At 39.5% G+C, this 144,179-nt stretch overlaps 2 protein-coding genes across 2 annotated transcripts in view; both read left to right on the top strand.

The window, feature by feature from the left end:
- Window positions 1-5,247: 5,247 nt before the first annotated feature.
- NCS1 (neuronal calcium sensor 1) lies at window positions 5,248-72,757 on the top strand. Its single transcript, XM_072430175.1, has 8 exons — window positions 5,248-5,594; window positions 36,258-36,282; window positions 59,161-59,299; window positions 61,304-61,382; window positions 64,630-64,718; window positions 65,020-65,097; window positions 66,403-66,523; window positions 70,536-72,757. Exons 1-7 carry the CDS (start codon window positions 5,531-5,533, stop codon window positions 66,499-66,501), a joined length of 573 nt encoding a protein of 190 aa, XP_072286276.1. The 5' UTR covers window positions 5,248-5,530; the 3' UTR covers window positions 66,502-66,523; window positions 70,536-72,757.
- A 39,897-nt stretch (window positions 72,758-112,654) lies between these two features.
- HMCN2 (hemicentin 2) overlaps window positions 112,655-144,179 on the top strand; it is a 145,404-nt gene continuing 113,879 nt past the window's right edge. Inside the window, exons 1-7 of the mRNA XM_072429590.1 lie at window positions 112,655-112,979; window positions 129,930-130,000; window positions 130,240-130,398; window positions 131,352-131,474; window positions 137,145-137,316; window positions 138,218-138,324; window positions 143,135-143,255. Of these exons, the coding sequence (XP_072285691.1) occupies window positions 112,745-112,979; window positions 129,930-130,000; window positions 130,240-130,398; window positions 131,352-131,474; window positions 137,145-137,316; window positions 138,218-138,324; window positions 143,135-143,255 (988 nt within the window). The 5' untranslated portion in view covers window positions 112,655-112,744. The remainder of the gene's footprint in view (window positions 112,980-129,929; window positions 130,001-130,239; window positions 130,399-131,351; window positions 131,475-137,144; window positions 137,317-138,217; window positions 138,325-143,134; window positions 143,256-144,179) is intronic.

Below are 144,179 nucleotides of genomic sequence, written 5' to 3' on the forward strand. Positions count from 1 at the left end.
AAATAATGTAATACAATAATTTAGAATTAACCAGGCATTCATAAAGGGCTAAAAGGTTGTTTAAAAAAAAACAGAGTTTTACAAATTTCACAAATAATGGTTGCATATAATTGTAATTCATAGCAGGATTGTGCTGTCATCCTGACAGCTGAGCACTGCAGATTTTACTGAGACAGAGATTTGTTTTGGAGGCTGTATAGGAAGTTCTGCAGTCTCATTGACAGTCGTCCCATTGTGTACACAGGAGGAGCCACACTGTTCCAGTGTAAGTTGCAGGTAACAGCTGTTAGTGTGATATCTCAGTAGGTGACCCCATGTAACGCAGAGGCAGGAGAGGTCCCCCCAACTACTTCCCCCCCAAGATAGGTGTCTCTTGCTCCTGGTATGGTGGTAGCCATACTCTTACCCCAACAATGTTATTCTTCTAATGGAGCATTATTGGGCATTCTGGAGAACCAAAACTAAAAAAACAAGAGTCTATTTTATTACCTCATGCCACTGGTAGCTCGACACTTGCAATGTACTGAGGTACCTTAGGCTTTCTCTTTCCAACCAAGGATTCTTCATCTGTAGCTGTCTGATCTCCTTTTCCTTAGTTCCAGGGTGAAACCACAGGGCAGAGCCAGTGCCATCATACCAGTGATCATTTAGGTTGACTGAAAAGGTGGCATTTAATGGCAATAAATAAGGATGAAACACGTTCTTTTCCTAGTTCCATTTTGCCAGTAGTTATAATCATCTATATTTGTGGCTACATTTAGGAAGGGAACTGCAGTGGGTATGGGAGACCCAGAGATGAGTCAGAAAGCTCTTCATTCTAGTCTGTTGCAGTAACACAAATGGAAACATTTATTCCCACATGCATGTGTCTTTTTGCAACACAAAACATACACAAATGAAGGGCTGCCCTAATGCAACACACAATATTGTGTGCTATGCCCAAAATGTTATCTGTGTGATAACACCATTGTCAATTGGTCCTCAAAGTTCAGAAACATGAAGCCATATCTCCATAGTCTACCTTGTATACCAGCGGTTGCCAACCAGTGGTCCAGGAGAAAATTTTGGTGATCAACAGAAAAATTTGAAAAATTTTTTTTTTTAAATAAAGCAAAAATTAAATTCTAATAAATTCCTATATCCTGAAAGACAATTTTCACCTTTATATTGCACTAAACTTCACAAACTAAACTAGAGACGGAAAAACAAGGCAGGCGCAGCGTGACGTCAGTGTAGTGTTAAGTTGTATGAGACAACCGTTACCGAGCCGTACGCTTCAGTATTGTTTCCACCATTACAACAGCCACCCCGTTCCGCCAATACCGATTCTCATCCAATTGTTTTATTTTGTTTATTTCTCAGATGTTCTATTAGATAAGTATGATCTAACTGTGTATTTTCTTTACCTGTTATATTTATTGGCATCAATTAGTGTGAGTTTGATGACTATTATTTCTTGTTTTAGATTGGAATAAACCAATAATGAGTGAGAAAAAGCAAAAAAATATTTTGTATTTCTTTAGTAATACCAAATAATATTAATAATGATAATAGTAACAATAGTAATACTTCACCTAACCGTGAGCTGATCAATGAATCAGAACCTCCACAGTCCTTGTCAGGTACCATTAGGAAGATCATTATTTTACAAATGTAATTATCTTTAAAAAAAAATCATATCAATGGTCCGCAGGATTTAAAATTATGAATTTAGTGGTCCGTGAGGTCTGAAATGTTGGCCATTGCTGGTCTATACCTAGCTCAGCGTATGAGGCAGGCTACAGGCTGCCCTCAACAACACGTTTTAGAAGTTCCAGAGACTGAGGAACACAGTTAGCAATGGTCATATTCTGACAGAGGTTTTCAGCATCTCACACTTTACTCAAAAACGGTTTAGATGTAGTTTCTGTCCCCAGTGGGGAGATTTTTTATCACTTCCTGTATCAGATAAGCTCAGGGCCGATGTTCTGTCCCATAACGCTGCTCAGCAGATTTTGCTTTGGTTCGTGCACATTTTTTTTTCTTGCTGCAATTGTGGAAGGTCTGTTGTCTGTTGTCAACACATTAATAAAATGAGATGCCATGCTACATCTGGACATGACATATAACAAGGATGTGTTGGGGTTTCCTGCACCCTTCTTTTTTTGCAACATTTTCTTTATGGAGAATTCATGCAATCTCTTGATGTAGTGTGTGTTGCATTAAACATTTTAGCCGGTCCTTTATTGCAGTGCAGACATTCAAGGTGTCTTCTACAATAAAACAAACTTACTTGCCTGATCACAATCTTCCCTGGATCATATGCTGCACATGCGCAGCCCAGTTTACATTCTCAACATTCATGCGTATGCGTGCCAGTTGTGCCATTCCAGCCTGGCGAGCGAAGATTGGTGACAAAGATCTTATTGATCACTGGCGAAGATTGAAACCGGTTTAATTCTATTTTAGGCAGCTTATTGAAAGGAAACAGGCCGCCAACATATTCTAAGCTTTTGAAAAAAAAGAAAACATGACCTTTTATCCTCCTCATGCAGCAACCTAATATTCGTTACCATGTGTCGCATCATACTACAATGAAGGTGTGCTACCTTCTTTCAGCCGCAGCATTTTACCGCATACTCAGCTGTGCTCCCACTCAACCTAATGGGAGCGTTTGGAAACTTTGTGCACGTGGTTGCTTTAGTGAGACGGTTCCCAGATGCGGCATATTGCTTTTGGCAACATGTTTTCCCCTTTGCAAGAACCACCGCTAGCACAATGGCATGCAAACGTGTTACAGTCTGATTCTCCCATTTACCATGCATAAGCACCAGATTGTGTGGTTATAAACCATGAAAAGAGCCCTGGAAGTGCACCAGGCCTGTGTTGCGATAAAATAAATGGGCCTGTTCACAGAAAAAATGCTTCTTTTAATATATTTTTTATTAGTTATGTACAATTTGAAACATAAGAAAGGTTATAACTTTTGGAAATGTTTTCATTGCTTTCTGTCACAATGACAACAGCACCCTTACTTCTTGTACCCTCCCTGGCTTTCTTTTACCATGACGACAGCAACCTAACTTGCTGTACACTCTCTGGCTGTCACAATGACAACAGCACCCTAACTTCCTGTATTCTCTTTGGCTTTCTGGCACCATGACAACAGCACCCTAACTTCCTGTTTTCTCTCTGGCATTTTGTCACCATGACAACAGCACCCTTCCTGTACCCCCTTTTTTCAGTCACAATGACAACAGCCCCCTTACTCAAGCTCCTCAAATCCCTCTACAGTTCTTCTCCCACTTATCTTTCTGACTTGATAGAAAAATACTCCCCCAGCCGCTCTATCTGCTTCTCCAATGACCTACTAATGACTTCCTCACCCATAACCTCATCACACGCACGGATACAAGACTTTTCTAGAGCTCCCCCAACTCCCTGGAATGGTCTTCCTCGTCCTATTCGGCTTGCTTCTACTTTCTGCTCATGTAAAAGATCACTCAAAACCCAACCCTTCAACCTCACCCACCCGTCTTCTTCTGTCTCTTAAAACCCTCACTAATTCCCATCACTACATATCTCCCCTTCTATTGTGTGATACAGGGGTCTGCAAAGTTTTGGGGCCACTAGACCATTTATGGGGTGGGCGGGTGCACACTAGGACTCGCCCTGTTGGCTCCTCCCACCACCAGGGAACACCCCCTGAAGTGAAATCCCTGCGGGTTGCCGGCTGGCATTAGGCTGAATCGGACAGGGGGCGATAGGCCAGAACAAACTACCGGCTAGGCTGTATCTGGCCTAAAGGGCGGAGTTTGCCGACCCCTGGTGTGATACTTCCCCCACTACCTAGATCAGCGGTCACAAACCTTTTTGGTCCCGCAGACTGCTAAAATTACCGACTCATTACCGCATATGCACGGGGAGCCGGTTGTGAACCAAAGGGGAGGTACCTCTCCCATAGTGATGTCATAACACCATGAACCCGCCCACTCTGCCATCGCAGACCTGTGATGGGAGAGTGGGTGGGTTGTGGCGTGAAACACAGCCCGCCCACTTCCCTGAGCCAGGGATTTGCATGAGGGACATGGCTGGTGCGTCCCCGGCGGGGTCCTTCTCCTGACCCGGCTCGGGGGTGCACCAAGAGCCGCGGACCCCCAAAATCTTCTCGCGGAGCACCGATTGGCTACCGCTTACAAAGATTGTAAGCTCTTCGGGGCAGCTCTTCACCTCCTCCTGTGTCACTGTCTGTATTCGTCTGTCATTGCAACCCCTATTTAACGTACAGCACTGCGTAATATGTTGGTGCTACCGTGTTTCCCCGATGATAAGGCAGGGCCATCAAATAAGACAGCCCCCCCCTTTTTAGGTAAAAATTAAAAATAAGCCCCCCCCCCGCAAATAAGCCACCCACCGATTACTTACCAGAATCGCGTGGTGCGGTGGGTGACTCCGTGTGTGGTTCCTCCGTGTGGTTCCTCCGTGCGTCCTCTTCATGAAGAGGAAGTGACAGGACTGAAGTGACTCCGCCCACGCAAACACACGTGACTCCGCCCACGCAAACACAGGCAGCTTCCCTCATCCCTCCCTAACGGAGACTGCAGGAGTTTGTTCACGAGTTCAGACAGGTTTTTTTTTGCTGTGAGCAATACCACTCTATATACGGTAAGCTTTAGAATGGGACATTAAATGGTACAGTATATTATTGATTAAAGTAGAAGGGGACAATGAATGGATCAGATTAATCAGAAGGGGACAATGATTGGCACAGATTGATCAGAAGTGGACATGAATGGCACATGAACAATAACTGTGTACTGTAGTCTTCTTCATGGGTAAATAAGGCATCCCCCTGAAAATAAGCCCTAGAGCATATTTTGGCCTTCAAAAAAAAAATAAGACAGTGTCTTATCATCGGGGAAACAGGGTATATAAATCCTGTTTAATAATAATAATAATAATAATACTTCCTGTACTGGCATGACAGGGACAGGAAGTGAGGAAAAATCTCTTTAAAGGAAACAAAGACTTCACACAAAATGTTCCTTGTTCTACACATTTCCCCCTCACCTATGAAGAATATAAGTGTGTGCCGGCCAGCACTGACTGCTGTAGTAAATGGTGGGGAGAGACTAAGGAGCGCTATGGCTGGGGCTGTGGACATGAAAGAAAAGCCATCATTGTGGGGGGGGGGAGCCAAGGATAGAGAGGCGTTATCTGCAGATGGAGGGGCAGACATTGTATCTGCAGCCAGTGAATGGCAGAGGAGGGACATGTGTGACAGTGTCCTGTAACCAGGGGCAACCACACAAGCACACAGCTCCCGGGGAGGCAGCCAGTGGGCAGGCACACATTGCCTGAGATCAGCCAGCTGCCCATCTCCTTCCCTCTGCCTCCATTGTCAGCCTGAAACCTGAGCCGGAACACAGGCACAAAGGAGATCTCCCGGGCTGCACAACCACGGGGCTGATCCTCCGGCTGATCCGCAGGCTTCCCGGGGAGATAGAGGAAGTACAGGCTGCCATTCATGAATTAATCATCACAACTCAGCATGGGCAAATCCAACAGCAAGCTGAAGCCGGAGGTGGTGGAGGAGCTGACCAGGAAGACTTACTGTAAGTAACATGTTGGGGGGTGAGGGATTGGGGGTGCACAGGGATCTCAGCCTGGTGTAGGGGTAAGGATTGGGGGTGCATAGGGAGCTGAGGCTGGTGTAGGGGTAAGGATTGGGGGTGCACAGAGAGCTGAGCCTGGTGTAGGGGTAAGGATTTTGTAGGGGTAAGGATTGGGGGTGCACAGGGAGCTGAGCCTGGTGTAGGGGTAAGGATTGGGGGTGCACAGGGAGCTGAGCCTGGTGGATGGGGAAGGAATGGGGGTGCACAGGGATCAGATCTGAGCCTGGAGTAGGGTGAAGGAATGGGGTGTTTGTAGCTGATCTCCTAGCAGACTGTAGCCATGGGCCACCAACCTGGGTGTGTAGAGAGTGACTACACAAACTGACACTTGTATCATCCACATGGAAGAGGACACAAAGCTGGGATGCATGGTAACAAGGAGGGCTAGAAACTTGTGTCTTCTGTTGCACTACAAGCCTCAGCATGCGCTGCTGGGTGATGGCTGCCTCAGGGTTCTCATCTTTTTGCATGATGGGATGGAGGGGGTCCCGCTTTCATTGTTCTAGCACAATCCTTCTAATAGATTAGGCTCAGAATTCTGCAATTGAAAAGGATGATTGGTTTTATTTTATGGACCCCCAGAATAATTGCGGGGTCCTTGCATGGTATCCTGACACCCAGCCTATCCAGGTGGTGAGTAGGAGCTGGATTTGCACCCCTGACAAGGAATGATATCAATGTGTCAGACTTGTCACCCAGAGGGTGTGTGTATTTGTTTGGTATGGGACCCTGGCTGTCAGTATGACATTCACATACATGTCTAAATGATCCTGCCTATAGTATATGTTGGGTCATGGAATGATTCTGGGACCTTGTGTTACCCATGATTCATAAATCAAACCTATTACCCCAATACCTAACATAAATCTCCAAATGTGACCCCAATATCTAACCCTAACCGACAAATGTATTTACTATAGCAAACCCATAAAATTGGCTGTGTTAGGACCCCCTAAACAAAACCTTCGAACAAAACCCCTATGCCTAAAACTTAACTCCTACATGTAACCCCCGAAACGGAACACTAACCCCTAAATGTATCCCGCTATCTATATCTTGCCACTAACTTCTGATTGATACACTGAGACCTAACATTGACCTCCAACCACAACTCCTATACCTAAACCATATCACTAACCTCTGAATGTAACCCTTTATACCTAACATTTAACACTAACTGTTGAATACCTAGCCCTAACCACCTAGCCCTAACTAGCCCTAACCACCTAGCCCTAACCACCTAGCCCTAACCACCTAGCCCTAACCACCTAGCCCTAACCACCTAGCCCCTAGCCCTAACCACCTAGCCCTAACCACCTAGCCCTAACCACCTAGCTCTAACCACCTAGCTCTAACCACCTAGCCCTAACCACCTAGCCCTAACTATCCCTAACCACCTAGCCCTAACCTTTACCACTGATTATAACCCTATAATCATATATAAATACTGTTTAATAGTAATAACCTAATTATACCTAATCTAAAACACTAACCACTAATTGTTACACTTCTACACTGATCAGTAGTGTCTTAACTTACCCTCTAAACCTAACATTTACTACTAACCTCTGAATGGAACTCCGATACCTAACTCTACCCCTAATCCCTGCCACTAATTTCTAAATAAATTTCCTATACCTCCCGTGAGACCCCCAACACTGAGACACAACTGAACTCATTGCAAACACTCCAAGACTAATCAGTAAAGTTACCCCTTGCAATGAATTTAGTGTAACCCTTTAAACCCTGAATCTAACCTCCAATGTAAATCTCCAAACATTTGTAAGTCATTGAGGGTCCAGGGGGATTATAAACCTCACTGGTAAATGTTCCTGAAGAATAGCTGTATAATGTAGGATAAGGTAAACATGGGCTGTACATAGATTATAAGCTCCTTGCTGTAAAATCTCGGTTAGGTCAGTGTACCCCTGGTATGAGTAGCATGCAGGCTGCACTTCTACAGCTGCTCCCATTATCTGCTCAGAATCCTCTGTAGCTGTTGCATTGTGTTGTAAATATGGTGCCACCGACATAACAAGATAATTAGCCAATATGGTTCAGACTGTACAATGCAGCCTGTGGGGACACCCCCTGGCCGCTCCATCACAAACGGAATCATTCAGCTTGGTGAATTTCCCAGTGAATTTTAGTTACCAGTCAATTCATATCAGTGAGTCACATATTATGTATATCATTAAATTGTGTAAAAAAAAAACTTCTTCTGGGTGGCCATAGGAAAATAACTGCTGCCTATAATATTTCCTGCATAGGCAGTTTAGGTCACATGATCTCTGGTTACCAGGATCATTGTAGTTGTTTTATGTCATTAGAGACTGCAGAGTCGTTTGTCTTTAAAAAGATACACAGCAAGATAAGATACAAAAATCAGCACAACTTGCATATCTAAGGGACAGTACAAAGGCATATACTGCAGTGTATTCCACTCATTGCTTTGTATTTGTTGCAACTTATTGCACTCATTGCTTCTTTTATGCTTCAGCTGAATGATTTTTACAATGTATTTTACCTCCTTGTTTTGTATACACTGCAGCTGATTGCACCCCTCGTTTGGCATACGCTGCAGATTTTTGCACCCCTTGTTTGGCATACGCTGTAGATATTTGCACCCCTTGTTTGGTATATACTGTAGATGTTTGCACCCCTCGTTTAGTATACACTGTATATTTTTGCACCCCTTGTTTGATATACACTGTATTTTTTTGCACCCCTCGTTTGGTATACTCTGTATATTTTTGCACCCCTCGTTTGGTATACTCTGTAGATTTTTGCACCCCTGGTTTGGCATACTCTGTAGATTTTTGCACCCCTTATATGCTGTGGATTTTTGCACCCCTTGTTTGGTATATGCTGTGGATTTTTGCACCCCTTGTTTGGCATACGCTGTAGATATTTGCACCCCTTGTCTTGTTGCTCCCCTTGCTTTATATGATGTGACTGGTTTGACTCCATGCTTTGTACATGAGTACAGCCTTTGCTTTGTGTAGGATAGCACTCATTATACTCCTCAGTTGGTACATGTGGCGGATCCTGTTGTGTATTTTTTGGCACATTATTGCACTATTTGCTGAACACTTTGTGCAGCTCTTCCTGGCAGAGCATGTATACTGCCCCTAGCCAGGACTTGCAGCAGATCAGAGCTTCCCGGTCTCCTGCTGTAGGCGATACTGCTTCATGCTGGCACATGCTGCATCTTTCTCTCTTCCTGGGCACATTCAACAGCTCATTGCGTTGCTGAGCTCCTTCTTCTGCAGCTCATTAAGCTGCTTCCTGGGCACAAAGTGGTATTTCATACAGCGGAGCAAGACATGAGCACGTATACACTTCCCAAACAGGGACGCCCCTTTCCAGGGAGCGCACACGGATGCCTGACTGTGCAGCTGTCCTGTATTCAACATGGATAAGGCCTACTTGTGTGCAAATCAAGTGTTTTAGGGTAACAGGCTACTATTTAACTTGCTAAGTGCAAAAACAGGGCAGGAATACTAACACAGATTTAGATGCAAATATATGTAGTCTGTTTGCAATGTGTTTGTGTTTATATAAAATATATATCATCCAAAACAATTACCACCTAAATTTCATTGCATAAATGCCCATTGTGCTGCAGCCCTGGCCTTTTGAGGCATGAGCTTGTCAAAACCTGTAAAGGTGTCCTGTGGTATATGTCACCAAGACAATATAAGCAGATCCTTTAAGTTACAATGCTACCACAAGGCTGCCATCTTGCTATAATGCATCCTACTGTCATCTCTTCCTCCGCCACACACCTGGCCATCCACATGAAAAGCAAGCTGTGATTCCTCAAAACAGACTATCATCTCCCATTGTGCTCCATCATTCAGTCCTGACGTTCATGGGCATGGGCACTTTACTGGTATGCAGATATACAAGCTCATACGCAAGCAGCAAATGTTCTGTATGTTCCGATACTTTTCTCTCATGGCCAGCTTTAGGTTTACCTCAATTTTTTAGTAGCTCTTCTTTAAAATAGACCATATCTTACCCACGTGGCTCAGTGATCATGGGAACTTTTTACCATATCATAACACAAACACCCCACAAGACATTGGCCATTTTGGACATGCTCTCACCCAGCCTTCTAGCTATCACCATTCAGGCCTTGTCAAAGTCACTCAGTTGCTCATGTTTGCTGGTTGTCCTGGTTCTAAAATTATAGCCCTCAAGAACTTGCTTTCCATTTTATTCCACTTCTTTATTTAGTACCATTGTAATCATTGTTATTCACATCACCTTTTAGTGGTTTTACTCTTTTAGCTGATTGCTGTGTGTGTGGGTGTGTTAGTTGGGGTTTTGCTGACCCAGAACAAGTGAGTAGGTAGGGGCCAATTTAAAAAAAAAACAAGAAACACATGCGTTGACTGTTTTTGCGGCTTGTTAAACAGCCCATTTATAATGAATTTTCCGAACCATAATGCATGTGAAAAGAAGGCAAGCTAAATTTTTCCATTGTGACACTATGCATCTGCGAATATCTTGTGTTTTGGTTTAGTGTGTTGCAGGCCACATACATAATTTTCCTGCAGTGTTCTGTGACCACTCCGCATGCATATTGTCTGTTCAGCAACCTGCAGCATTAGCAGCCTCCCTTTAGCCGTGAATGTTCCACCTTTCTTGGCATCCCCTGCACAATCACTTGAAGAGGATTTTATACTATGTGCAGTGTTTAACCCAGACATATTTTTTAAGCTGGATGGGAAGAAATTGTAGGCGAATACCAGCCCTTTGTGATCTAACTAACTGTAAGCATGCAAAAACAGCCGCGTGGTTACTGAAAAGTGGCTGGTTGTGCTCCCAACTAAAAGGGGCTGGGGAGAACACTGACGTGCTGAAGCTAATGAGCAGATTGGTTCCTGGATTCAGACCAGTCCCTCTATTGGCTGATAGGCTGCTAATATGGTGGCCACTAGGGCTACTGGCCCATCATTCTTTGCAGAGTGCTCTGGTGAAAATCAGGAGACACTTGCACCCCAGGAAATCCTGCATTACTTGCCAGGGGTACAGCCCTGACTACCTGGTAGTTGCTCTAAATTAAAGAGAACCTGTTAAATTGCTCCGTATTGCCAAAGCACAGATTCACTTTATAGCGAAACTTTGAGTCTGTCATTGACAACAGTATTTATATCATTTTGTCGTATTACATGTGCAGTTCATTTTTGTATTTGTTTTTTTGACTGCAGTTGAGATTTAAACAACATAAAATATGCCTCATCTAAAACTCTTCCGTTGCCAATAAAAAGCTCAATTTAATGAGATTTTCTGTTTCTCTGCCCTTGTACCTTTCAAAATCATTAAAATGTGTTTTAAAATTCTTATATTCTGGTTATAACTTTACATTAGATACTCCTAGTCCACAGAACAGAAGAAATCAACTTTCCAATGTGTAAGAATGCAACAAGAGCCTGCCAGATTGCATTGCCGGGCATGGTGCTGCCTTCTGAACTGGGGTGGTTTTGTTGGGCACATAGAAAGGGGACGACACAGGGTGGCTCTGGGTCTGTTTGTTGCTCTCTGTCTTTGACGAGCTGATCAGAATTACAAATATTTGGACAGTGATGACATTTCACGTGTCTGTTTTTCAGTTGCGTATTTAGCAGTTTGGCTTAAGGCCTTTAAAGTAAACCTTTGTTTACATTAGCATTAGTAAACTGTTAGGGGTACTGAAAAGCAGGTTCCTATGATTGTCTCTACATCCCGTTATAGCCCCTTCACCCTTGTGGTACTCTGCGTAACATGTTGTGTAGCTATTCCAATAAAATGGCACCTTAGCACATACTGGTTTAAATAAAGCTTTTCAAGACTGGAGAAGACAATCTTGGGTGAACCTGGATGATCCCGCAAACCTGGAATAGATTGAATAAAATAATTTCCTATTATTTCAAATGTTTTTAATCCTAGGCCAGTTCCATTTCAAGTTTGTTGGATTACCCAGGTTCTTCCATGATAGCCCATCCTCCCGAGTCTTGGAGAACCTTAACCCCCTGAGCGGTATTCCCCAGTGTGGCTCGGGGTAAAAAAAAAAAAAACATGCTGAAAGCAGTAACCTGGACCCACACTCAAAGTAGTTAATAAAAAATAAATACCTGGTCCCATCGGCGTCCTGCCCACCGGATCCCATCTTCGGACCGCGTCCTGTTCCTCTGATCTTCCGCTGGCGAGTGCACCGGCTGTCTCCGGGAGTTCCCAGTAACGTTGGTGCATGCGGGAGGCACAGCGGGAAATTCAAATAATTTTGTATTGGATTCAATACAAAATAACTGCATTAAATCAAATACAAAGTAATCTATATATATATATATATATATATATATATATATATATATATATATATATAATGCTACTGTACAGTTTTTTTTTACAGGTTTCAGTATTTTTATGCAGCCTTGTTTTAACAGATTTCTGTTTTTTTTTTTATTTAAAGTTTTTATTAAATGTATTAAATATTGGACATATTTTGGTGAGTTATGCCTAAGAATTATAGGCCTACAATGTAAAATAAATTTCCATGCACAAAATAGTACCGCTTTTGGCATAAAAATACTGACATAATTAGACCGTCAGGGAGGTAATAAATCGGGGTCCATATTAAATGTTAATTGGCCTGCTTTGCACAACAACAGAGAAGTCCCAGTTTTTGTTCCTGCGCCCATCCTGTGCAGTCCATTCAAGACAATTGAACTGCAATACATACAAAGACACAAAATACAGCACGCCAGTGTGAAATGGGGAGATTTGAAGTGGTTCTTAGATTTACCATGTTTAATTATGAAGATTTTAATTTTAGCCCCAGTACCTTGACCATTTATTGGTCTATAAGGTCATCTATCACTTTGAGCAGCCAAAAAAAGAAGTACAGGTGAAGCTGGGACAAAACCAGATTCCTGTAGTCGGGATTTAAATACCAAGCACTCATTTTCAGGAATTCCGGGGCGCTTGGGAATAATTGTAAAGGTTACAGTTGGCTTTTTTTAGGTGCCGCCTTGTCAGTCAAGATAGCAATTCAGTAATTGTAATCCAAGAACAGGTTTATTTTAAGAATTAGGGTTTAATGATTATCAGCATAAAGCTTTTTTGCATTAATTATTTATTAAAAGTTTGAGTCAGGTTTAAAGGATGTGATTTTTATATGGTACAAATGTCCTAGGATTGCCAGATATTGTAAATGTTTCTCAAGCTGAACTCAATGCACTTGTGAAACTCTAATAACTTGGGTATGTCTCGGACCTCACTATTGTGCATTTAGGCAGCACAGTACTACAGGACCCGCCCCTTCTTGTAACTGGCCAATGAGGGAGCAGTGCAGCACATTACTAAGGTCATGTGTGGTTTTATAAAGCCCTAATTGGCTCAGATGGCATCCATCCCGCTCCTTTATTCCCTACTTTTACCTCCAACTTTTCGTAATGTCTCTTCTTGGTCCCTGACTGTCTCTGATCCACTGTTAGGTCTCTCTATTCCTTCAGCCTCTCTGTACTCCATACCACCACCTAAATCCCTAAAAATAAATATTTAAAATATGATATCGGTGGCCTGGAGATTTCTAGCTAAACATTTGAATTTTCTTCTGTTCTGCGGTATGGCCATTACACTAAATAACGTCAGTGTTTTTTGCGGTAATGATGAGGAGCGATGAAACAAAGAGGTTGTCATGACAACCGGCACCACGCCTGTACATTAAAACGGCAGATTCACAATAAAAAAAATAATTTCACTTTAGCCTCATGTAGCAAAACACATTCTATTATGTGCAAGGGGAACTACAAGACAGTCTTGTTAACAGCAAAGTGACGGATAAGAGAATTACTTGCACTTCATGTCATTGACCCCCCGGGAGCAGATATGGGGTTAATGGTTTAATTATATTTTAGGACATTAGTGATGTACAGCATCTGCTTCCCATTGTTCTGAAGATACGTAAAGGCAGCACAGCAGTAGATCCCCTCCTTCAGATATATGCAAAGTGCGTAGGCATGGGGGGCTGGGGTGTTCTGGGATCTCCTCAATCTCTGCAAATGTCTCCTCTAGAAGAGGATTAGGAAGGGAAACTAGCTAATAACTGCATGGTGATTTAAAGGTGAACTTCAGACACAGACCCCCTGCCTACAAGCTAATCATCGGATTAGGAAAAATCTAGACTGAAAGGCCAAACTAGTCCCCTAAATCTGTGGTCATATGATGGGTGTGTGCATGTAGAATATGCCATGTTGTTTCCTGCACAGGAGAGGGCCCTTATTTAGTTTTCCATGTTACTGTTAATGGCATGAACCTTTCCTTGTGGATGTCCATTAGCTAGGTCCTTTCGGCATTCAGAGGAATACAGCAGTATGTCGTCCCATAGAGACAACAAAGTCTGGGCTGCAGTTTATCGCTGGATCTAGGAGCTAATAGGGGACACAGATGTGAGACTTAAGTAAGTGTATACATATGTATTTATACATGTGTATTTATACTACCTGGCCAAAATAAGTCTCCAAGCCCATGGTGGCAGTTTTATAACCTGGAGTGCTGGTGGGGAGGTGTTAAGATCTGGAAATGCTTTACAGTGCTCAACCCAGAAATTTTTTTAAACCGGGTGGGAAGCAATTGTAGGTGGGTGGCAGCCCCACGTATTGTGACCAAACTCTTTAATAACTACCCAAAAACAGACGGGTGGGTGCTGAAAAGGGCCTGGGGAGAACCCTGCTTTAGTAGGGTCAGGTCCAGTGTCCAAAAATGAGGTCAGCTGACTTCCTGAATAATATGAACACGAAATTTTTTTCTTCCCCCAATGGCATGGGCATATTCCAGGATGACAATGCCAGGATTCATTGGGATCAAATTGTGAAAAAAGGGGTTCATTGTCTCCCTTTATTGGCCACCAGAGAGCCCTTAACCCCATTGCAAATCTTTGGGTTGTGCTAGAGAAGACTTTACACAGTGACTCTCCCATTACCGTAAAGTGCCCAAAAATTAGGTCAGCTGACTCCCTGAATATTATGAATACCTGGATTTTTTCTTCCCCGATGGCACGGGCATATTCAAGGTTGACAATGCCAGGATTCATTGGGATCAAATTGTAAAAAAAGGGGTTCATTGTCTCCCTTTATTGGCCACCAGAGAGCCCTTAACCCCTTTGCAAATCTTTGGTTTGTGCTAGAGAAGACTTTACACAGTGACTCTCCCATCACCAATACAAGATCTTGGCGAAAAGTTTAATTCAACTCTGGATGGAAAAAAATGTTGTGACATTGTGACCACAGCAAATGCATGCCATATTCTCAATAAGGCAGTTCAACAAAATATTAGTGAGTAATATTATTTTAGTCAGAGGGACCACTGTCCTCATTTTTTTCAATGAATAATCTTCCTTGTTTCCAGATGAATGAGGTCTTTTTTATTTAGGCATAAAGAAGGGGTCAGCATCTGCTTCTGTGGCTGAAGAGGCTATCAGTCTCAAGGTTTTTTTTTTTAGTAATCTCATTGTTCTGGGCTATACTTACACAGGCCTCCATCATGCAGCTTTGTTTTTCTCTGACTCCTTGACCATCTAGTGTAAAAATGTTCCAAGTTAGGTGAAACATATACAGAGCTATCCACTCTCCACACCCTTTGTGTGACTGCACTTGGGATGTCAAATTACATTCCAAACACTGGAAGGCTTGAAATCTTGTGTTAGTTATCCAGGATTGTGCTGTTTCTTCCTGTGAATGGTCATTTTTATCCTGAATTCCTTCACGGTAATGGTCCATAAACTATTAAAAGCCAGTCACACATGGAAGTCATTGCAAACAGCTTGATACCCTAAGTCGTAAGTAAACAATGTATGTAGGCAGGAGGGCAGGCTGAGCTGACATTGTGGTAAGTCACACTATTATTCTGCATATTTTCTTATCCATTTCTGTGGCCCTAGAGGCTTAGACTGCTGTAAGAAAAGAAAGATTTATAGATCATCGCACAGAAATTCTTCATTTTTGCTTATGGTGGCCAAGTCTTGTTGCATAAATCTAGTATATGCAATATGCACCTGCAACCTTCTTTCTCCAGGGCGTCTCAAATCGGAGTCATATGTTAACTATGTCTGACCCCTGTCATCACGTGATTGTGAACTGAGATCACAACTGCTTTATGCTCTGCTGTCTGTTGCGGCCGTGTGTTATCCGGTATCCCATGTTTCTTTACTAACATAGTTCCTTTAAAGGTAAACCACAGCCAAAAATCCATCAATGTGTCTTTTATATCTTTTTAGAGTTCTTCTATAAAGTCGAACTACAAGCAAACTGTTAAGTCCAATAATAAAATACATATAAGAGCCTTTTTACGGGCCAGAAGATTTGTATCACTGTCCATCCAGTCCTCAGATATACAGAGCGCTGTCTGATAGGACAGGAGACCTGATTTTTTTTCTTTGCAACAGATAAAGCAGAAGTAAACTCTCTCTGCTTACTTTCCTGTCCAGTAAGTATCATGGTTATAGGAAAATTGTGTTTTAGCAGTTTAAAGCTTTAACCTTGAATCATACAACTGGGACAATGCATTCTGGGATATTTAGGTGGGGATTAAACCCACCCTGCTCCTTGGCTTGTGGCTACGGTGCTGTGGGAACCTGTAAACAATTGGGTTGTAGCCAAAAGGGTCCTTGATTATAAATTTGCAGGTATACTCATCAGGAAGGCAAATTAAAAAAGTTTTCAAAGTTTTTGGCAAATTTTAACTCGACTACTTCTGTTTCGGCCTCTTTGCCGCTTTCATAAATCTGTCTTCCACGATTGGTTCTGTTGTTTTCCTAAAGGACATTAACATGCAAATGCAGACTGTAGCAGTTTTTTACCGCCATGCAGCTATAATACATGTCATGTCACATGGGTCAGACAGACGCTCGCTCGTTTTACATCAGAACTTGTATATTATAACAATGCAAAATTGCATTGTTGGGGTAAAATAAATATGTAAGGGAATTTTTTTTTTTTACCAGGAATTTGGATTTCTTGGATTGCACAAACCATTTCTAGGTGTGTTCTGGCCTGTAGTGTAATGGTTTTCACCTATAGAGCCGCCACATTCTCATTTGGTTGCCCGACCTACAAACAGCACTGATTGGTTTTATTGCCATAGGAGAATTGGAAGCTTTTCCATTTGTGGTTTATTTTTGGGTTTAAGGAGAACCTTTGCTATGTTCATGCACAGTAAAGCAACTGATTCAATTTATTACCGCAGCAGCTGGCTATTATTGCCAAGTTGGCATATCCGGTACTTCCAGAAATGAAGAAGCGTGTAACTCGCTAGCAAGCAGTACTAGCAAAAGACGCATCAAATCTGTTATTTTCATCCAGTTATGCAGGGTATTGTAGTAATTTTTATTTCAAAATTGTTAATCATTGATTGTGCCTGTAAATGCCCAAAGTATATTTAGTGCTTCAAGGTCGGTAAAATCGCCGGGATTAATGGAGAGACTCATGGCGGAAGGTAGGAACAGCACACACTTTGTTATTTATCTGTTAGAATGCTGAGCGGGAAACTAGTCGCTCTGCAATTGTGGGCAGGAAATTAGGTGAAAGTGTTAATTGGTTCTATTTATTTTCCTTGTTTAAAAACAACATCCTGCTTAATAATTGCACCTGAATTGTTTTTTAAAGAAAACATTTTCATCATCATCATTTTTTTTTTTTTTTTTGCTATTTTGTTTTAATGCCAGAAGCAATAGACGTATTATCCACGTGATCCAAGGAAGTTATACTTGCTTTTTCTTGATTCACTTAAAGCTCCACTTTAAAAAGCAAGGTCTCTGTAAGATTTTAATTTCTCTGGATCAGCAATCCAACCAGCTGTTGGTGGCACAGAAAGATTCGAAGCCCATTGGTGTCACAGAAAGAGAGCCAAAGCCCGGCCAATGGTGGCACAGAAGGGGCTGAAGCTCGGCAGTTGGTGGCACAGAACAGGTGGGAGCCCAGCTGTTGGTGGCACAGTAGGAGCCGAAGCCCGTCCGTTGGTGGCACAGAAGGTGCCAGAGCCTAGCCGTTGGTGGCACAGAAGGGGCCGGAGCCTAGCCGTTGGTGGCACAGAAGGGGCCGGAGCCTGGCTGTTGGTGGCACAGAAGGGGCCGGTGCCTGGCTGTTGGTTACACAGAAGGGGCCGGTGCCTGGCTGTTGGTTGCACAGAAGGGGCCGGTGCCTGGCTGTTGGTTGGGCAGAAGGGGCCGGTGCCTGGCTGTTGGTTGCGCAGAAGGGGCCGGAGCCTGGCTGTTGGTGGCACACAAGGGGCCGGAGCCTGGCTGTTGGTGGCACAGCAGTAGACTGGAATAAGGGATCATTCAGCCAGGAGCTTTTTCCACATTTAGTGGACATGGTAATTGGGCAGTAGACCGCCTACCAATTGCTGATCTACAACTTCCTTTGTGTTCTCATCTGTTCATTTCAACAGATGAGAATGTTCACATATGAGCAGTGTTGTCAACTGTCACCTGCTATAGACAAAACTAACATGCAGTTGAGAAGCCGTAATCACACCATTACACAATTACAATCACAATTACAACCATTTGTCTGAACTAACCCTGCAATGCTGCAAATGGATATCTGTCCACTAATAACAATAAGAGTAATCCTGGGATCATCCCATTAGCCTATACATTTATGCTATAATTACACCAGGGTAATCCACGACATTAATGCCAAAAGCCATAAAAAGGAATAGAGGATCATATGCCTACCTATGCTACCTGATCACCTTGAATGTGTGTAGGGTGTCTTCAATGACGCGTGCATTTCTTTCACTAGATGAGCCTTTGATTTTGTTTGCACTCCACTGACTGGGAATACCTTCACATCTTGGAAGCCATCCAAACTGAAAGGCCGAAGGCTGCTAGACAACCAAGGCGTTTATTGCTCCTTTTGTAATGGAAGATTTCTTATAACCTCCAGTTGGGACTTGAACTTGAGGAAGTAATGGGAAATCTGTGCAGCAGGGACACCATCAAAAATTGGACAAAAGCTTTAGGGTTACTGCCAGGCAACTAGCTATTTATCCCATCTGCTCATTTACTTCCCTCATGACAGGTTACCTTTAAAGTGCTGGAATACTTCGCTATAGTGTACAAAAAAATGTACAAACAAGTAGGCATACAGCTAGAAAAAGAACACATCCTAGAAAACACTGTATTGGCCCAGTTGAAATGGCACAGATGTGGAGAATAAATGGACTTTAATATTGCTCCCACTTACTGTATTCAAGTGTCTATTGATTTCCTTATTGATTGCCCTGGCTAATAAAATAAATCCTTCTAAGAAGATCAACAGTAAAAGGGGTCAAAGTGGGCTTTCAGCTGCACCCTTATCCCACTATACAGTGCATTCACCTTTTAGATAGTAGGTACGGTATGTGGGGGGGGGGTCCCCAGTTCCGTACCCCATAAGAAAACAAACAGCAAAACAGCTATCAAACTATAATAAAATGCATAAAATTATAATAAAGTGATCCCTTCAGCATTGTTCCCTGTTGCACTGGCTGCTTTTTTATTTCTCACCTTCTCACCCACTGCATGCAATGGTTTCTCCTTCTGGCCTTTATGTGACTACAGGATAAAGCAGGCAGCTGGTGGAACCACCACTTGTGATGGGGGAAACCGGTATTGACCCAGCCTTAGGGTGACCCTGTGTGTACACATAGGGACAATGACAATCTACACATACAAATTACACAGACGCCCTTTTTATTTTTGCATTTTGATATTACATCCCAATGGGGGGAAATGAACTCTTACACTTTGTCACCAAGCATGAGTTGGGGGAGAGAACAAACAGCAGCAAAAAAAGAGTTTCCTTGATCCAAATAAAAATAACACTTTTATATTTTTTAAATACATTTACAAAATTTTATTTTGTGTTCTTCAGGGGATGTCAGTGGGCAAAATTTATGACCTAATATTCACTTAGCTAACAATGGCATTACTGTTTTCAGGAGGATCTAAATAAGATTGTAGGAAATATGTATAGGGAGCTTAAGATTTACAGATTTACAGTTCTGGTTCTGAATACGCTTTAAGGCATCAGGATATAAACAGCTTTAGTATATTTATGGTCAGTTAATTTAAATAAATCCTTAAGCTCAGTGACAGTTGGGCAATCCAGTTAAAAACCTTCTGTGCTGGAGGAAACGGCTGAATGACTGTCTACATGGAATTCTCTGTGTGTATTTAGATGTATGCATCATCTTTTCATGTATGTAATTTTAGCAAATCTTTTTTACTGTTATTTCCTGAAAACCAAAAGGGGAACATTTTTTTAAAACGCTGGCTGAAATTGGAATACTTTCCTATGCATGTTTTTCTTGTGAAATGCTAAGTATGCGTTGTAAGTATTTACTGATAACCAGGTTGTTGGCATAAATGCAACTTTAACAACAACCAAAAAATAAACTTCAGGAAATGCCCATTTTTTTCTGCCTGTTCAGAACAGTTTTTAAAGTGTTCTCATTGCACATACAGTATACATAATGGTCTGTCATATGCAAGCTTTTACTGACCCCGCTAGTTAAAGCTAATGAACTCATAAGACATTAAAAAAGTAAACCTATATTCATGAAAAAAATATAAACCTTCCTCTTTTCTGACCTAACTTGATTTTCGAGGGGCTGCAGTCTTGGTGCCTGTTTACACTGTTCATGGTAGTCAAGCATGTGCAGAGCAGCTCCATAGCTGTCCTGAGGACTCCGGCCATAGGACATAGCCTTACAAATTAATATGGAACATAATTTCCCAGCATTGGAAATCTCTGCATCCTAGCAGTGCACACCCCAAAATCAACATGAGTAAAGTAGGAAATTAGTGACAATTTGGCTTGTTTTTTTCTAGTCTATCCCTTGGCCAAGGGTTTGTCTCTGGTCCTCCATCAATCCTTATGTCCCCCCAGCTGCAGTCCTGTGTGCACCCAACTTCTGTGCAAAAGCTCTAGGAAAAAAAATCAGAATTTGAATGAGGGATTGCTGTCTAAGAATACGTTGATGCTTGAGCAGGGCCTTCAAACTTGTTACCTAATGTGCAGCCAGAAACAGAATTCTAGTTCAATGTTGTTTTTTTTTTAACTTTTAATTTAAAGTTAGGAGAAACCAAGAAGAAAAAAATGTAGGAATACATCATTCTCTTGGCTGCAGTTCACCTTCGTCACTTGGGCAGAACGGTAGTTCAGAGGTTAGCACTCTCGCCTTTGCAGCACTGGGTCCCAGATCCGAATCTCAGACAGGATAGTATATGCATGTAGTTTGCATGTTCTTCTGTGTTTGTGTGTGTTTCTGAGTGTTCTCCCATATCCCAAAAACATGCAGTTAGGTTTATCCCCCAGACTGACCTTGGACTGTAGTAAATACATATGACTATGGAAGGGACATTAGATTGTGAGCCTTTTGGAGGACAGTTAAATGACATGACTATGGATTTTGTACAGCAGTGTTGGTGCTAAAAAAAAATACTGGACAATAAAAATAACTACTGAGTACAAAACTGTAATAACTGAAAAACTCATGTCATTCAGTGTTCAGCCACCATCTGACATAAGCAGGTAACTATTACAAAATGATGTTTGACTTCCCCGACTGACCCGCACCACCACCATTACAACCACAACCACCCTTTTCCCTTCCACCACATTGCATTACCTCTCTTTAAATGTTTTAATAATAAAAAAACAAACTACTCCTTGAAAAGTATTTTTTTTTCAGCTTTGTTTCCTTTAATCCTTTAATCTGTTTATATATATATATATATATATGTTAAAAATGTTCTTTTAAACCCATTATTGTGTTATAAGTCTAGTCCTAGTCACTAGGCATAAGGCCAGAAATGCAAAAAACAGCGGTGTAATGTAATGCCTGGCAATTAATTCATCTTGGAGAAAGTACTCTAGTAAAATCTGTTTCTAATTGGATGCCATGAATTCCATTCCATCATTGTTCTTTTGCTTTGCCTTAGCATGTGATCTCATACTTGTATTTTTATATTTTTTACCATTCTCTATAGTCCATTCCAGTGTGTGTGACACAATTTCTACAATTCAGCCTATATTCTCTGATGTTGCCCCCTTGTCTAACCAGAAACACAAATGGAACAAAAATAGGATATAAGTAGACAGCTTTATAGACCTTTGGATACCTAACTTTAGGGTGGCAAAAGTAGGCTAGATGTTAATTTTGAACAGCCAACACATTTCCGGCATTCTAAAAAGAATTTAAAGGGACCCGAGTCTTCCTAGAGGTTTGTATTATATCATTTTTGGCAGCAATAGAGTGATTTTATTAGTGAAAAAGGAAGCTTAATACCAATGATTCCCTTGCTGATGAAATTTTACCAAGGACAGCATTTGCTTGTCTGTCAAGCCCCTAAATGTTAAAGGTGACAGCTGCCTTTTCCTCTCACTGAGCTTCAGGTTTTTTCACTAGGTCAAGTCTCTGGAGAGGTTACTGAGCAATTTCACGGTCTGCTGCAGAAGGGTCTTCCCTGCCTTTTTTTACGGTCTGCTGGTTTGTACGAGTTCCTTCTGACGAAGAGCACAGAGGTGACTTTATGCACCAGCCAAGTACAGAGTTACTTTTAGAACACGCTTCCACCTCATTATCACCTCTTCTACTGGGAAAGGTGCAGTCCCACTTAATGGCAGATTCACGGTGTTCTCCGCGATGAAAACACATAATGTGTGTGCTGCCTCCTTGGCTGTTTCATAATTCAAGAGTGTTTAATAACTTGCCATTTTCCTTCCATTTTAGAGGGAGCTCTTTTTTTTTTTTTACACCCCTCCCTTTTTGCATGTACCTTATTCGAACTCAAGAAGTTTGCTGCCTTATCCATTGTGTTGCCAGGTTGATTCACCCTTCTTGGAACAAATATGGAGTTGATACCCATACTGACCAATGTTTTAGTTTTTCATTCTTTGTGAAAATAAAACAACTGTGGATTGATAATGTTTCTATTTACTTTACTCCAGTTGTTTTCTTCTGTGTAGAGAAGCATTAGAAACTATCAAGACTTGTCTGAAGTCCCAATAGGAACATTTCTTTCCACTTCTCATGCCAGTGATGATGTTAGGACTATAGAGAAGGAGAACACAGCAGGGAGCAGGGGGCTCAGCCTTTTGCTTAAAACGATTTCCTCTTACTTCCCATCCTGGTGGCATACTTAGATGAGACTTTCTGTATGCGAGGCAGTGAAGAGGCTGACCCAGCATTACAAACGGGTGCATTCCAGGATGACCAGGCACAATATGGACTGTAATGCTGGGGAAAAAACCTAAATTACAATCTATTATGAATGCTGGAGCCAGACTCATCCATCCTTCCCACCGCTCCTCTTCTCAAATTGAAGCTCCTGTGCTTTGGCTTCAAATCCCTCCACAGTTCTTGTCCCACTTACCTTTCTGACCTGGTAAAAAAATACTCCTCCACTCCTCCAATGACCTAAAAACGACTTCCTCACTCATAACCTCATCACACGCACAGATACAAGACTTCTCAAGAGCTGGCTCGACTCTCTGGAATGGTCTTCCTTGTCCTATTCGGCTTGCTCCTACTTTCTGATCATTTAAAAGAGCACTCAAAACCCATTTTTTCAAACTTGTCCACCCATCTTCTTCTGTCTCTTATAACCTCCAATGCAATACATACACATTTCGTGCCATCTTGCCACTTTAAAAGCCCCGTAAATACAGACAAATATCTGTTGAATTAAAGAAATCCTTACCTCCTGAACTGAAAACACAAAACCTATGCACCCCTAAAATATCGGTCCTCAGCCCTGCTCATTATCCTATTTGCTATCTCCATGACATAGAAAGAGAATAATACAGCTCAGGGCTGATAACACTGTATGGAATTTTCTTGCAAAAGAGGTACAGAAAGTTAAGAGCTTGCCTGATTTTTGGTAATTTCCTTCACAGTTGCTTTCCTTACTGGACAGAATTAGGAGTTCACCATCTGATTTACTTTTAAGCCTATTAAGGATTTAGCCTTTTAACAGTTAATCAATCTCAGGAAATCAAAATGTCTGTTGTGTTGGCCTCTCTTCTTGTGTCACTGTCTGTATCTATATGTCATTTTCATATTTAATGTACAGCGCTACATAATATGTTGGTAAGGAAAATAGGATAAAAATAAATAGGATAAAATACTGTTTATTATTAATTATAATATTAATAACAACATACTAAGCAGGTCAGTTTAATGGTTGCATAGCAAGATTTCATTTTTGTTCAAGACTGGAATCTAAAGTTTGGGGTTCATAATTAGAGTTTTAGAAGTAGTAAAAAAGAACATGCTGACATTGGATAGTCAATCAATATTGGTAAAGTATTCCAAATCATACAAGTAGTTTAGTCCACGACAACTGTATGAGTCAGAAAAGCATGCACACAACCTGGCCTGTACCTGAAACCAGCTGAGCTCTGCTAACTGCTAGGTAGATTCTTCCCGAAGCCAGATTATCTGCTTTATAATGTGGCAACACTTGGGGCTTTATAAATAAAACAAGAAATCTGACATACCTTTGTAGGAATCTTCCAGGTCCATGTGTTTCAATGCCCGAAATTGATTACCACTAGGGAATGTTTAAGGAAATGTCAGATTCCCTGTTTTATCAATAGAGCCCTTAGTCGACGAAACATGAAGAAAAAAAAAATACCAATAAAAACAAACATATTGTGAAATGATATCTTGATATAGGTATTGGTCCAGCAAGCATTTCTCATTTGGACAAAATGAACAATGACAAGTCACATGGTGACGACCAGCTAAGATATAGTGCACATGTGTGAATTAACATTCCTCTCAAAATGAGTCCTATCTACAGATCAGTGTTTAATGCAGCCTTTCTAAGCCAATGGAGGAACCCTTGAAATAGCTTCCAGGTCTTGAAGGAACCCCTTCTATATTTACTATAACCACGGATCACAGTATATTTGTGTTGGTCAGAAGGAAGAATGTTTCTTACATTGCTGGTCGGTGGGAACAATGCCAACTTTATAGATTTCCAAAAAGTTCGGTGGTGTCACTTACATTGACCCGAGAGGTGCAAAGTGCTCAAGGAACCCCTGGAAACCTATAGAGGAACCCTGGTTGAGAAACACTGCCCTAACACCTATGAAGGGGTCAATTGGCTGGTCTAGTTGATGGAATTCTTGTACATGCACATGCAAAATCTGAAGTGTAAAGCCTTTATTCTAGAAGAATATATATTTATTAACAAAATATATGTTTCTATGGGTATAGACTTCTCCTCTCCTTCCTCCTGAAGAAGCAGATTTTTTTCCGCGAACCACGTTGAGAAGTAATTCAGAATTTAAAACCCTTTGGGGGTATTCTGTAAGGAGAGGTCATTATATACACCGACGATTTTACTGTGTTTTATGTATTTGAAATGACTTTTGTTTTTAATGTTTAATAATAAAATTTTGTTATTTTTGTAATTATTATTGATGGTATTGGCTTTAAAAGTCCCGCTTAAAATTGATGTCTTGCATCATATATTTTTTCCTATGAATGTTAGGGATGTGGCCTGTTTTAAGATAAAGAAATGTATATAGGTGGATGTTTTTTTAGTATGTTGTTAATAAAATATCTTGTTACTTAAAGATTTAAAAAAAAAAAACAGCCACAAATTTCCACTTTAGGGAAAAAGAATTGTGTGTGTGAAAAATATGTTAAAATTGTAGTAGCCTCTTGACCCAGACAGCTGTCTACACTACAGAAATAGCTGATTGGGCAGCTAGAAATGCAGCTCTAATTGCAATTCTTCTTTCATTAAATAAAGTGGTAGTTGGGGTGTCTGCCAACACAACAGAGATTTTGATTTCCTAAGATTGATTAACTGTTAAAAGGCTAAATCTTAAATAGGCTTAAAAGTAAATCAGATGGTGAACTCCTAATTCTGTCCGGCAAGGAAAGGAACTGTAAAGGAAATTACCAAAAATCCAGCAAGCTCCTAACTTTCTGTACCTCTTTTGCAAGTAAATTCCTAACCGTGTTATCAGCCCTGTGCTGTATTATCCCCTTTCTATGTCGTGGAGATAACAAATTGGAGATTAAGCAGAGGAACAATATTAGGATTTTAGGGGTGCATAGGTTTTGTGTTTTTTAGTTCAGGAGGTAAGAACTTCTTCAATTCAACAGATATTTGTCTGTATTTAAGGGTCTTTTAAAGTGGCAAGATAGCAAGAAATGTGTATGTATTGCAAAGTGGTAAAGTGTACAGTCTGACGGCTTCATTCACACTTGTGTGTTCTGGCAATGTGCAAAAATGTGTAAAAAAATATGTGAATGACACAAAGCGCACTCATCAGTGCACTGCATGATGGACAACTGCTTTGTGGTCATTGCCAGTTTAAATATAATGGATGGTCCTTGGTAATGGAGCATATATTTTACTATGGAAATAATAATAATGCACAGCAATGTATAGCTAAAGTGTGAATCAACCCTGAATGTGCTTTTAAATGCAGCTAGTGCTGGGGGCGCATCGGCTAGAGCAACGGACCACCAGTTGGCGACTGCTGGTATAGAACAAGGACCCTACAACGGGTGTCTTTGAGTACGACTCTTTATTATAGACAAGTAAACAAAAGCAGGTCCCTGATTATTCACAAAAGTGATGAAGAAACTATACTAAACAATACCTACATGAGACACTAAAGCTCTGGATATCTAAACGATGTTCTTTGTATGCATTCTAAACCTTCATTACAAATTTTGACTAGTGTATCTTTAATATAGCTCCTTGTCTTGCGCGGTGCGGCAAAATCGTGGGATGCAACTTAAGGACTATGTGCGTTTGAATTAATTTTCAATAGCCCCTAAGGCATGCACACCACTCACCATGTGAGATACTGTGCACTGCAGTGAAACAAAATCCTGGTTCTTAATTTTTGCTGCAGTGGGAATCATTAAAAATAAATGGGCTATGGTAACGCAGTGTGCGTTGGTGCATGACAAAGTTCATATTTGTTACAACAGTGCTGTATACCTTGAATGGGCGTGGTATTTCATCCTTTAAAACCAATGGATTTCCTTTCTGCAGCTCCAAATAATCAGACATATCATTGTAGGTAATAAAAAAGCCCTGGTTTCCAATAAGATGTGATTTATTACCAGGAGACATTCAATAAGTGAATTTCTTGATACGTGTTTTAATAATTAGACAGCTTTTGTATATTTAGTACAACATAGAATTTCAACCTGAGTTGTCAAAAGTTTTCCCTTGTGTTTTTACAGTGGAGAACACTTGCTGGTTATCTAAATACTCCCATCACAATGTCTAGGCTTGGCACACACATTATACTGGTGAAGATTGGAAAGCACTCAACTAATCTCATTGCTGCTGTCCTTGTATACAATAGGGAATTAGAGGACTTTCTTGTAAATTGCTTCTGTGAAATTGCTTCTGTGTCTTCCCCTGCGTCTGCACACCCCTCCCTTCATCTGATACCCCATCATCCCTCCGTTTTTTATTTTCTGTCCAGGATGATAGAATCTGTGCTCCATTCCCTAAGTTTATCTCTTATTTGTATTCTTCCCCATCCACCTGCAATCTCGTTTTGAATGTCAGAATATAAAATGCTGTGTATATTTTGGTTGAAATTCTGTCCAAGTTAAAAAAAAACATTTGGACAAACAATTACAAGGGATTCTAGAAGTTCTTTAGTGTATTCCTAATAAAGGCTTACTACTAAGTACAATGTTAGGCTGAACACTGCAAAGGTTGCATGCTCATTTTATTTTTGGGTATGTTAAAAACTCACACCTCTCTCAATAAATATATATATATACACATATACGGTATTGTATTGTATATTGCCACAGGCTCCAGCACTCTGCAATCTGGGAAATCCTTGTGTTTGTAGAGAAAGAGATGCATTCCAAAAGTCAACCCCTGCACGCCAACTTTTACCATAAATTGAAGCCCCATAATTCCATTTTGATATTCAAGGCCTGTATGTTGTGTACAGATAATTGTGTTCTCAACTCTTTAAATTTTTACAAAATTCCTAATAACAAATTGAAATAATATCAGTCAGGAGCACAGAAGATATTTCCGGCTAATACAAGTAGACATCTGATACAAGTAATGGTAGGCATCATGGGGGTGTCTGCTTTTAGGCTAAACTAAAAGCTTATAAAAGGTTTATTTTCCCTTTCTTGTGCTGGTTGGGATGTCATAAAAATGGCAATGTGGAAATTTGCATTGGAAGGACTTTTTAGGCACCAAAAATATGAAAAAAACGTAACTTTTATTATCTCCATTAAAATATGAAAGTTTTTTCCTAAAACAACATATGTTAAAACAGTGAATATGTGTACAATAAAACAATATGTTTCAATTGCATAGTCTCGCATGGATAACAGTATCAGAGTCTCAAACATTTTCAACATGTTTCGCAGATGTGTCTGCTTCTTCAGGAAGTAGTTATGGAGACCTACGAACATAATGTATTTGTTTCAGTATACCATCACATTAAAAATGTACATATTGATTTTACAAAAATTAAAGAGTACTCACTAGTGGCTTGCAATTCACATCAAACAACACTATCAGTAGATACCTCCTCCAGATTTAGCACAGATATCTCAGTAGAAAATCAATATGTACATTTTTAATGTAATGGTATACTGAAACAAATACATTATGTTGATAGGTCTCCACAACTACTTCCTGAAGAAGCGGACACGTCCGCGAAACGCGTCAAAAATGTTACATGTGTGAGTCTCTGATACTGTTATCTATGTGAGACTATCCAGTTAAAACATATTGTTTTATTGTACACATATTCACTGTTTTACCATATATTGTTTCAAGAAAAAACTTTAATATTTTAATGGAGAGAATAAAGGTTATGTTTTTTTTCATATTTGTGGTGCCTAAAAAGTCCTTCCAATGCAAATTTCCACATACATACTTAGATTGTTATCTGGGATGTGGCACCTGATTAGAATTCAAGTTAAAATGAGTGAGTTATCAAAGTGACCATAAACAAAACAAGAAATTTAAATGGCAATGGTTGAATTATTACTTTCATTTACGATCTCTAGGAACCTGTTATAGTCTGGTATAGTGTGACAAGTTCTCTTAAGGTTTGTGTTATCCTGGTGACCTTTGATGAACTCTTCCTGCACAGACAAAATGGATAAAGTATTTTTAGGCACACTGGGGAGTGTGAATAGCCATGCAGGTAAATAATTATTATATCAGTGATCTTACTTTCCCTCGTCCTTAGTCTATTCTCCTAGTAATTTCCCTGTAATTTTTTTCTTCCAGGCAGACTCCCCTGTGTTTAGCCGTCTCTCTCTGCTCCCTCTAGTTTTTCTCTGCCTCTCCATCCTATTCCTGTAAGTCATTTCACCACTGACCCACACCTGCAGTGCAGTAACTGGTAATTGCTCTGAGATGTCTAATTCTCTGTCTGAGCTTTCCGTCGCCTTGCTTCTGTAACATACACTTGGGAGGCCTGTCGGAGGCGTACGTAAATATGTGCAATGGAATCTGGAAAGAAAGGTTTTAAAGCCGACCAGTACTTAAAAATGGCATTTAAGCTTCCTTTTCAGACCTACTGCGTCGTATTACTTCATTCCTCCTGAATTTCTAAAAGATGTCTCTCTTCTGCACAAAACAATCCCTCCGGGGGATGACCAGGTGTTGTCTCCTGAAGTAGGCTTCCCCCTGACGGTCTGTTTTCTCAACCATTTCTTCCAAGGCCGGATGATTTTATTATACTAAGATTGTAAGTTGTAGGGACAGTCTTGTTTGATGGGTAATGGAGAAGACCAAAAGTGATCATTTTATTGGAGAAAATGCTGCTCACAACTTTCTACAGTGGTGCCTGCACAACAAGAAGCCTAGGCATTTGGTCATGTGATTTCTGCCAAAGGGGAAGATTAGAAATCAAACAAGTCAATCATTCGCTTCAGCTGAGTTTACAACCTTGGGCATAGCAGGAGTAATAAGGAAAGGCAGCTAAGCTAATAAAGGACATAAAGAACTTCATCTGCATGAAAAGATTAAAGTATGTATGAACTTTTTCTGTTATTGGAACGAGTATGAAACAGCCAAAATCCTTGTCATTTCTTTTGTTGCCTGTAACCAAATGGGGAGATTCCAATTAACTTACCAATCATATGCTACAACAGAAGACAATAAAAAAAAAAAATTAGGTTAAAATGTCTTTTTAGGCCATTATCAAAAAACTGAAACCCTCTTTTAAAGGAGAACTAAACCAGTGTTACTGTTTCTTCACTGGGTGCCACCATTCTTCTCTTCCTGCTCAGGATCTTTGGCCATATTGATTGGCCAAGCCAGGACGATGTAACTCCCGCACAGGTGTTTATTCATTCCTGGCAGTAGGAAGTAGGGATTGCTAGGTATCCTGGCAACCAAAGGTGCTGTTGCACATGCGCTGCTCAGCTTTTTGACTGATACATGGAGCGCTCCAGGTATGAAGCATTATTGCAGAAAGAACATCGCTTGTCCTTTTCTGCAATAATGACCTACCTGACTGACTGTGTATTCTGAAAAATTTGAACTTTAGTCGTTTTTCCCCTTATTTTCTGTTTCAATGTTCTCAACCAGGGTTCCTCCAGAGGTTGCCAGGATTTTCTTGAGCAATGAGCAGTTTGTGTCTCCTTGAGCAATGAGTCAGTTTGTGGCTGACACCATGGTCTTTTTGGCTATCTATAAGGGTTACTTTCTTCTCATAGGCCAGCAATGTAAGCGGCATTCTTCCTACTGACCACCAAGCTAATGAATGTAAACTTTGGATTTATTAATTATAGCAGGGGTTCCTTGAAGATCTGAAAGTTATTTCAAGGGTTGCCCCATATCAAAAAGTCAGAAACACGGCGCTTTATAGTAAACATCTGCCAAAATATATTATTTCTTTTTAGTTTTGTATAAAGTAGGAAAGAGTCAACATTTTTCTCTTTTTTTTTTTTTTCTTGAAGGTTTTTCTTCACTTCCAATTTCTTTTCCCTCGATACAGAAAATGGTGATTGATTTTTAGCAGGAAAGAAACTGTAGTTTTATCTCTTCCCTACTCTGCTAAAAATGTTTTTTTTCCCAATTAGTAGTGAGGGGAAATCTGACTAATAAGCTCACAGATGGCAATGAAAATCATGTAGAGCCTTTAACTCTTCCTTAATGTACCCAAATTGAAAAAAAAAAACGATTTTGGCATTGTATTTTAAGGACCTCAGAAGTCCAAGGTATTTGGGAAAAAGATTTAACCTGGAAATGTATCTTTACAGTAAGAGCTGTGCAAACAAGTATTGGGTGGCTTAGTTAATTGTTTTAAAAGAAGGTTCAATGTGTGTTAAATTGTGCAGAAGTATATGTATAATACCCTCCAGATGATGTTCCTTATTAAAGCTACTGTTAACGCTACATTATCCAAAAAACTGGGTTTTTTTGTTTTTTAGTAGATAAAAGTCTATGAAACTGACATTTTCTGCAGAGATTTATGTGGGAGTGACTGATCACCTACACAGAGAAGGCAGTGAGCTTGTGGGATGGATTCCTTTTTAGAAGAACAAAGCTTGTCAGTATGCTAGGATACAGTGTGATGACATCGGTGACGATTCAGGGAAATTAATAGGTACTGCCAAAGGTTTTCCTTATACGGGACCATGTGTAAAGCAGTGGCCCAAATGATTGTCCTCGGTAATGCACTAAATTTTAAATGACTAACCTCTCATTACCTTTTATAATAACCCCGCAAATAAACATTCGTAAGAGTTATTTTCAATCTCTTTAAATCTTCCGCATCTGTTCCTTTGTATTATTAAATTGAATAATACCTCGTCCTGTGATAAAGGTTGTGGCCATAACTTTAGACTGCTGAGGTGTGTAGGAAACCACTCAAAATTCAACATTTGTTCATCCCTACCTCCCACCTGCCTCTAACCCATTTTATCGTATCAAACCAGCTATTGCATTGTAAAGTAAGGTTTCCTCAACTTCTTGCATTGTCCAGGTTCCTTGAAAGCAGTGCTTCCATGTCAGGGGACTGCTGATCTACTGATGCAATGGTGTGCACACTGAGCAGTTAATGCTAATGTCAAACTGACACAATTGCAAAGCCTACTGACACAGGCCCTAAAAGTCAGCCCTGTCAGTCAGAGAAGATTGCTGACAAAGCCAAATATATTTGCAGATTTTTTAAAAAAATCATTTTTTTAAAACCTTTCTTTTAGATTTATTGTGTCTTTTTATTTGCCAGAACAGGTTATGTTCTCCCTAACCTCTTGAATGTTACATTGAACAGACTTAGTACAACAAGGACTAGAGTAAGTAGCACTTTATCGACCAAAATAGGATTTTTACATTGAGGAAACTTTGTACTTACATATATCCCACTTGGCTGTATATGTTAAGAGTGGTTCTAAACCCTAACTGGGTGACATTTAGTTTGGCCTAGTGTATCATGAAAATTTGAATTTTTTTGACATAATATACCATTGTCAGTCGTTCCTAATTCTAAGAAGTGAAAAGTAGAGACAAACAAACTCAAAGATCTGTATTAGTAGAACTGGAAACTAAGGTTGCTGAGATAGGAAAGCAGGAAGTATTACACATATCAAGTGATATAACATTGTATAACTTAACTAATATTACTGTAAGGAACTCTCTCCCATATCAACGATTCTAGGACCCCCCCACCTTTGCTATCAATGTGTTCAAATACAATTCTTCCTTCCCAAGTGGTGCAGCCTGAGCACACAAACTTGTTTACAGCTTAGACTAAGGACACACATGCAATAATTGTTGTTGGAAATGATCTTTCACAATCCTTTACAATGACAAAAGACGGCATGATGCATCTGTACATAGTACTGTACATAGTACATTCTGCTCTATGGAGAGAGGAGGGGGGAGAAGGAACGATGGATCGGCACCCAGCTGCGCTCCCCTTCACTTCCATTATGATCGTTCCTCGTCTGTAGACCTGCCAGGACGGTCATCAGGACGTCTGACGACAAGCGCTGTACACACGCCAGATTCTCGTCCGATATCAGCCCTGAGCTAAATATCGAGTTAGAATCATCTGACCTGTGTACTTAGCCTAAGTCCTTTTCTCCATCCTCAAGTACTCGCCCTGTCTGGTGACACATGTCCAGACCAGTGATACATGACAGTCAAAGGAAGGGTGGAGGTGTCATTGGCATGCAGTGCCATTTTTAGGGTAAAAGGCGAGATGTTGGTTTCCAAAAGCGTGATAGCTGAGTTTTTGGGGGGAGACTAAAGCCAGTTTGTGTTTGCTAATTATTCACCAGAGTTTATAAGGAATTGGCAAAAGAAAGAGTAGAAAAAGGAAATACTATATGAATGGTGTAATTGTATATTTAAGCCAGTGATTGTACTGACATTCTATAATAGATGATATCGGTACATATACCTTCCCTTCTATCTCATGCCCCCTCTCTCTCCTTCCCCCCTACTTACCCAGTTGTGTTAAATATTTATGGTTAGAATAAATATTTTGTAGTTTTGGTTTTAGTAATCTGCCCCACAGGAGGTGGCTGTAGACTGTAGTCATGCTTTAGGTGATGGTTAGTGTTAGTAAGCATGCTACAGAAGTGTGCTGCAGGAAATGGCTAAAGGCTGTGTCTGGATGCAGAATGTGGTCATATTCCAGGAGATTCTTGAAGGTAGTCATGCTACAGGAAATATTTCCAGATAGCAGGCCTGCCACGGAAAAGGTATACAGCCTGGGTGCATGCACTAGTAATTATTTAGGGACTGTAGACATTCATCGGGAGATGGTATAGTAGGGTATAATGTAGGCGTGAGGGAGTAGGGGCAAGCTACAAAACATAATTAAAAAATGAAAATATGCTACAGGAGATGGTCAGAGGAAGATTTTGCTTCAGATGTGGAGACTGAAGGTCTGTAATAGGTATGCAGTTGGAGACCAATGCTTCAATATTTGTGCTCTTTATAGATGCCCTTTACAATTACTTTTACCATATTTGATATTTGCCAAGACCAGGGCCACAAAATGGTAGGAGATAAAAAAATGAAAAAAAAATGGGAAAAGCCAGTCTTTACGTCATTACTAAGACAAGGAATACACTGACTACAGGCCACCCAAACCAAATACTAAAATTCAATATACTGCCATCAGGATGGTATCTGATCATTGGCAAGATTTTTTATGATCATTGTTTATATTTATCCTGCATGTTCTGTACAGCAGCTATATAACATAGGAGACTTTGCGTGTATTGAGCTGATTCCAGACATACAAGCATTGGCATCAGCGTTTTTTTGGGCTGTTTTGAATCACTGATATTGCCAATACAGAAAAAAACACAATGTGCCAACACCACATGTTAGTCTATAGCAGTGTACTCACTGCTATTATCTTTTTATATTAGCTGGCTGTCATATTACTTGGCATTCTCACTTGTTCTTTTTCATTTTATTATAGGGAAAATGCAGAACAACAGGAAGAAACATAATGTACAAACAAGAGATAAAAAAATCGAAACTGTATATTTATACAATATAAAAACCCTCAATAAATGCGTAAAAGAAGCACTATTGTATAATGCTTTGTAATGGACTTCATATTCACAAATGTATATCAAGGGTTAGAACAAAAATGATTAATATAGATTAAATAATTGTAGGAATCAATTTCAATGGAGGAGTGGAGTGTGGGAGAGCTTTTTACCCACTCCTTTCACGTACTCTCCTTTTCACAAGTATTGAATGAATTGTTCTACTTGGCAAGGTGTGTGTCCTTCACCAAGCCATGCTGCTTCTACATTGGAGGTCTTGGACCTGGATAGACTCCCATACAAGAAACTTGTATTACAAAACTGGACTAACACTATAATAAATCCTTTGAAAACTTTACGTTATTTCCTGGGGTTCTTGAATATCATCCATCCAGCTACTTCCACAATAAAGGTTTCCTAAACCCATATGATGTTGTCAAATTATTCCATCCCTCTGGCAATACTCCAAGGCACTTATGCTTCATGTACCCAAGACGATACTTGCCGAAAGTCACCTTTAGAGAAGATGGTTTTAAAGGCGTCATCTGTTTTTCTATACAAGCGCTTAATAGTTTTGCCTCATGTCTCATCCTTGTAGTGTCAGCAGAATATAAATAGTTACATCTGGTCCATGCTAAGGTCATACATATCTGGCGTGCTATGATAAGCAAAGCAAAGCAGCTACCTCTTCCTTTTGCCTAGCAGAAATTCCATAGGCTATAATGGTATCATTAATAGTTTTGCTCTTTCTCGTCCTTGTAGTGTCAGCAGAATTTAAACAGAATTACATCTGGTACATGCCATGGTCATACATATCTGGCATGCTATGCCAAGCATGGGAAGACACATACTTCTTCCTATGCCTAGCAAAGGTTCCATCTGTGCATCCTTGTATTGCATGATAAAGTCACTTTTAAAACACCTGAGCTCTTTTGATATATGGGAAAAACAAATAAGCAAATTCAACATTTAACCTTCTCCGTTCTAGTATTTTAAAAAGCTGTCATGAAGGTGGCTGACAATTTATACTATATCTCCTGTTAAATTTATGTTTGCTATGTAGAAGGCTGTGGGAATACAAAGTATACAAACTAAAGTGATGCTGGGGTTTCTTCTTTCTTCAGTTTTTTTCCTCCACCCTAATTTTTAACATGCTTTCTGATACTGGGCCTGATTAAAGCTCTCCAAGACAGGGGAGGATAACCCATCACGGGAGAACCTGGGTTATCCAACAAAGCCAAGATGGATCTTATGCAATGTTATAAACATCTGCCAATCAATAGCAAATGATGTTTAATTATTTTATTCTAGGTATGCTGGATTAACCAGGATCTCCCATAATAGTCTATCTTCTTCGGTTTGTTTTTTTTTTTTGAGCTTTATTAAATCAGACTTCATAAAAATAATATACATCCACTGAAGACCTTGAATCAGCCTGGTAGTATTTAAAGTGTATATATAGCCAAGACTTTGTTTCTGTTTTTGATAGGGTACTACATGATCTAAAATAATGAAGAAGATCATGTATACTTACCTCTATGCCAACATTTGTCTTGATATGCATACTGCTCCCTGCACATGGGTTCAAATATCTTCCAACTCTCTTAAAATTTTTATTCAATTTTGTTGGACACATGCTTTAGAAATAATTTGAAATCATTTTTGAGTTGCAATTTTACATAATATTTTTAACAAAATAGAACCTTGAATTTATTATATTTTTCAAAGCGTTGATTATAATAAAATTGCTGGAATTTTTCATTATGAAAAAAAAAATCTGTCTTTATATGTTTCTATTCACAATCTGCACTTCTGCTTAAAGTTTTTTTTTCTTTCACATTATTTGGATTAGGTGAACCATATTTCTATAATAGTTTTGTAGCAGGGAGCATGATTCATTCATGGAAGTTTCGATGTTGAAGAATAATCTTAAAATAGAGTTGCCGTTGGACAGCGCTCCCTGTGTGGTCTTATTTGTTGGAACTTTTACATAGGCTGATTTTCTTGGGTGGAATAAGCAAATGTGCAGGCTAATCATCTAAATTCCTTTTTTGTTTTGTCTTGCAGTTACCGAGAAGGAGGTGCAGCAATGGTGAGTCACTGGATTATTCTTAACTCTAAACTGTGTTTGTGTTTGCTGTTATATCCAGAGTTCTCTTGCTTGGTGTGAGACTTAAAGCCCAGCTCCAGTTAAAGCTTTTTCTTTCCAGTTTTGGATTGAGTTGAGGGATTAGAACCTTTTTTAGGTTTTTATGGCTGTCTGTGCTCCTAAAGACAGAAGGAGACAGGAAGTAAGAGCGGAGCTGCCTCATTGGGGCATAAAATCCCATAGAATGTTAGAGATGAACTGCAAAGGAACAAAATCTATAGACCTAACTATTTATTAAGTGGAACACAGATGGCAACCTGGATGGCTACTGGAGGTGCTTCCCAGGCCATAGAAAGGAGTGGAAACCACAAAACAGGTTACCATTCACGGCACCAGGTTCCAGCTCATCTAGACTTTGCAATCTGTGCCAAAACCATGTTTTCTCCATCTCTGGCCACTAATGTTAAGCCCTGAATATTCTTTTTTTACTGGTTGCTCGCAAATGCTACTTGCATGGCATTCTGTAAGTCCAATACTTACTCTGCTTTTTTTTAAATGCTAATGCCCCTTTTTTACAAAATGCAGAACCGATTTGCTGTTACCATTGTATTGTATATTGCTTAAATACAGGACCAGTCATCTTTATTCTTTAGTAAAACTGTGTCCTGAAAATTTTTATTAGACTGTGTTATTATGATTTTGAGTAGCAATAAAATCTTGACTGGGGTTCTAAACTATTCATGAATCCTAAATATGTGTTTTAACTATTATCTGTGACCTTGTTTTGGGTTCCTATATAATCTTACTTCCTATTTAATCTGACATCCAACAATATGGCGATGAAAAAAGGAAATTTGGGTGATTGTTTGTCTTTCCCACAGTCTTGCATTAGTATAGTGGGGAAAAAAACCCTTTAAAGTTGAGCTTTAAATTGAAACCAATTTATAAATATTTTCAAGCAAGATCTGTGCAAGTTTGCCACTAATTGGATTCACAGGAGAAGATCTATGAATTGTGGGTGAAAGTTGTAGAAATATTTGGTAAACAATTTGTAAATTGTTTCTCGGTCCTTTAGTGCAGTGGTCCCCTACCTTTTGGGCGTCATGGACCACTAAATTTATGGACTCCGGACCGCACATGCTCGATGAGCTGTGTGTCATTCAAAGCGAAAAAAACTTCCCTCGTGACGTCATGATGCTAGAACCCGACCACTCTCCCATCGCAGGTTTGAGCCTTTGTCCAGAGACACAACTCCCCCACCGCCCTGAGCATGCGATGCATATGGGAGACATGGTCTGTGGCTCTGGCCAGTGGGCCCCCCTCAGAGGGTTCCTTCTCCTGACCCCACTGTGGGCACACCCGCCAGAGCCACGAACCACCAAAATTTTTTATGCGGTCTGGGGACCACCGGTTGGTGACCCCTGTCCTAATATGTATAACACTGTACAAAAAAATGGTTATATGTTATCCAGAGCACACTAACAAAGTGGGTCTGATTTATTCCCATTGTCCAAGACTGGAGAAGATAGGCTTTTGCGGGAGATCCTGGGTGATTGAGCAAACTTCAAATGAATTTCTTGAAAATCAACTGCTAATAGTTGGCAAATGTTTTTAAATTCTGGACCAGATCTATTCCATGTTTGCTGGATCCCCTATGATAGACTATCTTGTCCAGAATTAGAGAGCTTTAATAAATCATGCCCAGTGAATTATTGTGAACTGAGCACATTAAAAATTATTGATTTATATGTGTTATTGCATTATTTATAGAGATACATTACTAAACTGCATCTCAGTGCATGGGCGCAAGTAATTTATTGGTTAGAGATAGCATGTGTATTTGGGGTTTGCCATTTTTACATAAACATGATAAAATCCTGGTGATGTTCCTTTCAGGTGTGCTTACCCTAGCTATCTATTTAAAGAAACATCCACCTATATACATTTCTTTATCTTAAACAGGCCACATCCCTAACATTCATAGGAAAAGATATGTGATGAAAGACAACATTTCGATTTTAGGCGTGACTTTTAAAGCCAATTTAGTGATTTAGGTTGGATCTTTATCTTGTATTTTCCATACATGTGAGTTATATATATTTCTGTGGTTATAGACTTCTCCTCTCTTTCCTCCTGAAGAACCAATTTTTTTTCCTTGAAACGCGTCGAGAAGTAATTCAGAATTTAAACCCTTTGGGGGTATTCTTTCAGGAGAGGTCATTCTATACACCCAGAATTTTATTTTGTTGTATGTATTTGAAATGATGTTTGTTTATAATGTTTATTATTCATAAAATTGTGTTATTTTTGTAATTATTATTGATGGTATTGGCTTTAAAAGTCCTGCATAAAATTGATGTCTTTCATCGGATATCTTTTCCTACCCTAGCTATCTATCTAGGTAAAATCAAACTGATAAACATTATTTTTTTTGGTAGTCTGGTAAATGGTATATTGTATAATATATGATCCACCATTTACATTACTTGTTTGGCAGCAATGCCCCAGCTGGTCTAGGAACACATTTTTTTCCACCTTTTGACAAAGATGCACTGATTACTAAATGTTATCACTGTATATATACATTGTCCTCAGATTCCTGGATTCTTTATAGTGTAGGTAGTCTGTTTCTTCTTGTAGAACAGCAGGGAATCTGCCTTATAAGTCTCGGAGAGTCAAGAAGAGCAGTCGAAGCGTGAAGATTGGAGCTCGGCTGATGAGGATAATTGACATGTTGATTATATTGAGGAATGCATAAAACCAAGAATCAGCAATGTGAAAAAAAACCTTTGTCTTTTCATATTCTTCTCTTGCTTACATGCCATGAGCTGCGGAGAAAATGACATGCTGCGCAAGCTGCATTAATTGGAAAATAAACAGGTTTCAATCCCAGCATGCACTTAAAGTGAAACCATAGTGTGTTTCCTCGGAATACATATTTCCGGTTATTATTGTTATGTTACTTTAATGGGAGACAATCGGGTTTTAAAACTGATGTTTTACATTTTAAAGTTTTTGTTATGTAATATGTATACACTCCTTGTTTAAGGAAAAAAAACTTTTACTATATAAGGAATGATTCTAAAACAGAGATGCATCTGCATATCATAAGTCAAGTTTAGTCTGACATAAGCCTTTGATGGTGTCCTGCAATGCAAGGAATCGCTGTTCTGGATTTTTTTTTATTTAGTATGCGTGTGTGTTAGTTTAGCTTGAGCTATTGAGCCCTGTATAATGGAGGTTGTAAGTCATTGATTTTTCCTTTGTTGGCATGGTCCTTAGTCTGACCTGCAAAAATTGATATGTAAAAAATATAACCCAGTATTTTCAATAAGCAGAACTTCCTCTTACAATGCCTCCCAAAAAACAGTGCAATGTTCACCCATAATAAATCCAGGAGGGACAAGATGGATATGAAGATGGGTAGTGAAGTCTGTGTTTGGATGCTTACTAGCAAATAAAGGCTTTAAATGGAGTTAAAGTCTGTGTCGTTAAACTTTTTACAACTACAACTTCAGATACACAATGACAGACCCACATTTTGGCACAGACACTCCACCCCCATAATTTATTATGGATATATATGTAGATGTACCTGCCCTAAATTAGATATTCTAAGGCAAGACTTTGCGTGTGTTTTGCACCAACCCTATACAGATGGGGAAGTTCTATGTCACATTGAGAGGAAGTTGCATGAAAGGGGAGCGCTATGATCCACCAGTAGATGCAGTCATATTTAATTCAGAATAATTAAATGTATTTCCCCAATTCACCATAAAGCAGACTAGAAGGGAAGACGGTATTACTGTGAGCCAGTCAGGTATGCTGGTGAGGATCAACCTGATGGGGAAAAAGCAGATAAATTACCTATTTGATGTGCTGCACAGAGTAACAAACATCGCGTAATATTTGTTAATATTATTATTATTATTAATAATAATAATATTAATAATAAAAAAACAGGATTTTTATGGCGCCAACATATTATGCAGCACTGTGACAGGGAGAAAAGAAAGGGGTACTTCTCCGAAGCCCCATAGGGGTATAGTGAGTGTTAAAGCCAAGTTCTAGATTGTAACCTTCCGAAGGGTTAGTAATCTTGGTAAAGCAGTCTTGCAATCAAGGAATGCATGCCAAACATCACAGCCAAGTATTGGGTTTCCACTGTATCAGCAGCACAGTTTGTTTAGAGCAGACCCTCATAGTCTATTAGAGAATGAAGGATTAGCAGAACACTTGTGAATCATCCCTCTGCTCACTTTGTTCTTTCCTCCTGTCAACACATGTGCATACAACAGAACTTGATTGGCTTCTGCCGTCGCAGAATAAGCATTACCTTCCTGAAGTTTACCAGAGTCTGATAGACGGTGCAAAAATCCAGTATATGTACCTCAACTAGCTACTTTAGGATACATTTACAAGGTATTTTTTCATATCTGGACTCCAAACAGGTCTTTAAATCAGAAAAGATTTAATTTTGCTTTAGAATTCAGAATCTAATTAAGCATTCAGTACCCAACATGCAATAATACTGCTTTACAATTGATTTGTTACCAGTGTGGGTATGATTCACCTCTGTAGCACACAGCACTGGTGAATGTATTTCGGGCCCTTGTATATAAACGTCCATATTAATGAGAATAGGTGAATCATTAAATGGATGAGTCATACCGACAATGTAACAGAATTCTGGTAACTGGCTGAAAACAACTTCCTTTGCTTCTATGCTTTTTCTGTTACAAAAATTCTTAATGCAAATGTCATGGGCACTGGATTGGATGCACTGTGTGTGTGTGTAAATGTAATCACACTTACCTTTTCATATATATTTTTTTTACACTATAGGTAAGGCATTATTGATACTTGGTTGCCAGCACCACTGGATTCTTTTTTGTTTTTATCATACAGTCCAGTGGAGTTCTCCCCAGCTTCGTTTTAGCCAGATCAACCACCCGGTAGTTTTTGGGTAAATACTGAAATGTTGGGTCACAAGAGGGGCCACCACTGCCTACAACTTCTTACCACATAGCTTAAAAAAATTATAAGGACAATACTACTTTACTTTGTTTTACCTCAGGGGTTGGCAAAGTTTTATGGCCGCTATGCCATTTATGGGGTGGGCGGGAGCACACTTGGCTGGACCCGCCCTAATGGCTTTGCCCACCACCAGGGAACGCCCCTTGAAGTTAAATCCCTCTCCTCCATATGCATGGAGAGAAATTTATTTTGAACAACTGCAACTGCAAAGGAGCGGCTCCGGCCCTTATATTTCCTAATGCCCCCTTGCCGATCCGCCGGAGCCGCGGGTTGCTGGCTGGCATTAGGTCGGATCGACCAGCGGGCGTTAGCCTAGAACAAACTACCGGCTGGGCCGTATCTGGGCCTTAAGGCCGGCATTTGCCAACCCCTGTTCTACCTGAAACTAAAGAAATAGGTGTTGACTTTCAAGTAAACCTGTCCAAACTAACAATTCTGCCATAACAATGCAGCTTGTTTCATGCAAGGACAGGAATTGATGTAAAGGAACATGTCCTAAACCAATGTTTCTCAATCAGGGTTCCTCCATAGGTTGCTAGGGATTCCTTGAGCAATGAGCAATTTGTGCCTCTCAGGTCAGTTTAAGTGACACCAATGATCTTTTTGGCTACCTGTAAGGGTGACATTGGTGTCTAATGGCCAGCAAAAATCCACATTGGAGGTTTGTATCTGTGTCACTGTGTAAGGTATGCATTTCTTAAGTAAATAGCAACAACGTTGAAATTCTTTTTAACCTCGGGGGAGATACATTTCAAATTCATTCTTAAGTGTTCTTTATATTTTTAGTTCAAAGCACTAAAAATAATTATTTTTTGATATTGTGACCTTGTTTTCTATTGCAAACACATCCTAAAACTAAAAAGACTCAAATATGCTGATTGCATAAGTATTTAATCCCAACAATCTAATATTTTGGAGAGCTACCTTTTTTTCAGCAGGAACAGCTTTTAGGATTTGGGGTTAGCATGGATGAAAACTTTTTTTTTCAAACAGCAATAATTTTTGATTTTGGGAATGTTTACGGCAATTTTGCAAAAGTGTGCATGTGATTATAATCCAACACCGGATTTAACAGTTTGCAGTTTGTGTGGTCACTGGTTGGATTGCTATGTAGTTCTGCTCATGTGTACAGAAATCCAAAGACAAAGCTGTTCTTGCTCAGGGTTGTATGTATAGCAGATCCCGATACCTCCCCTTTCTTTCTGGAGTGCCAGTCACCGGTTGTCTCAAACCGGGTGATGTCTTTTGGGGATTTCTGAGCTCCAGACACTCTTAGAAAGAGCTGAGCCTACAGCTGGCAGTCAAGCGGATAACTGCGCTTAGTAATTGAACACAGTGTCCTGGCTGGGTAAGAATAAAGCCATGAATGGATTACCTGAGACTGCTGAAAGACAGAGCCCTGAACTGCAAGATGAGCGGTACAATTTACATAATTCCGCCAGGACTTTTCTGTTTAGTTTCCACTCTACAATTAAGCTGTGCTATTTTTTATTGTTCATGCTGGGTCACACTATGTGGCAATTGGCAGATTTAGGCCTAAAATTACCTAAAGCTAAAACTGACCTTTCTGATCTGCATACTTTTGACCTCACACACTGTCAACCATTCTCTTTGTATATACAAGCAATACATATAGAATCTGGCACTTGTTTATCTTCCATTTTTTGACATTTGACACTGTTGTGTCTTTTAGGAGTTTGCCATCATTAGGCAATTAATAAAGCAGCATCATTTAGCATTAAGTGACAGGGTCTATGCAAGCCCCTCTAAGTTCTCCATCGCAAAATACTTGGTGGTTTATGGGTATGGGGAACCATACAACATCTTTCTACGCGACAGTGCTCCAGCACCCTGCAACATGGAGGAGGAATTTAGTACAGCTGCAATGGAGGAAGGAGCAGCGAAGGATCCTTGAGGAGGCAAGTGTCAGCAGGTTGTGGTGAAACTTTTAGGGCATAAGGACAGCATGAAAAGCCTTACAAGTTCCTATCCAGCTATCCACCTCCTAGATTGTAAGCTCTTTGGGGCAGGGTCCTGTCCTCCAGTGTTACTGTCTGTATCTGTCTGTCATTTGCAACCCCTATTTATTGTACAGCGCTGCCTAATATGTTGGAGCTATATAAATCCTGTTTATTATTAATAATTTAATAATAATAATGCCATGCTGCTTTTTTCTTTCACAGTTGAAGTCAAAAGTTTACATACACTTAGGATGAACTCTTTAAACACCACTTTATAACTCCTTGGACTTTAAACTAACAAATCTTAAATCTATTTGAATCCATTTTTGTCAGATTTGAGATTTTTAAGGTGTATACCAATAAACAATCGAACTGTAAAAAAAAAATCCTGATCAATTTTATTGTGTTGAACTCAAAAAAAAACAAAAAGAAAACATACAGAGCTAATAAATATAAAAAATTACCATATAAACATATATATACTATATACATAGTATATACATGATATATGCAACATTCATCAATCTTATTCCTAACATTTTCCCAAGGACGTTAGCATGGAAAATGTTAGGAATGAGATTGATGAATGTTGCATATATCACGTATATAGTATTTTTTTTTATATTTATTAGCTCGGTATATGTTTATGAAAAAAAAGGTTCAACACAATAAAATTGATAAGGCATTTTTTTAATAGTTCGTTTGTTTATTGGTAAGCACCTTAAAAACCCCAAATTTGACAAAATTGGATTTGCATACATATATAAGGGATGTGGTGCTAATCCAAAAATTCTCCCATTCAAATTTCTATACAAGCTACAAATCCTAAATTTGGCAAATCATTTAGAGACCTCTACTTTGTTGGGGGCAAAAGTAATTTCTTCCAACAATGTTCACAGACAGAATATTTCACTTTCTATTGACTATATCACAATTATGTTTACATTACCTTACCATATATATTTGGTAGCATTGCATTTTAAATTGTTTAACTTAAGTCAAACATTTTACGAAGCCTTCCACAAGCTTGTTAAAATTGCTGGAATGTTGACCTGTTCCTCCATGCAGAACTGGCATTACTGGGACAGGTTCACGGGCCTCCTTGCTTGCACATTGTTTTTGTCCTTAAGCCATTTTGTCACAATTTGGTGGATATGCTTGCCCCATTGGATGACTATTGTCTCTTTGCAACTCAGGTTTACCTTCTTGGCTGGGCTCTTGAGTTATGTCTATATAGTGTTCCCTCTTCATTATGCTATCAATTTTGCACCAGTCCCTCCTGCAACACAGCACCTCCCCAGCACAATGCTTCCACTCTTATTCCTAAAGGTTGCGCCATTGTCGTGCAAGCCTCACACTTTTTCCTCTGAATTTATTAATGTTCACAAAGCCAAAAAGTTAAATCATGGACTTATCAGACCAGAGGACATTTCTCCAAGGCTAAGATGTTGCCCCTATGTACCATTGTAAACTTCAGTCTGGCTTTCTAGTGGCAACTTTGGAGCAGCGGTTTCTCTCTTGCTGAGCAGCCTTTCGGGCCATGTTGATGTTGAACTTATTTTACTTTGGATTTAGTTCCTTGTATCTACATATTTCTCCAAGCATCTTCACAGCAAGGTGCTATGCTGTCATTCATGGGTTGATTTTCACTTTTCTGTGCCCAAGTACAGGAAGTTTTTTCTAGGAGACAGAATGCGCATCTTTCCTTAGAGGTAAGATAGGTATGGTCCCTTGGTGTTTTTACCTGCACGTTATTGTTGGTACAGATGAATGTGGAACCTTCAGGCATTTGGAAATTGTTCCCAAGAATGTGTCAGGATTGTGGAAATGCAACTTTTCTTTTTTCTTGGCCTTTTCAATTTTCCATTATGTCAAGTAAGAGGCAGTGAGTTTGATGATAGGCTTTAAAATACATTCCTGTGTTGACTCCTATTAGGATTGTTGTCTATCAGGAGCTAATGGTCTAATTAACTAAAGACTTGAAACAATTTTCTGAAATTTTCCAAGTTTTTTAAGGACATAGTAAACTAAGTTTATATAAACTTGTGGAATTGCGATATAAATCAAGTAATATGTCTGACTATTGGTCTGGCTGTGACAGTATATAATGTGTAAAGGGTTTTTAAGTACGCTTTAACGATCTTACCCTACGTGTATATAAACTTTGACTGAAACTCTACCTTGGCTAGTGAAAAATACTTTCTGGTATGGGAAAGGATGTGATCTCCTACCATTTGACAGTGCTTAAGTCTAGTGGTCATTCTTTAGAGCGGAACTCTAAATGTTAGTGTCTCCCTGCAACATTCCCATAGGGAATGAATAGGGGTGGCAGTAAGCGGCACTGTATTTCTTACTGCTACCAGCTGTCAAATGTGCAGACGATGGTTCTTTAAGGACCAGTGTTGAGATTCGAGTGTGCCAGCCACAGGCATCAAAAACGCCAAATCAGTTACTTTGTTGTCGGATATAACAGAGAGAATCAGTTGGACATTGGTGGAAAGGTCTGCAAAATGACTATGTCTCTTTATTTAGTGCCTTTAAGTGAATCTTAAAATGACTGAAGTATCAAAGCTGGACAAAGAGAGTAAAAAGCTTTTTCAAAGAGCATCTGTCTTTTAGCTTAGATTAAAGGTGAAGTGCCTTTGTCCTTGGTGGACCCCATACTGATCAGTTTTTAAATAGCTCAGACATAAATAGTCCAGATTTACCAGATGCTTCCCTCCAGTTGGCTGTATTGTGTGGCTTGCCATGTGCCATGCGGCCTCTCTTCAGACAGCTTCCAGTTGGCTGCTGCGTGTGTGATATTCACCCCAATGGAAAGTCTGTTCACAGCCTTTCAGTCTTACAAAGAGCTTTCAATTGATTAACTGCCAACAATGCTAGGAATAATTGGGAGGGCTTTCATACTATTGGAAAAATGGAAGTGTAGTTCACAATACCTCCTACTTCCCCTATATACTAGATATATACAAAGTGCTTTGATGTGCACATTGATCACTAACAATTCATTGGTTGCTTTGATGACTACAGATGGTCTTTTATATTGTGGCAGCCTTTTAATGTATATATGGACACAATTTAGATTTGTATGTTTTACCCTATTTCTGCTCTAACATACCTGATGATTTTGCCAAATGTAACTTCCTCCTGGGGTGCCAAAGCTGATTATCCAATATGGGACACCTTTGTAACATACAAAGTTACATAGTTAGTCAGGTTGAAAAAATACATATTAATAAGTCCATCAAGTTCAACCATGTGGGAAATAAACACATCTCAAATATAAAACCCTATGGACGTACTTGATCCAGAGGAAGGCAAAAAAACCCTGGTAAATTTGTTCAACAAGGAAATAACTTTCTTCCTGATTTCCCTGAGGCAATCAGATGTTCACTGGATCAACAGTCTCTGTTCTCTTTACTTTAAATCGTTAATCCCCAGTTATGTTCTATGCATCTAGAAATCCTCCAGCTTCTTTTCATAAAGCAATCTATAGTAGTTGCTACAACTACTTCTTGAGGGGGCCGGTTCCACATATAATGCAACAACCCTTATTATATTATTATATTTTTATAAAATCTCTTTTTATCTGGGACTATTCATTTTCAAATGCCTATATAGGGAGTAAGCAGGTCCTTAAAGTTCTTTTTTTTTTTTTTTTGTGGCTGCTCCAACAACCCATAAGCCACCACCAGAGGTATCAAGAAAATCACTGCAGTGTATCAGGCATATGCAATGGTTTCCTTCTAAATATTAGATACCAAAATCACTTTGGAAAAGGGCAGTTTTCCTTTATAAAGTATCTAGTTCAATAATGGAAGAGCTTCTTCAAATTGAGTTTTAGTCTATGCAGGATAAAGGAACAAGTACTGGCTGTCCTTCCAATAGAGTAAATTTACCTTGGAAATACTCTATTGCAGCTCCATTTGTCTGCCAGGGTAAAAGAACTGGTATATTATTCCTACATGATAGCCCTGGCCCATCCGACATTCTGTGCTATTACATGGGGAAGGGGGAAAGTCATAAACACTGTGTAATCTCCAGGTCCAGGCTTTCCTACACCAATTCTCTGGGGCAGGAATACACAAACAGTGTTTCAGCATTTCCCCAACAGGCAGCAGTTTTTTTAGTGATGTGTGGTTTACGAAGAATTAAAGCATGCTCTGTTTATATGAAATGCTTGGCCTTTATGTAGCATTTGAGGTCTAGACCTGGAAATGAAGGAGCAAAGAGAAGGTACGATGTTTTAGAATGAACCTGGTGCTGTGCCCTGCATGGGTATTTTTGTCTAGTTCATGTTTCAAAATTAAAGTAAACAACTAATTTGGTTACTATTGTCAACACGATCGTTTATCTCCTAAAACACGCCCTTTTTTTAAGATAAGCCTGTTTATTTCATATGTTTCCAATCTTGGTTCTCTGACATGATTGAAAGCTTTTATCCCTTGTTGCAGATGCTGTATCTTGTATATTTGTGATACAGAAAAAAACTGTTAGAAGACTTGATGCATCACACACTTATGAAAAATTAAATCTGCTTGACTGCATTCAAATGACTCAAGGCAGTGCAATATGCATTTTTTATGAAGGGTAGGTAGTGTCTGCATTCTCAGAGACAGATAAAAAGGCCAATCAGTTGCCAACTGCTGATGTGAATTTAATTTACCATCTTAAGATTGCTTCTAGAAAAGGAAAAATATATACAAAAGCACGTCATGTGCTCCCTGCTGCTGATCAATAAGTAAATCTTGCTTGGAACCCCCATTGTTCAGAAGCATTACCAGAACAGCCATACATGTTGAGTGATGAGAACTAATGTATTTTATTTATTGTGCATATTTTTTTATGCTGACATACTACACCATTCCCAGTCAAAGGGCGAACATCAGCACATTTGTAAAGCAAGCCTATTTGGCATATTTCAAAAATAAACTTAGGGATCAAGATAAGTTTTGGGCCCCTCATAAGGTGTGCAAACAGTGTGTCGAGGGTTTACGGATGTGGACAAAGGGAACACGTGATAAGATGCCATTTGGTATACCTATGGTTTCCCGAGAGCCAGATCATTTCAGTGACTGTTACTTTTTTATAGTGAAAACTTCAGGATATAACAAGAAAAATAAATGTAACACAGAGAATCCTAGTCTACCATTAGCTATACGCCCAATGGCTCATTCAGATAAAATCCCAGTGCCGGTTTTCGTTACACTACCCTCTCTAGAAGAATATCATTATGGTGATGAACTAGGTGACAACAACTGTGAAAAGTTTGAAATTGAAGAGGACTCTGTTCGCAAGGGATTTGATCAGCATGAGTTGAGTGATTTGGCACGTGATTTGGGACTATCGAAGAAGGCTTCAGAACTCCTAGCATCAAGACTGCGTGAGAAAAACTTACTTTTAAAAGGAATGAAGGTATCGTACTTTCGAACCAGAGAAATTGCAATTCTGCAGTACTTTAGAACTGACAGTGGTTTTGTGTATTGCCATAACATACCTGGTTTAATGGAGGAATTGGGAATTCAAATCTATATCTCAACTGAATGGCGGAGCTTAAAGTGTCTCCTACCTCACAATGGCAATATATTTTGGTCAGTACCAATTGGCCATTCTGTTTCTCTTTGTGAAGAATATGCAGACATAAGGAGAGACATTGAGTTGTTACAATATCACCAACACAATAAGGTCATCTGTATTGACCTTAAAATGGTATGCTTCCTTCTTGGTCAGCAACGCGAATACACCAAGTATTCCTGTTATCTGTGCATGTGGGACAGCAGAGCTCATGAGAGGCATTGGGTGGAAAGGATTTTGCCTCCAAGATTTGCCCTAAAATCAGGTGATCCAAACATTCTGCATGAGTCACTTTGTTATAGAAAGAATATTATATTCCCACCTCTGCACATGAAACTGGGTCTGATGAAGCAGTTGGTTAAAGCTTTGCCAACTGAAAGAGACTGTTTCAAGTACCTCATTTGGCCTTTCCTAGCCTGTCATTTGAAAAAATAAAGGTCTGTGTGTTTGATGGTCCACAGTCTCAGCAGCTCATCAAAGATGAACATTTCATCAGGACAATGTCAGAAGTTGAAAAGAATGCTTGGTTATCATTCAAAGCCAATGTCAAGGACTTTCTTGGAAACACACAAGCAAATAATTACACAGAAATTGTCCAGAAACTCTTGGAGAGCAACAAAATGCTTGGCTGCAATATGAGCATCAAGGTGCATTTTCTGCATAGCCATCTTTCTAACTTCCCGGAAAACCTTGGTGCAGTCAGTGATAAGCAAGGTGGACGATTCCACCAAGATTTGAAGGTTATGGAAGGACTGTATCAGGGTAGATGGGATGTACATATGATGGCGGACTATTGTTTGAGCATCCGGCGGGTTTGTCCTAACACTGAACACTCCAGGAAAAGCTAGTAGCATAAATTTTTACCTTAACTGCTTACCCGATTCATTTTCAAATGTTTTACTGCAAAACAAATGTCATAGAGTACCAATAAATCATTTGTAGGAACAAAAGAAATGTAAATAAACAGTACATTCAAGTACATTATTATTTCATTAATTTTTCATTGTATGTAAAATTTGTATGTTTTTGACAAAAATGAAGGGTTACCCTGTATTGTAAAAACTAGATGTGATAGCAAAAGACTGGAGTCATTTCTGGATTCACCACCCAAAATTTAGCAAAAAACAAGTGTAAGATCTAACTCAACAAAAAATGCTTTTCTCAGTGTAAGTAAGTTATAGAACAATTAAGTGTTTCAATAGTTTTTTTTTTTTTAAAAAAACTGATAGCCCTGCTCACCATTCACACACATTTGGGAAGGTAAGTATATGATTTATTGTTTTAGCAGGTCACACTGCCACTGCGTTGATGGGTTTTTCTTAAAGACTGGGACATGTTTAAATGGTTAGGGCTAGTTCACATGAATAGTTGTAGTTCCGTTACCACCTCACAAACACACCAATCATGTTTCCTCTTGTCACATTGCAAGACGCTGCAAGTAGCAGGATTTCAGGATATACCATAGTAAAACTGTCGAGTCGAGATATTTTTTGTTTGTATTAGACCAGGGATCAGCAAACTTTTTTAGCTACTAGGCCATTTTAGGAGGTCAAGAAGGCACACTAGGCCAGACTCTCTTTCTCGAGTCCCGCGCTGATGGCTCTGCCCCCCACCAGGAACGCCCCTGAAAGGAAATCCCTTTCCTCCTCAATGCATACGGAGGAGAGGGTATGTCCCCCCTTACCCCGCATGCGGCTTCAGAGCTGCGGTTTGCCGACCCTTGCTGGCCGGGATTAGGCCGGATCGACCAGGGGGGGCATTAGGCCGGAACAGACTACTACTAAAGGCCGGAGTTTGCCTACCCCTGTATTAGACAATGGTAGGGAAAAATTTGAACTTTCATATTGTTTGTACCCACTAGGCAAGACTTCCATCTCTGAAATGTCTCCATTGGGGACCAGGCAAGAAACTTTTTTCAGTAGATAACTGCTTGTTCCCTTGTTGGGGAGGGGTTTCACCTCAAGGGGAGAACACAAACCCAACAAATTTTCTGTTTTTTGGTTCCTACTTGGTATGCCAGGTCAGTTTTCAAAAGTTTTGGGTTTATTAATTGTGTGTCAAGATGCCAAATACATTACAGGCGTATATTACTTATGTTGTCGGCACTTAAAATGAATGTCTCTCTTACACTTTAAATCCACCAAATCAGCAGCATGATTAGCTAACAGACCTGAAAATTGTTATTTTGTTTGTTTTACAAACTTTTACAAACAGAGCAGTGCACGCAGGAATATAAGACCAGCAGAAACCAATAGAAGAACTTAGGTTGTAGTTGTGACTGCTACATGGTGGACATTGACCCCATTACTTCCCCATGGTGTACAGAGTGTGACAAGCAGATGTACAGGAACCTCAGTGGTAGATTTATAGAAATCCTACATGGTTAGAACAGGGTACATTGGCATGGTATTCTGTGGCCCCCATCAGATGGTGACCAAGTGCCAAAGAACACATGGGAATGCATCAGTGCACTTATGCCTGCCCAATAGAGCCATTCAGTAATCCACAAAAAAAGTGGGGGACACAACAGGGCAGTAAAGTAATGGTGGAGGCTCAATTCAGAGTGAAGGTAAGGAAGGCCGATTGTCCCATTTTAAATTCAGTTCATACAGACCCACAGTTCTGTATTTTTCTGACATACTGTACAAATAGTTGATTATTGTCCCAGGATACCAATACATATTCCTATAATCATAGGCTCTCACTATGGTGTTTTTTTGTTTTGTTTTTACATTTTTTTGTACTACTACTGCAAGAAAACTCCCTGGAAAGTGTCCAGGCTTCAGCAGATTTCTGCCCTCAGAACGTGGATGGCTTTGGCATATTGTGGGCACATGCTCGCTGACAGCATTGCGTGAAAGAGCGACTGCAAACCAACGGGCCAGACACTTAATGGCGGCGATGCTCCTGCATTGCCATGGTGACAAGGCTAATCAGGCCTGTCTGCATGACTTATCGCTGCATCTTATGACGCCTGTGTCTGGAAGACATGGTTTGAACGTCTGCCACAATGGCAGCCTAAATCTCACTATTTGAAATTCATTTTATTTTTAGTGTAATAGGAGATTTATCTCCTTCTATTTTAAGTTTTACTGTTCAACTGTTCTTACTTAGGCCCATGACATTTCTTCTGCCATCGAATTTTAAACAGCGTTTGTGGGACTCCCATACTGACGCTAAATTTTCACCCAAGATAATTACAAATGATCGCCTGATTACTAATAATATTGCCTTGTATCATTTTGGGTTTATTTGGGCTTTAAGCATAAACGTAGATGTGACTCTCAAAACATAACTCCCAACCTCACCTTAACCAAACCCCTAAAATTACCTCTTTTTGTTTAGATCTTGACAAAATGTTTTTGGACTCCTGACAGATTTGTGTTACTGTCTGTGACCTTGTTAGAAAATTCTCCCTTTGTATGTGTCCTGGTTACCCTTATCACCAGGAGATAAAAGGCTACCTACACATGTGCAATGTTTCTCGTTCGATTATCGGCACAGGGCTGATATGGGACGAGAATCTTGCATGTGTACAGCGCTCGTCATCTGTCGTCCGAACAACCGTCCCGGCGGATCCATGGACGTCGAACGATCATAATCGAAGTGAAGGGGAGAGAGCATGGTGGAGTGCCGCTTCATCGTTCTCCCCCTCCCCTCTCCATAGAGCAGAACAGTGCTGTATGTATAGAGCTTGTTCATGCATTGTGCAGTCGTTTGTCATGAAAGATCCTTTCCAACGACAATTATTACACGTGTACGTAGCTAAAGTGATGAGAAATCCAAACGTTTACAGTTGCAACTGTTAATGAGTAAAAATCTTTCAACACGGACACTTCTTCCTTTGACAACTGTCTATAGGAGAGATTTCTGCTCACTATAGGAAATGGCTTTGAGAAGGGAGGGGCTGCTGGCTTTATAGAGGAACTAAACTCAAAAGTCCCCCCCAAAAAATAAAATACACTTGCCTTTATTCCTGCAGGTCCGGAGGTGTCTTCCATCGGGTCCCGCGTCATCCCGGCATCTACCTTCGTGCTGGGGCCCCAGGCGCCGCCATTTTCGCCTCTACTTCCTGGTTCTTCTTCCTTTATCACCTGACCCAGGCGCGAGATCAGGTTTTCATGAAAAGGCTCCTTCCAAGCATCTTGGGCATGCGCAGAATGAGCACCCAAGAGCCTCCCGGGTTGCGTGACATAGTTATCCCGGGAGGCTTTGTGCTCCCATTCATCGTCTGGGCCAGTGGTGTCCAAACTTTTTGCATATAGGGTAGATTTGGTGGGGTGAAAATCTGTGGGGGCTGACCATTCAGCCTGACATTCTTTGAACCATTAACATTAAATGCAAATGAACTATTGACTAATGAATTTTGTTTTGCAAATGGCATACTTTTCATTTCTTCACGCAGAACACAAATAAATCTAAACAAGTTTTTACCAAAATCACTCTGCCAAAATGGATGCATAGATTTTCTTATTTTACCCTGCCTCTTTAAAAGTGAGACTCAAGCCTTTCTCTTCTGTATCCAAAATTGGCTGATTCCAAAAAAGTGCTTTGCACACCGGACCCTGTGCAGAGGACTTTTTTTGAATCACTTGCCCACTACGAACGTAGGGGATTCCCTGTGTACACACACACACACACACACACAAGGGCCGCATAATATTGATTTGATGACAGAGGCTGCAGGCCGGTAAAAACCTGAACACAGGCCGCAATTGGCCCGCAGGTAAAAAAATCTTTTTAGGTTGCTGTAATTATTTTTAAGTTGACAGTAGCTTTAAAATCACGATTTTCCATGTATCTACTTTTCTACTTTATCTATATATTATCTATAAAAATTACCTGAATATAGCCCTCTAACTGTTCCTTCTAACTCCCCCCCCCATATAATCCAACTTCCTATTGGTGCACAACATTTACTATTTAAATATTACAGCAGCACAGTATTTATAGCTCATGGGGTGCTCAAAGAGACCTCCAATGGTATGTCCCAGCTAGATTGTAAGCTCTTCGGGGCAGGATCCTCTCCTCCTGTATCACTGTCTATTAGTCTGTCATTTGCAACCCCTATGTAATGTACAGCGCTGCATAATATGTTGGCACTATATAAATCCTGTTTATTAATAATAATAATAATAATATTATTATTATTATTATTATTATTATTAATAATAATGTTCTCCCACAAATGGGTACCTGCATTGTAGCCCTGAGAACAGTTTAGTAGCATTCCATATATGAAAGGTGTACTTTAAATAAAGATTACATCTCACCCACCCAGGTTCATAGTGGCATCTAACTCTTCAGGGAAGTAATTCTGCTGTCCAGCCCTGGAGCTGCCCTATGTTTTGCTGGCTTTTATGTTTAATCTTTTTACCTTATTTTTTTTTTTAGCAAACAGATTGCTCACAGCCCCCTGCTGTTAACTAAATGGAAAGTGAATTTCATTCATGCTGCTGGCCATCTGCTTACTATGTTTGTCCTTCATGTCACAGGAAGCGGCAAGGAAACTATTCCTCATACAACAGTATGCCGCTATTTTATTACGATAATATAAAAATCCTCTTGAGAATAAACACGTTACACTACAAACTTTTTAAAAATAATAGTAAACCCAAATTCAAGATAGATATAGAAAACCTCTTTATGGAGCCTTGTATTCTTCAATACATCAGTAAATCTTTTGGGTCAGTTTCAAATCTTTCTTTAGAGTTAGTTCCAACATATCCTAAAGTAAGGTTTTTTTTAGGGTTTCTGTGCCATTGCACGTGACACAGGTGTTTTTTGTGTAAATGTAACCAGGTACAATGAGTTTTCTGCACGCTCAATACTTGATCTGTGTATATGTTAACATAGATCTATATATTGTATAGTATACACAAGCTGCCGAGGAAGGGAGGAGGATTCAGAGGAAGCAGAGATCACATGCTATCAGTAAACACAGCTGGGATTCCACAGTCTCAGAGAGGAAAGAAATTATCTCTTCAAAGAGGCTTCATTAGAAGTTTTTAATGAGGTTCCCTTCTCAATTAGCAGAAATTCAGTATGTGGCATTTGCATTATGCCAGAAACTGCATGAACAGTGTTTCTATAAGTGGAAAATCTAGAAAGTCTGGGCACAAACCAGTGTTGTGTCCCTAAAGTGAACCACTCATGATTGGGCTTATTTAAGAATCAATCTCTCCAATCTAAAGGTAGCCGTATAATACAAACTAATAATAGTATACCCCACAGCATACAACAACACCCGCCCCCCCAATGCTGGTTGTCTGTGCAAATTTGGGGAGCAGTTCAGTTGAGTGGTAGCTATTAGGGAATGTTCCAGGCTACACAACCCTACAATACCCTACCTTACCTGGCTACATGGCAGTACCCAGGTAAACCATTATTATCAAGGAGATATCATTTACATTGGTCATGCAACCAGCTACCAGTATATTGCCAGATTTAAACTGTTGTTTGTCTTTGATAGGATAACTGTAACCCCGTAGTAGACCTTGTAAGGGGGCACAGTATATATATATATATATATATATATATATATATATATATATATATATATATATAATGAATATTTAATTCTAGATTCTCCTGTAATAACAAATATTAGTTTTGCTGTTATACTAAATTTTGCACAGTTACAGCTTTGTTTTTCATTTTTGCCTTTTATATTTTAGGTTTAGCATGAGAGTTTGAATGTGTTCAAAGCACAATGCTGTAAGCAAAATGCAGCAACTGCACCACTTCACAGGCACCCAGCAGAAGGCTGTGTGAACGAACCCTTGGAGGTCTGACAGCTGTTGCCAGGGATGCTGCTAAGATCCTAAAAAACCTTAAGGGATACCTGGGTACCACAGAAGAAAATGAGTGTCTATATCTGACAGGAGATAAATTGGAGTTTTCATTGATTCCGCTGATCTCACCCCAGTGTAGGAAACATAAGTTACATAAAGTCATAGGGAGGATCCAGTGAGATTTGTTAGACCACATAGATTGACACTTCAAAAAGCAACAGTTTCCCTGCAGATTTGGAGGGTTTTTTCCTTGTAAATGGCTAAGTTATGCTATGCTGAGCAGAATTTGCAGCAGAAAAACATAAATAAATACAAACAACTATGAGCTTTGCTCTGGGTCAGATGGCGTAGATCTATTTGTTAGATTATTCAAAGTAATATTTTAGTAAGCACTTCTTGTCCATGAAACCAAGCATGAGCGGGCAGCTCACATTGCAAAAGATGTCCAGTGGGTGCCGATCCAAGGGGTTGGAGGGCAATGATGTAACCTTGTCTAAGCTGCTTATTGTAAAAACCTGATACTCCCCAAATCCATAATTTACCTGGATTACTGCTATAGATCCATTGATCAGCATATCCAAGATTCAGCCGGGAATACTCCAAACAGCCACCAGCCTATTAGGTCCCATTGGTTTGTGGTTAATAAGGAGTGCTCCAGACTGAACGAAATTCTAAAGTCAGTTAATATTAATTTCCCATCAGAATCTATTTTTATTGAATCTGACATTTAGTCTTTTTAAATATAACTTTATGTATATGGGTACCTTGTAGCAAGATTGTCCTTATGAGTTTCGATAGGACTGCCTTAGGTTTACTACATACATTTCACTATATTAGACCGACCCTTCAGCTCGGCATTTACTAGGACTTGGTGTATTATTATGTCCTATCTTAGTCCTTACAAAAATGCGACAGGTAAGATTCTACAATTGTGTTTGATTAAAAAAAGAATACTTAAAAGTGTGCCAAGCACTGCAGTGCAGGAGAGGCAAACATAAAGGTGAAAACCTGTGTGTAGTGTAACCAATGGAAAATGGAAGCTGTAGGAAAATATTTAGATGCTTACCTTTTAATATTTATTCCAGATAAAGTCGATGTGAATATATAGCAATCCTTCAGGTCATTTAAAAATTGCTATACCTGTACAGTTCATAGTATCAGTAATTCTATTCGTGTCTGCAGTCTTGTCTGCTGCAAATCTGAAGGCCGTATACACATGACATTGCTTGTGTAAAGACACGAAGGATAAAATATACTCCAGAGGCGTCCCATTCGGTTACAAACACAATCTGATTGATACATATATATTACATACAGTATAAAGTATACTTCTACAGGAACTGCAAAGGCTGATACAAACAAGGCCACAGACGGACAGACTGCTATACGCCTACATATTAAACGTTCTCAGAACTCTGGCAGACCTTGTGTGTATTTTTCTCTTTCTCTTGGATCGTGAACACAAGCTTTTGTATTAATTGGGGTGAAACTGGGATTGATCCAGATTCACAATTAATTAGATTTTTTTAAGGGGAAAGGCTTGGAAAGCAAAGCTTATGTAAGGGTAGGAGCTATGTGATACTATTATAGGCAGTGGCTTTTCCCCTGGGTCCAGCAAATAATATTTTAACCAGTAACAAGGTCTAAACCTGACATTATGGTTCATTAAGACCAACGATCTTGGTAAATAGATTTAAAAGAGATTGCACTTATATATATTGTAATATATATATAAATAATATTGGCAGAGCAGGCAAGAGATCATTATTTGAGGGCACCTTTGCAATGAATCAATGTGATTGGCTGATATGGGTCCAGTTATCAAAATTTCTGGGAATTTTTTGTGCTGGGCTGGTACAATTCAAGGGTGGTTGGAGACCCACATGTTAAATTAACACCTAAACTGCTGGTTTTCAATGTGGAATGTTGCAACCTGGCTAACCTTCCTAAAACAGCGGTCGCCAACCTTTCAGACCTCACAGACCACTACATTCATAATTTTAATCCTGCGGACCATTAATATGATTTTTTTTAGATAAATACATTTGTATAATATTGATCTTCCTAATTGTGCCTGACGAGGACTGTGGAGGCTCTGATTCATTGATCAGCTCACGGTTAAGTGAAGTATTACTATCGTTACTTTTATCATCATTATTATTATTTGGTATTACTAAAGAAAGGCAAAATATTTGTTAGCTTTTGCTCACTCATTATGGGTTTATTTCATTGTAATCTAAGGCCAAACAAGAAAAGATACTTATCAAAGTCAAACTATTTGATGCCATTAAATATAACAGGTAAAGAAAAATCACAGTTAAGGTCATACTTACCTAAAAGATCATCTGAGGAATAAACAAATAAAATGGGAAAAACAATGGGATGAGAATCGGTATTGGTGGAGCGGGGTGACTGTTGTAATGGTGGAAACAATACTGAAGCGTACGGCTCGGGCACGGTTGCCTCATACAACATAAGACTACACTGACGTCACGCTGCGCCTGCCTTGTTTTTCCATCTCTAGTACAGTTCATGAATTTATTGCAATATAAAGAGGAAAATGGTCAATCAGGACATACAAATTTTTTAGGATATTATTTTTGTTTTATTAATATTAAAACACAAAAATTGCAAATAATGTCCAAATTTTTCTGTGGACCACCAACATTTTCTTGTGGACCACCAGTAGCGACCACTGTCCTAAAAATGTTATAGTTGGCACTATATAAATACTTTTTATTATTAATAATATTAATAATAATAATAATACTGTGCCCCCTTGTACAGCAACACTTAGGGCACCACTAGAAACCATTTGGGCTCTGCTGCATGCTGACAAGGAACATACAGGCACGAGGTGAGGACAGAGTTATTAGGGAAATTGCTCCTTCTACTTCACTGTGCTGTCACCGACTGAAGACAAAGACATGACCTGACTGTATTGCCTAATTGCAGCAGGTCTCCATCCTGTCAAGTTGTGTAAATCCAGACTATTTCTTTGGCAGGTAAAACAGTTTCTATATATATATATATATATAAATATATATAATTATCTGTGTACTTAGCTGTTTGCCTGGAGGCCTAAAGTACTGATCAAACAAACATTAAAGGTGTACCAAACTAGACATAATAAGGCCTCCACCATTGCCACCCAGAATCATTGGCAGCACTCCAGACCTACAATGAAAAAGACAAAAAAAGAAACTTGGTAAAATGAAGAATTTGATTAACAAGTAGGCTCTGCAGGGGTCAAAGTCATCTTAATCAGCCAGTCACATGATGTGCAACCATCCTACCATTACACTCCAAAGAGTGTTCCAGCTTACTTTTTTCCTTCAGTCAAATTGCTTATAAATATTTTTTTAGGCTTTTGCTTGCCACACGGGTTGTCAAGATTTTAATTCCACCAGTTTATGTATGTAAATGTATTTCCCAGATGTGATAATACTCTTGGAAAATGTTGCCTTGGTGTCTTTTTTATGAGCTCCTCTAATAGATCTGTCTTATTTCTTCAGGTATAAGGGCTTCATCAAAGATTGCCCAAGTGGCCAGTTAGATGCTGCTGGTTTTCAGAAAATTTACAAACAGTTCTTCCCATTTGGAGACCCAACAAAGTTTGCCACATTTGTCTTCAATGTTTTTGATGAGAACAAAGTAAGTAAATGTTTGTTTTTATTTGCTATATATGACTTAAAGGAGAGCTACTGGGTATGATTAATAAAGCTGCCCAGTACTGGAGAAGATAGACTATCGTGGCGGAACCTAGGTGATCCACCAAACCTGGGAATGGGTTTCCCAAAATAATTTGCTGGTAGTAAGCAAATGTTTTCAGTACTGGACCAGATCCATTCCACATTTGCTGGATCACCAACGTCCTCCAATGACAGTCTGCCTTCTCTGGTCTTAAAGAACTTTAATAATTCAGGCCCACTGTTTTTAGAAAAAAACACAAGAATCACTAAAGGTATACAGTTCAGTAACCTAGAGGTGCCAGCACACACCTGTAATAGCTAAATGCTTGCCCACCATACCTATTTTACATTTTTGTTGACCAATAGCTTCCCTTTCACAGCAAGCCTGTATAGAGAAAAATATGGTAGCTCTTTTTTGTTTTACCATTTACTGAATAAGCTTATAACAAACCTTTATAAATAATATATATGAACATCAAAGTCAAAAATAAAGATAAAGGCACATATCTCCTGACCGCTCTCTTAGGCTACCCCCAAATCTGCATTTCTTTAAAATAAATACATTACAGTAAATTCACTTATGTATGTATGTATGATAATATTATACAATTATATTTAATTTCTTCTGTCGCACCCAGGGTTTTCCAGACTCCCTTCAGCCAATGACACTTTTAATTTCTAATTTATTACATTATATAATAAAGCAAGAACAAGTATGTGGAGTGTGTTATGATTAATTTTTTTCTATTAATTTAGGTGTAACAGGTTTATTTACCCACAGCACAGACGGCACAAAATTACTTTGCTTGTTATATAAAGATTCAATGATTACAAGCTTCATGTTTTATTTGCTGTTTCTGTACCGTAATCATTGTGGTATGTTTCAAGCTAGTCATGTAACTTTCCCAAGTAAAGCCACAAACTTGGTGCTGCTTGAAATACCAGGGGTGTGTATGGAGAAATGAGAACCAGTCACATTTTTTGCTTAATGCTGTCTTCTCACCTTCCCTCTGCCTCCAGAAATGGGGCTAGTAAAGTCCCAGATGCATGTATGTGAATGATGCTGACTTTGGGATACATCAACCTTGTAATGGTTACAGGGTTGAGAAGGTGTCATTCAGTGCCTTACTAATGACTTCCCAGAATGTTAGGTTAATACTATCAATTCCTGTAATAATTCCCATTGACATTAGAGTAGTATACTGGTCTCTAATAAAAAACCCTAATAGCTAGATTGGTAGTGTTGCATTCACTACACTAGTAGACCCATGCCATGGTGAGCTTACCTAGGAGGTTCCATATTAAATCCTTTAGCAGATTATATTGCATGAAGATAGAAATAAACCTATTGTATCAAAACAGTCTATAATAATGATCAGCTGCTGCACAGATGTCTTTTTGGGTTGGTGACCCAGGTATTTGCTAAGGAGTTTTCAACTGCACATGGCAAGATCATGCAGTAATACATGTTATTACCAAACGTTGCAGCACATGCATAGTTGGAAATTAGTCCCTTAAAGCTTTTTAAGTTGACTGGTTCACTTAGTGGGTTGCACCATTCAAAGTTGATGTTATCTAGTTGTGGAAAGTGGTAGATTAAGTCACTCACTAGCAGAGCTGTATAGTCAGAAGCGTACTGACTCCAGCACCAACTCCACAGTCCTGCACACAGGTTACTATAGCTTTTAGGGACCCATGGGAGTGGCTTTCTGTATCGTAATTCCCAAATCTGCCCACCTTTTATGCCCAGTATGAAGAACACTCACTACCACCACTGCAGTCTCCTATTTTTAGGAAGAAAACAGAGAGACTGGATTAGAGGATAAACAATGCAATACATTAGCATCCGGCAATAAATGTTCCATAAGAAATATCCAAGTGAAATGAATGCGTTGGTGCAAAGCGCGCAGGTAAAGTGGTTCAGGCAGAAATTTGATTTAATACTTAATGATTTTTTTTTTTGCAGGATGGACGGATTGAGTTTTCAGAATTTATCCAAGCTTTGTCTGTCACTTCACGTGGGACGCTGGATGAGAAGTTGAGATGTAAGTCAGCTGTTTTGTACTTCATCTATTTTGTAAATCAATTTTTTTTAAGAAGACCCTGTTACCAGAACATTTGTTTTAACAAATGCACATACTAATTGTACATTTTAAATAAAAAATGCATGCTATTTAGTTGCAAACGCCTCCTTGTATAGGCATGTAGAGGCCACCGTCATCTAGGATGTATTGTGTTCGGAGCTAACCAACTAAAAACTATTAATAAAGTAACACTCTATTGCAGTGTTTCCTTAACCTCCTTAACATGGGGAACCCTTTAAAAAATGTCAGGGAACCCCCTGAAAATCCTTGACTCACAGCACATTAGTGTGGTGGTCAGTAGGAAGAAACGGAGGAGGCAAAAACTGTGATGTGGCAGGAACTGTGAAGGACAGAAGAGTTGTATAAGGGAATTGAGTCTTCTAAAGCAGTCACATTTTCTAGTGAGTTCAGATGCACATTGTAAAGTAAATAAAAAGTAAGTAAAAAGTTGCAGGTAAAAGCACAGAAAATCATATTATAAATGCTGACTTGCAGTCCTTTTTTATTTCCACTATTTTTATTTCAGTTTGTCATCCCACCATGGCACAGATATCTAACTTCCTGTTCCAGTAACAAAGTGTTATTGATGAAAAAGCAAAAACATTTTTTTACTTTAGTGGGGAAACTTTAGAACATCTTTTGACTCTTTTTTTTTTTTGCACCTTCCTTTCTCAGTGATACCTTTTACTCTTATTCTTGTTCTGATTTTCCTATGGAAGGAAATTAAGGAAATAATCCCTTACAGTGTCACAGCAACCAGATCAGAGGTTCTAACTCTTTTCCCACTCAAAACATGAAATGACAATAGTCTTGGCAGTATTTGATTGTTGATGATGTTGTATAAGTCCAGTTTTGTTAAAGCATAACTAAAGGTAAACCTTTTTTGTAGATGTAGTGGGGTGCTAGAACCACTGTAAGATTTTCATTGTTTGTGTTCACATTTGGGAGATTCACTCTCTGTAATGTCACTGGAAATAAGGCCTCTTACCAAGTCCTAAAAGAGAAATAGGAGACAAATCTTCTAACGGGAACATTAGTTCCACTTCTCACTTTAGTTCAACTTCTCACATTAGAAATATATCCTCTCAGATTTTGGTAATTCTACTACAAAACACTGCAGAAAAAAAATCATAAACCTAACAAAAATAATTTCAACCTTTCCCTTACTCTTTCGAGTTTTCTAAAAAAAGATTTGGCTTTGGATACTGTCAAGCGAAAAAGAAAGTTGCATATGCGAACATATTATAAATTATCAGGGCCTTAGATAAATAGATTCAGTTCATTTAATTGAATGAAGCCAAAATAGAAATGCCTTTGTAAAAAAACTAAGTACAACCCATGATTCAGTAGCTTGTAGAACTACCTTTAGCAGCAATAATTTAAAGTAATTATTATGTGTATGCCTTTATCAGTTTCTCACAGCATTGTGGAGAAAAGCTGGCCCGCTCTTTTTACAACTTTGCTTCAGTTCATTAAGGGTTTGCAGCAATCCATTTTAGTTCATTAAAGGTTTGCAGCAATCCATTTTTGCAGAGCTCTCTTGAGGTCCCACCACAGCATTTCGATCAAACTAAGGTCTGGGCTTTGAGTGGGCCATTGCAACACCTTGATTCTTTTATTTTTCAGCTGTTCTGTTGTAGATTTGCTGGTGTGCTTTGGATTGCAGTTCTGTTGCATGATCCACTTTAAGCCAAGCTTTAGCTGTCGTACAGATAACCTCACATCTTACCCTAAATTACTTTGATATACAGAGGAGTTCATGGTTAACCCAATCACTTATACAGAGGCCCGATCCTGTATGTCTAAAAAAAAAAAAAAAAAAAAAAAAGCCCAAATCACTGTTCCTTGACTACTGTGCTTGACATGGCACTGTGTAATATAGCCAAAAATCTCCATTTTGGTCCTGTCTGTCAGTAACACATCAGCCTGATTTATTCAAGCTCTTAAAGACTGGAGAAGATAGACTATCAAGAGTGAAACTGCATGATCCAGTAAACCTGGAATGGATTTTTAAAAAGGATTTGCTATTAGCTGGCAAAACCTTTAAATCCTGATATAAATCTATTCCAGGTTTGCTACACCCAAGTTCTTCTTTTGGAGAAGCTCTAATAAAAAGTATTGTGGTTTGTTCAGATTTTGCAAACCCAAGCCAAGCTGCCAAGTTCTTTGTAGAGAAGAGGATTTCTCCTGGCAACACTTCTAAACAAACTATACTTGTTGAGTCTTTTTCTAATTCTATTGTTGTGAACTATAACATATAACACACAATCTATGGTCTGAAATGGAGCTCTTGTGCTTTTTGCAGTTTCTCAGAGCATTGCATAGTTTGAACGTAAGGTGAATTTGCTGAGACATCCACTCCTGTAAACTGGCAACCGTCCTCAGTGTTTTCCACTTGTGGATAATCTTTCTCGCTTTAGAATGGTGAACTTCAAATTATTAAATTATTTGCAGATTACCTTATAATCCCTCCCAGATTGATGGGCAGAAGCATTTATTTCTCTGGCATCATTGCTTATGTCTCTCCTACTTGGCGTTGTGTTAACACACACCTGAATTCTCCATACCAGCAAACTGCCAAAACTTCTGCTTCTTTTTTATTCAATGTCATACCTAATGATGATCAATTAATCTATTTTACTTGATTATTAGCACTTGGTTGCTACTTTACCTTCTGATTTTTGTGAAAGAAGTAAAAGTGTACTTAATTTTCTACACGCTGCTGCTGCCTTTTGACTTATCATTTATTAAATAAATAATGACACAATGTATGTCATGTGTTGATGTTCATCTGAGGTTGTGTTTACCTCATTTTAGGACCTGCAAAGAACCAGATGATTTTATTAATTATGTCCTGATATGCAGAACCTTACAATAAAAATAGGGTGTACTATCTTTTTGTCATGGCCATATACCTAGGTTCCTTTTGACCTCCTATGGGGTGATAATGAGCTTCTGCAGTAGTTGGATCTGCTTCTTATCACACTCATTTTGACATTTTGACAAAGGCCATGTGAGAAATGTTTACCTGACTCTCCATTGTTGTTGGCAGACAGCCCAGAGATCAGTGTGGTGTGACTTAGATAGATGTTCATATTTATGTACAAATCTGGCAAATGAAAGATCTTTTACCAGGTGTATTATCCTAAACATTATATATGATTAAAGAATATAGTTCTATGTCTGAAGATGACTTTATTTTTTATAGGGGCGTTTAAACTGTATGACCTGGATAATGATGGGTATATCACACGAAACGAGATGCTGGACATTGTGGATGCAATTTACCAGATGGTGGTAAGTTTGGAGCTTTTGTGTCTAATTAATGAAGAAGTTCAAATAGCAATGCTTAATGAAAAGGAGAATTTAATTAGGAATTATTTTGGGAAAAATCCTTACAGGTTGGCTTGGTGGGTGTCAATAATGTAGTATGATAAAAAAAAAAATGTCAAGGTTGAGTATTATTTTAATGCTTACTTGTATATATAAAAGAAAATCATATGACCATCTGACGTAATGCTTCTTTCAGGATCACAATTGCAGCCCTTCCTTAGATCACTTATAGTGCATTTGATTTACACGTGTGCTTTTTCTGCAGGGTAACACCGTGGAGCTTCCAGAGGAGGAGAACACTCCAGAGAAGAGGGTGGACCGGATTTTTGCAATGATGGACAAGGTGGGTAGAAAGGGCAGTTTGTTATAGATTAAATGCAGCACTATAGTTCCATTTGTAGAGAGCCCCTATTAGGTGCTCTTCAGAAAGGGCCACAATTATATACCTCCAGCCCTGTAACCAGCCTGTAATCCTCCAGCTGTAATCACCTGCGTAATTCACAGGGGTGTTAGCAGTTTAGATATGTTGCAAAATATTAAAAGCTTATTTTGGATTGGCTGCTGATATTGGTAACTCTGTACCCCTCCTTTTTTTGTGTTGCTGTTAGATGTAAATATTTAGGCTGTCATTGCTGATGTGACCTCCTTCCAAAGATGCTACCAGTTTGACCATCCCAGATGTCAGTCTTTCCAGGTTCTTGATCTGCACACTTGTTCTCAGTCAGGAACTTGGATGAAGCAAAATGGTTAGTACAACCAGGTAACTAGCTTTTTAAGAAGGAGAACTTGGCAATGGCATTCTTTGTAAACCTTTCCCTTAACTCTTAAAAAATAAAAATAAAATATATAGTTTAACATGCAATATATAACTGTACAGTAGCATAAAAAAAATATATATATATATGTGTATATATGTGTATGTGTATACATATATATATATCTTTGTATTGGACTCAATACAGCTATTTTGTATTGAATCCAATACAAAGTGATTTTGAATTTCCCGCTGCTAACTCCCGGCTGCACCGACATCACAGAAAACCCCGTTGATCTCGGCTTTGCATTTGCCGGCTGGACATGTCTTCAGGACCTGCAGGGGACGAGCAGGATGCCAGGGGACAGCGACGGGTCAAGGTAAGTGTGTGTGTTTTTTTTTAGGTTAGAGTAACCCCAAGTGTGACTCAGGATTACTTCTTTTTGCAAATAAAATCCACCCCGAGTCACAGTCAGGATTACCGCTTAGGAAGTTAAAATACAATTTCTCAGAAGGGTCACCAGCTTTTGTCACTTCCATACTGCTCTGTTCAGCTGACAGGATTCCTAACACCCTCCCATCCTTATGTGACAGTGTTGGATACCCGCTGATTGGCACAACCACATACACATTGGTCTGTTGGAGGGGTCAAAAGCTCTATGCATAAGTTTGACCAAGCAAAATGTGGGCTTATGCAAGGGTAAAGTTCCTGGGTTCCCGTGGCTGAACAGAACTGCATAGCTGCTGCTGGAGAGAGCATTTACGTGGCCCTCATTGACAAAAGAATTGGTCACTTTGATACGTATTGCAATAATAATGATACCATATGAGTTCCGTGAAAACACACAGTGATTTCTTTTTCAGTATTACTTACTACTGATATTTTTCCTTCAGAACTCTGATGGTAAACTGACTCTGCAGGAATTTCAAGAAGGATCAAAGGCAGACCCCTCAATTGTGCAGGCACTATCTCTATATGATGGATTGGTATAGGGATTGCCCACCACAGCTGTATGTAAGTAATAAAGGAAGACTGTCAAACTCACTACAAATTACTACACTGTCTATGGTAACCTCATAAATGGCTTATTTCCACTGAAGGCTACAGTGACTGCAAAAATAATATACCAATTTCAAGGTTAACATATTATTTATAAAACATATTCACAGGATCAGGATCATCACAACATACATGAACATTATGGCACACTTACCCTACAAATGTATTGTGTAATGCATTTTCAGTTCCTGAACTTTGTCCCCCCACTCCATTGCCATAATTTCCGCTGCTGCTACCTCCAGGTTGCCAGGCTTCCTCTTGGAAATTAAGTGACCACCAATGTCACTTCTACACATGCTCACAGGGGTCATCTCCAGCATCTGGCAAATTCTTTCCATCTTAAAGCAGCTTGGAATGAGTAGGAAGTGTACACCAAATCTATTTTTTACATGTCTGCATTGGACTATACATGTCTCTTCTTTCAAAAGTCCCTGACTCCTTTGTTTCCAGTTTAGGAATGAACTTCAACAAATTCCATTCTTTTATAGCGTGGAATGGGTTAAAACATTTTTGGGATTTTATTGCTGTCTGTGTCCCCATTAGAAATTTGGGGAAATTCCATTTTTGACAGATGTTACTGGAACAAATGTTTTCATTGGAAGTTCCCCCCTTCAATTCCTGTACAGTAACATCTGTAAAATGTTGATTTATTAACTTGCACTTTTATTAACCATGAAACCCTAAGCAAAAAGAGTGGTAGATCTCTTAACAGGCAAGATTAGCCTGACAGATGTCATAATATTTTCCTGCTTTATTGAAACAGTTTTGGGGCCTCCGCATGTGACAGTGGTATGTAGACTGAGTTTTTGAGATTTCTATTAAAATAATTGCTGGGGGAATTAAATGGCAACTCCAGACCCAACTATTTTCATATTCTCAATCTCTAATACTCAAGTAACACATTCTGTTGCTGCCTGATAATGCAGGGGGCTTTCTGAACTCCATTGAGTTCAGCTAATGTGCATAGTATGGAGCTGCACCCCCTGCTGCATTTTAATGGGGCTAATGAAATCAGTGCTTCCACCCCTAACTCTGCTGTGCCATTCACAATGCACAGAGCAAACAGTCATCACTGGTACATGTGCTTTGTGAATGACCATATGGACAAAAAGTGAAATGAAAATTGGCCTACTGGGTTCACAGATGCAAGAAATTTTACCAGATACCCGCACTTTGTTTGGAGTTAGGCTTTAAGAAGAGCTGAAACAATTTCTAAAGCAGTAACCACTAACATTAATAATATTGTTATACTGACACCTGTGGGGGCTGCCATTGTTGGCCATCTGAAAAAAACAGTAGTTGCTTAGCTGGGTCTGATTTAAGTACTTTAAAATCACAATACCAGCATTCTGTAAACAGGTGTCAAAAAGTTTTGGAACTCCTTACATCTATATTTGGTCTAGATCAGAGATTTAGAAAACACAACCTTCACTGTTCTTGATGATACAGTCCTTTGAAGAGGCAGATGAGGCTCCAGTAAGAGAACAGGCTGTTTGGTACACCACCTCTAGAGGGCGTTTTCCTTAAATTATAAAAAGATCCTGGTGTCCAACTAGTAGTAGTTAGATCCCAGCAGTTGATGTGGAACCCCTTTCAATCAATATAAGTGCCTTTTGCATTTTTCTAAATTGTGCTAAACACCCAATAGGAACATCCCTTGGGAAAATGCCCCCTCCTCCCATCTTGAATTAATATTCACAGCTCAATGTCACAGCTTGAATTGTCTTATATAACACTAGGTTGAAGACTTCAGTGTGAATTCTAGAGGAAATAAATACACTGATGCCATTGTGTGAATCTTTGTAATTAAAGCAAAACACTAGGATAAAAATACACACTTTGCAAGAGGAACCCCCAATAACGATACATGTTTCATAAGATAAGAATATTTGAATAATTAATATGACATCCTGGACACATTTTATCTCTTTAAATTCCTAATGAGAACAGCCTGCAGAAAGACGTGGGATGTATATCTGGGTTATAATACTAGATCTCCCAGAATTTGCTAGGTCTGACTAGGAAAACTGAGTGCTAATGATTTTTGGTTGCTGTTCAAAATTACAGGGAATTGGCAGGTGATTGGCTCAGCTCTGTCACATGTGGGTGTAAGTCCTGAGCCCCAGCTTTTATTTGTTTGTCATCCAAACAGCTGAACAAAATGATGGATAAAGGAAAGTTAAGTTGTTTGGGGAAATTTAAGTGAACCTGTTGGATTAAAATTCTTGGTATGAAGGTAAAGTTAAGCCAAAAGAATATACATAAAAGGTTTGCTTCTTTTGTAGAATAGCCCTTTGTATTCCAAGTTTATTCTGGTAGATAACCTTTACTAAAGGCAAATGCACAGACTGCCATAGCTGACTTCCTTCTAAAACTTATAGGCCTCTGGCTTTGATAGGATCTAATAACTTTGAGGAGAATTGGTCAAGATTGAGCATTCATAGGAATTTCAATCTCCATTGTCAAGTTACTTTATCTCCTAGGGATTGATGTTTGTGATGTTTTTTATTGGTATTCCCTCCCCAAGCAGTCACGTCTGCCTGGTGTAAGGTTTTTGGACCCTTGCTGAGGTTGACTTCTCTCTTGCCTGACCTCAGGACTAAATAGCATATTATTATTATTACACAGTATTTATATAGCACTGACATATTACACAGCACTGTACAATGTCTTTAGTCATGTCACTAGCTGTCCCTCAAAGGAGCTTACAATCTAATGTCCCTACCATAGTCATATGTATTTATTACAGTCTAAGGTCAATTTTGGAGGGAAGACATTAACCCAACTGCATGTTTTTGGAATGAGGGAGGAAACCAGAGTACCTGGAGAAAACCCAAGCAAAGATGGGGAGAACCTACAAACTCCATGCAGTGTCCTGGACGAGATTCGAACCTGGCACCTAGCGCTGCAAAGGCCAGAGCACTTACCTCTTGGTGCCACTGTGCTGCCCTAGCATGTATTATAGAAAGATAAAACTTCCTGTAAAACACTGTTAGCATTTTTTCATGCAGTTCTGACAACAAACTTGTTATTCAATAGTTGCTTAGGCAGCAAAAAAGGGCAGCTTAAACCACTGCTTTGACAGGAAAAGTATTGTTATCTGCTAGAGCTAATTCTACACTATTATATTAACTCACAAGCAGAAAATCAGATTGTCACAGATGTCTATTGGTGACTGGTCCTTTTTACCTTCCAAATACCAGAAGCATTATACAGATCATAAGTACTGATTTCACTTGGTCTTCCCTGTACGTTTATTCCAATTCAGACTTAGAAAATACTAAATCCCAGCATGTATACTAAATTAGCATGTTCAGCTTTGTACAGGCATTTATGTATAAAGTATTTTTCTCGTGTGAACTTTTAGGATTCCAACACCACTGGGATAGGGGCACAGTTATACCTTTTTTGCATGCTATTGCTTTGTACTGATCAACCAATTGCAGTAGCAATGGAAGGGGAAGTCGAGCAGCAGTAGCAGACTTTATGCACCTCTGTACTGCATTGCAGTGTATTCATTCTGCACAACCCTTCTCTTTTTCAAGGCAAGTGTGGTTTGACCCACTGCAGTGCAGGTCCAGTGTCTTTTAATAATAATATTAGTATACAGTACTTATATATCGCCAACACAATACACAGTGTTGTACTTTAAATAGGGATTGCAAATGACAGACAGATTCAGAGAGTGACAGGAGGAGGAGAGGACCCTGCCCACAAGAGCTTACAATCTTACTATATTAATTCATTAGGGTGGCCTTCAGAAATCCAGAGCATTCAAAGCAAGTCAAAAACACATTCAAAACTGCCGTTTGTATTACTTAACATTATTCAACAGGATTTTGCTAACTTGCATTTTACGTGCCTTTCGAACACAGGTCAAGTGCAAGAAGACAATGCCTATTGATATGAGCCCTTAAAATTGCTATTACTGTGTCTCTTTAATGTTAACGGTGCTTCTCTTTTCTAGATGCCCTGGATAATAGTATCCTTCCTGTGCCACCAGACCATGTCAGCAGCTTCTATCCCTCTCTTTAATCACTCCAGTATGGCGCAAGGAGGAGGACGCCCATCCCAGCCACTCTTCAGTCTCCAGATCACCTTCACTAGGGCACTGGCAGTCTCTGGAGTGAGCAGGAACGCCATCCACAGCTCCCAGTATGGTATCAAACATGCTTCAATCTTTACAGCATCCCATTTCCCTCCTGCTGCTTCTTGTGTTTCCTCGCACTTGGAGGAGAATTGCTTACGAAGGAGACCCAGCCTTTTCCCTTTCGCTCCAGGACTAGGGGGCGCCAACACACCATGACCTGGGAGTTCACACATCTGCAGGCTGTATATTCCGTCCACAATGACAGACAGTGGCCTCCTGGGTAATGGAATAGGGAGACAGGAGAGGATTGGGAGAGACTGTTTCATGAGGCTTTCCCAGTCTTGCAGTATTTAAAGAAAAAGAACATTTCTTTGGGGTCACCTCAGCAGAATGCTATGATAGGACACAACCAGTTCTGTGTGTGTATCTGGACCCTTTCAACGCACGGCACTCCATGTATTTGGGTCAATTTACATGATGCTGAATTGTGCTTTTTTTTTGTGAATAAGTGATTTTTTTATACATATAATATATAGCATATCTTTTTATTTATTTTTTATTGTAGTTGTCGTGTCACATGCTTTTATCAAATGGGTCAGGAAAAATGTATATTGGCTTTGATTCACCTCTTTGTTCTATGCTTTCATGGTACGTAAACGCATAGATACCTTATGCAGCAAAAGGGATAAAAAGGAATAGGGACTCTGAAAAGACTTTTTGTATTAGGTTTTTGGGTATTTGTACGTACACTAGGTAAGTGTGTTCAGCCTGAGCTGCCTTTGTAATGCGGGGCCCGCATAATAACAGCAGCATAGGTGTTTGGCCACCCATTGTGGATTATTTGATATTGGATAGATGGTCCTCGGTCTTGTCACCTTGAGATCCCAGCTCTCACCCTCTACAGCCAAAAAGTCTCACTTCCCATGTTGCATAAACAAAAATATCCAGTCTTTTCCAGGCCCCCTGACATTATTATCACTGCAGTGTCATTTGAAGGAAAAAAATGCAAGCAATTTACCTTACCAAGATTTTTCATGTCGTTTCTAACTTGCTTGTGTTCTGCAGGCATTGGAATAGACATTGCCCAAGCAGAAAGATTGGTCTTCTATATTATAACGGAAACCTTTCCTAGATATGCAGAAATCTTGACTATGATCTTATTAGTTATCCCAAGAACAATGCTAGGAGTGCCTGAAGTTTTACTGCAGCCTCTGTGCGTGGAAGCAGTGGCCTTGGTTGCAAATTAAAATAAATATGTGGGGGTTTTGTCAGTATTCACAATTTAGAAGTTGAAATGGAAAGGTATGTCCAAGACTAAATAATTACATTTTTAAAGAATTTGCAGTATATTGAGAAACTGAACAAAAAAAAAAAACCCTGCCTCTAATTGGAGCTCAGAACTCAGGTACAGAATGCAAGAAATTTAGGTTTAGAGATCAAGTTCCCCCAGAATGATACCAAATTCTTCTATTGCGTTATATCTGTAATTTTACAATTTACTATCTTTGCACTGACTGCGTTTGATCATGAATAGTCTAACCGGGGAAGAAAGTTAATAATGCTGGTGGTGGAGCTGGGACTTTTCTCCACAGTGACAGAGAGATTGTTGCTAGTATCCATGCTGAACTGAGACTTGTTCTATGTTGGTTGTACAACAGCAGTTGGGCCAAATCTTCCAGTAATGTACATGGCAATCAGGTTCCTTGATGGCATTCCTGCATTATGTGTGATGGCTGTTTTGGTTTCTACTGTCTTTTGTTGTGCCTGGATTTCTCTTTGAATTTCTGCTTTGACCGCATGATTAGCGTACACTAATTAGGGTTGGGAATACACAGCGCACCACAAATGTATTTAATCCTCCTTAAGTGCGTTGCTGCTCATATACATGTATGCTAACCATGTGCAGTCTCCATAGGGATAAGATGCGGTCATGGTGCACCTAATGCCAAATACAACACCTAACCATTGAACTCTCTGCTACCATGTGTACGTACATATGTGCTTGACTTCTTGTGACCTGATTTGAAAAAAAAGGAAATCTTAACTTTATTTCAATATTGCAGGCAAGCTTTAAAATAAACTCAGCACATCTTTGAATATATATATTTTGTGGGTCTTTCTTATTGCTGGCTGAACTATTCTTTTGGGTGGCAAAAGTGTGTCAATCACAAAGCTTTCTGTATGTAAATGCAAATTAATATTTAGCTATAGCCTTGAGTTTCTGGAGTGACAGCTGCTGTTCTGATGTTGACTTTATGGCTTCGTTCCCACTATGTGTGTTGCAGTATACTGCGCTTCACAAATTTTGTGATAGGCAGAGACATCAAACATTGCAACATTGCATAGAAAGCAATGTCTGATGATCCTACCTATGCCTTGCACTGCAGTCCATATTCACAATGCTTTGTCTGCTTTTGGGCACTGCCCTATTTAGTGTAATGAGTGGCTGTGCATTGCGGTATAACTCACATCAATGCACTTTCATATAAGAGGAACAAGGCCTTAAGACCTAGTACAAAAGAAACGATTTACACCTCTAATAAAATGAAAGGAAATCATCAGCTAGCCAATTGTAACTGTTCAAATGTGTTAGTAAATATTCAATAGGCTTAATTTGTAAAGTAAGGACAGAACTTGTTTAGTTTACGTATATCTAATATGTTGCCAAACCACAGAAAGTTATTGCAAATAACATGTAAAAACAGGCAGAAAAGACTCAAGTCTCAAATTACTGCATGATTGGAATTCTGATTAGATTTGATCAATTGTTCTTATACACAATAATACTTGTGTACTTTTGATGGGTATTTACCAACACATTGCAAAATACATGAAAAAAACAGACCGAAAAGAGTGGTTTTTTTTTTGTCATGGAAGGGTATAAATATTTACTGGAGTTGCAATAATTGATAAGCAAACAATCAGTGTGTGAGCAAATCCTCACTTCTAGGAACTCTGCATCATACTACAGGCATCTACCACAAAACCATCTTTTCCTCCCCCCAAAAAATTGACGGGGGACACCAGCACATATACGCAGTATCCTATCCTGGAATATTATAGGCAACTAGAAATTAATTATAAGTTGTTATGGCCCTTTAGGTGCCCATAAAGTCCAGCTTAGTCTTAGTTTGCAGTATTCAAGCGCATACGTGTGACTGCTTTTTACCCAATGCATTTCGCCCACCATAGGCTTCCTAAGGGGTATTATCACCCTTGCGAGGTAAAGTGCTGTAAACAGTATATTCCAGGTTAGAATACTGCGTATATGTGCTGGTGCCCCCCATCAATTGTTTGGGGGGAGGAAAAAATGGTATTGTGGTAGATGCCTGTAGTTAGTATGATGCACAAAGTTGCACAGAGTGGCTAGAGCAAGAATGTGCTCACACACTGATTGCTTGCTTGTTACCATGTATTGCTATTCCAGTAAATATTTATACCCTTCTATGCCAATAAACCCTCCTTTATGTTTGTTTTTTTCATGTTTTTTGCAATGAGTTGGTAAATAACCATCGAAAGTACACAAGTATTTTTGTGTATAAGAACAATTGATCAGATCTAATCAGAATTCCAATCATGCAGTAATTTGAGACTTCCCACCAATCAAAAAATCGACCGGTTTGATTAGTTAGCACAAAATAGGCAGCTGATCTGCTATGTATACTAGGCTTAAATACTGGGAGGTCAGATTACACACCCTGTGGTAAACATAAGACGGGTTCACCCCTCATTCCTTCGTCTGACCGTGGACTGGCCACTGGTGCCAATAATAGTAATTGTTGTGCTTATTTAAATATTTTGAGTGTCATGGATTTGCTTTATATTAAATATTTGTGCAACAGAAGCTTTTTTTTAATTAGCATGTACAAAATGTTAACTAAAATTGGTAAATATTTATATGTTTATGAAAAAAGAGGGACTGTCATGAAGCAAGTATTGTTCCTCAAAAATGTCTTACCCATTTCTGTGCAAAATGTACACTGGGAGCTGCACAATGTTTTCATTGAAAGAGTCTCTGCAGGGCCCAGCTTCTTTATTCAGTCGGTAGGAAGCGATACCCATCTTTAGGATAATAATAGAAAACATTTCTCAGGAGTTCAGCTATTGAAAGTATAGATATGCTTTAATGTTGATATGCCATTGAGATCTACCCACCTATCTATCTCCGAAACAAAGGACCTGGTTTATTTAAGCTCTCCAACTCTGGAGAATATGGACTATCATGGGAGAACCTGGGTGATCTAGCTAGAATGGATTTCTTAAAATTACTTGCTATTAATTGGCAAATGTTTTGGGCCAACCATGATAGTATATATTCTCCCGTCTTGGAAATCTTTAATAAATCAGACTCTAGATGGATGTAGAACTGATGCAATGCATTTTTGTTGTGTTTGGGATGCCATGAAGAATAAATGGCAGCCCAGCACACCAATGCATGTCTTGTTTTGTACAGTGCCACTAATAGGAAGAAGTCTTTAGGGTCATTCAACATGGACACTTCTTTGCTTCTGCCATATGTTTCGTGAAGCATTTTTGAAGGGTCTGGAATGCAGTGATTACATGGGATCATATAAAAAACAGGTTACTTTTATCATTGTGTTTGTGTAAACTCTGCATTCCTTGCTTCTCTGTGTTTGAACTGCTTTTCATCCTATATTAAAGTCGGTGAAAGTTCACTGTCATTTCATGTTAGAAGCTGAAGCTATCTATTTTCCGCTGCGCCTAAAAGCATTTGATTTGCTTCTGGGTTGGTCAGCATTTCTAAAAAACTACAGTGTGTATAAAAATGTAATTTCTCATAAATGTAAAGTATTGCAAATTAATGTTTCATATATTCTGGAGGGTTTGAGATAGCCATACCTTAAGGTAACCCTTTCTTTCACCAGTACTCCTACTCTGCACAGTACTTATCTTTCCTCTGCTTGCCACAAGTACCCTAGGTTAGTCAAGTTAAATACCTGGCACTAATGGGTATGGGTGACCTCCTGACTTACTTGCCTTTTTCTAATTGACAGCCTTAGATGCCACCTGGTTAGCCCAGTTCTGTCACGGAACTGGGAAAAAAGTACATGGTACTTGTGTAAACCTTCACCGGCCAAGACAAAGGGGAAGTATGGAACAGAAACTATATTTTGCTGGGGAATGGAGAAGTTGAGCGACACTTTAGTAACTTTAGCTAGTTGGTTACCAACATATGCCACAAAGGCACCGCAAGGCTTTCTTATTAGAAAGTCTGGTGGCCATATATGTATTAATCTGATGCTTCAGTTTTCATCCCATATCTAGCAATTTTTGTTTTCTTTTACTACACTTCCATTGCTTTAAACCAAATGCATGGATTTATTTGAGGATACAATTAATAGTTTAGGTAGGAATGTTGTTTTAAAGCTGATTAAATCATATGCACATGCAAATATTCAAAGTCCTTGCTTTCTATTTTACATACCTTTTTTTTTTTTTTTTTTTTTTTTGCAAAATCCTGAGTTAAAAGTAGTTAGATAGATGCAGACAAATTTACTACATCAAATGGCTGATCCGGCCATCAAACAATTAGGCACATACAAATGATCACAAGGAAATGTGTATGACCAATGTAAAGATTTTAACAATGCAGCTTCAAGAGTACCTGTACAATATGAGTATAGAGACTATCATTCCCAAACATAGCTTCTTAAAACTCCAATTACCTGGCTGTGCTGAGAAAGTGGTTTCAGTATGATCAAAGTCACTGAGCTGAAACCGTTCAGACTTTTGGTTTACTAGCTGTATGTTTGCATTTGTTCAGAAACCCTGGCAACATAGAGGCCAAGACAGCCAACAAACTAGCATTTTTACAAGGCAAAAGCATCGGTGTTGTTACATTTCTTTTAGTACAGTTTTCCTTGTTATAGACAGAGTTCAGGTATAGCCAAACAATTTTTTTTGCTGCTTGCGACCACATTGCAAGCTAAAGCTTTGTGTGCGTAGCATTGCAGTGCCATTATTTCTGAATGACACCTCGTGTGCAGCGTCGCACAGCAACAGCATGAATGGAATCTAAGTAGGTGTCTACAAGCTGTGTCATGTGAGATGAAATAATGTCAGCCTTTATTTTACAGCATCCCTTTCCTCACTTCATGCGGACTGAGGCCTAGCAAAATAGCTGTGTTGATACCCGTATTTGTAACATGAGGTTTTCTGGATTTGTATTTGGAGACATCAGGATATATGTTGAATTCTAATAGCTTGGGCCTTGCAGCTGTCTGCTTGCAATAGGGGAGATAAGTATGTGAGGCGGAGGAGTTGTGAAGTAATGGGCCTGGTCTCATACCTTACACTTAAAATGTTTACGGGTGGAGCTCTGCCAAAACAAAACCCGCCATTTTTCTTTTTGTATTGAGCATAAATCTAATGTTGGTTTGCCACAGTCCTGCAGTAAAAATACAACATAATTTTGTAAAGACGCCCATGCCAGATAAATGTACGTCAAATGTGTAATCTCAAACTGATAAAGTATGAAGAGTGAGCCAAAGTTAACTTCTTCGTTGCTGGACAGTGTGAACATCTTTCACATACAGATATTCCAAATGGCTTCCCTGGGTCATGATGCTTCTGTATGCACTGCTGGTTTAATGGCAGCTGTTTTGCTGGACTTTGTTGACTTGATTTAGGACAAGCTAGAGTGTTGATAGAGAGGGGGGACCACCATTTAATGTTTTGGTAAACACTTATTTCATTATTTGTGTCTGGGGAAAATCTGATGCAGTGTATATTTAAAAGCGGCAGTGTGCAAACTCTCACGTTTAACAGGACCTGTCAGATACAAACCCTATCCCCAATGCATTATTTTATTCTGAATATTTTGGGGGGTGCCTCTGTCTGTTTTTATTGCATTCATTGTCTCTATTGGAACATTTGAACTTTGCTTCCTGTCAGAGCAGGAAGTAATGGAGAATCCCATTATTGGCTACTCAATCATGAGAATTTGTTCAATGGTGACTTCTAGTGATTGTTACATTGGCATTCCTATTCCTGTGCGGCCATCCTTTAGTTTGTCAAAATCAATTTTAAATTCTGCCCTAGCCACATTCCAGAGCAGGGTAACAATATTGCCTTCCCATGGGGTGCATGCAGGAGCAATGTTGTCTCCCTCAGAATGTGCACTCCCTTTCAGTTAGCTAGGTAGCATACAGTGAGTCCTTCTTCCTCTGCACCACACACAGGGCCGGTTTCAGGGTAGGGCAAACTGGGCAATCGCTCAGGGTCCCCACATTCTCCAGGGCTCCAACTGACAATATGGCAGGGAAGATGTAATGCTATGCCTTTAGAGCCCCCATTCTATGTTTGCTCAGGGCCCTATTGTTTGGTATATGATTCCTGACCACACTTGTGTTACAGACATCTCGGCTCATCTATTGGCCAGTCTACTTCCTATGTCACTGCATTTCATTGTACATAAAGATATATGTCATCTGACAATCTAGTTACTGCTAGTTACCTGGTTCTCATGCTGGTCCTCTAAAATAATTAATGAGGATTACTAATACTGAGCTAAAATTCTGCTAGCCTAGGGACGGACAGTGACACAGTGCAACACAATCAAGTCCTATGGTTTCAGTTCTTACTAAATAGTTGAAGCACAAAAAGTAGGTAGCCAGTGACGTCAGATTTCCTGACCTACAAACTTGCTCACTGACTCAAAGCAACAAAGCCATTGGATCAGTCTGACAGCTAACAAGCTGGTATTTTCAGAAATCAGACGTCTTTGCAGGATTATACATCAAGAACAGAGGATGTTTCGCATTTCCAGTATTGACAGACTGAAAAAGTCTGATTTTTGCATAATTGGCTTGTAAACTGTCACACTGTCCACACTGTCATTCACATTTGTTGTTGCTACCCAGATACTACACCTGCAGTCTACATTGAACACATACAATCAAAGAGATAAAGATTTCTGTCACTGGTATATTCTGCATGCACTTTGATCTAGAAAAGATCATACATACAGACAATCCAAGAAAAAAAAATAAATAAGGCTGGCTTTAGTTTTTTTTATCCAATACACACATATATGATTTTGTACAGAAACCCAAATGTTATTGTTTCTAACCACAGAATTAACTGTAAATGGATAATATTAGGCTTGTCCCCCAGACACCCCTCTTATCCCAAAAATGGACACCCACACAGAGTTATATGCTTTTTTTAATACCGTCCTACCGTTTGTAGAGGTCTTGAGGACAGTTATGTAATATGTCCTCTTTCTTTGCTTTTTTGCATTTCTGAACAAAAAATAATTAAAATAATATTGCAAGCACTGTTCTCTGAATCATTACACTGTAAATAAAGAGTTGCAGGCAATGGCTCCTCAGGGGCGGGTCAGTGACATGCTGCCCTCATTGCATGTCCTCAGTCTTCCAAGTTGAATGATGCTGGATGTACTTCAACTTGGAAGACTGAGGACATCTTGTGTAGAACATACTAGCTGGCTCAAATGCTAAAATCTGGAAAATTTTAGAAATACATTTAATCCAAAAATACATTCATTAAACATTTTCAGGGGGAACTTGTATATGTTTCTGAATCTATCAGCCTTCAGTGTTCCCTGACACAGCACCACTCAAACTGGGAGTAGAATAAGGTGTAGGAACCAATCATGCTTTACTGCATGTTACAGTGCCATTCCTCTTCTAAAGAGAAAGAATGATCAGAGGGATGATCTTATAAATGTTCTGCTGCTCCTTCATTGTCTATTAACAGTGTGAGGAGCTTCCCAGACCAGGCTGCGTAATGTAGCCTGTAGAGAGGTCTCTGGAAAACACAAGACTGGCAGACCGGAATAACAGATCTTTATGCAGGCAAAACAGCTCACATATATGTATTCCCCTGTATACATTTCGATGATTCCTGGGAGTTTATGGGAAGGAGGAATGTAAAAGAAAAGTATTGCATGACCAATGGGTACCTAGCTGCATTTATTAGCTATACACCACCCCTGCATTTCCATCTCATGTTGTTGATACAACCAAGGGCCATTTCATACCTGCTGGGTGCATATTTATGTCTACGAATGTGCAGTGGTCTGAGCCCAGTGTCATTCCAAGGTACTATGGGAGTATATGGCATAAGTATGCAAAACATCTCTTTGATGTATTAACCTGAGGTCTTCCTGCTGTGCGTTTGCATTTTTATTATATATGAAAGAAATTCTGTTTAAAATAATAAAAAAAATAATTTAGCCATTTATTATTTTACCCCTTCGGCTTTAAGAATGCAGAATGTTCTTACTTGATGATCCAATCTGAGTCAGATAAAGGTTAAAACATAACCAAGATTACCTCCGTTCATATTTCCACCATAATAGAACAAAATGTCTGAGAAATCGATTTAGCTGTGAAATTATCGCGTTTCACTCAAGCAGAAGCTCAGTTATGGAGTTGCTTAGGTAAAATTTCTTTAAAAAAATACTTTATTTAGAGGCTACGTTTTTTTTTTTTTAATGTAGTCTAGAATGAGTTTTCTCAACCGGGGTTCCTCCGGAGTTTGCTAGGGGTACCTTGAGCAATGAGCAGTTTGTGCCTTCCAGGTTTGGTATATCTGACACCAATGATCTTTTTGGCTCTCTGTAAGGGTGGCAGTCTTCCCACTGACTAGCAAATTAAAAGGCATTGTCCCCACTTGCTACCACACTAATACTGTGAGTTGTAGATATAGTAATTATAGCAGGGGTTCCCTAAAACCCCCCAAAATTATTTCAATGGTTCCCCCATGTTAAAAAGATATAGCAACTCTGGTCTAGAAGGTGCAGGTCATGGAAGTGGATGTTCAGGGGTGTTTGGAGGGGGCTGATCAATAGAGTGAAAAGTGGTGCCCATGGGTCTTTAGCAGCGATTCCCTGCAGCGGCCTGGGATTGCTATCATGCATGAGCTGCAGGATGACGCAGCTGCAATGAAGCTGCAGGCGGATAGTGTAAGAAGCAACGCAGATGTGGTTAGGTTTATGGTAGGGAGCCGGCAGAGGAGCAGTGACCGTGTGGAGAAGAATAGGTTGGGAGAGAGTCCTAGGAAGGGGAACTGTGTGGGAGACCAGGAACAGAGTTACACATAACTTGCACTTATTCTTCATATTATTAACCACCTTATTGCAGTATTTTCACATCATCTAAGTCTTCACTTAACCCTCAGCTGAATAAATTTATGATTGTAGCTTTCTATAGATGCAGTGCATGAGGTCACAAGTTTCGGACCCGCTAAGCACAGATTGGCGAATGTGAATATCTTCTTGCAAAGATCAAAAGTGTAACATTTGATCTGCATGTGACATCCCATTCAGAAAATTTACAAGTTCATTTATTTTCCTAAAGGAATCCCTATTTAACCATAAATAACTCTTTCTTCCCCTTCTCCCCCTAGCTGTCAACATTTTCTAATTTTTTCACTTTTTATTTGTTTTCATTCATTGTTTTACTTTTCCAGTGTCTGCATTTCCCCTATAAAATGCAAGGTGTTTATTACTTTGTACTGCACACCCATGCCGCTGGTGCTGTATTCTATTTAGGTCTATGGGATTTTAGGGCACAGGCACCAGAACCAGATTTTTACTAGCTGGGCTAGAATGTTGGCATTGTAGGAGGCCACAACTGTTGAGGAAGGTTGGTGGGGGAGTGGGAATTGGGCGATTCTTAACTTAGTTTAGGTACAGGGCTGGGGGAGTGGGGTATTAAAATTGCAAACTTTCCTTTAATCTAATCTAACTTCTACCTTTCCAAAAACAACCTGTACATACACTCCATACAGCTTACCTATATATCAGAACCATGTTACCCACAGCAAAAACAGACACAGACATATAGGGACCTATTTAGGACCATCTTGGACTTTAAAACTGCTTCCAAGAACAGCCTCATATGATGATGATGAGGGCTTGGTGAAGTTGGGTAAGTTAGGGTACATTGTCCATGAAGTTTGGGTGTTGGGGAATTTAGAGACGTTTTAATATTATAATACACATTGCTTTAAGATTAAGTTCCTACAGCCTTAAATAGTGAAAATCCAGCCCTGGCAATGCCAGCTCCCATATAGCTATTGGTGCCTCTGCTGTTGGCCAAAACCTTCCAAATTACACAAATAATGGCTTATTTAATGCTGGAGCTGTGTTATTGCTGCATTCTGGGCCATTGGACTATTTCTTGAGATAAATCATTCATCAATGGCAGTTTCGATATATCAGTTGGTGCCACTGAAGCCCTAAAGTTGAGAGACAATTTTCATGCAGAAGGTAATATTTAGTTGTAGTTCTGATCATTTTGTTTTTTAACTTTTCCCAGCCGGTCATGCCAGCTTGTTTCAGCATTACCACAGGATGTCACTCTTCCTCTACAGGGTCCATTGTCCCTCTGTTATAATGGCTCTATATTGGGGAAAGTGTTATAGCTGCTTTATCATTGAAAGCCACAGGAGCAGAAAGTATTATGAAAAAAATGACCACCCTACTTAGTTATTTTAACCTGAGCTAGTATGTAAAAGGGCTGCTATCTCAGAGTTTTAATACTCTCTGTGTCCCTGTTGGAAAGATTGCAAATCACTTTGTTTGATAACACTGTCACTAATCAAGGAGGTGAGGGTAAATCTTCCCTGTGGAGCAACAAATTGTAAGAAGCAAACCCACAAGGATCTCCCCCCCTACTCTGTCCAATACAAACAAAACATTTGGCAGGAGTCACACTTGAATGTGGACACCTTTCTAAAATTTAAAGATCAAATAAATTGGGTAATGTCCGCATTACCAAATCAAATCACAGGGAAAAATGCACTTTTTGCCTTGTTTTTTCTCAATTTACTGGGACCCTGGGCAAAAAAGACATATTTTTTGGCAACTAATAGTCTTTTAGGCTTTTCACCTTTTTAAATTTCAGAAAGACAATTGTTTTCCTTTCTTTTAAACATATGACCCTGCAGAACTCCTAACTTGATCTTGAGAAAAGCATGTTGCTGTATTTAAATAGTATGCATCTGTACTTCTAGGCACTTTTGCAATGTCAGTTTCCAGCCTATAAGAAAAAAACATATTCTATGATTCATTGCATTTTTTATCATGTATTTGTTTGAGTACAATAGCAGCCCCCATTGTCTACAGCACAATGGCGTGGCTACAAAGGAAGACATTCTGAATGGAACATAAATTGATGAGTCCTAGACACAAGTATTAAGTTACCTGCAAAGGATAAAAAAGGTATTTGTGAGCATAAACTGAACGTATTTTATAACGACAGGACATAGAAATGTATCCTTATCACAATAAACAAGGATGGTGTGTGGTGTGTGTGTGTGTGTGTGTGTGTGTGGAGGTGTTTTAGAATTCAATTAATGGTAACCGAAAGCAATGAAAACCTGACAATGGTTCTATTTCTTTAATTCCCTACACAAGTGAATCACAGCTTCATTTAAAAATATAGTATATAATAAAGAATATATATCAATGCAAAAGAAGTCCAAAGCTGATCATAAACCTTGCATTATAAGCATGTTACATTTATTTTACCCACTCCCCTCCATTGCCAAACGTCTGGAAAAAAATGTAGATAAAAAGTTAATAAATATACTTACCTTATCCACATCTTCCAAACATCAGTATATGACATCACGCTCATTCCAACTAAATCCCCGGGAATGCTGAATAGGCCATATCTTGTAAGATAATGCTGTAGCATGGTGTAACTGGTCAAGCACCAGTTCAAGGAGTTTTTTTTTTTTTTTAGGGATTGTATAATCAGAACTTTACCATCTTTACATTCTAAGAGAAATAGGCTTGTCAAATGTTAGCAAGTATTTAACACCAGGAACATTTCCCACAAAATCTGAGACTATCCCTGAAAAAGAGGAGCAGCTGGAATCTGTGTATTTCATGTATATCATGTGAATCTTTGTAATAGGATGAAAGCAGCAATGAAGCTGGAGGGCAGGCTTGTGAAATGTGAGGAAACAGGCTATTAAGTGCTTCTTAAATTGGCCAAAGCAGTTTGAAGTAGATTTACCTCCAGGACAGATCAATTTGCTTCGGTAAAGTGGTTTAAAATGAAAAAGTTTGGACTGAGTAAGCGGTTTTAATTGTTCCACTGTGTAAGTGTTCCTAATTTTAAGTTGGTGTTCACATTGTTTGATGAGTGGTGTGCTGCAACAATAATAGCACACAAACTGGATGCAGTGCAGTGCAGTGCCATTCAAGTTAAAAGACACCAGACACATCTCAACTTCCAACTAGATATCAAATAGCAGTGCTCATGCTCCAATGCTCTATGATGCCCACCGAACACCCACATACATGGGCACCCCCTGACTACCCATGACATTAGTTCGTTATCTAAGACTTTCTATCTCACTTCATAGCCTTGTATTCTGCTGATCTCTCAATGCTCCCCATTTAAACCTCTTTCTGTGCTGCATCCCAGAAATACTTATTTCTACCCCCCAATAGGTTCTTGCCTGAAACCCCAAACCCTGCTCAAATTAGCAGTGATGGACTCAAAGTGCATCTACAACCCAATTCTAAATAAAAGGGACCTTTGATCACTTCATGATATGAATTGTTTTTTTTGTTTTTTTTTATAATATTACAACAGGATAACGTAGAACAGAAAATGCATTCTGGGGGCACTGGCACTTTATCGGGGCTTAAGATTTTGGTGAACTTGAAATAAAAGTACCCAGTTTGGATTAGTCAGTGGAAGAGGTAGAAAAGATATCAAGATACAATAAAATGCTAAATTGTTGTTTCTGACCTATTGTCATCTTATCTACCTCTTAACCAGTCCATTGACTTTAGCTACGTACACACGTCCAATGGTTCTCGCACGATAATCGGCTCAGGACCGGTATCGGACGAGAATCTGGCGTGTGTACAGCGCCCGTCGTCCATCGTCTGAACGACCATCCTGGCGGATTCACAGACAATGAACGACGAACGATTGTAATGGAAGTGAAGGGGGAGAGCACGCAGCAGGGTGCCGCTCCGTCATTCTCCTCCTCACTCTCTATAGAGCAGAACGGTGCTGTATGTACACACTCGTTCATGCATTGTGCAGTGCTAAGTCATTGGAAAGGATCGTGAAAGATCCTTTCCAACGACTAAAATTGCACGTGTGTATGCAGCTTAACCCATATGGATTCTATTCTTCAAAGTCACCAAATTCACGAGCCAGTTTAAATCCAATGCCATGAATGTATATTAAATCTGGTAAAATAGAGAAAAACACTTTCAATAAGGACAGCTGTCTAGGAGGAGATTTCTATTACTTTGGAGATATTTCTTACCATTTCCTGTTTGTTTACAAGACCTGAAAAAAGAGTGAATGCCTCTAATGGTAAAGAGATGGATAAAAAAAAGGTAAAAAACATTTTAACCCTTATCCACTGTATCCCAAACTAGAAATGTTAACAGGTCCTGGTTTGCATTAGCAGTGAAGCTTTACCACATGAATATGGAATTCATTTGTTCTGTGGTTTCTGAAGAATTGTCTGACATCCTAAAAAGCTGTGTTACTGCTGCTGTTTGCAACACACTGTTTGATGTTTAGGGAGAAGGGGGAACTCTAACAAACAGGGGTTTTCTTAGAAATCATCTTTGAGCTCACCTTAGCTTGTTACAAATTCCTCATGGCAGGAGAATGGTTTTATTTAAAGAGCCCAGAGGCGGGAGCCTATAAGTCTCTGATATAGAAAAGAATTCTATGTCATTGCTGAGCAATGTTCTCGTCAACAGACAATGAGATAATCATATTACTCACACTTGGGGCATCCAGGTGAACTGATGGCCCAGATTGAAGAGGATTATAATTGCTAGACGTAATCTGTGTTAAGCTTTTTCAGTCCTGTTTGTGTTTAAACTCTGAATATCTGTTTGCTCCTTTTCGGTCTGGTACAAAAAGACTGAGATCTGCTCAATGTAGGCAGGCCGGGGGGAAAGGACAGCTTACTAGTGATGTTCACACTATTTTCACAAGGTTATTTTAATCCTGAAAATAATTTTTTCATTGAATAATTCATTGGCAGAATAAACAATTTTTTCATTCAGACAGACAATTGGTCATTGCAGGAGTCAGCGTTCCTCCCCATTATTGACATGGATTTACAACACTGGACACTATGATTGAGGCTTAATTTACTTTTGAGGAACTAAGGCATGTATATTGTGTATTATGTGATATGTTTTGTGCTTTTGTTTTCAATAAAATATTTTTTCTCTGCTTCATCATATATTGGTTTAATATTTACATTTTTCTGCAAATGGGTAACCCCTGTACTCAATCTCCGGGGTGAGGGGGCAGCTATTTGGGGACCCCCTTATTAAAGGTGGATTCCTAAAATCCAACAAACTGCCAAAACCAATTGGGGGACAGGTTTTGGAAATAGGGCCCTGTCCCTCAACATGGGCTCACATTTACTGTTAAGGGAGTATGGGACTCAAGTATGGACAGAAGGAAGGGTGGGCCATATACTGGGCCTTTTCCTGGCCAGCCATTCTCTTCGCATAAAAATGAGTCTTGTCTTGATATGGATCCCAAATAAAGTAAAAAAGAGTAGTTTAGCTATCCTCTAAATAGGGAGTTCTGTGTTGCCAACCCCAAGATGTTCCAATTGGTTAATAGAACAAAGACAGAGAAAAGCAGGGTTTTTTGGCAATATATAAATTGTGTTAAAGAATAAATATAATTACACATAAGGCACTGATCATTGCGTGATACACATATATAAAAAGCATGCAATTAGTTATCCCTAAAATTTCTTTAAAAGGGAATATGACCTAATTTGACTAGACATAGTATTTCTAATAGCAAATAGCACTAATATGAGTAACGTCTCGTTTCCCTACGCGTTTTGCCTGTCAGCTTCCTCGGGATTTACAGGGAGGGGTATTAGCAAGCTGTATATAAAAATAATACATATAGTAAGATTCATATACATTTGCATATCTTAAACATACATACATATATATACACATAACCAAATAAAGCTGATAAATAACGGGTGCTATGCCTCCAACATGGATTTTGTTGATACATCAGGATAAGCAAATTTTGTTTCATGGTATGGTAAAAGTAAGATGTGGTAAGGTTGTTATATATATATATATATATATATATATATAACAAATAAATAATATGAAGCCATAAAATACCATGTATACATGCAGTCTCAATACAGTGTTACAAAACATTAGTTTTCTTGTAGGTACCTAATATAAAAGTGTTCAAAAACTGTTGGAAATCATTAAACAAGGTAACTCATAGTGTATGTAATAAAAAAAAAAAGGGGTATGATTTATGATAATACTTTACGGGTAATATAAAATCCATATAAGAGAACTGGTAAATTTTATAATAGAATGGTCAGAAAGGAAATTGGCTAAAAAATCTTGCTGTGGATCAGTGCCTTATTAAATGTATTCAGATTTTATCTTTATTGCAATTTATATATTGCCCCAAAAAAACTTTCTTGTCTGTCTTTCTTCTATTAACCAATTTGATATGGATTCCATCTATACGTATTTTTTTTTAACAAACAATGAATAAAACCAACAACATGAACGGCTTAAAGACATTGCAAGCATGTTATTTAAATGATTTGTGTATTAACTTATTTCAGAGTTCCAGCAAGCACGTGTCCTCATATAATAAAATACATTAGGTTTTTCAAAGTGGAATATGTGAATGAATGATAGAGTCCTACTTAAAAGAATATTGCCAACTGACTCAAAGTATTGAGACAGTATTTTCTGATGCAATTTAACAACTCCCTTTGCAATAGCTATAAAAATGGCACTTCTTAACTACAAGTGATCTTTTTTTGAATTGATCAAACCATGTGATATCTGGACTTTTAAAATATAAAAAAAATGCTTGCTGCTACTTAGTAAAGAATTTCAGCAATTATGAGCTACAGTAGTATCTGCTTGTTGAAAATCAGGGGGAAAATCCGAGGAAAAACCAACTGAAAGCATTTGCACTGTGTAAAATACCACATAGATGTAGGATGCTGTTGACCGAAATCTGTTATACTTTTATACAGTGCACCACAAAAGTGGTTATTGTATAATGACAGAGCAAAGAACATGAGAGGCACAAGGCTATTAACACAAACAGATGTGCACCAACAAAATGAAAGGCTGAAATATGACCAAAGCAAAATATTTCTTATATTGCCACTTCCAAATCCTTCCCGCTCCTCTTAAATAATTGTTAAACCTTTTTATGTTACCCCCAATGCCTTGATGCCTTTTTTTCTGCTCAATTATTTTCCAGATGTCTGCTGCAAAATACAGTCTAATTTTCGGCAACCCTTAGCTGTATAAACTCATTTCAACATTGGGATATCAGAGTTTATAATCCTTCTATTCATGAATTACAATATATATAGATTTTGTAAAGGAGACAGTGTTTTTCTTGACAACTAAGATTGAACTTTAAAGTGGTACTGCAATATATAAAGTGCCTGCCTTCTTTAGCCAGTGGGCATATTGGATCATATTATATATTCACATTGGAGTTACTGGCCCTTGACGCCATGGTGTCTTACAGATGCTGATAAGGTATATATTGCTCAAGGATGCACATTGCACTGCACTGCACAGCCATACCGTACCATTTACCGAAGACAAAATCGGGGTATTCTGTCCTGCAGAAAAATCAGTTCTAGCTGAACAGGCTGCTTCTTTGCTACAAAAACTGGGAAAAGATTGTAAACTCCAAGTACTCCAGCAGTATTTACAATATCAGAAATAACTTTAGGCCAACCTCTTGATATAGTACTAATTTTCAAACAATAATAAGAGAGAAAGAGGTTTTTTTTTTCGCAAACATGTATTAAGTGAAAATGTTGCTATAGTGCCATATAGGACTGGTTTCAATGAAGTACAAAGTCCATAGTTGTGCCACTAGCTGTCCCGCAATGTCCCTACTATAGTCATATGTCATTAATGTAGTCTAAGGTCAATTTTAGGGGAAGCCAAATAACTTAACTGGACGTTTTTGGGATGTGGGAGGAAACTGGAGTAGCCGGAGGAAACTCACGCAGACACAGGGAGAACCTGCAAACTCCATGCAGATAGTGGCTCCTGGCTGGGATTTGAACCTAGGACCTAGCGCTGCAAAGGCCACTGTGCTGCACAAAATCTTCCACATACAAGCACCCTGCTCCTCAAATCAACTCCAGGCCTTGTATCTGCTCAATTGATAATGACATAACAAAGGAATTGCCCACACCAGCCCATGAAATAGCCTTTGAGTCATTTGTCCAATTACTTCTGAGCTCCTGAAATGAAGTGATTGTGTAAAAAAAGGCTTTAGTTCCTCACATTTTTATGTAATCGTTTTGTTCAATCCACTGAATTAAAGCTGAAAGTCTGCAGTTCAACTGCATCCGAGTTGTTTAATTTAAAATTAATTTTGGTAATGTACAGAACCAAAATTAGAAAAAAGTTGCCTCTGTCCATGTATTTATGGACCTAACTGTTAGCCAAGAAGATGCAGGCTATGTGGCTTAAAATTGGACTAATCTGCAAAAACGGATGAATCAAAGAACAAACATTTTCAGCTGTGCTTTAATTTATTCTGACCATGTAAAACGGAAGCCAATGTGTGCCATGGTTCAAAGTCTGCCCTCCCTCTGTAACCTCTCCTACACACAAACTGGAACAGCAGAAATATTGTGCGCAGTACAAGATCGTGTGACCAGAGGCTACATTGTTATTGTGGGAAGTTTTCGGAATTTGATTAAAAACCGAAGTAAACTGAGTGGCTGGATTTTTGTATTGCATTTTACAAACTATGCGTACACCCGTTAGGACCATAACTAGGGTAGTGTGAACCTATGCCCAAAATGTCCCTCTTCCCCCTTATTCCCCTCCATTTAACTCCTCCTATATCTCTTAGGACTCCCCTTCCGCCTTCTAACCTTTGCTAGCCAATCCCCCCCCTTTAAACCATCTCCCCCATTAACCAAAGACACATTGCTGGACCTAAATTTGGCTGGCATGCAGCCGATTCTTTATTAACAAAAATTTAGTTTAACATTTTCATAAATAACCATAAATAACTTTAATACCATGAATAATTATATATAACCATAAATACCATTAAAAACCATAAGTATATACAAATAACTCTGCATATATAAACACTTTTAATAAACCACAACTCTTTATACAATTCTGACTATCCTTCTTTTTCTAATACCGAGCCAAAGTGTTAAAGCCCCCCACCTAACAGGCTGCAGGTCTTCGAAGGTAAAGCCCGCCTCCAGTTGCAGTAACTGCAACCTGCCATTACCAACGTCCTGGCCACAAATAGCGCCTGGTTTCCTCCTCCAACTCCCTATGCTGTACCTCAACACCTACATTTTTAGCCACAAACCTACCTACTTCTTGATTGAGCTTTATTGATCTCTTCTACAGACCTTGCATCCCTCCATCTCGTCCTCCCCACTTTATCCAACCACACGATCAGAATTTCAGGAAACTCTCCTGTCTCAAGAAATCTAACCGTACATCACAGATCAGCTTCCTTATAGCTAGGTTCCCTAGATCATTACCTTCTGCATGTATTACTAACACATTGGGAGGCCTATCCAGCGCTGCAAACTTTCTGACTTCTGAAAAAACTTAACTCCACAGCATTCCGGATATCCCAATCCACTGCACTTTAGCTTCTGACCTGGTCACCCCCAACTGTCGACCGTCCACCAGGACCTCGGCCCTCCGGGCACCCCACCACACATATTAATGTCCGAGGATCCACACCAAACCAGGTTCGCCACCTAAAATTACAAACAGACAATGCCAGCCCCAAAGTCAAACACAGAAGGAGCCCCCTTCCCCCCTTTGTTACCCCCACAGTGTCAAATCAAATGAGGCTGAACATACAAATAAAAAAGGCCTCGACTCCTAGCGCCCAATCCTTCTGATCTCTTCCTCCCCTACCCTCCACCTGGCCGCCTCTGTGGCCACCCCAGTCCTAAAGAAATGAGGCGAGTATGCTTTGTCATGCACAGCCGCAGCAAACTCTGGGAAAAAAACGCCACAAACTGAAAACGGGACATAAACTGCCCATCTTAATGAACAAAAAGAGGCCCCTTCCCTTGTGGTCTAACCCTTAAAAATTCCTTCAACACCTGCACCGGACAAACCATTGATCCCTTTAACCGAAACAGTTATTAGACTTTCTAATCCGCAGACTCACCTTATGCAAATAGAAAACCAAATCCTCCTCCAGAATCCCACCTGATCGATTCATCGCGGGGCTTACCAACTCCCCCACCCTCATAGCCCCAAAAAATGCAGTGACAAAAGCTGCCCTAAACAGCAACCCTTCATCTACCCCAAAACATATTTCTTTCAGTTTCCCCACCAAGCTCTGCAAGAACTCAAAGGATACCAGTCTCCTGCTATCCCGCACACTCCTGCCTTTCCGATATCCTTTGCTTGTCGCATCATAAAAGCTTTTTTCACAGCCAGCATCCCCCTAAATTTAAACAGGAAAGCCAATCCTGCTACTAATCTGTTAACTGCCGCCACCAAGGCCTCCTCAGCAAATTTCTGAGCCAAAAGACACAAACCCCTTGAACTTGTGTTCTATCCCCAAACTGTCCTACCTGCTTCTGCAATGCCTCCCACACCCACGCCACACCGCCTCGTATGCCCCCCAAGTCCACTCACTCACAGAACGTTGAACGAACCTTCCCCTCGCAAAACCGGTCCCACTGCAAACTAGACAAAGCGTCAGCGACAACATTACAAACCCCTGGAATATGTCTTGCAATTATGAATATTTTATACTTCTTACACTGAAAAACCAGATGCCACAACAACCACACCGCAGGCCCAGAAGACACTGAAAAATTATTATTGGCCTGCACCACCCCTAAATTATCACAGTAAAACCTAACTTTTTTGTTAGCCAGCTCCCTCCCCCATAACTGACATCACAATGGGAAACAATTCTAACACTATCAAGTTTTTCACCAAACCCTCATCCACCCAAACCTGCGGCCATATCCCTGCGCACCACTTACCCCCAAAATATGCACCAAAACCCGAGGCTCCAACCGTTCCTTAAGCACCTCGGCCGCCACTCGATTCAGATACTTATCTAAAAAGGGGGGATCCTTGCGACTCTCACCGGCGTCACCCCTTTTCCACCACCACCCCCCTTCCGGAGCTCTGCTTAAAACATCTTGCCAAACCGCGGTTGCCCCCACAGCCCGAGCATTCGTGGTGAAAACGACATCCTCCCCCAAACTTACATCCCCCTTCATTATATAGCCAACATTCCCCCTTTTTTCTTACTTCTGACCGGCAACTTGTGGCCCATCGATCCCCCCCGTGAAAAAACTGGCTATCCCCTTGCCGACCCAAAGACATCAACTTCATCCACAATCCTATGTCTTTGTGGTCCCACCTTAATGACGCCGCACCGCCTTCCTCTGGCGGAACTGCTAATTATATTTCAACCAAGACATCCCCCCCGTACTGCCTGTAAGCTTCCCGCACTGTGTCCAGATAACAAAAGAGTGCCACGCACTGATCAGGCTGCTTCTCTCTAATTACACATGCTAAAATGCTAAAAGCCTGAATCCAATTAAGAAAAGTATGCGCAATTAATCTGTGCCTTCTCTGCTCACTAACCCTTTTTCCGCCCTTCCCCCCCCTTTCCCCCTTTCTAAATGGAACCTTTCCAGTGGCAACAGCAGGAATATGTCTACAAATTCCCCTCTTAAAATCTTTTACCGCACCTCGTTCTTTAAGTGTGCCCCCAACGGCCCCTCAACACACACATAAACCTCCCCCCAGGCCTCATCACTGATTGAATCCTTGTCTCCCCCCCACTGAAAAGCCCCCCTCCCCCTTTTCACCTCCCTTCACAGGTCCCCCCCACACAACTCCCCCCACATCCAGACCCATTTTCTTCCATGCTCCTGGACCCCCCAGCACTAGTGTCAGACCTAACACCCCCTCCCCCACTACCCCCAGCCCCCTAACAGGGACCTGGCTCACCCCACCCAACTTCCCTTCCGCCCTTGTTGCGAACCCCAGTAAATTCTGTAATTCCCCCTCCCCCTCCCCCCCCCCCCCAACCTACACGGACCACCTCCCTTAATCCTGCAAGCACCTCTTCGTGAACCTCCTTACCGACTCCGAGGAACCGACCAGACCTGGACCACCGCCACGAATCTCCTGCTCCTTGATACCAGGTAAAGGAACCTCCTGGGCCGCGTCCGTGAACGGACCGGCCTCCGCATCCTTTCACTGGGTCCCCGCAATACGCGAGGACCTGGCTTCAGGCAAAGCCCTCCCGCGCCGCTCAGGCAACCCAGATGACCGGGGGCTGCGCTTCCTGTCAGCCGCAGCCCCCATCCTGGAAGCCGCCCTTCCCTGACAAGGCCGCACCACTCATCATCCGGGTGCTGCCCCCACTGCCAGCCACAATACCCTTGCCGCATGTTTCGCACCTAGACCCCCTCTCAAGGCCCCACCACGAACTTACCGGGGTAGCGCTCCCTGACAGCCACAGTCCCCGCACCTGAACTTCGCCTGTGATGAGGATTCCTCCCCGGCCCAATACTCGCTCTGGCAGATTTTCGCCCAGCTAACCGTCCCTAGAGGGGCTCCCAGAATGGCGCTCTTCCTCCAGGGACACTTGGCCGTGGAGACCCAGCACCTCCTATCCACCAGCATCAGTTCCCCGCCAGCAACAACCTGCATTTTGCTATTTCGGTGCACAAGTCAGACGTTGCCACGCAGCCCTGAGGTTCCGATGCCTTGGCTTCCTCAGCCACACGGGTGCAACTACGAACATATGGCTAACTCCGCACGGACTCCAGCCAGGCAAAGTCGTGTGTGACAACGGGGCCAATCTGCTGGCAGCCCTGCATTGTGGGAAACTCACACACATGCCTTGCTTGGCTCACGTCATGACCCTCATAGTACAACGCTTCCTTAAAAAGTACCCAGGCCTCCAGCCGATGTTGCTGAAGGCCAGAAAGTTGTCAGCACCTTTCCGCCGGTCGTACACAGCCAATGCCAGATTGGTGGATTTACAGCAAAACCTCAATCCGCCAGTGCACCGGTTATTTTGTGATGTGGCCACTCATTGGAATTCCACCTTTTACATGCTGCAACGGCTCTCTGACCAACAGAAAGCGGTGGTGGATTACATGACAGAGTCTGCTCGTTTGAGACGCTTACCTACATTACCTTACTTCAACCCTGCGGAGTGGCTGCAAATTGAGGACTTGTGCACTGTTTTGGCATCTTTGGAAGAGGCGACCAGGATGATCAGCAGGGATCAGGCCTGTGTCAGTGACACCATTCCCATCATATGCCTGCTGGAACAGATGATGGTGGAGCTCGGACACAACGACACAGAGTGGACGCTGCAAAAAGAGATGACGTTTACAACATCATCTCGGACATGCGTGTCTACTAGACATAGTGTTTCGCAAATCCAGGAAGAGAAGGAGGTGGAAGAGGATGAGGAGGAGATTGCAGGCATGGGAGGAAGGAGGGGAGGGGGATGTGGAGGGTACATGGTGTCAATCCACCCAAACACAAGGCGGCATGTCTCATGGATGGCAAGACCAGGCAGTAGAGGAGGAGAAGGTGATGACCCTGTGCTGCTGTTTGACCCACAGGAGTCTGGGTTCAGAATTCCCTCAGCTGTGGGCACTTTGAGCCACATGACAGCCTTTATGCAGGAGTACATAGCCAAAGATCCGCGCATACAGCACATAAAAACAAACACTGATGACTATTGGATTGCTACATTACTGGATCCACGTTACAAGCCTGAGATGGAACAACTCATCTTGCCCCAATACTGGGGACCTAAAATGCAGCACTACCAAGAAGTGCTTGTAAGGGACTTGTGCTCATGCTTTCCGTATGACAGCAGCAGCAGCTGGGATCCCTGTGGCAGTTATACCAGCCATGGCAGCCAAACAACTACCTTAAGCGGCATGGGTGGCAGCAGCAGGAGAGGTCATCTAAGCCAAACTATGCAGGCTGTTTTTGAGAAAGCCACCAGTCATGCAGCAGTTGCCAATGACAGTCAGCAGTGGTACTCAGTCATGGTGCAGGAATACCTGAGCTCTACATGGGACATCTGCAACCTGCAAAGCCAGGACCCGCTGAGCTACTCGGTATCCAAGCTTGAGCAGTTGCCAGAGTTGACAGAACATGCCATTCAGATCCTTGCCTCCCCCACTGCAAGTGTGTTATCTGAAACAGTGTTCAGTGCAGCTGGGGGCGTAGTGAGTGACAAGCGCATTAACCTCTTCACTGAAAATGTCGACTCACTTTTATTAAAATGAATAAGGCTTGGATCGGCCATGACTTCAACAACCCCTCTGCAGAGTGTACTGATCAGTCGTCAACTGCTGCACGGCCTGCCGACACCTTGATGGGAAGAGCACGTTCACAGCCTTCTGCATCTCCTTCTCCTCCTCCCCTTCGTGGCCCTCTACTCTGTCTCTGAGGCCCATACCTTGCAATGGAGCTGTGTAACTGGCTAATTTTTGTACTGAGGACCTCCCTCTGGGCCCTCAGCCTCTATCTACTTTGAGGCCAATATCACTTGTAACGGAGCTGTGTAACTGGCTAATTTTTGTACAGAGGACCTCCCTCTTGGCCCTCTGCCTCTATCTACTTTGAGGCCTATATAAATTCTAACGAAGCTGTGTAACTGGCTAATTTTTGTACGGAACTCCTCCCCCTCGGGGCCCTCTGCCTCTATCTACACTGAAAGACCCCCCTCAGGGCTCTCTGCCTCTACTCTGAAGCCTGTGTATGGCTTGTAATGGAGCGGTGAAACCTGGCGGCTAATTTTTGGACCAGAGGAACCCCCTCGGGGCCCTCTCTGCCTCTACTCAGAGGCCTGTATAAAATCTGGCATGTTCCCTTGACCGCCCTTTGAAATGGCCTTGCCAGCAGAATAAAAAAGCCTTACTGATTTTTTTCTTGCCTTGTACAGTGTTGTGCAGAGCTGTAAGACTCTTGACATGTATTTTTAAATGTATTTGGAGACTGTAGAAGCTTTACACAGTCCCGAACTTTCCCCCCCATTGACTTTAATGGTGTCCAAATTCGATGTTCGATTGCCCGAACAATATCGGTCTATTCGATCGAATAGCCGTCAAATCGAATAGTGAGATATTTGACCAACACTAATTAAAAGACCCTCTCCTCCTATATGGTATTTAAAATAATAATACATAATGCATTGGGGCATGCCTCTCATATCATTGTCTAGCTTCCTACACCTTTTATTGTTGATTTACAATAGTTTGATCCTAAATTCCGGTTTGCTGAATTGAACAGGATTCACCATTTTCATATATTTTCTTAAGCCAATTCTTTTCAATGTTGCATGTTGCTTTAAGAATTTGAAGTGTTTGTACTGGTATCCCTTTTCCCTGTGCTGCTTTGATAAACTTTTTAGCTTTAATTGAACCACACCTGGAACATAAAAACTGTCCTTTTTGTAAACCTATGAATACACCATATTCCTGCAAAAGAAAAGGCATTGTATATTATATACTTCTTCATAGACGTGATAGGCAGGATAGTGCAGGCTTAGACTTGTATCCCCATAAAAAGTGATTATGTTTAAGGGCCCATTCCCACTAAGACTGTATTATATGCACCTGATTTATTAAAGCTCTCTGAGACTGGAGAGCTTGGGCTATTATGGGTGAAATTGAGTGATCCAACAAACCTGAAATACATCTGGATTCTGGTTCAGGATTTAAAGCATTTTCCAACTAATAGCAAATGATTTTTAGAAATTTTGTCCCAGATTTGCTGGATCACCCAGGTTCACCCATAATAGTCTATCTTCTCCAGTCATGGGGAGCTTTAATAAATCAGGCCCTATGTTGTGTAAAACATTTTTGTGTGTTTCATTAGGGCATAACATTGCACATAAATGTAGATCCTGCAGAACTATTCAAAACAAACTTCCATCTGTTGTACTTTAGTTAGTTGGTAAGGTGTACTTGGAGTGGTATTAGTAGTGAATCACAACCTAGCACACTAATGTATATTCTGTAAATAGACACATGTTGTATGTATGAAAAGGGGGTATGAAGGCTGGGAATAGGACAGGCACTTGGGAAGGTGGATGATGTGGAAGGGAGCACATGGAAGCGGGTGTCTTTGTATTGTGAGGTGAGTCTCAAGTAGCTTAAGAACCAGAAAGCAGCTAGTTAGGAATAGCTCTGTTCTGGTGCCACGAGCTATAAAATGCAACAATACTCATGCCAATGCATCAGCATTGAGACTGCCATTAAGCTGGACTTTATAATAGCTACAGTGTTCTATATGACTGTTTATTGTGACCACTTCTTCACCTGTTCATTGGTAAATCCTGATTGTCGTATTCCAGATCCTGAGCACCCTCCTTGAAGTTTTCCTCTTTATGTTTGGGGAGGTCTTGCATCTTTCAGCAACCCTCTAAAATTTTGACATGAAAATAAAATACAATATCTTAAAACACAGAAACAAGCTGAGGCTATGACACTTAAACACATTCAGACAAATTGGTTCTTGGCATTTCTTTTACTGGATTTGCAAACTTAAATGCTTTAGTATGAGGGTACTCTACCTAGGAGCCAAGTTTCTCTGATGACATCCAGTGGATATCTAGTACGATTATCTTTTATACTCATCCCAATCAGATCATTATACCTGCACAGTACTTTGAGAAGTAATGTGCAACAATGTTAGGAAAACCGCAACCCAGGATTGAGATGAAAACACAAATTTGTTGGTTTTTGTGGAGGGTCAGGCATTGGCCCACTTATTCCAAACACAACCCGGATACAAAAAAGTATGTCTTTGACCGTTGTATATCCAAGCAAAGTTCATTGTATAATTTATACTTGGCATAGTGACAAATTAATGGTAACGTTTGCACACCCTAGATCAGAGGGTCAAATGGTCTGCCGCAATGGAGGGACAAAAATGTTGGTATAATCTATGACAACTTAGTGGAATATTTTATATCACCTTTTACCCTGACTGCTGGGAAAAATATAATTTGATCACTTTTTTCAAATATAGAACTATTTTGTGAATACTCCGCCAAAAAAAACTGTGTATAATGTTGTAATGCTAATGGTGTGGTTGGTGCCCCCTTTACTTTGTGATAAGGTTGGAAAACATGAGTAAACATGCAGGTCATTGTATGACGCACAATAAACCATTTTATTTTTTCATGGAATTACTGAGGGCAGGCCAGTTGGGTTCAAAAGAACTAGTAAAATGTTCCAAGGTCCAATTTGTATGGGTCGTTAAGGCTAAAAGACCCTTTTTGTCATTTGGTGTGCGTTGTGGTAATTTGCCTGTTCCTGCGGTGCTAATTATTTTGAATGATACCTCATTGCGCTAAGCCATTTCAGGCGATGCACATGCATTTCAGGACTTTGCAACCCACATGCCCATTAATTGGGTCCATTGTTTTTGGCCATTGCTTCTTAATCGCAACCCACATGAATCTGTGAAACAATGAGAATTCATAGCCTAACCTTAATGCACAAAAACACATCAAAGTGTGAAACCTTTGATCCTTTAAAATGAAAGCCATTTGGCATGAGTCAATTTTCTCTTTGAGTGGCCTGTACCTTGGATCTGTTTTTTGTTTATATCTTATACTGCAGAGTAATTATCACCAGGCTGTAAAGGGAGAGGCCGCCATACACACGGAGGGGTGATCCATGGAGACAGGAAAAGGAAAGCAGTTGAAGGGGAGTTATGGCAGTCTTTTAGACCAGCTGCTGAAGGTCAAGGTTATTTTCAAGTCTGCCTATGCTAAATGTAATATACATCATACATTTGTAAACAGAGATTTTTCAGGGCAGTAAAACATAAGAAATTCACGCCAGAAGCACTACCCACACACCTATCACAGACATATGTCTTGTAGTAAGAAGAAAAATTTTGAAGGTTATTTCAAAGGAAGCATACAGATGATAGGGCTTACTTTCCCTCCAGTGACACAGGAGGAGACACAGCCCAGAAGAGCTTACAATATACAGTTAGGGAAAGAAGTATTTGATCCCCTGCTGATTTTGTACATTTGCCCTCTGACAAAGAAATGACCGGTCTATAATTGTAATGGTAGGTTTAGGGAAAGAAGTATTTGATCCCCTGCTGATTTTGTACATTTGCCCTCTGACAAAGAAATGTCCAGTCTATAATTGTAATGGTTTATTGTAGGTGTAAGAGACAGAATGACAACAAAAGAACTCTCAGTGCCCCAGTGCTCAAAAGTCAGAGCTTGATGTGCACTGTAATGAGTGAAATAAGTATTTCATTCCCTATTAACCAGCATGATTTCAGGCTCCCAGGTGTTTTCCCTATATGCAGGTAATGAGCTGAGATTAGGAGCACCCTCTGTAAGGGAGTGCTCCTAATCCAAGCTTGTTGCAGTACCTGTATAAAGGACACCTGTCCACAGAAACAATGAATCAATCAGATTCCAAACTAGCCACCATGGCCAAGACCAAAGAGCTGTTCAAGGATGTCAGGGACAAGATTGTAGACCTACTTAAGGCTGGACTGGGCTACAAGACTATCGCCAAGCAGCTTGGTGAGAAGGTGACAACAGTTGGCGCGATAATTTGCAAAATGGAAAAAAAACACAAAATATTTGTCAATCTCCCTCGATCTGGGGCTCCATTCAAGTTCTCTTCTCGTGGAGTAGCAATGATCAGGAGAACGGTGACGAAGCAGCCCAGAACTACACGGGGGGGGGGGACTTGTCAATAATCTCAGGGCAGCTGGGACCATAGTCACCAAGAAAACAATTAGTAACACACTGCGCCGTGAAGGCCTGAAATCTTGCAGAGCCCGCTGGTTGCAAGGCCCCCCTACTGATGACAGTACATGTACAGGCCCGTCTGATGTTTGCCAATGAACTTCTGAATGATCCAGAGAACTGGGTGAAAGTGTTTTGGTCAGATGACATCAAACTCCTTTTGCGTCAACTCAATTCGCCGTGTTTGGAGGAGGAGGAATGCTGCCTATGACCCCAAGAACACCATCCCCCCGTCAAACATGGAGGTGGACACATTATGCCATGGGGGTGTTTTTCTGCCAAGACCAGGACACCTTAACCGCATCAAAGGGACAATGGACGGGGCCATGTACCTGACAATGGGTCGTGGATGGGTATTCCAGCATGACATTGACCCAAAACACACGGCTAAGGCAACAAAGGAGTGGCTCAAGAAGAAGCACATGAAGGTCCTGGAGTGGCCTAGCCAGTTACCAGACTGGTTGATAGGGGATCAAATACTTATTTCACTCATTACAATGCACATCAAGCTCTGACTGTTGAGCACTGGGTTTTTGAGGGTTCTTTTGTTGTTATTCTGTCTCTCACACCTGCAATAAACCTACCATTACAATTATAGACTGGTCATTTCTTTGTCAGAGGGCGAACATATACAAAAAATCAGCAGGGGATCAAATACTTCTTTCCCTAACTGTATGTATATATATATATGATATAAATGATCCAATACCATCCTTGCGTTCGGCAAAATTAAGTGAATTGTGCTTTCAGTTTTTAGTGACCCGCTTGTGCAGAAAAAACTGCAACTAAACATGTGCAGTAACTGCTAATCAGTCCTGCACATGGACTGGGAGGAGTTGGAGGAATAGCCCATCTCTCCATACAAAACAGCTCCTGGATGTTGGTGGATTTCCTCACATGAATCGCTCTTTTTAGGTCATTCCTTTAGGTCATTTAAATTGCATTAAAGTTAGGACATTGACATGGCCATCCTAGAACAATAATTTTTTTCCTCTTTAAACATTCTTTGATAGAATTACTTGTGTGTTCAAGATTGTTCCTTGTTGACCCACTGAGATTCAATGAGACACGGATGTCTTGACATTTTACTTACGAATTCTCTGGTATAGTTCCGAATTTGTTGTTCCATCAATGATCCCAAGCCCTCCAGGCTATTTGTCTACAAAACATTCTTCCAGTGTCTGGATTGCCTATGTGATCTTTAGCAAACTGTAGACGGTCAGCAATAATTTTATGGGAGAGAAGTGACCTTCTCCATGCTACCGTGCCATACACACCATTGCTGTTCAGTGTTCCCCCACTCTTAATTGATGGAGTGCAAACTCCAAGAGATGGTCCTGTAACTTTTTTCCAACTGTATGGGCATCAACAACTTGTTTTCTGAAGTCCTCCGAAACCTTCTTTGTTCGAGCCATGATACACATCCACAAATGTCTTGTATGAGTGATCAGGCTTTGCTGGATCCCTATTCTGCAAATAAAACCACGTCTCTCACTCATTCCATTGAAAACACCAGACTCTGATTTCACCTTCAAGTTATATGATACTCTTAAGGATTCACACGCAGATATGGTATTGGATCATTGTTTTTAAATAGAATACCAAAAATAACCTGTTTGAAAATCAGAATATGTTTTATATATATTTATTAATATATAGAACATTTATAGAACATATATTTATATAAAAATTTAGAACATTTTAAAGGGTTTACAAACATTTAGGTACCATTGTATTGCATACATACTGTGTAATACCCAAATTCCATCTAAAAAAAAGTGCATTTCCACTTATTTGCCACCACTTTTTTACTATTATATGTTGTGAATAGGTTGTTTCATTTGATCACTTGATTTTAAGATCAGCACACTTGCAACTAAAAGTCACAGAAGGAATTTATTTATCATAGGCTTGAACAGATCCATATGTATTATCAGTTACAAGGAGAGACAAATGAAAGTGACTTTATAGTTGAATTTTAAAAAAATCTCTGCTGAAGAAAAGATATTAAACTTACCTAAGCCACACACTTTTGTCCATGTTGAACACAACAGTTTTAGGCATGCTGTGTAATTTACTGGCATAGAGGCTGGCAGTTGGAGTCACAGAGTACTAAATTGCTTTTACTTATCTATGTTTTTTCTAGAATATTCTGTACAAACTCACAGTTGAGCAGCTGTTCTTGTGACTAAAGGTGCGTACACACTTCCAATTTTTATCGTTCAAAATGAACGACGAACGATCGATTGGGCAAAAATCGTTCGTAAAAAAAGTAACCAACGACGCCGACGAACGAGGAAAGTCGTTGGAAAGCTATACGATCGTTCGTAGATATCGTGCAGGATCGTTCGTCGTTCGTTTTCCAACGATAATAATTGGAAGTGTGTACGTAGCTTTATTCAGCTAAAGTTGTGTTGTGAGTTTGCTCAGGTTATGCTGTGATTACAGCCAGGTATGCTATGATGCCATGGAAGTACCTTCTTATAAATGTTTACTTGTAGACTTAAGATGTTAAGCAGGTATTACAAAATCAAAATAAAATATCCAAACCTGAAATTGTTTCATATTAAGATGGCTAAGGGCTTATTCAGACAAGTGATGAAAATAGCTGTTCCCCATCATCTCCAGGGGGTTGGTACCTTGCCAGCCATTCAGCCGCCTTAGCTGTTGCATAGGGTGGTGGGCAATACAAAAACCACTTCCTACTGCTCCCATTGTTTATCAAAGGCGCGTGGGGTTAAGAGGCTACATTTCCTAACTGTGGGCACAGTTCACAGGTGTGAGGAAGAAATACCTGCACAGCAACCTTACCACCTAAACAACCTATGAAGATGTCACACTTTCAAGAGGCCTCGCACTTAGGATCCTGTTATGCATGGGATAACACAAATAAGTAGTTCATCACTTATTAGAATATTGAATGGGGTGGCATGGTGGCTCAAGTGTCTAGAACTTTGTCTTGCAGGACTTGGGGTCCCAGGTTTGATGCTTGGGGATGGAGGGGGATGAGGTGCAGCCAAGTCAGCTAGTTTCCTTCTCTTGTCCAAGCACAGCACAGGTTGACTGTAAAAAGTTAAACCATTTTTTGCAGTTTCTTAGTGTGCTCCAAAATAGAGATGTTACCTCACGTGTTAAAGACTCCCATTTAAAATAAATTCATGTTTTGTCTGAGTTTCACTGAGTGTGCTTTTGTTTGGATATGGTATGAACAGAACCAGAAATCAAGCTGCCAAATATCTGTGTATCGCTTCTGGAAAGTCTTACTGGGTAATAATAACAAGATAAAATGCAAGTTTATTTTATTAATCTTATTATTTTTGGAATTTTGTTTGATGAATCCCTTCCATGTGCAACATGGGTTGAGTTAGTAAGGACAAGTTAGCAACCTGACATCATCCAAAGGAGGCCGCCATATTGTCTACAATATTTATGAAATAGTCTGTTCTTGTTTAGTCTAGAAGATATGTGGAGGTGTGGGTGTTGGAGGTCATCTGTAGGTAACAACTTCTGAACAAAAAACAGTCATGAGCTGCCTTTGGCACAGTGCATCTTATTTATTTTATTGTTATATTGACAGAGCTCTGTTTGTAAGTTATTTAGATGCTTCTCCACAGGTAGATCACAGTTCTCAATACCTCTCTATCTTTTGGTCCATATGACCCTACTTGGTTTCCTTCACCATAGAAAAGACTTTAGTAGGTCTCATGCTTATATATAAAATGTATTTATAAATGCAAAAGCCAGTATCTGTATTGATATTATTCTACTATAGAATAGGACTAAGGGAGGGAGCAGCAAAACCAACTGGTCCAATACAAACGAATCAGGGGGATGTGCTTATTATTCTTTTGTAGCTGCTCAGTGTCCAGTCAAAGGTGAGAGGCCGGAACACGACCTTGATTTATTGCAGTAGGGAACAGTCAGGTAGCCAATTTAGCTGTGCTCTAGTGTAAATTTCAGAACTGGATGGATAAAAATACATATGTTTTGGCAGGTTTAATGACTCCTATATGTGTTTTAACTGTGTATTTTGCTCTTTGCCTGGAATTTAGCTTTTAGAAAACCTATGGAATGCCATTTAGCTTTTAAAATGTTTTAGCTGGCAGTACTAATAAAGTGCTAATTTCACATAATGCAAATAATTAGAAGCAAACAAACCTATCTACTGCCATTCCTACACATAATTCTAGTGTGTAATTGACATAAGCCGGTACAAAGGCTCACTTACCAGATATATACATTTCTGTATCATTACCCACGTTTAGGATGAAAGGTAGAACAGCATGAGGCTATGCAAGTAAAATAGAAAAGCAGTCTATAGGAGGGATAAGCTGGCGGATTTACTGACTGAAGGCAAATGGTTCATACTAGTCTGACTACATAATATCTTAGAAGACTGGAGGGGGGGAAGAAATGTAAAAAAATGGCTGGGTTTGAGTATCCTGTAATTGTGGAAGCTAAATCATTTTTTAGCACAATTTACAGGAGATAAATGTCAGAATTTCAGGTAAAATGAAAAGTTTCTTGTAGGGGTAAGTACCATTGTTACAAAATTTTCAACCCGAGAGCAACCGATCTCCGTTTGTTAACTATGAGCCCTGAAAGTTTGGCAAACAGTTTAAGTATCTATGGTAAATTAGATATAGTAACCATTGGTTGAGACAATGTTAATATTATATCGTCCGCAAACAAACTGAGTTTGTGTGTATGTTGGCCTACCTCTATGTCATTTACCAAAGGGTTTTCCCGAATCAATTGCGCTAGCAGCTCCATGGCCAAAATGAACAGTAGGGGTCACAAGGGACACCCCTGTCTTGTGCCTCAACAAATAGAAAATTCAAGAGAATAAAATGAGGAGTATCTCATCCTTGCCTGAGGCTCAAAATAGAGCGCATGTATCCAGGCCATGAAATGTGGTTGAAATCCCCATTTGGGTAAAATATAAAACAAGTAGTCCCATTAAATAGAGTTGAAGGCTTTTTGTATATCTAATGCCAAAAGCAAACTAGGTGTTCCCCTTTGTTGAATAGGATGAATTAAACTAATCACCTTCTTGTGCTATCAGAGACCTGCCTGTGTGGGACAAACCCCACTTGATCCTTATGAATTATACACTAAATGTCAGGATTTCAAAAGGAGATTTTAGGTAATTTACAGGGCATCCAATGGATGGCAAATAAATAAAACAGGAATAAAACAGGCATTTGGAGTCTGTGAGTTTATTAGCTAAAAATGAGACTGATTTCCTATTGACTGCAAAATTTTTGTTGTGTAATGGTGTCATCAATAGACAAAAACATATGGGCCAGTGCAGATGGTAAATGTGATCTATCTGCAAAAGGCAAAACCTGCCATTTGTAGATGAAGATGCATTTTTTGCAATAATTAGGCCATATAAAGGGTAAACACTGACGCATACTAAGCACTTAGGATATTCAAAAGTGCTCATTATTGCAAATTGGAGATTTTCCGACATGTTGGAAACAGGAAATAGTTTTCCAAGACCAGATCCCCTTGGATTTGAATTTAGCGATATGGCCTGTATGGCCATCTAAGACGACCCAAAGACTAAAGCTAGCTGTGTTATAATCAGCCGTGTTATACAATATTTTTGCGATCACCTTTGGACTGGAAAAAACAATGTAATATAAGGGTTTACTTAACATTGGGAAATTTTCTTTAGTGAATAAACTCTATGTTCCGAAAATACACCTGTGATTGCAAACTCTAAACACTGTGCATGATGCGTCATTTAGAATTGGCTGCCTTACCACAACATGCTTTGAACCACACCTGGGCCCGTACTACAGAAACTGGTTTTAGGATTAAGTAGAGTTAAAAGAAGACTTCCTTGGCCTTCTTTGCTGCTGCTAATGCAAAGTTATTCTTTCTCAAAAATTCCAACAGGGAAAATACCTGATAGTCATTCATATCACTGAGGAAAACATTTTTTGTTGAGTTAGATCTTAAATTTGTTTTTTTACTAATATTTGGGTGGTGAATCCAGAAATGACCCCATTGTTTTGCTATCAGATCCAGTTTTTATGACACAGGGTACCGTCCTTTTTTGTTAAAAAAACATACAAATTTTACATACAATGAAAAAATATTGAAATAACATGAGTGTACTGTTTATTTCTTGTTTTATTTTCTTTTGTTCATACAAAGGATTTATTGTTACTCTATAATATTTTTTTTACAGTCAACCATTTGAAAATTATCTGAGTAAACGGTTAAGGTAAACATTTACGCCTATAGCTTTTCCTGGAGTGTTCAGTGTTAGGACAATCCCGCCTGATGCTCCAACAATAGTCAGCCATTATATGTACATCCCATCTACCCTGATACCGTCCATGACATTCAAATCTTGGTGGAATCGTTCCCCTTGCTCATCACTGACTGCACCAAGGTTTTCCAGGAAGTTAGAAAGATGGCTATGCAGAAAATGCACATTGATACCAATATTGCAACCAAGCATTTTGTAGCTCTCCAAGAGTTTCTGGACAATTTCTGTGTAATTATTTTCTCGTGTGTTTCCAAGAAAGTCCTTGACAATGGCTTTGAATGATAACCAAGCATTCTTTTCGACCTCTGATGTTGTCCTGATGAAATGTTCATCTTTGATGAGCTGCCGAATCTGTGGACCATCAAACACACCGGCCTTTATTTTTTAGGCTAGAAAATGCCAAAATGAGGTATTTGAAACAGTCTCCTTCAGTTGGCAAAGCTTTAATGAACTGCTTCATCAGACCCAGTTTCATGTGCAGAGGAGGCCAATTCCTTTCCACCCAATGCCTCTCCCTGGCTCTGCTGTCCGACATGCACAGATAACAGGGCTACTTGGTGTATCCGCGTTGCTGACCAAGAAGGAAGCATACCATTTTAGGATCAACACCTATTTGTGTTGGTAATATTGCAACAACTCAATGACTCTCTTTATGTCTGCATACTCCTCACAAAGAGAAACTGACATATATATATTGCCATTGTGAAGGAAGACACACTTTTAGGCTCTGCTTTGAGCTATCAATGAATAGTCGCCATTCAGTTGAGTTATAGTCCCTGATTCATCAATAAAATCCGCGCTCGCTGGAAGCGCGAAAGTACGCGCGGCCATCGATCGCGGTTTACCGCGGTCCGGACTCGAGTGTGCGCGTACACTCGCCTCACTGCCAGCCGGATTCCTGCCTTCACAATAATAAAAACATTTTTTTTAGGGCTATGGGTAATGTGTGTGCCATTAGAAAGAATGATTTTTTAGGGGAACAGTGACTTTTAATGCAACCTCGCCAGTGTAAAGCTGCCGGAGATGCGCGGCTCCGGCCGCGAGCTTTTCCAGTTGTTGAATAGCGCGATGGCATACGATTTCGGATCGCGAATACGAATGCGCGACCGATAATCCGATTCTGCTTGATGAATCAGGGGCATAGATTGGAATTTCAGATTCCTCCATTAAACCAGGTATACACAAAGCCACTGTCAGTTCTAAAGTACTGAAGAAATGCAATTTCTCTGGTTCCAAAGTACAATAACTTCGTTTCTTTTTCAAGTAAGTTTTTATCATGCAGTCTTGATGCTAGGAGTTCTGAAACCTTCTTCGATAGTCCCAAATCACGTGCCAAATCACTCAACTCATGCTGATCAAATCCCTTACGAACAAAGTCCTCTTCACTTTTAAACTCTTCATCATCGTTGTCACCTAGTTCATCACCATAATCATATTCTTCAGGAGAGGGTAGTGTATCGAAAACCGGCACTGGGATTTCATCTGAATGAGCCACTGGGTGTATAGCTGATGGTAGACTAGGATTCTCTGTGTTACATTTATTTTTCTTGTTATATCCTGAACTTTTCACTATACAAAAGTAACAGTCACTGAAATGATCTCCTGGCTCTCGCCAAACCATAGGTATACCAAATGGCATCTTTTCACGTGTTCCCTTTGTCCACATACGTAAACCCTCGACACACTGTTTGCACGCATTATGAGGGGCCCAAGACTTATCTTAATCACCAAGTTTAACTTTGAATATGCCAAATAGGCTTGCTCTACAAATGTGCTGATGTTCACCCTTCGACTGGGAATGGTGAAACGGCCACAGATATAACAAAATGAATCAGGATTGTTAATTAATGTAAATGAATACCCAATACAAATCCACGCTACAGTAATCGCAATAATGCGTTAGAGAAAAAAACTGACGTGATAGAAGACAACTAACTGCAATTTCAGAATCAGCATACCTATTTTAGTGTAAATAAGCTTAAAAATTAAAAAAGTCAACAAAAAATGTGTTCAAAATTGTTCCCAGTGTGTTAAAGAGCTGGTAGACTGCCAGATTCTGTTATCTTACAACAGCATAAGTTCATTTATTTAACTTGCTAGAAACCCTGAAAGTTGAAAATTCATAATTTTACCCCTAAAACTTGAAGTAAAATTTGGTTTTACCAATATTGAATGCTCCAATTCTCCATTTTTTAAGTTGACACTAGGCTTAGACAAGTCTAAAATATAATTTCCCAGAGCTCTGCTATTCTGCTGCCTGTACTACATATCCCATGATTGCCATCAATAATCATGAGCATAGGCAAAGCTAGGCAAGGTCTAGTGAGTGAGATTTGGTGTGATCTTCCCTCAATCAAAGCAAGGGGCAACTTTGCAGTAAAAAGCCAGGTCACGTTACATTCCTTTGTAATTCCAGTATATTTCCGGGTATCAGGAATATTTGGCCTAGCTGCAGCATTGTGATTTTTTTGCCTAAAGTAAGGAAAGGGACTACATGATGTGCCAATCAAAGGTAACTTTTAGATTTTGCAAAGCAATTTACTGCATTACATTTAAATTTATAGTTTACTTGAAATGCTACTTCTTGGAATTTTCAGCAATGCTTATGTGAATACATAGATTCATGAGGTTCTAGTTAAATGAGTTTTAAAGTCTTGCTTGTTCAGGATTGGTAGATACTGTGATCCAAACAAGTGCATGGTCCGGGCATAGGTTCCCTTTAAAGTACAAAATACTGTAGACTAACACACATGGGGTAACATATCACAATGGACTACAGTACAATGACAAAATGGACAAAATGTCTTTTTTTTGGAACCTTTATGATTAATATGGAAGTATCATCAGATATTTTCTAGCCTAAAAGCATGCCTGAGGTAATATGTATTGGATGTGTTCACAAAAGTAACACAGTGGCCTGCTGCAGCATCTTACTTTGTGATTTGCAACAAAGTCATAATATTGCTGAGTAAAAGAGATGGAGGACAAGTTATATACTGCCTGCAGCAGGCAAAGTTTTTGGCTTGAGGGGTGATTAAAAAAAAAAATAAACGCTATTGCCGGCTATTGTAAAATGTTAGGAATTTATCTGTGCTGGGTTGTTGGGTTTCTAAAAGATCTTGGTGTATTTTTTTCTTACTGGTGTTAGGAAAAATAACTGTATGGTATGTTTTCCTTTTAACTCAATTGTAGTAAACACTGAAACGTGATGATACGGCGGCTTACAAGAATTTTACAGACATAAAAAACATCACTAAAATACTATTAAAAACCACCTTGATTCATAACCATATGCCAGGCTTTCCTCTGGTAAAGCTGTAGTACAAGAAATCATATGTGTACATACATAAATCTCATCACATTTAAGAGCTGCCGTGTCTATAATGCATACACTCCACATGAAAGCTTAGTGGTTTATGGCTTTCATCTGCAGATTACAGGCTGGCATATGCCCAGTAACAGTTCGCTAAACCACACGTAGCAAGGCATAATCCACCTTTCTTTACGTGTCACACATAATTCCCCAGAAAGGCGATTTGTGCTGGGTGGAATTTTTTTCACCCCATACTCTATTTATGCTTTTTTATATGAGAAATGCTGCCCTTAACAGTGAGCCTTATATAATAAAATCCTAGTTGTCTAGATCAGCTAAACTTTTTACCCAGGTAAAATTATGAATAAAACAACTTTACCAAATTGTCAAAACCAACATATTTAAATCTTGCACAGAGTATTGGACCCAGGGTTCCCAGACCTGTATCAGTTTAGAATTTTCAACGTACTGGACAGCTTTTCATTGATGCACATATTGTCAACTCTAAATTTAACTTCATGGAATGGGATAAATTGCTTCTTCCAACTGTTTTAAATATTTTGCTTAGCAGCTAAAAGAATATGCGTACACAATTGAAATTGGACCTTGGAAAGGTCCGGGGTTTGAAATGTAACAACACCACCCATGGATTTTTAGGCAAATGCGTTTGAAACAGTGTATTCAACAGACAGAAAACCTGTTCCCAGCAATCTTATAGCAAAGGAGCAAGTCCACCATATGTGCATAACCAAACCCCTCAGTTTAAATGTGACCATTCCAGGTAAGAACGCCATTGGTATCATGATTGCCAAGTAGAATTATATCTGGAATTTTGCACCATCAAATAGGAGGACAGAAGCCACAGCTCAAGGAATCCTGAAATCCTCTGAAGGAACCTGGGTTGAGAATGACTAGTCAAGAAGAGAAAATATGTCCTGATTATGCAGTTGGCTTCTTAGAAAAGGTGAAAAGTTATGTCAAAAATGTATTTGGATGAATTAGGTCTCTGTTGGTCTCATTCTGATGCAAAGCTGGTTGTTGGATCCACAATACAACAAGCATTTAGTGAAGTAAAACCAGAATTATTTTCTTTATTCCTGTCCTGACACAACAGAGAAGGTAAACTTGGGTGATCCAACAGACCTAGAATGGATCTGGTCCAGGATTTAAAGCACAAGACTTAATTTTTATCCAGTCCTTGGAAACATTCCTGTGAAATCTTCCTGGGAGTGTCAATTTTCCATTCCTCCACAGCATTCAGTGTTGTTTTGTCATTTAGGTAGTTTTGCAATCTATAGCAATGTCTCCTAACTAAGGTTCCTCCAGATGTTTCTTTGAGCAATCAGCAATTATAGTATCAGTATAACGGACACCAGTGATTTTGGATATCTGTAAATGACATTCTTACCACTGGTCACCTGCAGACGACCATACTAATATATTGTGAGCTGTGGATATAGTAATTATATAGGGGTTCCCTGAAGACCTGAAAGTTATTTCAAGGGTTTCCCCATGTTAGAAAGGTCAAGAAACACTGCTCTATAGCAACAAAATTAAGTGGTTGAAAATAGGAAAAATAATAATGAAGCTTTGAGATATATTAGCACTTTTGGAAGCCATATAGTACATGTAAATAGACATACAAATAACATGCAAGGGGAGGATTAAAAAAAGAAAATGAGGAACAGAGCAGTTCAGGACTAAAAGAAGACAAGTTCCTACATATTTTCAGCACCTAGGGAAAGTTTGACCAAAAGGTCTTCTATAATGCAGAAGCATGTATGGGGTGACATGTCTGCAGTACCCATGAAATATTACAGCCTCCTATATTAGCACCTGATCCTTCCTGCCATGAAGCAATGTTTGCTTAACCACAAACCTGAGAATCAAATGGCCAATCAGGCTATGTAGGATATTGATTGATATGGGCATAAGCCCACAATGGTCTAAAACTAGACTAGTCCACATTAGGGAATGGGAGGGCAAGGTAGAGAAGTAGAAGAAAGAAAAGGGGAAATGGTAAATTTGATGACAGTAAGGAACATTCTATCCTCCACCATGTCTACCACTGAAGTCGGCATGAGCATACATTACATTAGGATTGCCTTGGAGTGGGGGGATGCTCTAAATATACTCAATGCTGAGTGAGATATTGATCTATCTGGTTGTTATCTTCTGACACTAAATGTTCCATATTTTGGATATTGCTGTACGCTTTTCATACAGGAGACCCTTCAAGGCAAATGGCATATTAAGCAAAACTGCAGGAGAATGGGGTTGTTGTGCTTGTTGCTTTGTAAAAAGCACATGCACAACATAGGTGTCAATAATATTGGCAACATAAAGGATTCACTGTGGGGATGATGACGGGAATCAAATTGGTTACTGAAAAAATTGAGTCCAAGCAGAATGCCTGACAGTGATTAGGCAAAAAAAAATGCCAAATAAGTTTTTTTTACAATTGTCCCATTGATGGAAATTTTGGACCTGACCAATTAAAGTTTTTTTTGATCTGTCACTTGATATCATTTGATTTTGGTTGATCAGGATTTAGTTTCAGAATCAAACTGAAATCAGAATGCATAATGAAATGATTATGGACTGTTGGACTCGAACCATATATAGTTACCTTAAGTAATTTGTGAAATTAGTTGGATGCTCTACCAGCAATTCTGACCTCGGCAGCAACAACAAGGCCAACTTTAAGCATCAGTCAGATGACCAGGCACCAGGGGGAAGTCTGATTTGGCTTTTTAGAAAAAAATTGAAAAAGTTAATCATCGCTTGCTTTTTCCTATCCAAAAGAAATGTTAATGTCATGCAAATTCAGAATGTTTCTGGTTACCAGAGGGCTAATGCCTCCAAGTCACACATGTGGCACGGTGCAGAACATTATGTGGTGGAGGTATTGACTGGCAACCCATAAAATTTGTTGTTACTGAAGGCTGATTTGTGGTTCTGATTTCAGATCCACTTATTACCAACCTATACTAATTAAATTATACCACTATATGACCCAGCTTTCAATGGAGTTCCAAGTTTTCCATGGAGCTGTCCGACCAAAGCGGCACTGACTGACAATTAACATTTTTATTTTGGTGCATTCCAACCTGAACCTAACAGACTGTACAAATACATTCTAATGTGTATGAGCAGCTGGAGAATTTCCAGGGAATGAAAGGCGGTTATTGGGCTTGCACATCCTGAATTGTCTTTGCACTGCGTAATTGGATAATCTAATGAGCTGTTTAGGAAGCAGATGAAATGACAAAGAAGGTGAGCAGATTGTCAGCTCATGGAGCCTTGGCTGATATAGAAGATGCTGTATTCGGATAGGGACCCCTTTTCCTCCTTCTCAGGTATCTGGAGAATTGGCTTATCCTGAGTAAGTGCTGTGCAGGAGGCAGGGAGGGCTCTCTTTGTTTGCTGTGAGGGGCAGAGCCTTCTCCTCCCAAAACTTTGTGAGAAGGAGTGGGGGCAGGTTTCTCCTATAAAGCCTTAGCTGAGGCTGCCAGGGAAAGCATTGGATAGGCAGGAACACAGGGACATGTACACAGCAGCCTCAGCAAGACTTCATCCTGAGTACAGATAAGGACAGCAATCTGCAGAGAGCCCTCTCCCTCTCCATTACTTTTTGGGAATGGCTCCAGGGAACCTGAGTCTTTTACTGCTTCCTCTTCTGCTGGCCCAGGTAGGCTGCAGTGACCCCCAGGATATTGCTGCCCCATCCTTAGCCTTTGTGTTTGACGTCACTGGTTCCATGTACGATGACCTCAGACAGGTGATAGAAGGCGCCAACCGCATCTTGGAGCGCACCTTGACCCGAAGAACGAAACCCATCAGCAGCTATGTTCTGGTTCCTTTCCATGATCCAGGTAAGATGGCCTTGTAGACTAAACTTAAATTACAGCTGGTAAACTTAAAGTCTCAGCATGCCTAACCAGCATTAGATTGTGAGCTCTTGGGTTGGCAAATATTCTTTCAGTCTAAACTTTTATATACAATGTTGCCTGATTTATAATCTGTTAAAGCCAAAAACAATTAGGCATATCCTTTAAATCCAAACATCCTTCATTAAACAAAAGGCTGAAGTCCTTGGACCTATGAACCCGCTTACTATTTACCTTTGAGTGTGATAACCATCACTTGTTTAAATCTCATTAAACAGCATGGTTTACCTCTCTTACTAAGAATATGTACTACAAATATTGTGATTTTAACTTTTTTTTATAGTTTTAAAACTTTCCAAAGTTTCTTAAACTTTTTTGTTCCCTGGATCACACAGCCCATGTTTGTGGTTTGGTCCGTTCTGCCGGAGCAAGAGTTAAATCACTAATGTGGGTTTTATTTGGCTTAATAAAAGGATATTTGTTGCCAAAAAATGCCACCCCCCCTAGTCTCCGGCAGTGAAGTGCTATCAGGGGAGCCTGTTATAGGCATATATGCATTCTTACACACTTGGATATACATCTGTATAGTATTTAATCAAGAACTGCAACCAATAGCTAAAGAAAACCAGTAAAAGAAACTCCACATTTGCATTGTAATGTAGAAACTGTTACAAAATGCACCTAAACATGAATATATATTTCCAGATTTGCCCAATTTTTTTTAAAAAGGTTTAGAAAGAATGAGACCCCCCAACAAAAATTCTTAGTTGTTCCATAAATATTTCTAATGGAAGCATATGATGGTTTCCAACAACAACCATTATTAGGAAAATTGCAAAGGACAATGATCTGCACCTCTTATCAGCTAGTCATGTTTTTTTTTTGCTTTTTCTAACATCTGCATTCCGCATATGCCGGCCATCCGTCGTCACGCATCTTGCTTATAAATATTGAATATAACCATGAAATGACCGCAGCCAAAATTTTTAGGCATGTCTGATCAATTTCTCAAATGAGTCGATAAGGAAGTGATTGGTACAGATTATGAAAGACCTGTTTGGATTTTATTTCATCTTTGCCCGTTCACAGTTGTCTATAAAACGTGCTAGTTTTACTGCCTGAAAACATACGTCAAGCAGAAATCCTAGTTATTCCTATGGGGCTAATTCATGCTTAAGTGATGTAGCATGAAATGTTTACAAAAATATTACCAGCTGCATTTTTATGTTTATCTGCTTTACACAAACAGATAAAGCTTTTAATGGTAAATGCACATAACATGTTATGCACCCCCCTTATCATGTGGGTCACCTACCCCGATTACTAGTGCACCCCTTATATCAGCTGGGTCACCCCCCTAGTCACTATAGCACCCCCTTATTACTTGGGTTACCCACCATGATCATTAACACCCTCAATATCACCTAGGAAAAATATTAGCCTCCCCCCCCCCCATATCATCAATCCTAATGACTAACAGTTGCCCTCCTCATTATTATTATCCAGTATATATATAGCGCCATCATGTTACACAGTGCTGTACAAAGTCCATAGTCATGACGCTAACTGTCCCTCAAAGGAGCTCACAATCAAATGTCCCTACTATAGTCATATGTCATTTATTATTATTATTACACAGTATTTATATAGCACCATCATATTACGCAGCGCTGTACAAAGTCCATAGTCATGTCACTAACTGTCCCGCAAAGTCTAATGTCCCTACTATAGTCATATGTCTTTAATGTAGTCTAAGGTCAATTTTTTTAGGGGGAAGCCAATTAACCTAACTGCATGTTTTTGGGATGTGGGAGGAAACTGGAATACCCGGAGGAAACTCACGCAGACACGGGGAGAACCTGCAAACTCCATGCAGATAGTGTCCTGGCTGGGATTTGAACCTAGGAACTAGTGCTGCAAAGGCTGGAGTGCTAACCCCTGAACCACCGTGCTGCGATATTTATGTCGTCTAAGGTCAATTTTTTTTTTTTTTTGGAGGGGGGAGCCAATTAACCTAACTGCATGTTTTTGGGATGAGGGAGGAAACCCACACAAACACGGGAAGAACCTGCAAACTCTATGCAGAAAGTGCCCTGGCCGGGATTCGAACCTAGGACCTAGTAATGCCCTCATCACCCTAATCACCCATGAAATTTACTTATTCATCCTTTTTATCACCAAGCTCTCCAACCCTAATCACTAAACCTCCCATTCCTTATCACCAGGGTCACCCGTGGATATTACGAACCTCCTCCATATCATTCAGGTCACCACCAGTAATCACTATTACCCTCTTCCTCACCCAGCACCTTAAAAATTCATCACTCCATATCCTGCTAACTTTATACATGAAGTGTCCTCAAAACTAGATGGAAAGCTCTTGGGGCAGGGCCTTCTCCTCCTGTATCTCTGTCTGTATTAGTCTGTCATTTGCAATCCCTATTTAATGTACAGCGCTGCGTAATATGTTGGCGCTATATAAATCCTGTTTATTATTATTAATAATAATAGTAATAATAATAAAATTAAAAGCCAAAGCTTCATATTTGTTGACCGATAAGCCTCCCGAATTTATGATAAGGTGAATCTTTGATATATCGCAAGTTGGTCATCAGTTTTTAAACAGTCGTCATTATTGTGTATCTTGTTCTGTTTTGCTTGTACCGGCCTTTGAAGTACCCATAGGGGCTCAGATTTTGCTTTTGTGCAATGACGGTGCGTTCACAGCTGTCTATACTGCTGCACAAATGTGTGAGGTTTCCCTACTGAGCGCGCCAGATACCTTAAGAGGATCTACAAGCAGAAAGAAAAATAATACATAAGCCCTTCTAATTACTAGTATGATTATTTTACTTCCCTGCCAATCTATAGCAAATCTTGTAAAAAGGTGGAGATACACTTTAAATGTAATTAGGTCAACATAATTATTGTGCTGCACAAAGACACATCTGCATTCTCACATAGGTGAGGACTCTGAGTTAAGGATCTGTGTTCACAAAAGGACAATCTGTGCAGGACTCCTATCATCTCAGTGTGAAGATCCAGCGTGTAGAGATCAAAAGCAGCTCATTCATTGTCTATGTGTTTTGTCGCCCACTGTTTGTTCCTTTTGACACCTTCTTTTGGAATCAGCTGTGGGTCAGTCTCTTTATCTGTGTGAGTTGGAGGGTTCTGGTGTTTGAACAATGCCTGCATCTTGGTGTCACTGCTGAGAGGATACAATATTGACTTTACATCATTCATTGGAATACATGTCACTGCGGGTACCCATTGACTGCCCAAATCTTCACTGGGGGGTGAAAATACATGCAAACCAGATTACTAAAATATCTTTTAAGGTGAGGATGTCATTTCAAATGTCACCACCTTAATCTATTATTTAAAAAAAAATCCTGGTGATCCAGCCTTCTATAGGGTGACCATGCTCTGTCATTGTCCTTGCATTGTTCTCTTGCATTGATTCTAGTGGAAAAAGTTCATACATTCTGCAATTGTTTGCTGATTAGGTCAATCAGAAAGCAGAAATTTAGGGGAATCTGTAAGAAAGCATCTGTCAGTGGTTTCCAGATCATTTCACTTGGCAGGGTTCATCAGCAGCAGCCAGTAGTGGGTGAAACTTGTCATTTAATTGTTGGGCAGTGTACAGATACATTTTGGAGAAAATAAAGGCTGGATCCATGCAAGGCTAAAATTGTTGATTTAGGAATCAATATTCAGCTTTGAATATCTCGAGTTTCCATCTTTGGCCCTATCCTAAAATATAATGTATGTGGCGTTAATAAAGTGATTGTCTAGTTTTGGTGGCTATATCTTACTAATCGAGTATCCAAGACCTAAAGGGGGTATAATTTTTTATTATTATTACACAGTATTTATATAGTGCCATCATATTACGCAGCGCTGTACAAAATCGATAGTCATGTCACTAACTGTCCCTCAAAGGAGCTCACAATCTAATGTCCCTACCATAGTGTTATGTCTTTAATACAGTCTAAGGTCAAATTTTGAGGGGAAGCCAATTAACCTTACTGCATGTTTTTGGGATGTGGGAGGAAACCCACACAGACACTAGAAGAACCTGCAAACTCCACGCAGATAGTGTTCTGGCCGGGATTCAAACCTGGGACCTAGCGCTACCTCTGAGCCACCATGCTGCACCTGTGGCCTTTGATACACACATGTAGATCCACTACCAAGTTTACGCTCGACCAACTGATTCAGTAGATATTGTGATCAGTAATCAATCAGAATCACCAAAACACTGCCCACATCTGATCAAGATTCTGCTCTTCAGATTGGAATATCTATCCAGGAAAATCATTTCGAGGTACTCAATCACGTGTATATGGCTTTTCTCCTTTAGAGCAATATTTACCAACACATCTGAACCCAAAATAATGGAAGTGTCGGGTGATGTGTCCTAATGGTCAATTATGGCATTGCAGCACGACCTGAAATACTTTTTTTTCTTATTGAAACTATAGCCTTTTTGCAAAAAAGTGGTGAGAGGACCATGATGCTACCCTTGCTGTCTTCTGTTGATGCAAATTTTACTTGTCTGGTTTCGGCAAAGATCCTCTGGCCATGGCCCGTGTCGGCTATAGGGAAATCTGTCCGTAAAGCAGAAGCGTTAGCATTACAGCCAGGCAATAATAATGTCCAGAAGGAGAGGAAGGATTTTCTATGCCAGCTCCATAGGCTGCTCTTCTGAAGATACTAGTCCTCTGTCTATTACCATGTATTCATACCTATACATGAACCTTGGGGACGTATACCTGATGTTCTAACTCTCCCATGAAGAGTGTTTGTTTCTGCAGGCAGGTAGGCAAAGTTTTCCCAAGTTTCTAAATATGCAGCAAAAAATTACAGGGCTGCATGATGCACAATCCATAATTGCACCTGGGTTTGCTTAGAAAGCCCCTTTAAAAATTTGGGAAAAGTGTTCAGATCCCAATTTAGTGAACTTTTGATCTGGGCCTACTAAAAACATTAAATGACTCCAGTCCACACTAATAGGGATTTTACATTTTTGCAGTAAGTAAACCAAGTTTACGTTTTAAAAAATTGAACTATTTATAAAAGTTTGTGCGAAAAAAATAATTTGGATGGGAAGTCAGTATCCCATTGACTGCAGGGCTCCTGCAGACTGGAGAATGGGTAAATAATGGTCATACCTGGAATAAAACTGCCAGTGTGGAGCACATGGAGGCCAGTGCAGGCTGTAAACCCTGGCAATTTTCAAGCTGTAGATGCTATCATTATAACTTAACACCTGGACTGTGTCATAGGAGTTTTCTAAGAACAGCTGGAATACCAAGGTCTTCTGACCTTCAACTTTTAACATTTACTGCTAAAGCACAAAGCTATAAATTTACTTTTTAAAAACCAGACCGAGACGATAAGAAATTCCTCTTGTGCATAGCCGATAAATTGAGAAATACCAAGGTGAAGCAGGACTTTACTGCAAAGGTCTCAGTTAGCTTTGGGGTCATGGGGTCCACATAGAGACATTTTTGCTTTCCAGTTTACCATCTAAAAGCTTTTATGGCTCACACCAAGCAAACCATCAGTTTCACTAAATCACTGTTTGTTACTTAATTATTTTCATCTACTCCATTTGCCAAACTGTCACCAGACACAAGTGAGCAGAGCAAAAAGGGTCCCAGCCTTATGTAAACTGCAATCAGAGCAATGGGACTTTGTTCCAATGGGAAAATAGGAGTTGGTTGATAGTATTTTTTTTTTTTGGGGGGGGGGGGGGGTAAATAGGCACAGAAGCTCAGATTCATCCAAATAATTCCTATTCAGTCACTTTACATTAAAGAGACCCCCCTCTCATATCTGTACTATCACTCAATGATCAAACTGTTATTGTCTTTTTAGCCTGCATTACAGCTGCACTTTCTGTAGTACCGCCCCCAAGGTACAAAGACTGTATAAATTATCTGGTGGTTCCTGTGCCACTTTCTTACAAAGTATTTTTATCATCACTCTTTTTTGAGCAGAATCTCAATGTGGGCATTCTTCAACAGTATAGCATTGAGGACATATAACATAGTTACATTAAATAATAATGTAAAGATTCAGTTTTAAAAAACGGACATCAGTACAGGTTTGCAAATTTAAGGAAACAGTTACAATTTGGAGGAAGGGAGTCTAAGGATTTGGTATGAACTATGGTCTTGGGTTAGTGGGCAGATGTTATATAGAGAAGGTTGTAATATGGATAAATTTGTCAAGGTCCAAAACCATACATGGATGATTCAGTTTTATTATCTTCTTATTCGAAGAACAGAACTATCATAGGCCTATTTTGTCTATTTACATTCTTGATTTGGTGGTCTGGTTAATTCCCTAATAAAATAATGGAGCCCACTTAAGTGCTGCAGGCAATTTGCTATAATATAGTAACTTCTGTTTCTCTGACCTGTTTCATATATCCATCTCCCTTCTGTATTCTAATATTTCCTTTTATTTCCAATATTTCCTAACATTCTTACTGAAGAATTCCTTAGCCAAACATTTTGCCCTCTGTGTAAGTGTGGAAGAACACTTTCATTTTATATCATTATTTGAAGGGGGGTGATTAAAGTCAATGTTTCACATGTAGGACTACTGTTACACAAGGTCCCATGTGTGAACATTCACTGTTCTAGGACAACCAACTGTATTTCTTTTCCATGGATGTGAAACATGCTGATGGCAGCTGTATATGTCTCCATCCAGCTGGGAATATAATTACATTAATCCATTTTCAATGCTGGGAATAATTGAACCATATGTTTAAAACATGAAAATGACACAGACTAAGCATCAGGCCGGAAAAAGGCAGTGAATATAAAAGGAAGCGGTGGGGCTCCTGTATAATTCTAAACCAGCCTGGTGGTTTCCTAAGCTTCTACGTTTCCCAAAAGTGATAACTCTCTTGTAGATAGAGTTTGGTGGGGTGAGTCATCCCCTGGTTTAAGTATCTTAGATATCTGAAAAGTGAGATCTTTCTGCTACAGTTGCTTTTCTGCTTCCTCTCTATCCAGGAGTTGTAAGTGTCCCCTTCACTATTGTGTGTTTCAGCTATTCCTATAGCATTCTCCATAACTAAGGAACTCAACCAAGACTGATATCTCACAAAGTCTTTAGAGAGAAAAAGAAACTCATTTGGTTTACCTCCTCAGCATTTATTTACCATTAAAAAAATAGGTTTTGGCTGATTGATACTTTAAAAGATAATTTCAACCAGAATCCAAAATTAAATTTTTATTACAATTTTGCTGTACTATAACTCCCCCCCAAAAAAACAAAAAACAAAAAACAATTGTAGATACATTTTGGCAATAGGAACTTCCCCCAGCTACAGATTATTTCTATCAAGGATTCCAATGTAGTTCCTAGGTCCTTCCACCTGTCTCAGCTTACCTGAGCACATCTAGTACACCTTCTGGATCCCATCCTATTTTACATCATAGAGAAGAATTAGAAAAAAAAAGGACAGTGGGGATCAAAGTCTAGACTTTTTAAGCTGGCCACACCTTTGGCAATTCCTATTAAGAAGGAACCTAACATAAAACTGAAAAAGTTTATGAAAAACTACCACTCATGTGGGGCTTTACATCGCTACAATCATAACCGAAAAAAAGAAAAAACTGTGGCAATTCTGTTCAGATTCAATCAGGGCAATTTCAGTCCAACTTTTTGCACTTGATCAATTTTTGGTTGAAAACCCAGAAAGATGTACTTGTATAGCCTGCTTTGGAGAACCAAACTTTCAGGGTAAGCAGTGCAAATTACATTCATTGATAGCCATGGGACTTCTCTTTATTTACACTGTATAGGGTGGGAGGTTATTCTTATGTCTTTTTCATAATACAATGTATCTAGAAGTGTGCTAGAATTTTGAAGGTTTTGAAGTGTAATTTTTTTATACCTTACTCATGCTTATGTTGGAAAAAGACACAATGGCACCCATTTATTATTATTAAACAGTATTTATATAGCTCCAACATATCATGCATCACTGTACATTAAATAGGGGTTGCAGATACAAACAATGACACAGGAGGAGGAGAGGACAAGAAGGAGAGGCCCAGAAAAGCTAACAATCTAAGAGGAGGGGTAAGTAGCACACAATAGGAACAATTCCAAGGTTTAGCAAGCATTACTCATCTAGAGCATTGCTTCCAACACTTTAGCCTCATTATAAAGCAGTGGCCACTTGGGTTTCATAGCTTTCCCAAGTGGGCAAACTAATTAGAATTGAAAGCAGAATGGAACTCAGACATAGGTAACACAAATCCTAATTGTGCTTCTTCTCTCAACACCTGTGTGGACATAACCAAAAACAGCTGTTCCAAGGCAACAAGCGAAAGCCAGGATTAGGCTTCTAATGTTTTCCACAAATTTGTGAAGCTGTACTTATTTCAGGAAATTAACTAAAATTAACCTTTAAATGGGTTCTCTTTAATCCACTGCAGCCCAAAAGAACCCTATAGAGTATGCTGAGAACATATTTCCTCTTGTCGTGTATCTTTCTCTCTCTGTTTCCTCTATTGTCAATCACATCTAAGGCTACTACAGTTCTTTAGGAAATGGTAGTGAAGATTTAGGTACATTTTGGACCCATAATGAATGGGAGCTACTGGGAACCATTTTGTGTATGCAGCGGCATGTGGGTACGGTGAAACATGCTGCTGTTCCAAAAGGCACAAGTCAGTTTTGGGCATGAATCATGTGCAAATGTGTTACTTGCCATGTGGTTTGCCACTTCTGGGTGCACAACAGCAGTTTGCTATGCTCTGGGAGTGGCCAATTGTGCCATTTTCCACCTCAAGTATGAAAGGGGGCTTGAGTTCCTAAGTAGGTGTAGGAGTAGTTGAATCCATTTTGCATTGGTTCATCCTGGATCAACTGCATTATCTCTATGCTGAGAACAAGAACAAAGAGTGAATAACATAAATATTTATATAAAGCCAACATTACACAGCTCTTTATAAATTCCATAGTCATGTCATTAAGTATCCCTTATAGGGGCTCACAATCCAATGTCCCTACCATAGTCATTCATGCCATTAACCTCCCTAGCGGTAACCCCGAGTGTGCCTCGGGGTAGAAAAAAGTTACTACCCGGGGTTGGTAAAGTCGCACTCGGGGTTGGTAAACCTTTGGAAGGTTAGTAAATACAGCACTTACCTAAACTGCCGGGGTCCCGCGCCGTCCAGCGCCGCAATCTCCGTCTTCTTTCTTCTTCCTGCTTCTGCATCCGATGAGTCACCGGGGGAGTTCCGGGGAGTACGAAATTCAAAATACATGTGTATTGCATTCAATAGAAAATAACTGTATTGAATGCAATACATTGGATTTATATGTGTAAAAGGCATACATTGTTTTCAAGAACATTTATTTTACAGTATATATAATAGTATGGGTATAATTTTTTATATAATTTTTTTTTAAATATATAGATTTTTTTAATTTATTCAATTTATTGTTTTTAAATGATTTTGTGTTTCAAACTTAATTATACTCATAAAATAAATATACTCATGTAAAATAAATTTTCATGAAAAACAAGGTACTGCTTTTAGACATATAAAACTGGAAAGAAATGAACCGCTAGGGAGGTTAACACAGTTTTGAGGAAAGGACAAAATTAACCCAACCACATGTTTTTGGGAACCTGGAGTGCCCGTAGCTCACTCAATCACAGGAAGAACATACAAAACTCCTTTCAGATAGTGTCTTGGTCATTATTCAAACCTGTTCTGCAAAGTCAAGAGTGCTTGCCACTTAGCCAACCGTGCTGAATTTTTCCAATCTGATGGATTCAGTTGCCCCAGCAGTGCCATCTTGGTGTTCTCTGATTTGTCACCTCTAGACATGGTCATTTTTTTAAACCAAATCGCAGATGTCGCCTGACCTTACATGAGTTTTCTGTATGTAAAACTTTAGAAGCAGCCCTACAATATTCAACTGCGGTAAGCGGAGTGATTGGCCTTTGCTTCCTGAGGACATGGCTGAAGTCACAGGGTGTTACAAGCAGCAGAACATCTGTGCTAAGAGCTGACAAGGCATGTATGAGTCACTGAACAGATCATGATTTCTTGTAACAGGATGCAATAGAGTGAACCAGGCACCTGCAGAACACTTTCTAAGGGAATGGGTGTCCAGAATCCCACTGAAACCGTAATAAAAACCTGTACTCAATGAACAGATGCCATTGCTGCTCTACTAAAACTGCTGATTGACTGGCTGTCTCGGCCTCCAAAACGTTCTAAGAATTACTAGAGTAATAACCTCTAGTGTATAATGATTCTAGAAACCTATTGAAGTCATGGACGAGAATGACAGACATTGGGACCAGTCATTGTATAAGCAAAGGTTAGTAGCTTTTGAATTTTATAGTACAGGTCACCTTTAAAGCTACATTCCAAGGAAGTTCAGGGCAAATGCCCAGAGAGCCCAGTTCCCTCTAAAGTGCCTTGTATCACCATGCATGGATTTATGTTCATTGAGATGAGCTTTTGGTTAGATAGCAAGTTTAAAATGAATAGGCTGCAATGTATGGGAAAAAATAGTTTTACTGTGTATGTATGAATGGGCTGCAAGGCTTTTACTTAAGTTTGGGCAGTATTCTATCCTCAGATTATACTAATATGTACAATCATGTTGCTTTTGGTAATTGAGCCGGAACAACAAATGTACAATCTTTTTACCATCTGCAATATGGGGATTTGGGTTGTGTCTATTTACATTTTGTTTTTAATAATTTTTAATTACATTTTCCATTTTCCATAAGGTAAACATACAAAACAGAAAACAGTAGTTGTCATTTCAACTTTTGCATGATAAAAACTTTAATCAAGTAACAAAAAAGTGCATTGACATCCTTGCACTTATATAAAACAACAAAATAATAACTATAATAATAACAACAATTGCCCATGGAACAATAATCACAATAATATGAAAGTAAAACAGTGGAAGACCCAAAGTTTGAAGGGATACTCACACTAGCACCCATCAAACATCATTACCAGCTAGCTAAAATCCACTGCGGTATAGATGGGACAGAATACTGAAACCAGGGATCCCAAACAGACAAGAACTTCTGGTGAGCATCCGTTAGGTAACTGGTTAATTTTTCAATGACTAACATGTTATCCATTCTTAGCTTTACCTCATGAAACGGTAAAAATTGTTTCTTCCAATTACTTGCTATTACTTGTTCAGCAGCCAAAAGTATGTGAACACATAACTAGAATTGTGTGTTGGAAAGCTGAGCCAGTTTAAAGTGTAATAGGGCCAACTATGGATCCCTGGGAAAATAGAATTGGAATATCCCATTCAACAACCATAACACTCTACCCCAGAATCCAATTACAAAAGGGCATGTCCACCAAATATGCATGACCATCCCTTCCTCTTGGCATCCCTGTCCATTTACATTTTGTACAGTTTACCAGATCTGTTATTAGATCCTGACTTCTTAAGCTTCACACAATGTGCATTAGAACCTGAAGCAAATCAGAGAAAGTCCGCCCTCTTCTTGTCATCATCATCATCATCCATCCTTTTCCTTTCCAGCCTACATGTTCCTGGCCCAGGTATTTTATTCATTGGGGTTCTGTTCTTTTATATATAGAGGCTCCACCTGACATGGGTGTTTTGCCAGACTGACACCCATCTAGAGTAGGGTAAGATTAGGACCTTAGTCAGGGTTTATTAGATTGACCTAAGTTTTAACCCTTCTACAGGATATCTGGAACCAGCAAAAAAGCTTTGGCTGCACTTCCACTTTGAAATGAAATACCAGATCAGCTGACCTCCCAACTTCCTGAGACGGGAAATAAGGATACCCTTAGGCTAAATACACAAAAGCATTTTTTAATCTTAGCTTGCAAAATGCTAGTCTGAGAGAGCATCGTGTTCAACTGGAATTCATCAAGCTTTGGCTGGAATTTAAGAAACATTTAGAATCATCTGCATATTTAGCACAGTAGTCCATGGCAGAATAAATCTGATCAGATCCTTCTGAAGATGGGTTTTAAATGTCTTTTAAAGCTTACAATGAAAAGTATTGGAAAATGGTGGATTGCTCCCATCAGCTCATGATTTTGCTTTTCTTTTGTTGACCTTACAACTATGAGTCCTCTATGTATCTTCCTGCCTAGGGTGACAACCCGGTGCAGCAATATCACTCTAGAACATTTATCCCTACTGTAGTTCAGTTTGATGTGCCAACACACAACATTCCTGAACGTTCAGCTTGATTTACATAATGCCCGCAAAGCAGCTGGTGTGTACCACATGCTGAGCTTGCCACATCGCTCCCTACGCAAGTGCACCAGACAGAAGCCAGCACTGGGAACTGCAGCACCATGCATGTCATGTCCCTCAAATCTAGTAGCATACATTTCCAGAAGGGATTTTTGCTTCTTTAAAAGTTTAAAAAAAAAAGATTGCTAAGAAGAAAGTAAATGCTCACTTTTCCCTTGCCTCACAATATTGATCGCAGTTCCAATTAGGGAAAAATCCTGATAAACCTTTGCATCCGGGATTGTTAGTCTGCTGGCCCACTACAGCGCTTAGGGGTTTTCCTTGCTTACATTGGCTTCACTAGAGAACATAGTAGTTAAAGTGGACCTAAGAAGAGAGATGAGGAAATTTGCCATATCTGAACAAATTCTTAAGAAATCTGATTGCTGGGATGGTAAACTGATCTTTTGGTTTATGTAGGCTTGGCCAAACCTGGAACAAAAATGCAGATAATGGTGAGGTCATTTGTGGGCCAATTAGCCGAACACCTGAGCTGCATCTTTATCCTGTGTCAGTGATCAGAAGGTATTAAAGGCGGAGGATCAGAACACAAACCAGGCAAGCTGCATAATATAGAACCAGGTCAGAAATGGCAGCTTACATAGAATCTCAAAATAGAATACATAGAATTTCAGTGAAAAGTCTACTTTAAGTATTGGTTGGCAGGAGGAACCATTGAGTACTGCAGGGGAAAAGGCATCCAACACTTTTTGAAGCGTCACTTTGTAAGGAAAGTTTAGACCAGTGATACTGAACCGGGGTTCTTCCAGTAAATGCATAGGGTTCCTTAAGCTGTGTTTGATTAGCCTTCTTCCTGGACCAATACCACTTAGAAGAGCCAGTGACATGACACAATATTCTAGCTGTATGTAAAGGTGGCATTCTGGCAACAAACATAAGGAGCATTTTTCCTTCTAAGTTTGATGAATTGCATTTGTGAGCGGTTCCCAAGATTTTATATTGCAAAGGTTTCTCTAGGGTAAAAAGGTGGAGAAAGGCTGCTTTAGACTGTGATTTTTCTGCCTTTGAAAGTCATCCAGCAATAGAAATTACATATTAACTCTATCCTTGTCCTATCTGCAGTGGGCAGATTCTAAATACTGCACAAACTTTGGGGCTGATTTACTAAAGAAATGTAGGAAAAGTTACTATCTTAGTTTTCCTTGCACGTAATTGGATATTTCTTACAAAGTGAATTTTTAACCCAATCACTAAGCTCCTTTCCTGGTCCATAGCATTGCTGTGGTTCGGTGCCACAGTTTGGAGACAATACGTGTCCTCTAGAATCCCTAAACAAACACAGCCATAGGGACACACGGTAATCATAAAATGCAGACGTATGTTGGACGTGCGTTGGCTCTTTGCCAGGTATTTTGTTCTTGTTGTGCACACCAATGCCCGGAGCACCCTAGATGATTTGTCCTAAAGAAAAAGTTTATGAATTTTTACAACGTAACAATGAGTTTTAGTCAAAATGCATATCTGACATGGGACTGTCTGGTCTCTTCAAAGAAGATCAGCTGTGTGGGATATTTATTGGAAAATTCTTTCCTCAGGGTATTCCATATGTTATGCACTGGGAGACTTTAAAGAAAAGCGTGTAGACATGTAAATATAGTTTATTGTTGTAATTTATTTATCCACAAGGATGAATAAAATACAGGCAATATGAAGGCTAAAGAGTCTAATTCCTACATTGTGACCACATAAAGTATTTCGGGGGTTTTCATACTGTGTACTGTATAAAGTTAAACTAATTTATGTCATAGGTAGTGCTGAACTGTGGACAAACAGGTAAATGGGTATAACATGTCCATAAATACTGAATTTCAAGTGTCTACCTGTGAAAGGATTTTGTTCAGCAAGACTTCTGATTCGGGCAACCCTAGCAGACAGCACTGTCAACAACATTAACCTCCCTAGAGGTAACCCCGAGTGTGACTCAGGGTCGAAAAAAGTTGCTAAAAGTGGTAACCCCGAGTCACTCTCGGGGTTGGAACACCTATGGAAGGTACCGCTACAGCAGGGGTGTCTCGGACTACTGCTACCCAAGAAAAACAAAGGTCCTTCTCATTGGAATGCTTGCCGACTTGTTGAACTTTCAGAGTCTGCAGACTTGCAAGCATGGCTTAAGTTATATACAATAGAAAACCTCTGCTTTGCCTTCTTACTCATTAAACCCGACACACTGCACAGAGATAATATTTTTTCTTTATAGCTCTTTATTTTTGTTTTATAGGAACAGTAAACCTGATTTGTAATAAGGCTTTACTATCCATAGAAGAGCAATACTGGTTTATGTTTCATTTTTATCAGTTTTATCAGTTTTATCAGTTTTTTATATTGATGTCATAATTTAGCAATAAAACTAAATGTGCACAAATGAATGTCTTTTCTGCTAAACCAGAACTTATGGCAGGGTTGATTAAATTATTTAAAACTTACTCTAAACTTAGTACCACAAAGACAAATATGAGCCCTCTAACACTGAGTCCAGATACACATGTATGCCCGATCAATGTCCGCAACCTAGAATCTGCACACAAAGTTCCCACAAAATTGGTCCAGCTCTATCCCACTTTATCCAGCAATTATTCTAGGGGTTATCAGTGTTCAGGAGACTTCATGCACACATGGTGGACCTGTTCCGTTGTTACAAAACTTGGGGACCTGTTCTAGGCCCCAGTCCCAAAAAACCTACTTGCCTCTCAGCAAACTATTGTTCATGCTTGGAAAAAAAAGTTCTTTTTCTGGGCTTCAGCACCTCCACCAGTCTCTCCCCTATGCAAGTATCTCTTGCAGATAGAAACCTCTACAGGTTAGAGCTCAGAGATCAGAGACTTTAATGTCCTGTAACCTACAGATAGTATACGTTCTGTGTTCCCAGCTGGGGGTATAACATGAGGTTTTTACCTTCCTTGCAGGGTTTTACAAAGAGAACAAGTCCAGATAAAAGGTTTTGTTTTGGATTGAGTGATGGGAAATCTAATAGAGATTAGAGGGATGAAGAGTGAGGTTAACCAGACTGAAACGCTAAAAAAATGGAAAACTGTGAGCCAGTTGTACTATCCTGAGAATGTTTGAGCTGTATCAGCTGCAGAACATCATGTTTCCTTCTTAAATCTTTGGTGATGATGTTTAAGAAAAGTATTAATGAGGGATTCAGGGTGGGAAATCGCCAATGCAATCATGATGGTTCTCTGAGACATCCCCTGCAAACATATTAAACAACTAATTTGATATATTCAAACAGATGTTGCAGAAATTCTTCTTCATCATGACAGCAGGAATTCAATGTTCCCACTGCTGTGATAAATCAAAAATATTATCCCTTCCTTATATACCAGTTGATTAAACCAATTCAAACGAGCCGAGTCATCACTCCACACTTGATTACTGGGTAATTAGCTCACCTGGAGTGACGTATCTTGTATTTGGACTGTGACATGAAGAATTGGAGATCTATCCCATTACCAAGATTGCCATTTTCACACAAGGAGATAGTGTTTCTCAAGATAAAAAGCTTTCTTACTCCTAACTACCAGTGAGTGATCATAGCCCCCTCTCAAAAGACCAGCAGAATAACTTCCTTCAAGCACGGACCACCAATCCAAGGAAAGCCTTCTCCTCCGCACCTCAATATAAGCATAGCCACTAATGTAAGATGACCTTTCTACGCTTATTCCTAATGTAACTAGGCTTATCTCCACTGACCACCAATCTAAGTGGTTCTTTTCTCCAATTCCTATTGAAAAAAGGCACATCTTCATAAACCCACAATCCAAAGGGGCTTTTCTCCACTGATCCCCAATGTAAGGGGTCACTTTCCCACTGACCACCAATCTATGGAGCCTTTCTCCACTGATCCCAATATACGCAGGTATTTTATGTGCTCCTTTTCTGTACATTATATATTTTTCTTTACTATTACTAAAAATATTATTCTAATATTGAACTGCCTTGGGGGTCAAATATGCTAAGTAGTCAGCATTTCCTTTTATATATATATATATATATATATATATATATATATATATATATATCGAGTCTGCTAAGGTTGGGTCCCATCACTTAACATAAATAACCTACATTAAATATGTTTAATGCACAAATAATCACATAGGAATATTTTGTTAAATTCAATGGTCTGGTGACAAATCTTTTTAGGCTCGGAGCTCCGGTATCCAAATCTATAGCTCTCAGACGTTGCCTTACATGTACTTCAAAGCTCACAGCTGCAGTGGACTTCTATGTCTACAAACTGACAGTTCTTTGCATTTTTCTGATGTCCCCAGCAGAACTGAGCTCTTTTCACCACATGGCCACTATCATGCAATGCATGGACATTATATCTCTGAGATTTAACAAGCATTAACAAGCTACTGTGTACTTAACATTGCGAAAATTCTTCTCCTGCAAAGGTTCCAAAATTCCTGCTGTCAGAATATAAACATTTTTACAATGGAGCCAATGACCTAGTAACCTGATTGTTTCTATGTCCTTAATAGGTGATATGAAGACTTGATGGTGCCACCAGGAGGGTTATCTGTAATGTGACTTTTCATTCCCATGAAATGAGGTCATGTCCTCTCATTAACATCACACTTTTCTGTGTTTACTTTGTAGAGATAGGACCCCTCACCATCACCACAGACCCAGAAAAATTCAAAAATGAACTGGAAGAGCTCTATGTCCAGGTAATTAGTTAATTTTCTACAACTTCTTCTGAATCGTGTCACCTTTAAAATGTATCCAAGAAATAATATTAATTACATTGCATTATAATAAACAAGGATAGTAGTTGGAATTGCCGGCCACCCACAGCTGCCCCGAAAGCACTGTATGTGCCACCAGCCCTTGTAAAAGGGGACATTGATATTGATTACATAGACTTCACAACATCAAAATTCATTTTTTATTTCCTTTATTGTTGCAGGGTGGGGGTGACTGCCCAGAGATGAGTGTGGGTGCCATCAAGATGGCATTGGAGGTTTCTCACCCTGGATCCTTTATTTATGTTTTTACGGACGCCCGTGCCAAAGATTTCAGAAAAAAACAAGAGGTTTTGCAGCTGCTGCAGGTCAAGCAGTCTCAGGTTAGTATTATTGTATTACTATTTTTATGTGAACATTTTCCTATGAGCCTCAAATAATACAGGCGGTGCAACCAACCAAATGCAACTCACCGACATCAAGGATGAGGTCATGTGTCCTGGTCCTCACCCCTCATTCCTATTCTTTAGGAAGGAGACAAGTATAGGTGTGGAAGATACTATCACAGGTATATTGGTGGACCCTGCCATGATGTTTTTAACCTCCGGGTCCATTTGTCCTTGTTTTAGAGCAACTTGATAGGTAAAAATGGATCTAGTTGCTACGGGCTGTTACTGAATCCACTCATGAACCCTTATTTAAGGTGCCAACAAGAAGAGACAAATTTTAGGAAGAGTTAATTTTGTTAAATTCTGACCATTTTAGGGTTTATAAGCAAACTACTGGAAAGCTAGACACTGCCATGGGGAACATGTACTGATGAAATATTTTTAAAAAATGCTATACAGCAAGTTAAGGTTTTTTTTCATGTAGCTTTAATTTGGGATCTGCACATAAATTCTCCAGGACACAAAAGCTTTTTGTTCCTTGGTTGTGATTACAACAAACTTTTCTTTTAGCATTTTTCATTTTGAAGAATATGGTGGCTACCAACATTGACCATTCTTGTTGCCCATTAGTTGATCCAGTGGCTTCAGTACTTTTAAGTGAATGACTCATAAGAAATATACAGATTAGGAGTTCTAATTTGACTAACTCCGTACTTGTCCTAGGCCAGTGATTTAGGCTTGTACTGAAGACATACAAAGCCATCCAACTAGCGTTTGGACAAGAAAGTTAACATTTTATGTCCACATTTTGGAGTTTTCCCAGTAGTATTCCAATTATCCATACATAACTTGGTCTATACATGTTCAGTATTCTCAGCCTTAGATGGCTTCAGTATCTTTAGCTTTCATATTCGGGTACATATTGGTAAAATGTCTATTCTTTGCAGGTGGTCTTTGTGCTTACAGGAGACTGCGGTGACCGGTCTCACCCAGGTTACCGTGTATACGAAGAGATTGCAGCCACTAGTTCTGGACAAATTTTTCACCTGGACAAGCAACAGGTTAACGAGGTGAGTGACTCCATTCATTTTGGGTAACGCTTTATGTTGGCCTTTCTGATCTACCTGACAATCTACTTCAACTACCTCAAAATCTCTGATACGGGAATGGGGGTCATATATCACACAGGTGGAAGTTTTCTGCAACACAAAAAAAAGACTTCTTCTTTGTGAGTCACATAGCTCTGAATGCTTGATAACACACTAAAAAGTATTGCTTTTCTACAAAACATAGATTATTTTCAAAAACTCTTCTGGGGTGAGTATACTTAAAACCAAAGAAGGAAAGAGGGTTTTTTGGCATAACATTAAGTGTTTACCTAAATGAAATTAAAAGTGATTACAACATCACAAATCAATAAAACACATTTAAACTAGACAGAAATCAACTAATGCATCCATTAAATAAATGTCTAGCAAAATAAGGCTAGACCACAGTCCATCAAATTGTGATTTGTCCTGGCTCTCAACTCATTTTGCTGTAAGGCTTCTTCAGTGGGACATTGAGAGGTGGGGAGGTGTCTCTGACCCAATCTGTCTTCACTGTCTGACCCGTTGCATGTCAATGTGTATGCCAGTAGCGAAAAGGTACTTTTCTTTATTCTTGATCTATACTTTAAAGTTGCACTACAAAAAAGGCTTTCCCAGTCAAATATTTACATTGTAAGGATTTAAGCAAACTTGGGCAATGAAGAGGACTATTCTAGTGTGATTTTTTAATGCTAAGTAGAAATGCCTGTCCTTGATAGGTATCACTGTAAAAAATCTGAGTGCTAGGGATGCCAAAAATGCTGGCTACATAAATGAAAAGACATATATTAATAAACTAGAAAATGGTTTTGGAAGCAAGTCTACATGTTATATCAAAGTGAAGTTTTCTTCCCACGGGCCTCATTATTCTTAATGTTGGTTGTTGCAGTTTTGGATGACTGAGGCCCCTTGGGAACTATTACAAGATAGGAAATAAGCAATGCTACATATCTCAATGGGCTTATTGTCTAGTGTCAAGCCTCTGTCAATTTTTTTGCAGTCCCTTGAATTTAACAGAGGCACAAAGTCCTATAGATCTCGGGTCTTGCACCTATTTTGTTGCAGCGCTACAAACAGTGGTGCTTTGTGCCCACATCAATAACGGGACCTCTCCTGTATGGCCCACATCTGTTTGCTGTTTATGACAGAGGGGAAGCTGAAGCCTGAATGTCTCCGGCATTCTGACTGTGCCTGCCCCATCTGGCTGTAATTACAGACAGTGCCCTAATTCCATCACACGGTCACATTATTGTGCTGAATAATCACATCCGCACCCCCCCCCCCCCTTGCTACCACTGTGAGATGACTTTGTAAATTTCCTTTTTTCCTTTTTTTTTAAATTTATTTTAAGAAAAGCAATCCTCGATTCTCTTAATACTTTTCAAACATGCTGTTGCTCTTAGTCTTTGTTTGTTTTAATTGCAAGTCCAGATTGTGATGTCAACCAATCCCCATACAAAATAAAAAATCATTGCCTGACATGATGGGATTTTTTGAAAATAATTAGACAACAGTTTATAGCGTAATTAAAATGCAGAATATTGTTTTAAACCAAATGAGTAATTTTTCATTACTGAGAATAACTTAATGTAAGTACCAATATCAATGCATTTTACAGGTTTAAAAAAGTTGCAAAATACAAAAGTGGCTAGATTTGATAATTTTATACATGGGCTCTGTTTTCTGTTCTTCAGTACTAGACCACATGCCTGACATCTTCTCATTAGGCAAGTTTATGGGGTCTATTTATAAAGCAGTGAATCAGACATTAACTGAAACATCTTCTGGTGGAGAATCACTTATTGCAATTGAAACACATAAGCCTGGAAGATAATCTAGGTGATCTGCCCCGATTAACTACTTATTTTCCTTCAGCTCTTTTTCCCTACTGATCTTTTTTTCCATTATTATTATTTTCAAGCCTCTTTCTTACAGCAGGAAAATGTGGTAAATAAAAAGTTTACTTTGCAAAAAACTTTATGCTAGAAACAACTTTTTAAAGTGGTTTGAAGCAGCACAAATTATAGAATAAAACGAATACTTCCATTTTATATTAAAATATTATTTTCTTAAAACTAACCTATTTTCTTTCATTGTTTTACATCTTTGTGTTTATAGTTTGCAAAGAAATTAAAAGGGTTTTAACAATATTACCCAGATAAAGTTAGATTTATCCACCTAAACTAATAATGTATTTCTTTGTTATCTTTAGTAATCAAAACATTTTTTCCTGAATACACAGGTCCATAGTAGAAATTTAAAAAGTTTGCTGGTCTAGAGCACTATGGATGCTATGGTGTTAGCACTCTCTTCTGTGTAGTGCTGGATTCTAGATTCAAATCCTGGGCAGGTCTCTGTCCTTACTCTGTAAGGAGTTTCATGTTCTCCCATGTTCACATGGGTTCCTTCTGGGCGCTTTGATTTCCTCCACAACTTCAAAAACATGCATTTAGGTTAAGGATGCTGGGTGAAATATGGATGTATGTATTAAAAATGCTCTGACCCAAAAGGAATTGAAAAGTAAATACTGGTTTGGTTAAGGGCTATACTCAAGAGCAAGGACTAACATTGTATCAAGTATTTGAGACTTAGATGAACATAAAAACCTGGATTTAGTGTTTTTTTTTTAAATTGTATTTTTATTGAAAAGTTTTATGATAGAGTACAGAAGGGAAGAAGGGGTTACACAAAGGGAAAAAACAATCATAGACCAGAACAGAACACAGCTGAATTACAAACATCCAATTGGCATATCGTAGACATAATATATAACATACACATTTATAAACATTTGTAAACAAAACAAAATAGAAAGGAGGTAGGAACAATTAAAACTGTTGTGACAGCCAGTAGGGGGACTGGAGGATTAGTCTGATAAGTTAGCATAATAACGGTCCCAGGCCTCCCAAACCACCTCAAACTTATCCACTGTATTTCTAAGGAGTGCCGTGAGGTATTCCATTAGACGAATCTCTTGTATCCGTGCATGAAGATCGCCCATGGAAGGAGGTATAGTCATCTTCCATCTGGTGGGGATCAGTGTTCGTGCTGCAACTAGAACGTGAGTCACCAGTTTGTGGGACACGTTTGGCATAGTTGGGGGGGGTTGACCTAGCAGATGCGTAAGGGGATCCAATGGGACCTGATGCTGGACCACAGCTGATAGTAAATCATTAACCCTTGACCAATATGGCTGGATAAGAGGGCAGAACCAGAATATATGGCCTCTGGGGTAAGGGACAGGGCCGTCCCACCAAAGATTGGGGGTAGGCCCGAACCCCCCCCAGGACCTCGGTGTACCCAGACATTATAGTGATAAAGCAAAACTGCACATATAACATTGCTTCAGGGCAAAACAGTCAGAAATACTGAATCCCTTCATATAGAAACCATAGTGAAATGCACATATAAAAAAAACCTGAGGATCAATAGTGTAATAAAGAACCCAATAGGAGTTACTATGTAGCGTGCAGTAGGACAAGCCACCGCAAGGCAAATGTTTGCGTTATAGAAGTACACATTAGGTATGGAAGCCGTTTAAAAAGGGCGACCAGTGCAGCTCTAGCATAAGAAACAAATATGGCATCTCAAAAGAAATAACAAAGGGGGCACCTGCAGGTCCTCAGTTCACTGCTTTAAGAGAACTAGCATCATAATGTGCAACCACAGCAGGAGGAGAACTGTTTGGTGTAGCAGCCCTGGGCGCCCCAAGATGACCACGTGCAGTGCAAAAGTGCTCACCGTGTAAGTAGAGTCATCCAAAGGAGCACCCAAGACAGCCCCAACAAAACTAGCAAAACTTAAAACATAAGAAAGGCACTTTGCGGGATACCAGTCCAAAGTTTCAGCGGTGATGGTTGGGGGAACGATCCGTCGGAGACGTGGAGCCTCGATGGTTGCCCCTGGCTCTCTTCCGGGATGCCACCGTCTGCCATGGTGGGGAGCGTGGTCGCAATAATTCCTCTCGCTCCCAACCTGGGAGTTTTAGGGCGGGGTATTCCCAAGGTACTACAGAATGAGGACAAGTCCTCCGGAGACCGCAGCGAGGCCGTTTTCCCTTCATGACGGACTGAGAGGCTAAACGGGAACCCCCATCTATATGGAATACAATGATCTCTGAGCACAGTCAGCAGGGGTTGAAGTAAGCGGCGTTGTTGTAGTGTTTGCCACGACAGATCTTGATAAAGTTGTAATGGGGCTCCATCGAATTCAAGGTTGCGCATGTTTCTGGCCGCAGACATGATGGCATCCTTCAGATCCGCATCCATTAGTTGGCAGATAACATCTCGAGGTCTGGCTGCAGTCCCAGGTTGCCTGGATGCACGGAATGCTCTGGATATTTGTACCTCCCGGGAGGATGGGCGCCCCAAAACCCTGGTAAAGTAGGCTTGCAGGACCGGTTTAAGATCAGGGTCTCGAGTCGCCTCAGGAAGGCCCCGTACCCTAATATTATTCCTTCTAGCTTTATTGTCCAGGTCCTCAAGCTTCGTTGTTTGCCCATGATCGCGTCTGCTGCTGTCTGGGATGCAGTGGATTGTGATCAGCGCCGGCGGAGGAGACGGATCAGACGTCCATCACAAAAGCCCGCCAGGCCACGCCCCTGGATTTAGTGTTTAAACTTCAATTTACTTTGGGAGTAGTAGAGAATGAGTGAAATCACTATTTTCTGTGCAAAACTCGGAGATTTATCTTTACCTCCTGTCCTGGTAACACAACAGAAAATCTTTGTTTGTATCTGTCCAGACACTCTTGTTTTTTGGTCCCTATAGAAGAATTTCCCGGATTAAAACAACTTTTGATAATTAAAGACATTTATAGATGGAGAATACACCAGGTCTTAAAATGAGACTCAAGATTTGTTATGTTATAGGGAACATTTAGAAAAGGTAATTGTTCTTATGCAGTGCAATGAAAACTGTATATTTTGTCTGGAATTAGTCCTAAAAATAAGAAGTGTGCTTCTTGATAGGTTAGGATGCCTAGCAGTCCTGTATATACAACCTCATAGCTGTATATCTGCATTATCAAGTCTAAAGGCTCTGCTGCCTCTGCAAGGAGATTCAGAATAAAATTTGGTGATGTCACCTCTGTCCAGGTGACCATTTTCTTTGCTGGAGGCTCTGACATAAGCAAGCAAAGCCCTGCCTGTACCAAGATGGCCGCCTTCACATAGAGACACAGTGGGCACAGTACAGAACAAGGAATAACAGTGCATGAAAAACAGAGACAATACCAGTGACTAGCATTTTTCCCGATGTCTGTCCTTTTTTGGGATATAGCTTCCAGAACATAGTACCTCTTTAGGGTAAACCTATGCTTTAATAATGAAGGTCAAAGGACCATTTCATTTTATTCCCTGCCTCCCAAGCAAAATATACGCACCGTTTCACTACTCCATCACTTATTTTAGCTGCAGGAAAAGAAGAAAAGCAGCCCTGAGTAAGTTGAAATCACACAATCAGTCATAGCTTACAGGGCTGATATTTTTCCCATCCCCAATTCTGGAACAGTCTCGTGCTCCTACCCTGACCGGAAGGTAACAGAAGGTTAGCAACATAGAACTTAGCCATATAGAATAATGTTTATACATTATATGTTTAGGATGTTCCATAGCCGCCAGTATTACTCTTGTGTCATCTTGTTTTATTCCAGGTTCTAAAGTGGGTAGAGGAAGCCATTCAAGCTTCTAAGGTCCATCTGCTGTCAACTGATCACGAGTCTGGAGGTGAAAGGCAATGGCAGATTCCATTTGATCCCAGTCTTAAAGAGGTTACCATATCTCTGAGTGGACCGGAACCTTTAATTCATGTCACTGATCCTGCAGGTAAAGTTTGCCTAAGGCTTTTCATAATTTGAACCACAAATACAACAATGTTTGTATATGGGAATTTTTTGGTACTTTATTCTTAGTCATACTAATGCACATAAATAAAATCTAATAGTTTATTAACAAATACAAAAAAGCATGAACATGTCAAACATTTGCATTGTTTACAATCATTGTTTCAATTTTTTTTACAATGGCTTCCTATAAATTAAGTCTTAGTTAAACTGTGTCAATATAGGTCTCTCTGTTCTTGACATGTTTTGCCTGATTGGCTTCATCAGAAGAACAAATTTAAAGGACCTTCATAGCACTTTCTAATCAAACATAAATAATACATATGATGTACAATCATCATAACATTTTCAACAATGTGATCATGGACCCTATACTTTTATTCAGAAATGCCATTTCACCAAACTTTTTTCACCAATGGTTTAATCTTTCTATGATCATGCATTAAAATGTCAATATATCAGTAAAGCGTTTTGCAAGAGATAATCTTTTATCTCTTCTGCAGATAACTCTTGCAGAATGCTTTACTGATGTATACTGATCTTGTCTACCTTATCAGATTCAATCGTCTACCTGGCATAGGCAGTGAACTTGAAACTCCTGGTACAATGCCTGACAAGTGACAGGGTCACTTTAATCATGTATCATTCCCTTTGCATGTTCCCTTTTCTATTTTTAAAGAGCAGGATTATTGTTTTTTTTTCAGTCTGCATGCCATTTCTATCTCTGTTAACTATAAAAATATACATTAAAATTCTTGAATTGAAGTCATTCTCCCTATAATCCTAATGTTCCTGCTTTGATTATACTGGTGTAATCTTCTTCCTGGACTTGGCTACCACTAGTTTGAGAAAGGCTTTGACCCTCCCTATTTCTCTCCTGGCAGGAAAAGTGTTGTCTGTGGGCCAGGGCCTGGAGGAGCTGCTCAGTATCCCCAATTCGGCTCTCGTTTTAGGACTAAAGCCAACTGTGCCTGGAATATGGGTCATCAAGGTAATGTTGTCTAATAGGAGCTGAATACTGCTGCAGAGAAATGTGTGTATAAGATATGTGTTTCCCAAAGCTGTCACAGTTACATTAGACGCCTGGGATTATCTAATAAGCAAGATTTCAAGTTGAGTGACCATCATAAAGCCTTCTATGAAACTTAAATATGATAATGGAATCTGTTTTGTTCCCTTCTTAGCAGTGGCATGGGGTCTAATGAGGACATAAGTGTCTAGACATGTGCAGTCATGTTCGGGTGCTTACAACTGATAAGAAAACATTTCCCTTCTCATTGGCTTCCAGTTATAGCAGAGAATTCTATGTCATCCCTCAACTCACAGAATGCCAACATGAGCAGCTGTTCACTAGTAATAGTCCAATACCTTAGGAAAGGACTTTAAAGGGTCAGTCTTTCTTGGACAGTTTTTTGAATTTTGGCAGATACTGCGGAGCTTAATTAACATCAGCAGAATAGGAAATAGATTTCAAATTGTTCTTTAATGAAAAAAGACAGCCTTAAGTACTTAATGGATATTCAAACCTAAACCCTTCCTTTCTCCAGAAGAACATTGCTGGTGTTCAGCTTTAAAAATAGATTGTACCAAAGTTCCATCTTTTAGGTAGACCCCAGGGCACAGTGAGAGACAGAACTTGGAGAAGTTCAGATGGAGAATATTCTGGTCTCTGTTTTGTTTTATGTTTGTATTGCCCTAAATATCCTGTGTTTAGGAATAAGTGGACCATTTTTGTATAACCGATTTAGTTATATATATACATGTAATTATATACATTGAAATAATGAAGGGGGGAGAACAGGTCCAGTTTAAAGGTGCTTCTGTAATTATAATGAGCCATTTAAAGCCAGTTGTACCCCCAACATTGACCAAAAACATCTTAATGGAAATCTAATTCCAAAATCTAATCCCAAGAAAATATTGCAGATTATCATTCATTAGATATGGTGGCTCCATTTGCTCCCAATTTTTAGCAATTACAGAAAATACATGTAGTTCTTCCCAGAAATGCAGTGTCCTTTCCCTTTGAGCTAAACTAAAAACACAAACATTTTTTTTCTTTCTTTAAACTACTAATCTTCTAAACAATTTTAACGACCACAACTATGGACTGTAACAAGCTGTATAGGTGCAGTTTATTTGAACTTCCCCAATAACATCAAAGTATTTCACCAAAACAGTGAAATAAAGTCTCCCAATTTTTGAAAGTTTTCATATAGATTATAATTAAAATGTACTCATCTTTTAACCAACAAAGTATTACATTTCTATAATTTTTCCTTCTGTCTGCCACCTAAATTGAGAAATGTTTTCTTCATTTCTGTCTGGTAAAAGATATGGGAATGTTCCAAAAAGGGTAAAATTAGGTGTTATAGGCTGCTTTTGTGGTAAGGGCATTCTATATTATGTGGACACTTGCAGGATTTACTTATGTTTTTTGTGTTGAGAGTTTGGTCCAAACACTAACAGTGTTGAGCTGTCAGTGCCAAGAACAAAGCACAGAACAAATCATTTATCAACAGGGGTCAATGAGCCTTTCAAATCCTAATACAAGTGAATTCACCCACAGCAGGATACTTTACAGCTCCACCACAGGGGGCAACCCAGATTGAATATCCGTGTCCAAAAAGCCTGTCATTATGTGCTCGCTTCTCTTTCTCTCAGGAAGGGTCTCTTTGAAGTCTGAATTAGGTTCAGTTTGTGGTTTTGTTTATTGTTTTTTGCTTTTCATTTCATTTCTCTCTGTCAGTTCTCTCATAAGTTGTAGGCAGGCAGCTCGTTTCCCTAATGAGGCCAAACCTCCAACAGATGAGCTCATTTGATTCTATTGCCTCACACACACCTGGCCAATCTTCTGTAGTGAAAGGACCTCTAAAACATAATTGAAAGTGTTACATTATATAAAGTGGTCATTAATAACAATCATAATTGTGCATATTTGGCACGGTGGTTAAATGGTTGGTATGCTTCCCCTTCAGCACTAGGGTCTCAGGCACAGATTTTGGTCTGCCAAAAAACATACTGGGAGGTTAATTGGCTGGACAATAAAATTGTCCTTAGATTGTGTTATTGTCATATGACTATAGTAAATCTATTACATTGCGAGCAGTGACTGTGGACTTTGTGCTGCATAGTATGTTGGCACTATAAAAATATAAGTTAAAAATAACATTCAAATGTAAATACATTTTTTTTGTGGATTGAGTACGAAGGGGATAGACTTCGTAAAGGCTTTTGAGTCTCTGCTAGGAAATCTATCTTTTCTTTTAATCTTCATGGTCATTTTCAATGGGACACACAGTAAAGAGAATAGTAAAATATTCAACTTCTCAACTTCCTAAATCATCAAGTTTCTTTCTTAGAACTTGTATACTAATAATTTATTATTGTATTTATTATAATATCGAAGAATAGGAATATAGGCGGAAACAAAAACAGCTAAACAACTACAAACCATTTTAACTTTTTATCAATTTTATAGTTAGTATATTTTTTATTTCATAAGTTACACTGCATACTATAATTACATGAAACCCATAGAATAGGTTAATAAAAATTGATTAATGTTTTGTGGATTTCCTTTTGGAACACCATTAGCAGTAAGGTCAAATTTGAATAAATCCTTAATTCATGCGTGGTTTATTTTGGACGTATTGATCCAGGTACACCAATGCAGACATATATTTTATTTATTAATTTATTTTTCCTAGTAGATGGTTCATTTTGTTCTTTTTTTTCCCTCTTTATCATTTTAGTTGTTTTTTCTTGTAATTTCAGCTAAGAATTCTCACTGATCTCCCAGGTTTGTTTATTAGTTAGAGCATGGTAAATGTTCAGCAGCTGGGATTGATTTGAGAATTAGAAGGCGCTTTTGTTCACGGCCATGACATACAATATTCCACCGTATACATTTACTTTCAGTATGTTGATGTCTGTATTTACATGGTGCTAACTGAGCTGTGTTGTATAAATATAATGTCATTTTAATGTAGTTGATTAGGGTAGTGAATCCTTCTTATGTTTTTGGAGCGATACTTTAACCTTCAACTTCCAATACTTGCCAACCAATATTTAGAGCAGTTTCTCAACCAGGGTTCCTCCAAAGATTGCTAGGGGTTCCTTGAGCAATTTGAATATGTTCATTTGAGGTGATTATGATATATAGGTGGCACATCCAAGTAATTATAGTCATGCATATATAAGTTTTTTTCACTTATATGGACTTTGAAAGCAACTTCCATCTACATGAATTCAACTTCAATTCAATAAAATCATAATTTTTTCAAACATTTAAAACATGACATGCGTCTATAACATTTTTCATCAATATACAATCACACAAATATTGTACATGTCATCTCAATTTGGATGCGTTTCGCTAATCAGCTTCAGCTCTCTGGAGACTAGCTTTGCAAACATCTGTAACATCTTTGAGGTGCTGAACACAATTTTGGAAATACTGAGGATATCTATAGCAACCTTTGAATACATTCAACATCTCCACTCCTAGACCCAAAGATTATCCTAATTTTTAACAGTTGAGATTTATCTTTTGATGTGTGTTGTCAGTCCCAAAAAAATTCCTGAGAAAGCCGAATAGCGAAATGCGTCAAAGTTGAGACGACATGTACAATGTTTGTAAATTGATCAGAAATGTAATAGATATATATCATATTTGTAATGTTTGAATAAATTATGATTTTATTGAATTGAAGTTGAATTTATGAAGATTGAAGTAGACATTCTTCTATATAGCCAAAACACTGAGAACCAGAAATTTATTTCAAGGGATTTCCCATGTTCCCCCAAGTTCAAGAAAGCTTTTACTAGAGGTTCTGACCTTTTTTTTTATTTTTTATGCATGCACTTGGTAAACTTATTATGGGAAATTCTTATCTCTCCATGTGTGTGAAAAATGAAAAAAGGTTGAAAAGGCTGATTTTGAGCATTGACAACTTTTACTGCAAATGCCATGCATTTACTAGATCTACAAAATGTATTTTTAATAGCACAAAAAGTATTTGTTATTTTTTTTAATAATATAATAAAGCCTAGCTATAGTCCAAAGCTGTTGGATTTTTAATTTTAATGCTGTCAATGTCTTTTTTCACTTGAAATTCCTGTCCCAGTTTTAAATAGAACAGGAAGAGAAAACCCCTTTTTTCTGACACTGACACAGTGGGGACACTGAAATCCTGCCAGAAGTTTTATTAGAAATGCATTGAAAATTGTATTTAAAAGACTTGGGTTTTAACATCAGCATAATTTTTACTGCCCAAAGACACAGAGTACATTTATACAAGGATAATAAAAAATGTTTTGCTTTTATGCATTGCACCATAATATAAGTGTAGGAAAGCCATATTCATCATGTTGCAAAGGGGACCCAACCTAAAGCTTAGGTGGTTCCATTTATCCCTCTATAGACTTTTGAACTTATGGCAGTTGGACATTTAGGACCTTGTTCAAAAATATGACTCAGCTACCCTAATATTTGAATGAAGTCTTATTTTTTAACAAGTTGTGCTTAAATGTGTTATTGCCCTCATCTATGGTCAAATAAATGGAGCAGCCTCTGCATACTGGCCATAGGGTGCTTAGGTTAAGGTCCCCAACCTATTGGTTCATCCAGCATGGACTGTCATAGTTGTGCTCCAGTTCATATCTTTTGAAGGTGACAATTTCAATTACCAAGCTGTAACATGGATGGTTTTTAGAAACTAGTCAAGAATGTCTGTGTGTAACTTCTTTTTTGAATCACTGGTAGAGGTTGCTTAGGTGTTGTTTGTCTTCTCTTTTAGATTGGCAGTGCTGGGCGACATACTGTCAGGATCACCGGGGTTAGCACACTGGATTTCCGTGCAGCTTTTTCTACAACCGCCATAACTGATCCTATACGAGTTATTGAGAGGCCCATTCAAGGTAATTCCAGCTGTTTTCTTCTTTCACAATCAAAGTGCCAATAAATGATGTTTTGCTCTCTTAAGATCTGGATAAGCTACTAATATATTTTATTTTGACTAATGAAGCTCCATACATCAGTTGCTTCAGCACAAGGTTGATCACCAGTCTGGTCTGCAATGGAAATATTTCAATGATTTAATAACTGGCTCCCACCTGCACCCCTAGATTGGAAGGGTTTTTTCCATCCAGCATTGTAATGCAATGTTTCATATTGTTGTCTGGGGAGATTTCATCTCTGAAAACCTGTAACAATAGAATAAAAATTGGGGAAGTAGTCATCTTCAGGACAGGAAGTCAGAGGTGGTAATACCAACCTTACCTAGGTGTACCCTTCCCCGATTTCACTTTCTCTCATAGTGATTTAGGTCCTAGCCTAAGCAGGTCTATATCTACAGTCTAATGAATTTATATAATCCCGGTAAATAAAATTGAAAAGCAAGAGGCATATTTACCCCTACCGCATATCCGGAGCTCCTTCTGGAGTTCTGGGAACTGATCAGGGTTTTGCTGGTACAGCTACTGTGTGCTTCTGTTTCTTTTTGGTCCAATCACAGGCTGGGGGCAGTGAGGTGAGACGACTAGTCTGTATTTATAGAATGTAGCAGAGAAAAGGTTACCAACACAAATCTGCTGTCTGGTGTTAGGGTTGTGTACACCTAGGATCAAGATGACAAACATTAGATTAATTTTGCATTTAGAAAATGTTTTTATAAATAAATTAAAATGATATGTTCCCGTTTTCTGGTGTAATTTACCAAGCTTATCATTATTTAGTGGACGCATATATAAAAAAAATTCTACTGCGTCTGTTATTTAACATAATATAATCAATGTGTTAGAACTTTGAGGGTAACATCTGTAAATGAGTAACCTTCAAACGGT

Source organism: Pyxicephalus adspersus, chromosome Z (genome assembly GCF_032062135.1).
Source record: "Pyxicephalus adspersus chromosome Z, UCB_Pads_2.0, whole genome shotgun sequence".
NCBI lineage: Eukaryota > Metazoa > Chordata > Amphibia > Anura > Pyxicephalidae > Pyxicephalus > Pyxicephalus adspersus.

Bases quoted from the DNA above. Each gene is read 5' to 3' on its own strand.
- NCS1 (XM_072430175.1), top strand. From the start codon at position 5,531: ATGGGCAAATCCAACAGCAAGCTGAAGCCGGAGGTGGTGGAGGAGCTG. The intron at 36,283-59,160 runs GTGAGTCACTGG...TTATTTCTTCAG, and splicing joins GAGAAGGAGGTGCAGCAATG to GTATAAGGGCTTCATCAAAG. The intron at 61,383-64,629 runs GTAAGTCAGCTG...TATTTTTTATAG, and splicing joins GCTGGATGAGAAGTTGAGAT to GGGCGTTTAAACTGTATGAC.